General features: G+C 44.7%; 1 protein-coding gene across 1 annotated transcript; it reads right to left on the bottom strand.

The window, feature by feature from the left end:
* Window positions 1-53,838: 53,838 nt before the first annotated feature.
* Window positions 53,839-141,429, bottom strand: SLC17A5 (solute carrier family 17 member 5). The gene is made up of 11 exons (XM_033938163.1): window positions 141,216-141,429; window positions 133,725-133,921; window positions 121,250-121,483; window positions 107,086-107,173; window positions 103,232-103,318; window positions 86,093-86,211; window positions 75,555-75,713; window positions 63,999-64,131; window positions 61,561-61,708; window positions 59,256-59,346; window positions 53,839-54,503 (listed from the first exon to the last, which is right to left on the bottom strand). Exons 1-11 carry the CDS (start codon window positions 141,301-141,303, stop codon window positions 54,366-54,368), a joined length of 1,482 nt encoding a protein of 493 aa, XP_033794054.1. The 5' UTR covers window positions 141,304-141,429; the 3' UTR covers window positions 53,839-54,365.
* Window positions 141,430-144,179: the final 2,750 nt, after the last annotated feature.

Below are 144,179 nucleotides of genomic sequence, written 5' to 3'. Positions count from 1 at the left end.
ACCGGCACGTCCTGTGTGCTGCGTGCCGGTGCCAGACGGGGGGTGGGGGGGGTAAGTTCAAGTTGTTTGGGTGGGGGGTGCTGGTTCACGCGGGGGGGGGGGGGGGCAGGGTGCCGGTTCATGCGGGGATGGGGACCTTTGCAAGTGGGGGTGGGTGGGAACGTATCAAAGCGAGTTTCCATTATTTCCTATGGGGAAACTCGCTTTGATATACGAGTATTTTGGTTTACGAGCATGCTTCTGGAACGAATTATGCTCGTAAACCAAGGTTCCACTGTATATATATACTTATTTATAGGGAATGTATATTTCCTATTTATCCAACAAGTGGTAGAAGTTTAAAGAGGCAACTGGGCAGAAGATGTGGATGAGTTAATATAGTAACTACTTACTATATTACTGTTACTACCACTGCATCAAACTTTTGATACCCATCATTTGTATGGCTGCAAAATATGTTTTAATATACCATTTCAGAATTAAACAATGATGAAAGTTTCTCTCATTCTGTGTAGTATGGTTGCTGTGTGGTCCACTTGAATACACAGAAAAAAAGGAGCAGCAAAAAGCGACACTTCATTATGAGATTAAATAAATGCATTTGACTGGTTTTCAGATACTTCTTTCCCAAGGGCTAGATTCACTAAGCCCACCAATCAAGTCCTGACCATTTAGCGACCCCTTTGCGACACGATTTTTGAGGACCAGTCACTCAGGTCCTTTCCAACTGCCCTGCCTTCTGCCGCCCTGCTCTCTGCGCCAACTCTCCTGCCCTTCCCCACAGTACAAGCCCGTAATTTTAACCCACGGATTTAAAGCAGGTTAAAACCATGGGCTTGAAAGTGAAGTTAAAAAAAAAAAATGCTGCTTTTGTAAGCATGCGCAGACCATCTACAGGCAGAGAAGATGGTCTGCGCATGCTTTAGGATCACTCACTAGTGATCTGTCTTGTCGGAAGGGGGCGTTCCTCCGATCGCCCCCATTTAAATACTGACCCGTTGTGGATCAGTCGGCCTGCCACGGATCGGGCACGATCGGCAGCTTAGTGAATCTAGCTCTTGGTTTCCAACAGAATGGGATCATAGAAAAAGATAATAAAATTACAGGTAGGTAACATTAGAATACAACACCACATGGATTTAGCATAAGCATCAAATCAGGCCCTACTAGGGAGAGAGGAAAGGAATGAAAGCCACTGAATTTATCTTTAGAATATAAACCTTCTAAAAAAATAGTTTCAATAATAATAGCTCTTTTCATTTCTATACAACCTGTTGGGAACATCAAATAATGCAGATAGCAGATTCACACCATTTGGCCTTCCCATCCAGAAGTTCACACACCATTGTAGTCTCTTATGCAGCTGCCAGAATCCATCTGGTTTAATTTAATTAAGGCCACAGGGAGACAAAATTTAGCAACTGTTGGGATTTAAAAACAATTTTGAGGTTTCTTTTTCACAGGTTACCATAGAAACTGCATGAACAAAAACTTTCTACATTTATAGGCTTGAAGAAAATGAATGATATTGTGGACTTGTATGTTTGAGTCTAGAGCAGGGGTGTCAAAGTCCCTCCTCGAGGGCCGCAATCCAGTCGGGTTTTCAGGATTTCCCCAATGAATATGCATTGAAAGCAGTGCATGCAAATAGATCTCATGCATATTCATTGGGAAAATCCTGAAAACCCGACTGGATTCGGCCCTCAAGGAGGGACTTTGACACCCCTGGTCTAGAGGCCTGTCAGTAGAATATTAATGTGCTTTGACATGTTTGATCATCTCCATTTGCAGATCAAAAATATTTGTCTAAAGGGAAGTCAGATGTTTTGGAGGCAGTTCTCAGTTACTGAAAAAGACTTATCTCAGGGGTGTCCAATGTCGGTCCTCGAGGGCCGCAATCCAGTCGGGTTTTCAGGATTTCCCCAATGAATATGCATGAGATCTATTAGCATACAATGAAAGCAATGCATGCAAATAGACCTCATGTATATTCATTGGGGAAATCCTGAAAATCCGACTGGACTGCGGCCCTCGAGGACCGACATTGGACACCCCTGACTTATCTTATAGGTTAGGGCAGGTGTCCCCAAAGTCCCTCCTTGAGGGCCGAATCCAGTCGGGTTTTCAGGATTTCCCCAATGAATATGCATGAGATCTATGTGCATGCACTGCTTTTAATGCATATTCATTGGGGAAATTCTGAAAACCCGACTGGATTCGGCCCTCAAGGAGGGACTTTGGGGACCCCTGGGTTAGGTTTTACCATATGGCTCCAGAAAAAGGAGGAAGGAATGAGACTTCCGAGTTTTACTTCCAATGAAAGCAATGGAAGTAAGAGGATAGATAGAGACATATAGGTTTTATTTCCATTGAAAGCAATGGAAGTAAAATCCAGATGTCTCAGTTCATCCTCCATTTTCTGGAGCCATATGATAACCCTATTTTATGTGCCCTTTTTCCACACCACCATGGTTCCCCTCTTATACATCTCATGTAAGACAGGCACAATAATTAAAAACACAACCCTTACCTTTACTAAGGCCTACTAAATGCACTAAATGGTCCAATAGTGTACCGATTGTTGCTAGTGACTGACCAAATTTGCCAACCTAATGTTCAAAACGACTCACCACATGGTTTTCCGTGTGTTTGTACATTCTCTGACTCTGGCATGCAAACAAACTCATTACTATTAAAATGAGGTAATTAATATTAAAACAAGCCATCCAATCAATGGCCTAACATTGCAATGCCATAGTTCAAGGGTGTCAAAGTCCCTCCTCGAGGGCCGCAATCCAGTCGGGTTTTCAGGATTTCTCCAATGAATATGCATGAGATCTATTAGCATACAATGAAAGCAGTGCATGCAAATAGATCTCATGCATATTCATTGGGAAAATCCTGAAAACCCGACTGGATTGCGGCTCTCGAGCAGGGACTTTGTCACTCCTGCCATAGTTAGATCGCTAACACCGACCCAAAAAAACCTGACAGGTGTAGACCTATCAGTAATTGTGTTACTGACAGGTCTGACATGTTTTTCATTTTTTTTCTATGAGCACAGATGTGTATGTAACACACACAATATCTTCCCCATTAAAAAAAAAAAATCAAGCCACACCCCCGAACAAAAATGGAGGCATGAGGGATGTCCACTCCCTCCTGCCACTGCGAACCCCCCTCCCCGCACCAAACCAAACCAAACTCTCCCACCAGAACCCCTCTCCCTGTACTTAAATAAAAATTAGCTGGAGGGATAACCACTCCCTCCTGCTGCTGTAACTCCCCCCCCTTCGAACCGACCCCCTGCCAGGACCCTCCTCTCCCACTCCCTGCATTTTTCAAAAATCAGCAGGAGAGATGCGAACTTTCTCCTGCCACTGGAGGCTCTCCTGGACCCCCTGAACTACCCCCACATCTCCCTAACCACCCCATACCTCTATGTAAAGCAGACAGCAGGAAGGATGCCAAGCCTCTCCTGCTCGCAGGCCCACCACTCCAGAATAGCAGGCCTTCCTCTTCCCGGTGCATCAGGGGATGCATGGGGAGGAGCCTAAGGCCCTGATTGGCTTAGATGCCTAAGGACCCTCTTAGAGAAACAACCTTAAGCATGTGAGCCAATCTTGGCCTTAGGCCCCCTTCCTGATGCATCATGGGATACACTGGGAGGAGCCTAAGGCCCTGATTGGCTCAGATGCTCAAAGCTCCTTCTCTGGAAGAGGCCTTGGGCATCTGAGCCAATCAGGATGCATCAGGAAGGGGAAGGCCGGCCATTTTGAAGTGGTAGACCTGTGAGCAGGAGGGACTGGGCATCCCTCCTGCTGTCTGCTTTAAGTAGCGATATACAGGTGGTTTGGGGGGTTGGAGGGGCATCCACTGGCAGGAGGGAGTGGGCGTCCCTCCTGCCAATTTTTGTAAAGTGTAGGGAGTTGGGGGGGAGGGTTCCTGGCAGGGGGGGGTTGGTTCATCAGGTGAGGGAGGTTTTGCAATGGCAGGAAGGAGTGGGCATCCCTCCTGCCTCTATTTTTTGTTCCGAGGGTTGTTGGGGGATGGCTTGACTTTTTTTTAATGGGGCAGATATTTTGCATGTGTAACACACTCACAACATCTGTGCCATTAAAAGAAAAAAAGAAAGAAGCACCAAACAGCTGAGTGGCAGGAGGCTGCTTTGGGGCTTCCCCTGCCACTCAACTGTTTGGGCTTCCCCAAACTGTCTCTGTGCATGAGTGAGAACTGGTTTCTAAATAAGCGATCAGATAGGATTATGGCTGCCCTCTGAAAAACTCATTTGCATGGGAAGATGTTTGAACAGCAATCACCGTTTAGAAATCAGCCAAAAAAAATCAGCCCACAGCGACCCGCATGGTCTTAACAACCGTTTTTAGTGCATCTGGCTCTGAGGGATAATGCAATACGCTGTACAACCTGTTAGCATAGCAGTTTATGCTTGATTTTCTTCTGCTAATTTTATTCCCATGCAAGAAGATAGATTAGCATAGGAAAATTAGTGTTAAAACCACTGTTCTAAAAGGTGAGATTGGAAAATGCGTGCAAACCACTAAATATTAAATTGCTCCCAGATGTATATAAAAAAAAAAAATTAAATTAAAACTGCACTAAAAGCCCAAGATGTGGCCTGCAGGGGGTCAGGTGCTGGCCATTAAGATGGTGGTGTGGAGGCAGAACAGGTGGTAAAGGTGGGTAATGGAATTTGATATACCACCTTTCTGTGGTAGAAGCAAAGTGATCTACATCTGTTATATGCAAGTATTTTCTGTCCATAGTAGGCTCCCAATCTAAGTTTTTGTACACAGGGCAATGGCGAGTTAAGTGATTTGCCCAGAGTTACAAGGTACACAGGACGGGGAGTAGGGGACCCATTTGGTCATCGGTCTGCTCTAGAGTCAACTGGAGGTCTTACATAAGACTTCTAATACAGACCCACTTGCATACATTCTGTGCCTCTGCCCTGTTAGTACATTTTTTTTTTTGGGGGGGGGTCAGGTCAGTTTGCATCCTATTTGATTACTACATTAGGGAGCTAGAGTTTTGTGTTAGGATGGAAGCCATATATTAAGTGTTACACAGCTCTAATGCAAGATAAATGTATCAGCCCAGTCAATACTCTTCAGAAGTAGTGAAGGAGTAGCCTAATGGTTAATGCAATAGCCTAAGAACCAGGGGAACTGGATTTGATTCCCACTGCAGCTCCCTGTGGCCTCAGCTGCTGGTAAGTCACTATTGCTACAGGCACAAAAAACAACAACTTAGATTGCATATGTCTAGTACCACTATAGAAATAATTATTAGTAGTAATAAAATACATTATGAACAGAATTTCAGTAGGTATAGTTTCACTAAGAGTATGGAGTTGCATTCTTATAACTGCAGAGTTACCAACTGACCACTGTTAAACTCTGTAATATCAACTAGCACAATGGTTCTCAACTCGGGTTTTGGGGCATCCCCAAACAGTTGGGTTTTCAGGATATTCCTCCACATGAGATGGCATTCCATGCCAAGAAGGCAGGGTATGCAAATCAATCATATGCATATTCATTGAAGATATCCTGAAACCTGACTAGCTAGGTATGCCCCAAGGACTGAGTTGAGAACCTATGAACTAGCACACCACACTCTTATACCATACCAAAGCACAAGTCCTACCTCCTGTTTTGCCCTCTGTAGAAGGTCAGACAAACTGAGACGATCCACTTGTGTCCTCATCCATTATGGCCTTACTGTTTAAACTCAAAGTCTCTTAATTGTTCTATATTGTATCTATATGCTTTGTGATATTCCATATAGAACTTGGAATTGATATTCTGCCAGTGTAACTAAGGAAACTCTCAGTTTGGCAGATACAGTAACACAGAGCTACTACTGTGTTTCCCCGAAAATAAGACATTGTCTGATATTCATTTGGGGCCCAAAAAAGACATTAGGTCTTATTTTCAGGTAGGGCTTATTTTTTTCATGTACATGATCATCTCTCCTTTCCTCTCCTTCACCCCAATTAGAACATAAGAACATAAGCGTTGCCTCTGCCGGGTCAGACCAGGGGTCTATCGTGCCCGGCAGTCCGCTCCCGCGGCGGCCCCCCAGGTCCATGACCTGAAAGTGTTCCCTACCTAACCTAAAATATCCATACCCTATTCGCTCAATGTCCTGTAAGGTAAACCTCTATCTGTACCCTGTTATCCCCTTCGCTTCCAGGAAGTCATCCAGTCCCTTTTTGAACCCCAGAATTGTACTCTGTCCTATCACCTCTCCGGGAAGCGCGTTCCAGGTGTCCACCACCCTCTGAGTGAAGAAGAACCTCCTTGCATTCGTTATGAATCTGTCTCCTCTCAGTTTTTCTGAATGACCTCTTGTTTTAGTTGTCCCTGCTAGTCTAAAGAATCTGTCCCTCTCCACCTTCTCTATGCCTTTCATGATTTTATAAGTTTCTATCATGTCCCCTCTCAGTCTCCGCTTCTCCAGGGTAAAGAGCCCCAGCCTGTCCAACCGTTCGGCATATGAAAGGTTCTCCATACCCTTTATCATCCTCGTTGCCCTCCTCTGGACCCTCTCGAATATTGCCATGTCCTTCTTGAGGTATGGCGACCAGTATTGGACGCAGTATTCCAGATGTGGGCACACCATTGCTCTATACAGTGGCAGGATAACTTCTTTTGTTCTGGTAGTGATACCTTTTTTGATAATGCCCAACATTCTGTTCGCTTTTTTTGAGGCCGCTGCACATTGTGCCGCCTGCTTCATTGTGTTATCCACCAATACCCCCAGATCTTTTTCTTGGCTGCTTTCCCCGAGTACCCTCCCTCCCATCGTATAGCTGTACATGGAGTTCCCCTTCCCTATGTGCAAGACCTTACATTTCTCCACATTGAAGCTCATCTGCCATTTTTTTGCCCACTCACTCAGTTTGTTCAGGTCGCTCTGCAGTTCTTTGCATTCCTCAACAGTTCTGGCCCTGCTGGAGAGTTTTGTGTCATCCGCGAACTTGATAACTTCGCACTTTGTCCCCGTTTCTAGATCATTAATAAATATATTGAACAGCAATGGTCCCAGCACTGACCCTTGCGGAACACCACTTGTGACCCCTATCCAGTCAGAGTAGTGCCCCTTTACTCCTACCCTCTGTTTCCTGTCCGCTAGCCAATTTTTGATCCATCTGTACACATTCCCTTCCACCCCGTGACTCCACAGTTTCTTCAGTAAGCGTTCATGGGGCACCTTGTCGAAGGCTTTTTGGAAATCTAGATATATAATGTCTACTGGGTCACCTTGGTCCAATTGCTTACTTATCCCCTCAAAGAAATGCAGTAGATTTGTCTGGCATGATCGGCCTTTACAGAAGCCATGCTGGCTCGATCTCATCAGATTATTTTTTTCTATATGCTCATTGATACCTTCCCTGATCATTGATTCGACCATCTTCCCCGGAACAGAGGTTAAGCTCACCGGTCTGTAGTTTCCCGGGTCGCCTCTCGATCCTTTTTTGAAGATCGGTGTAACATTCGCTATCTTCCAGTCCTCCGGGATTACCCCTGTTCTCAAGGACAGGTTGCAAATATGCTGCAGTAACTCTGCTGTTTCATCTCTGAGCTCTTTCAGTATTCTCGGGTGGATCCCGTCTGGGCCCGGAGCTTTGTCCGTTCTTAATCTATCTATCTGCCTGAGAACGTCTTCGAGGCTTACCTCCATGCATGATAATTTCCCCTCTTGGTCTCCCCTGAAGATTTTTTCCGGTTCTGGCACACTGGATGTGTCCTCTATTGTAAAGACCGACGAGAAGAACTTGTTTAGCCTACCAGCCACCTCTTTTTCCTCTTTCACCACTCCCTTCCGGTCACCCTCATCCAGGGGCCCCACCTCCTCCCTCGCTGGCTGTTTCCCTTTCACATATCGGAAAAATGGTTTGAAATTTCTTGCTTCCTTTGCTAGTCTCTCCTCATACTCTTTCTTGGCTTTCCTGACTACTCGGTGACATTCTTTTTGTTGCTTCCTGTGCTCTCTCCAGTTTCCTTCAGTTTTGTCCTTTTTCCACTTCTGAAATGATTTTTTCTTGTCTCCTATCACTTTCTTTACTTCACTGGTTATCCATGCAGGGTCCTTTGTCTGATTCTTCTTGGAACCTTTCCTAAATCTTGGTATATATAGGTTTTGTGCCTTGTTTACTGTGTCCTTGAATAGGGACCAGGCTTGCTCCACAGTCCGAGTTTCCTTGGAGCTGTTTTTGAGCTTCTTTCTCACCATTTGTCTCATGGCATCATAGTTCCCTTTCTTGAAGTTAAATGATGTTGCCTTGGTTCTCTTTCCCATAGGTAGTCCTACTTGCACTTTGAACTGAATCATGTTGTGGTCACTGGTTCCTAGTGGTCCTATGATCTCCACATCCTTCGCGGGGCCTTTCAGCCCATTGAGGATCAGATCCAGAGTCGCTGATCCTCTCGTTGGTGCCTCGACTAGTTGTTCCATGAAGCAGTCCTGGACTGCTTCCAGGAACTCCGTTTCCCTTGCACATTTTGAATTTCCAAGACACCAGTCTATCCCAGGATAGTTGAAATCTCCCATAACTATGGTGTTTGGGTTCTTGCATTCCCTTCTCAGCTCGGCTACCATTTCTGTATCTTCAGCTTCAGTTTGCCCAGGTGGACGGTAGAACAGTCCCATCTTTATCTCGGATCCGTTGCTTCCTGGTACTTTGATCCACAATTCTGACGTCAGAGGAGGGGCGGGACCATGGCACAGGAAGCAGCGCCTAAGCAGCGCAGGGATCGCTGACGCTGACTTCGCGATCCTGCTGCGGCTGCTTCATAGGTGGTGCTGGGAGGCCAGGGGGGCGAGCGGTCCTTCGGGGTGGGTCGGGGCATCAGGCCTTCAGGGTGGGGCGGGCGGGCAGGCAGGCAGGCTTTCAAGGGGGAGGGGGGGACAGGCAGGCAGGCCTTCAAGGGGGGACAGGCCTTCGGGGGGGGGTGCAGACCTTCAAGGGGTGCAGGCCTTAAAGGGGGGGCAGGCAGGCCTTCATGGGGGGTGCAGGCCTTCGGGGGGGTGTAGGCCTTTGGGGGGGGTGCAGACCTTCAAGGGGGTGCAGGCCTTCAAGAGGGGGGACAGGCCTTCAAGGGGGGAAAGGCAGGCAGGCCTTCAAGGGGGGGACAGGCCTTCGGGGGAGTGCACACCTTCAAGGGAGTGCAGGCCTTCAAGTGGGGGACAGGCCTTCGGGGGGGTGCAGGCCTTCGGGGGGTGCAGACCTTCAAGGAGGGGACAGGCAGGCAGGCCTTCAAGGGGGGACAGGCCTACAAGGGGATGGGACAGGCCTTCAAGGGGGGTGCAGGCCTTCAAGGGGGACAGGCAGACCTTTAAGGGGGGACAGGCCTTTGGGGGGACCATGATTTAGAAGTACACGGAGGGAAGGGGGTGTTCAAAGAGACGTGCATATGCCAAACTTTGGGGGGGGAAAGAAATAATGGGTCTGAAAATAGAGGAGAGGGAGAGAGATGATGGACCATGGGATTTAGGGAGGGAAGGAACAGAAAGGGAGAGAAATTGGACACAAGGGATGGTGTGGAGAAGGGATAGAGATACTGGATAGGAGGGTAATTAGGAAAAGAAAGGGAGAGATGGTGGACTCTGGGGTGGTGGGGAAGGAGGGAGAGATGCCGGATGAAAGGGTATTTAAGAAAAGGTGGATCTGTGGAGGGAGATGAAAAAAAGGAAAGATACCAGACTTCCTGGGAAGGGAAGGGAAATGGAAAGGGAGGACAGAGTTGGCAGATGGATGGTTAGCATGCAGAAAGAAGGAGACCCTGGCAAGCAAGTTATCAGAAGAAAACCAGAGCCTTGGACCAACAAGATTTGAAATATAACCAGACAACAAAAGGTAGAAAAATTAATTTTATTTTCTGTTTTGTGATTATAATATGTCAGATTTGAAATGTGTATCCTGCCAGAGCTGGTGTTGGACTGCAAACGTGAGCTAGGATTTAACAGAGAGAGGAAAAGTCCTTTTTGTTTCTTTATTTTATTTACACCACAGCACCAGTGTGGTTAGGAGAAGCCAAAGGGGGTGAAAAAGCTATAAAACCCACCAGGAGTTTTGAAAAAAATCACCCAACTGGGCAGGAAAATCGAATTGAAAAACCAATTCAATAGGCTGAATTGAATCAAAATTTTTTTTCCTGAATCTGGCAGCATTAGTTTGCGCTACTGTCTTAAACATTAGGACCTGGGATTGGGGAGAGATGGCATCCTCAGTACTTTATAATGCAAGTGAAACAAGGATTTGGTCAGACTTTTGAAGGGTCTGCAGAAAAAAAATATTGTATAGGCCGGGGACATGAGACAGCAGGAAATGGGAACTTTTCTTCCTTCTATTTTTGTGAATGGAAAGGCTGAGGATGTCAGAGAGTTCAGTTAAAATATGTGCTTTATAAGAAAATATAATAATGTGTTTTATAAAGTTTATAGCATAGCTGGCCTACCCAGTGAGGTGTTCCTAGTGGTGATGGTGGCAGCGTGTCAATGTGTTGAGAGGAAGAGGTGGTCTGGGAAATTCTGCTGAGCAAACTCCGGGCCCATTTCCACCCCCCAGTTAGTCCACTCCACTCAACTGGTTCACACACTGAGTGGGTCTTTGGGTGTTGTTTTGGGATCTCTTCCAGTGGTTTATCAGTATTTCCTTCTGGTCCAAGGAAGGAAACTTTGTTATCCTTAGCATTGACCTACAGAATATGTTTGTAACAGCGCTGCTTGTGTGGCATTAGGCTATGTAGTGATCGAAAGAAAAAAAACAGACCTTTGCACATTTTTGCACTATATGGTGGGTGTATGAGGAGATTCACAGCTAAGTCCATGTGAAGCTAAGTCCATGCACAGCTAAGTCCATGTGAAGTTACCTTGTGCTGTATTTGACATCTAGCAAGGTCTCTGTTTGAAAGGAAAGATCTAAACTTAAAAATGAAGTGGCCAGAAGTTATGGTAAAAGCAGATAGTGTAGCTGGTTTTAAGAAAGATTTGGACAAATTCCTGGAGGAAAAGTCCATAATCTGTTATTAAGACATGGGGGATGTGTCTGCTTGCCCTGGATCGGTAGCATGCAATGTTGCTACTCTTTGGGTTTTGACCAGGTATTAGTGTCCTGGATTGGCTACCATGAGAATGGGCTACTGGGCATGATGGACCATTGGTCTGACCCAGTTAGGCTATTCTTATGTTATGTTCTCATCTGTAGGGGCCTTTGTTTTCACTTCTTATTTTAATGTATTTTTTTTCTGGGAACTTATCAGTGTTTTTTATAATGGGAACAAAAATGGAAGAGAATTAATGTGTGTGGGATGAGGGGGTAACTAATTTCTTCAGCTAAATAATTCAATCCACTTCAAACAGACATAGGAGAACTCACGCACCATTCACACACCCTCCAACTAAAAACGTCAAAAGAAAAAAACTGTTCGACAACTTCCTAGCCATTCGAGCTGCAACACTCGACCCCCAACTCTACAACCAATTGACATCGACCACAGCCTGCAAAACCTTCAAAAATAAATAAAAACCCTTCTATTCAAAAAACACATAAAACTGAACTAACACAATCAGATCTGTCCCAAGCATCACTTGCAACTACTCCATATGTACTTCTGATGTCATGACAATTCAGACATAATTTATGTTATGTCATGTTTGGAATATAAGAAAATTTTCACTGCCTGTTTCTATTCTGACCATTTATTCTGTTTCATGGTCATTACAAAAAATATTTTTTTACATAGGGGGGTGTGTCAAAAAATGATGGGCCCCGGGTGCCACATACCTTAGGTACTACAACTCAGATGTATTGAAAACCAATGTATGTCAGAACAACACTTTCAAATGGGAGACTGATGTGGTCATAAGATGTTATAATAATATAAATTTCTGCAGGAACAAATGGGAAACCAGTATTAGCTTCTAATTGCTCAAAAAGAAGGAAAAAACCTCAGAAAAAGGCCTCCCCACCACCACAATGGTGGATATACAAGTGGTTAGGCGATAACCTCATAGGCAAAACCTTCATTCAAAAGTGAGCAATTTAAGGTAAAAAACTGTGCTTCACATATATAATAGATAGAGGAAAAATCCACTTATCTGAGGCTGATCGGCACACCAACGAAGGCCAGCGTTTCACCGACAGGCTACATCAGGGTGTGACCCGACCGATCAGTCTGCAGAACAAAGAAGAAAAACAAAGGAACTTAGCAGTTTCTCAAATGAGTTTACTTCTTTATTAAACAAAACTGTAACGTACCTTGTAAAGAGCGAATGTAAACGCTTCACAAAAAGTCCAAAAAATGGCTCCCAGGGAGCGGCTTCGGAATTTCAAATTTTAAATCTTCGCGGTGGGACACGTCACCACCGGAAGTGAGTAAACAATGACGTAATTGCTGAGAAAAAAATGTGAATAGAAAATAATGATACTACGTGATGATTAATAGAAAGCACTCCATTCCAATTTCTGATTTAACCCAAAAGGCTCTTCACTGTTGAGTAAGTGAATCCAGAATTGCTCAGCTCTCAATAGACGGATAGGGCGATTATTAGTTTCTTCTTTAATATGATCGATGACAAAACAACGCAAATCCTCAAAAGTATGATTGTACTCGAGACAATGTGCTACCAGAGGAGCTTGTAACTTGTTGTTATGTAGGCAACTCTTGTGCTCCGTAATACGCCTTCTGAAGGTCCGTGTAGTTTGTCCTACATAGATCTTCAGACACGGACAGAAAATAACATATACTACAAACTTGGTAAAGCATGAAGTAAAATGTTTAAGCTGATAAATTTGTCTTGTGCCTGGATGTGTGAAGGTATTGGTGAACTCGACAGTAATAGCACAAGTCTGACATTTGCCACACTTGAAATGTCCTGTAGATTCAGTACTTAGTCTCCTTGTTTGAGATGAGACTAGACTGATGTCAGCAGGACTCAATAGTTCCTTCAGGTTTCTTTGTCTGGTGAAAGCTACTCGGAGGTGAGTCTCAGAGTGCATAGGATGTGCTGCCATGAGTTCCCAATGCTTCCTCAAAATTTTGGTGATCCCATTCACACTCGGAGAGTATTGTAAAATACATGTAGCTATATTGTCTTCTGTTGTTTTGTCTCTGGGAAGAAACAAAAGATCCCTGTTCAGATATTTCGCTCGTTTATAAGCTTTTCTGAGAGTGTACTCCGGATAACCCCTGGTTTTTAACTTAGTATACAGATGTTTACTTTGCTGTTTATAGTCTGACAACTCTGAACATAAGCGACGATACCTAAAAAACTGGGATGTAGGAAGGCTGCGTTTCAATGGTAATGGATGGTTACTAGAGAAATCTAGAAACGTGTTTCTGTCGGTGGCTTTCCTAAACACAGTGGTATTAATTGTATCATTGTTCTTGATAACTAAGACATCCAAAAAAGAAATCTGTTGCGAGTGACAAGTCATACTGAATTCTATTCTAGAATGTCTGGAATTGAGCCACAAATGAAATTGATCAAGTTCGTTTCTGGTCCCCGTCCAGATGACAAAAATGTCATCAATGAAACGCAGCCACATCGTCGTTTTGTTGGAAAATGGACTGCAAGTTATCCAGAGATTTTCAAAATTCTGCATAAACAAATTAGCTACAGAGGGAGCCATTGTCGCTCCCATGGCTACCCCCGAAACCTGTTGAAAAAACTTGTCTTGAAATTTAAAGTAATTTTTCTCCATTGCAAAAGACATTAGTTTGATCACAAAATCAACAGGAATACGAGGTATTACAGTGCTGTTTAAAAATTCACTAATAATATCAACAGCTTCTGCATGGGGAATAATGGTGTATAAAGACTTTATACACCATTTATATTTATATTATTATAACATCTTATGACCACATCAGTCTCCCATTTGAAAGTGTTGTTCTGACATACCCTAGGTACGCCACTGCCTACCCCGAAAATCATGCTAGGGCTTTTTTTTTCGGGATAGGTCTTATTTTCGGGGAAACACGGTAAATTGCCCACTTTCAGGAACACTTTTGGCTAGTCCCGATTCAGAATGTACATCTGAAAGCAATGTGGTCTTGTGGTCTCTGATTTTAGCCACTAAAGCAAGTGCTGCATGACTGACTTCAAACGTCTCTCCTAAACTGGAATTACAATTTCTACTACAAGCTATTCTAGAAAAAGCTGATAGGTTAAAGTTACTTGCCCAAGTCTCCTTAAAGGAAAAGGGATGGGACTTGATATACAACCAAGGCAATCTACATATTATTATATAGGCATTTATTTTGTGCATTTATTTTTGTGCTCCAGCTTCATCTTCGCCTACCCCTCCCTGCAAGGAAGACCTAAGAAAACTTATCCTACCAAGCAGCTCACTACAGCCGGGAATTCCTCCCCATTATTGGATCTTCCACCTCATACATGCATTTCAGGTTAAGACTAAGGGCTCCTTTTACGAAGCCGCGTTAGCGGCTTTAGCACGCGTGGCTTTTAATCATGCGCTACCGAAAAACTACCACCTGCTCAAGAGGTGGCAGTAACGGCTAGCGCATCCGGTGGTTTAGTGGCACTCTATTACGCACGTTAAATTGCTAATGCGGCTTCGTAAAAGGAGCCCTAAAAATTCTTAGCGGGTCACTAAATCGTGCACCCTCCCCACTTCTCCAGACGAATGAAAATGCTCTAGTTATGGACTCTCTCTTCTCTTCTACCTGCCCCCTCTCCTCACCCTCCCTCTCGGATCTCCGTATCGACACCCGTACTGAGACTCTACCTCTGCCCATCCCTTGAGTTCTCCTTGTATTCCCTACTTCCTTTGTTCCTGACTCCAACCTCACCATGGTTCTTTGTTATTTGTATTCTTATGTTATCCCGGGACAAGCAGGCAGCATATTCTTGACTGATGGGTGACGGCACCGATGGAGCCCCGGTACGGACAATTTTAGAGTGATTGCACTCTAAGAACTTGGAAAGTTCTAGTAGGCGCACCGCGCACGCGCGAGTGCCTTCCTGCCTGACGAAGGCGCGCGGTCCCCAGTTTCTTAGTTTCCGTGGAGCTAAGAAGACGCGTCTCTTTCAACGGCTGTTGAAAGGTTTTTCTGGTATCGCCTTCCCGCTTGCGTAAACCTCTGAGGGAATAATATTTCCTTCATTTTCTTTTCTTTTTTAAAAAAAACAAAAAAACATTGTTTTTTTGTTTCTTTCAGTTTCGCCCCGACGGGGCCTGTTGCCACCATCGAGGCCTCGGCCTTCGATTTGGCAGAAGCCGTCTTCATGTTCATGCCCCCCCCCAACCCGGGTTTAAGAAGTGCCAGCGGTGTGCACGGCCCATTTCTCTCACCGACCCGCACAACTGGTGCTTACAGTGTCTGGGTCCAGACAATCGGGCGTTCTCCTGCACCCGCTGTGCCACTTTAAAAAAGAGAACTTTGAAAAACCGTCAAATCCAACAACGGTTATTATTTGGTGCCGATATGTCTGATTCTATGGCACCAGCACCGACATTGGCCCCGTCTCAGTCGGCACCCACCTCGTCGACACCGCACTGGCGTCGCACCCTTCAGGTAAGCCGGCTAAGAAGCCTTCCCCGCTGGAGCGTCCTCCGGTCTCAGTAGCAGCGAGCCCAGTCCTGCCGACCTTGAGGCGCCCGCGGAAGCACTCCGCCCCGATTGAGGGGAGCCCCTCGACCTCGGGTTCCTCATCCTCGGGGTGTAGAGCGGCACCGCAGGTACCACAGAAGAAAAAAGCGGTACCAGTGCCTTCGCTGGACGAGCGGATTGCTGCCGTCCTGCAGGTACAACTTAAGGAGCAGTTACAACAGCTCCTTCCTGCCTTATTGACACCGAACCTTCCAGTCCCGGTCCAGTCTGAGCCACCGGTACCGACAGTGGAGCAGCCTCTATTGTCCGCGTCCACTTTGTCGGTACCGGTACATTCTGCTTCCTCGGTCTCCATGCCGATCCTGGCACCGGTACCGAGATCTCTCCACCAGGCTGTGCAAACTTCGGCACCGATACAGCCCTTAACATCTCCCGGTACCGTTTCTCAGAGGTCGGGTAAGTCGACACACAAAACCTGACACCTGGAACCCTCCACACCGGAGTCCCGGGACCGCAGCTTCCAAGTTAGGGATCCTGATCTGTGGGGTGACTCCGAAGAGCCTCTTCTCTCTGAGGGGGAGTGTTCATCTGGTGACGAGGATCCTTCTGCTTTAGATCCATCCTCTAAGTCAGATGCAACCTCTTTCACCTCATTTCTGAAAGAGATGTGTGAATCTCTCTCTATTCCCTTGGAGGCTGAGTCCAAAAAATCCAAAGCGTTCCTTGATGCACTGGATTTTGACCAGCCTCCAAGGGAATTTCTGAAATTGCCCCTCCACGATATCTTGAGAGAGACTTTTTACAAGAATCTGGAGATGCCTTTGACCATCCCAGGAGCCCCTCGTAAACTGGACTCTTTATATAAAGTCATCCCCATTCCTGGTTTTGACAAACCACAACTTCCACATGATTCTCTCTTGGTAGAATCCACATTAAAAAAATCCACGGGAGCTAGTGTGTACGCCTCAGTCCCTCCTGGCAGAGAAGGTAAGGCCATGGATAAATTAGGCAAGAGGTTGTATCAGAATGCGATGTTGGCTAACAGGTCAGGGAATTATGCTTTTCATTTTTCATTTTATCTAAAGCATCTCATTCAAAATCTGACTGCTTTTGAAAAGTACCTCCCTGACCGCAAGAGATCTGCGTTTCGCCAAACTTCTTCATCTCTCCTACAGCTTCGCAAATTCATGGTCCGGTCGATCTACGACACATTTGAACTGACCTCTCGAGCCACGGCCATGTCGGTTGCCATGCGTCATCTGGCATGGCTCAGAGTCTCAGAACTTGATGTCAACCATCAAGATCGACTTGCTAATGCGCCTTGCTTAGGCGATGAGCTCTTTGGAGAATCCATGGACTCCACTACACAAAAACTCTCTGCTCATGAGACTCGGTGGGATACTCTCCTTAAAACTAAAAAGAAGACCCCACCTACCAGGCCTTTTAGGCATCAATCGGCCTACCAACGCCGCTATGTGGCTCGTCCTTTACCACCGGCTCCTCAACAGCCTAGACGTCAGCGTCAACAACAACGGCAAACTCCTAGGCCAGCAACAACAGGTCAAGCCTCCTCCACCTCAAAAGTCTACCCAACCCTTTTGACTTGGTTCTCCAGGGCATAGCCAGTGTTCTACCATCTGCCCATCTTTCACGACCCATAGGAGGACGTCTTGCTTTTTACATCAGCCGTTGGGAAATCATCACCTCGGATCAGTGGGTCCTCAACATCATCCGCCACGGCTACTCTCTCAACTTTCAGACTCTTCCTACCCAAAGTCTGCCAAGAGAGTTTGCTTCGAACACTCCTCAGTCTTCCCTCCTTCTTCAAGAGGTTCAATCCCTCCTCCTTCTAAACGCCATAGAGGAGGTTCCTCTAGATCAAAAGGGGCAGGGATTCTACTCCCGTTATTTTCTGGTCCCCCAAAAAACAGGAGATCTCAGACCCATCCTAGATCTTCGCGATCTCAACAAATGCTTGGTCAAAGAGAAATTCAGGATGCTTTCTCTGGCCACTCTTTACCCTCTTCTCAATCAAGGCGACTGGCTATGCTCCCTCGATCTCAAAGAGGCATATACTCACATACCGGTCAATCTGGCCTCCAGACAGTACCTCCGCTTCATGATCAATCATTGTCATTACCAATACAAGGTGCTGCCCTTCGGTCTTGCCTCCTCTCCAAGAGTGTTCACCAAATGTCTGATTGTGGTGGCTGCTTTTCTACGCTCTCACCACCTTCAGGTCTTTCCTTACCTGGACGACTGGTTAATCAAGGCCAATTCATCTCAGACAGTACTCCTGGCCACCAACCAAATCATCCTGTTTCTACAACTTCTGGGGTTCGAGATCAATCTACCCAAATCTCATCTCATCCCCACTCAGAGACTTCAATTCATTGGAGCGGTGCTGGACACAGTCCTCATGAGATCGTTCCTGCCGTCCAACCGTCTTCAAACTCTTCAATCTCTATGTCAGCAGGTGCTTCCACAACGTTCCATCTCTGCCAAGCAAATGATGATACTCTTGGGTCACATGGCCTCCACAGTTCATGTCACACCATTCTCACGTCTCCACCTGCGCACTCCTCAATGGACCCTAGCTACCCAGTGGTCCCAAGCGACGGATCCTTGCTCACGACACATATTTGTGACATCATCTCTTCGTCAGTCTCTACAATGGTGGTTGATGTCCTCAAATCTCTCCAGAGGTCTTCTGTTCCATCTACCTCCTCATCAACTTGTCATCACCACTGACGCCTCCCCTTATGCCTGGGGAGCTCATTTGAACGAGTTCCAAGCTCAAGGACTTTGGACAGCCCAGGAAATGAAGCATCACATCAATTTCCTGGAACTCAGAGCAATGTTTTATGCCCTCAAGGCCTTCCAACATCTTCTCTTTCCTCAAGTCCTCCTGCTGTGCACAGACAACCAAGTTGCGATGTACTACATCAACAAGCAGGGTGGGACAGGCTCTCGCCTCTTGTGCCAGGAAGCCCAGAAGATTTGGGCTTGGGCCACAGATCACCAATTATTCCTGAAAGCTATCTACATTCAGGGAGAACAGAATTCCTTAGCGGACAAACTCAGCAGAATTCTCCAGCCTCACGAGTGGACTCTCGATCCTTTAACTCTACAGTCCATCTTCGCTCAGTGGGGCACTCCTCAGATACTCCTCAGATACTCTTTGCAGCTCCTTACAATCACCAGCTGCCCCTCTTCTGCTCCAGACTCTACTCTCCTCACCGTCTGGCAGCGGATGCATTTCTCCTGGATTGGTCCAATCTGTTCCTGTATGCTTTCCCTCCGCTACCTCTCATGTTACGAACCTTGTTCAAGCTCAAGAGGGAACAGGCCACCATGATTCTCATCGCTCCACGATGGCCCAGGCAACATTGGTTCTCCCTTCTACTTCAACTCAGTTCCAGGGAGCCTATGCTTCTTCCACTGTTTCCTTCTCTGCTTACACAACATCCCAACCTCCAGTCTCTGCACCTGACAGCTTGGTATCTCTCGGGCTGACTTCGAATGATACTCTTTTGTCTCAGCCCGTTCGTTTTATTCTAGATGCCTCCAGGAAACCGGCCACTCTACAATGTTACCATCAGAAGTGGACACGATTTTCTTCCTGGTGTCTTCTTCATCATCATGATCCCACATCCCTTGCAGTGGAGACCTTGTTGGATTACCTTCTTTCTTTGTCTGACTCTGGTCTCAAGTCTACTTCCATCCAAGTCCACCTCAGTGCTAATGCTGCTTTTCATGAGCCAGTTCATGGAAAACTCCTTTCAGCTCATCCTTTGGTTTCCAGGTTCATGCGGGGTCTTTTCAATGTGAAACCACCTCTTAAAGCACCCCCTGTAGTCTGGGATCTCAATGTGGTTCTCTCCGCCTTAATGAAGCCTCCGTTTGAACCTTTGGCTACGACTCCTTTCAAGTTTCTCACTTGGAGATTAGTCTTCCTTATTGCTCTAACCTCTGCCAGGAGGGTCAGTGAGCTACATGCGCTAGTTGCGGATCCACCTTTTACCATCTTTCATCAAGACAAGGTGGTTCTGCGTACACATCCAAAGTTTCTCCCTAAGGTTGTCTCTGAATTCCATCTCAACCAATCCATTGTTCTGCCTGTCTTCTTTCCGAAACCTCACTCTCATTCTGGAGAACAGGCTCTGCATACTTTGGACTGTAAGCGGGCTTTAGCTTACTATTTAGAGCGTACTAAGCCCTACAGATCATCTCCCCAACTCTTTCTGTCCTTTGATCCGAATAACTTGGGACGTCCTGTTTCTAAACGTACGTTGTCAAATTGGCTTGCAGCGTGCATTTCATTCTGTTATGCTCAGTCCGGACTGACACTGGAAGGTTCTGTCACGGCCCATAGAGTTAGAGCTATGGCAGCATCTGTGGCTTTCCTCCGTTCTACTCCTATTGAGGAAATCTGCAAAGCTGCTACTTGGTCCTCAGTTCATACTTTTACATCTCACTATTGTCTGGATGCATTCTCCAGACGGGATGGACACTTCGGCCAATCTGTTTTGCAAAATTTGTTTTCCTAATGGCCATCCTTCCCTCCATCCCTCTTTTTGTTAGCTTGGAGGTCACCCATCAGTCAAGAATATGCTGCCTGCTTGTCCTGGGATAAAGCACAGTTACTTACTGTAACAGGTGTTATCCAGGGACAGCAGGCAGATATTCTTGTGTCCCACCCACCTCCCCGGGTTGGCTTCTTAGCTGGCTTATCCTAACTGGGGACCGCGCGCCTTCGTCGGGCGGGAAGGCACTCGCGCATGCGTGGTGCGGCCTACTAGAACTTTCCAAGTTCTTAGAGTGCAATCACTCTAAAATTGTCCGTACCGGGGCTCCGTCGGTGCCGTCACCCATCAGTCAAGAATATCTGCCTGCTGTCCCTGGATAACCCCTGTTACGGTAAGTAACTGTGCTTTACTTGCAATTGCATACTTACTTCATAAGTACGATCTCTTCAGTTAACTCCCGTTAACTGCATCAAACTTCACAGTGTACGTATAGCGGTATATAAATAAAAGTTTATGTTATGTAACATAGGGCAATGGAGGATAAGTGACTTGCCCAGTCACAAGGAGCTGTATTGGGAATCGAACCCAGTTCCTCTGGTTCTTAGGCTACTCCTCCATTCTATAAACATTTCCAGAAATGTGATTTGCAGTTAAATATTGCCTTTCCTTAGTTTAATCCACTAATCTTAAAATCTCAGTCACAACCTTGCTGTCTGACAAAAGCCTCTTTTTTTCACAAGGCTCCAAAGCATAGAGACCATCCGTGTTTGTCTGTATCTCTGCTCACATCTGGTATCTGTTTTATAAATAGGGATGTGCATCCCCTCCCCTTATAGAAAACCGTGCAAGAGGGTTTTAGCATCGGCCAGCGCGCTGAATGCTCTGCACTGCTCAGATGCTCATAGGAACTCTAAGAGCATTGGAGCAGCGCTTTCAATGCGCCGGGTGACGCTAAAAACCTTGCGCGGTTTTGTAAAAGGGGGGGGGGGGTTGGTTTGCTAATATGCCTCAAATTTGGGTCACCTAACAGGACTTGCAAATAAATTGGTCATTAAATAAAAACCCACCTGAAAAAAATATAAAGAAAAGCATCTGAAAATCCCCCCAACCAACCAAAATATGTTTGGCGTTGCACTTCGCTACTCTTTTCCATTCAACATTTTTACTATATTTGGTACAGGACTGTCTTAAAATATGAGAACAGGATGCCCATGTCCAGTGATGTGCATGTCCGGGGCTCATGCACAACCAATGAATCGGAGTCTGCAGATTGCCCTCAGTAGAAAATTGGGGAGATGAATTCCTTTTGGTAATTCTCAGTGGGCTGAAGATGGACCTCTTTCAGAAAACTAATGCCTCCCTTCTCCTTTACCAATTTCAGACTGTTTCGGTAGAACGTTTAAATCATTTATTATTCCTTATTACAGAATGTAGCAAAGAGCTTGATCAGCACATTGTGGGTCAAACTCCTTCCTGACAATGGTATAGAAAATGGGATAAATAAATGATTGGATCTTCTACCTCATACATGCATTTCAGGTTAAGACTAGAAACGTTCCATGTTAATTCTCATCCAAACATCCTTGTCTGGAAGCAAACTGGCCAATTCAGTGGCTTTATCCTGAAGCTATTCTGCTCTTAGAAAAGGGTGAAGGGGCTGTATTTCTTATTTGTTCTTGATTTTTAGTTTTAGAAGCACAAAATTGCTTTACTAACAAGTATTAGCATTAGCAGATACCAGTGCCCTCCCTTTCCCACTTCAAGCTTAGCAGATGATTGAGAAAGCAGAAAGGGCAGACCTGAGAAAAGTACAATCAGAAGGAAAGAGGTGTTATGTGCTGCTGATAAAGGAAAGCATTCATGACAATGGCAGGCACAAGCAGCTGCTTGGGTGGGGGAGATGAGAAAGAGCAGCTAAGTGAAAGCGAAACAGGTTTTGACAGCCCCACAAACTCCAGAAACTGCAGACCACACTTTTACACAACTACCGGTAGATCAATCTTTGATTTTTAAGCTTTCTCAACTTTGGAATGATCTCCCACTCCTTTTAAGGAGCTCTGGTTCACTTCAACTTTTTCGTAAATCTTTAAAAAAAACATTTTAAATTGTTTGCTCGGGTCTCTGAGGCAACAATTGGTCCTCTTGAGATATCAGATCATCATATGATTTGGTTGGATGTTGCGCTGGGAGGCCCTATGGGTCCTGGGTCGGGATGGAGATTTCCTTCATATTTGTATAACGATTCTCACTTTCGGGACTTTTTGTCCGGAAGGTGGGATGAATATTGTTCCTTTAATGCACAACATATCGATCAACCTATACTTTTTTGGGACGCAGCAAAGGCGGTGTTACGTGGGGATGTGATCGCTTATGTGGCCTCTAGGACCCGACGAATTGCACATCGTATAGTACAGCTCGAACGACAGTCGGTGCAATTAAAACGTGAGCTGTTGCATACCCCCTCAGTGGCAAATAAGGAAGCGTATACCACTGCTCTGGCTGAATTAAATTCCCTTATACATGAACGTACGAAGAAATTGTTGTTCTTTCGTAAATTTCAATTTTATAAATATGGCAATAAAACCGGGAAGCTGTTAGCGTCGGTAGCTAAAAGCTGGAAGGGATCTAGATATATTTCTATGATAAAAGATAAATCGGGGAAGACGTTGACATCAGCAACAGATATTTCGGCTAGCTTTAAAAATTATTTTGAGGCTTTCTACGCCTCCCCAGGACCCTACACAGGACCAGAGGTGTGTGATTATTTGGAGGATGCAGGGTTGCCTAAATTATCAGCGGCACAGATTTCACGGTTAGATAGACCTTTACAACTCCAAGAGGTGCTGCAGGCGATTAAGAACCTGAAACCCTGTACGGACCCCGGGCCGGATGGATACTCCCCGGAGTTTTTTAAGATCTTATCTTTATCTATAGGGGGGTCTCTCGTGAATTATTACACAGCGGTCCAAACCCGGGGGGAATTCCCGAGTTACGCAAATGATGCCCTGATTACTTTAATTCCAAAACCGTCCAAGCCGCCCACTGAGATAGAATCGTATCGACCGATCTTGCTATTGAATGTTGACATAAAGATCTTAGCCCGGGTATTGGCGGATAGGCTGGCGCCCTTGTTACCTACTATTATTGTGCCCGAACAGGTGGGCTTTGTTCGCACACGCCAATCCGTAATTAATGTTCGTCGTATGTTACTGGCTTTTTCTAGAGCCCAGCAGACACGGTCTCCTGGGCTACTGGTTGGGTTGGACGCGGCGAAAGCCTTTGATAAGGTCCATTGGCATTATTTATTTCAGGTCCTGCAACACCTAGGGCTTCCGGATAGTTACCTGGCGCTGATTCGTACACTCTATTCAGGACCTACGGCTTCCATATTGGTTAATGGGGTGCGCTCACCTTCTTTCTTGGTGGGCAAGGGGACCCGACAGGGATGTCCATTGTCACCACTCCTTTTTTTGCTATATTTAGACCCCTTGTTACGTACGCTTTAGAGGGATGATGAAATTGTAGGGTTGCCAGAGGGTTCTTCTCAGTTGCGGGTGTTGGCATTTGCGGATGACCTTCTGCTTACGCTGGGCTCCCCTCAACGTTCTTTGCGGCAAGCATTGGAACTTTTAGATGAATTTCATCTATACTCAGGTCTAGTTCTTAATAAACAGAAGTCTTTGGCACTGCCAACTTCGCCTGAAGTGCGTTTAAATTGGCAGGGAGACTTTCCATTAAAATGGGCTTCTTCCCACCTAACATACTTGGGGGTGGTAATACCTCAGGACCTGGACAGGCTTTATGCCATTAATGTTTCGCCCTTACTCCGTCGTACAGCGACTACCCTTTCTAATTGGAGGAAACTTCCCTTATCGCTCTCAGGCCGAATTGCCCTATACAACATGATGATATTGTCGCAAAGGCTATATACATTACAAATGCTGCCTATTATGTTAACCTCAAAACATTTATCGCAGCATAACTCTCACCTCTCCGCATACTTGTGGCAGGGAAAACGAGCTAGGATAGCGTTGTCTAAGTTGATTTTGCCCAGAAATCAGGGGGGGTTGGGCTTACTGAGTATTTCAAGATTTAACCTTGCATGTCAACTAAGACATATTCATGACTGGTTTTGTAATTCCACATGTTTTTCATTGCCTGAGAATGAATGTTTCACTTTTAGACCCTATCACTTCAGTTATCTTTTACATACTAAACATTTACCTGCTTTGCCATTGCTGCACTCCCACCCTTTTTTGCCTGCAATGCGTAAGGCTTGGAAAGGGTTATGTAGGTTGTTGAAAATTTCTCCTAGCATAACACCTTGCCTCCCAATTGCTGGTAATGGCGACTTTTTACCGGGCTTGGACTCTGCAGTTTTCCGGCGCTGGACCTCTGTGGGTCTTCACTACATATCCCAGGTGGTCCAGGACACGGGTCTCCCTACCTCCTTTGCCGAACTACAGACACAATTTCATCTTTCTCCTATGGACTGGTTTGCCTACCGACAACTTCAACATTATTTGCGGACTTTGACCTGCGAATCTTTGAGAGAGGATGTTCAAAACAGTTTGCAGGAAGTTCTTCATCTTACTGAACAGGACCATATACCGTTGAAATTGTATCACAGGCTTTTACAGGAACTTTCTGGAGAACTGGACTTCCCTACACTAGCTCAAAAATGGTCGGTCGATCTTCAGGTACCTATCTCTGATGATATGATCCGTAGAGGCCTTCGCTTGGGGACTGACCCTACACTTTCCTTGGTGGAGAGGGAGTGAAACTACAAGTTCATGCTACGAGCTTTTTATCCACCCAAGAGAGCTCAGGTAATGGGGATTAGTACGAGACATTGCTGTGGAAAATGTGCACATCCTATGGCATCTTTCGGACACATGTTTTGGACTTGCCCTGTGATATCTGCCTTCTGGTTACGGTTGGTGTCTACCGTGGCCTGGCTCTGGGGTTGTTCCTGGAGGATGCATCCCAGTTTTCTTTTTACTCTACAGATTCGTTTTCACCCACCTCGACCGGGATGTGCGCTTTTCATTAGGAAAACTGTGCTAATGGGCAGAAAGTGTATTCTTACACAGTGGCTTGCATCTCAACCACCTTCTCTTCAACAGTGGAGAGCTTTAATGTTACAACAGATGTTTCTGGAACGTAAAGACATTGTGGACATGGCTGCTAAAAAGGGTCGGTTATTCCGACAATGCTGGTACCCTTTTAGTTTGACCTTTACTTCTTCTGTACAACGATACCTCTGGGAGGTATGATTTGCTTATCGATCTTATGTTGACAATGCTCTCTTTGGGACTGTTTGTTTTCGCTGCTGCCGCCCAGGTGGGGTGGGGGGTGGGGGGGTGTTCTGGGGGGGTTAGGGCTTTAGAGTTGTATTGTGGCTTACAAAAATGACCTTGAATTCTGTAACTTGTGTGCTTATACTTTGGTTTAATAAAAATTACTTTACAATAAAAAAACCATTTTATTTGCTAAACACTTTGAAAATTAATCTCCCGAAACTTAGTCTCATTCCTCATGGTTTTTATTTGTTAAGTTAACTATTGTAAACCGAGTCGAGCTTTCGTGGACTGATGTCTCGGTATATAAAGCCAAATCTTAGATTAGATTAGATTAGATTATGTTATTGTGATCCGCATTGACCCTCATAGCTAAATGTGGAATATACATGGAGCTGTAATGTAATGCAAATGTACCGTAGCAACTTTCAAAAACAGCCCTTTTACATGGGTAAATGTGTTTTGGAAATTGTGCTGATTAAATATGAAACTGTAATATACTTTAATTATAATGCCTGATATACCTTTTATACAAGAACTTTCTGGAAGAGGAAGTGTTTGGGCGATCATGATTGTAGAGTTCAATTATCAAAAATATGGAGGGGGTGAGGTCTGAAATGAACTGAGGGGGGGCACAAGATGCCAGTATTTTGCTCCAGCCCTGATGATAAGCAACCAGGAATGACACATGCCTGACTAAAATTAGAATCCTATTAGGCACTCAGTTATTATCAATACTCTCAAGAATTTTTCAAAATATTGTTTAAATTTATATCATGCCTTATAAAACTGTTTTTTATATTTTTAAATGACACAAAGGGAATCTCAGAATGCCACTTGTCCACTATCAATTCTTGCAGTATAGTGTGGCAGCACTCGTCACTAGCTCACCCAAATGTGTCCTCTATTCTATCTTATTCTCTTTTTTTTCTTTTTTCATATTTGTGAGATTTCTATCATGAATAAATATATCTATTCTTCATATTGTTTCTATGCATTTGATAAATAATAAATATTCTGCTGCCTGCGTCACATCGGCTTTCCCTCTGATGTCGCTTCCTAGGTGCGGAGCCTGGAAGTGACATCAGAGAGAGGCAACTCTGACATGGGCGGCAAGTTCATAATGCTGCTTGTGCAAGGAAAACCAGCCGACATTGGAAACACTGTGGGAGGCCAATGATATGCATCACTTGTTATTAAACAATGGGAAACAAAATAGTGGAGATTTGAAAATTATCTCAGAAGTGGTTTTTCTCCAGGCATAAGTTTCAGATCAATGTTCTTCTGATTTGGTGAATCTAAAAGAAAAGGTCCAGGCGTTTGAATCGGTTGAGGTGATTGCAATCAAGGATAGGAACTACACATCTAGATTCCTGGAATACCTTGAAAATCAAATTAGGAGATATAACTTGAGAGTTTTTTAATTTTTTGAGCTCTCCTATGGTGTCCGTTGTGGATATGTTAAAAAAAAAAAAATCTCTCATTGAAGCTTTACAAATGCCTGCCGATTCATTACCCCCGATAACCAAAGCAGTTTATTTGCAAGATTTTAAAAGTCCGCCTAAAGTTTCTGAGAGTTCTGAGGTTAACAGGGGCAATATAGGCCTGACAACTTTTTAAAAAATCTTCTTTGGAAGTGATAACACAAAGAACAACATTAGTGGTTTATTTTGCCATTGAGTTGGACCGAAATTCGGTTTTGAAACTTTCCTTAAGGTATTTGGAAGCAAACTTTTTGGGATAAAAGATAAGGATTTTTCCTGATCTTGCAAGAGACACTCAGATTAGGCATAAGGCCTTTTTGGCATTACCAACAAATTTTATACGAAGGGAAACAATTTCATTTCTATGATCCTATGTAGCTTGAACATTTTCTTGATGCATGAATAGATGTCAATGTCATAGTGTAATCTCACACGCGCACTAATAACCTTCTTGGAGGTGGAATTCTGGGGCAGAAGGCTCTCTTATATTAGATTGTATTTCCTTTACTTAATAATTTTTACATAACATCATGTGACCTGTTTGCTATTAAGTTTATGGGCAGAATGTTTTAAGTTTCAAGTTTCAAGTTTCAAGTTTCAAGTTTATTGTTTTTTGATAAACCGATCATAAAACAAATATCTGACCGGTTAACAATTTAAAAACAATTTGTTTAAAATAAGAGAATAAGAATTAGTTATTGATGTGTTGGGAAAGTTAGTGAAAACATATTAGACGTATACAGACGGACGTGACTGTGAGGGAAAAAAAGGGAAGGTAGGGAAAAGTTACATAATATAAGAGGAAATGAGATAGAGGGGGAGGATAGGACATAAGGGGTAAAGGGTGCTTGGTAAAAGAGTTATGCGCTGGAATATAAGAGAAATTTAGACTAGAGTGAATATATAAGCGGTTAGAAAAGATTAGTATTTTTTAGGTAGTTTGTTGTACTGATGATTATTTTTTTTAATTTTCTATTGTTTCTATCAACATGTAAAAATTTTGAAAACTGACCCCCCCAAAAAAAAAACCAAAAACAGGTTACAAATTGCAATAGTTACACTACCAAATACATTTATACCTGCTCTAAAGTTGCTATAAGGGTTACATGACAAGCAATGCCTCCACAGCCATAGATTTTGTTTAAATAAAAAAAACTGTAATAAACGAAAACAAAAATGATGTTTGAAACTTAGGGCCCCTTTTACAAAGCCGAGGTGGCGTGCACCTCTTTGGAAGAGAATGCTTACTTCCTGTAAAGGACACCAACTGGAATAGGGCCTGCCTGGGCCCAAGTCCCAAATCTTTTATAATATTTAGCAGCACTGTTGCCAAGTAGTAGTTATGTAGGGTATCAGGAAACTTTATCTCCTCAACATGCCCTCAAGGGACATCTGCCCAATAAATAGTAGGATAATTGAAATCCCTCATTAAAATGTTTTCAATTTTAATAGCTTGTCTGGTCTGTGTTAACATTTCAATCTGTCTCACTGTTATAATCAGAGAATAATATATTCCCACCGCTATTCCCCGTTATGCATGAAATTTCTATCCATAGAGATTCTAAAATGCAGTTTATTTCCTGAAAAAAATTGCTTCCTACTTTACTGTATGCCGTCTTTAACCCTTTAATTGGCAGATGGTGAAAACGGCTGCTTTACGTAACTTGATGCTGAACGAGAGCAACTGGGCCAAGTAAACAGGCATTTGGAGATGCAGATCTCCTGTAAGAGCCATGGAAAACACATGTTGCTTCTGAGCAACAATGCCAAATAAAGGGTTAACACAAGACCCCCATCAGTAGTTCCATCTTTAATTAGTGCCATATATTAATTCTCCAATCTTAATATTTATATTTCTGGCTTTTGCATACGGACAGAAATCAATAAAAACAGAGATCAGCAAACTGGTATAAATACAGCATGGTAGCATGTGAATACATAAGCACTGGAACAGGGTGGGCCATATGGGCCATGGCCCAGAAAACTTCTCCGTGTCAACACCTGCCAGTCTCAGATCCTTTCTCCTAACTGCACAGCCAATGTTGAAATGAGATACAGGAAGTAGCTGCTTTCCAATTTCAACAACCATGCAGTGGCAATGGTCAGAGCTGGTTGGAGACAGTGGGAAGGAAGGAATCAGCTCCTGCCACACTGCAGGGAACTGTGGTACCGAAGGAAAGTGGAAGGGGCATGATGTTAATTTTGGGAGATGGATCTGAGGCTGGGGACTGATGTGAGACAGAGGATGCCAGAAAGGGGCTAACACTGGCAGATGGTGAGGGTGGGAGAACGGACTGATGCTGGGAAAGGGTGCCAACAGGGGGGACAGGGATGGGAGAAGAGCAGATGCTTCGTCTCTGTCAGTATTAAAATCCAAGTTAAAAGCCCACTTCATTGAGATTGCTTTCAACTCCTAACTCCTCTCACCTTGGGTTCTGTATCCCCAACTCAATATGTCATGTCTGTCGGTCTAAGTTAGATTGTAAGCTCTTCCGAGCAGGGACCGTCTACTATATGTCAAAATGTATAGTGCTGCGTACGCCATCCAGTGCTATAGAAGTGATAAATAGTAGTAGCAGTAGAGCTAGAGGGGCTAACAGAAAGTTGAGGATGACAGATGGGAGCTAACATGGTGAGGATGGAAGAACAGAGCTCGATGGCTTGTATTTTCTAATCTGGGTTCCTGAAGAAGGGATGTTTCCCGAAACCACGCTGGTTGGACCTAGTGCGCTGTGGTTCTCCCTGTCTTGGGAGGCCGTTCTACTTTCTTACATCAGTTTCAGCTAAGTCGGCTTTTTGACTTTATTGGGAGTTTTCTGGGGGAGGTTCTCAGAGTGACTGTTTGCTTGTCCTTACTTGCGTTATTTTTGTGTTATATTTTGCACTTTTTCACGTTTTGATTTATTTATTTATTACACACATCACGGTAGTACCCTATGATGGTGTGGGGGCAGGGTCTGGTTGACCCTTGTCTCAGATGTGAAGCGTAGGAGCATTGCTCCCTTCGCTGCATTTACATTATCACACTGAGGGTACACCATTATCAAATTATATTAATTTCAAACGTGATTCTTCACTATTGGTGTTCAGAGGTTGGTCAGCAAACAGTCTCTCTCAGAACCAATTGATCTTTACAGCCTCCTCGTTGGTGTCTTGTTAAGTTTCATTGGCAGGTGTTTTGGAGTTATTATTTTTTGGCTAAAATAGATAAAGACAGGGAAAATTAGATAAGGACAAAGGGAGTCAAAAAAGATGTAATTTATGTAGAAAAGCAAAATCAGAGATAATATATATTTTTCATTTGTATATATGTTACCTACCCCCATTAAAGTATCCAGGGTGGCTTATAATATTACATCATAAAAAACATGCATTGGAAACAGCAAATACAACAGAATACATATAAAAATGCAATAAAACATCAAATATCATAAGATAAATAACTGATCAAAAATAGAGACAGAGAGATAAGGAAAAAGAAGACAGAATGAGGCAGAGGAAGAGAGAGATAAGGGCCAAAAAGAGATATATAGATTAGTAAAATTTTGTGAAAGTAGATAGAGAGCTAAAACTGCACGTTTAAACCCAAGGAAGGGTTACAAGGAGAAAGGAGACACTTACGGCTGCCCACCACCAGGCAAGATGGCCACGAGGTCAACAGTGTTGAGTGTACTGCAGGCAAAGCGGCTCAGGTCCGGTGTGGAGAGCAGGCGTAGAATGTACTCAAGGGTGAAAAAGGCAAGGCATGATGTCTCTACATGTTCAAGGTAGGGGCGGTGGTCACCATGCCGTTCCTGCATCTCGATCCCAGTGCAGCTCGCTCCCCAATATGAGGGACTCGTTGGGCGAGTGACATCACATCCTGCTCCTTGCTCTGTGTATGTGAGCACGTAAAGCCCATCTGTCGCGTGCGCACTGTCCCTCGGTGGCTGGCGGCAAGATCAGGAGGGTTTTTCCTGCCGATCTTCACTTCTGGAGTCGCAGAGCCCCGCCGAAGCCCACCGATTGGCCTGGACTGCTGCCCACGCTCACCTCTCTTCCTGATTGGCTGCAGCCCTGCTGTCTCCGCTTCCTGCCGTGGATTAGCTGCAGCCCTGCTGTCTCCGCTGCCCCAAAGCTTTCCTTCTGCTGCGACCCCCTTGAAGCGAGCGCCCGGGGCGGATCTCCCCCCCACCCCCCCTTGGTACGCCACTGCACACAGCATCTGTGCCCATTAAAAAAAAAAATCAGTGACGGTGATTACGATAAATTTTCGAGCAAATCGTTTGCATGCAAAATTGTTAGTGCATAAATAGTTCTTTTAGAATCAGCCCAAAACTGGATCAGAGCAGACCCACACGGTCTTACCAATCCTGTTTAGTGCATCTAGCTCTAAGAATGAGTTGAGGCCATGAAGGAGTAAACAATAAACAAAGAGTCAGGGGATAAAGGTAGAGAGAAGGGGCAAGCAAAAGTCAATTACAGAAGATACCATTTGTAGAGATTGATAATGAAGGCTGCAAAGATAAGGGTGAAAGAAAATAGAAAGTTGAGGAAAACATGCAAAGGAAAAAGAGATAAAGGGAAAAGAACAAAGATGAAATAATAATAAAGAAACAAGTATGAGGGGGCTTTACTATAAAGAAGTTCCTGTTCTCGTGAGCTCAAAACAACCAAATATTAAACTTATATTACTGGAATTTTCTGTTCCTAGTTGGAATACAATCAGGACCAGAGATATTATTGCTTGCTTTGGGACTTGCGCACAGCCTGCAGGCAGCTATTGACAAATCTTAGATTTCTTTGAGCCCAGGTCAATGAAACCCACAAGAAGTTGCCGGGTTCACTCAGTCCCTTGCTGCAAAGACATAATAACTGATCTTTTTCTACTTACATCAAAAATCCCATGAATTAAAAAAACCCCTCCAAAACCATCCCCTGGAAGCTGAGAGCTGAGAGGGAACCAAGGAAGAGAATGTAGCTGGGAGTTGAAGGGCAGCAGAGATAAACAGGATCTAGCCCCATTTCCCAGAGGCTCCAGCAGAATTGAACTACTACAGAATTTTGGCTAAGTCCATTTAGAAGCTGCTCAGCACAATTCTATAAATGGCACATAACTGAAGACTGACAAGCGCTATGCGCCATATTCCTCGGCACCTTTGTGTGTATTTGGCGAGGGAGAAGGAGAAGGGCAGCGCCGGTGAAGGTAGGATTTAAAAACAAAACCAAACAAAAAGGCAGGAGGAAGCAAGGCTTGGGGAAGCGGCGAGAGTTCGCTCCGCCCCCACCCCACCGCGTCACAGGCTGCGCCGGTCTCCCCCTTAAGAGGGAGGAGCCAACGGCGCCCAGACGTTTGGCACGCGGTGAAGGCGAGCGCGCCTTTGCGAAGGGCCTCAAGAAGGGCAAGTCACTACATCCAGGAGCACCGGGGAAAGACTAAGGTAAGGAAGAAGCAGGTGTAGAAGCAGGTGCAGAAGGAACAAACACACACAAGCAATAGTAAAGGTAAGGTAGAGTGAAGGCAGCGCACTCAAGAATAAGGCAACAAGGCAAGATACAGGTGCTGAAAGAAGTAAGCACACAAGGAACACGTAATCTCAACTGTTATCTTGAAGTAGGAGCGACAATGGAAGCAGAGGGAAACCAGAAGATGAGCTTTCCAGTGTTCTGCACAGGCTGTCATATGTATGACTAACTCCCCTCGGGGAGACAGTCATATGTATGTGGTCGGTGTCAGGAGCTGGAAAGCTTGAAGAAGGAAGTCCAGCGACTAGAGGGCAAGATACAAGAGCTAGAAGGACTTTATATCACGGAAGACCCAATCAGGACAGCTGATGACTTCATGAATGAGAGACACATCGAGGAGGAAGTCAGGGAACTCGAGAAATTCATTGAGGAAGCATACAGGATGAGGGTGGAAGAAAACGAACCTCAGAGGAAAGATGAAGTTATACCAACTCCAGCATGGAAGGGCGAACAAGTAACAGATGACCTCAAGGAAGACACCCACAGAGGAACACCACACGAGGTGGAGGAATCGGCTACTCGATGCCCAGAAGAAGGAGCGGAGCACATGGAGGACATAGATCTGAGACCAAAGCGAAATTTGAAGAAGGGAAAGTCAGCGATACTAGTGGGAGACTTGATCCTGAGGCATGTGGACAGCCACATAGCAGGAGGGAGAGAGGATCGACTGGTGACCTGCCTGCCAGGAGCGAGAACCAAGGACATCGTGGACAAAATTGGAAAGATCTTGGAAGGTACGGAGACGGAAGAGACTGCAGTAATGATCCATATCAGGACGAACGATGTCAGCAGAAGGGACTATAGAAGAAGCATGCTGATAGAACAGTTCAAGATGCTGGGAAGGAAGCTGAAGATGAGGACCCAGAAGATAGCGTTTTCAGAGATCCTACCAGTACCGAGGGCGGATGTGAAAAGGTAGGAGGAACTACAATCAATAAATGTGTGGATGAGGAGATGGTGTGAGGAAGAAGGGTTCTACTTCGTGAGGAACTAGACAACGTTCTGGGGCAAGAGCAAGCTCTACAGGAGAGATGGACTGCATCTGAGCACGGCGGGAACAAAACTTCTAGCAAACAACGTCAGGAGGGGAATAGAACAGGCTTTAAACTAAGAAGAAGGGGAAAGCCGACAGTCGACCAAGCGTCGACGATTCGGAAGAAGGTATCCCATGAAGATATCAAGGGGAAAGAAGGCTGGAAAGAAGCAACAGACAAATTACAGGAGTCGACTAACCCAGAAGAGGAGATTAGAAGGAATATAATAAAAGAGAAGAAACTAAAGACCGAAGCACAGGGAAAGGAAATGAAGGCAACAAAATACCAGGACCTAAAGTGCACATATACTAATGCAAGAAGCCTAAGAAACAAAATGGGAGAATTAGAAGCCATGGCCAATGTGGAGGACATAGACATCATTGGAATCTCTGAAACATGGTGGAATGAGGAAAGCATTTGGGATACAGCACTACTGGGGTACAAGCTCTATCGCCAGGACAGGTCAGGACAGAAAGGCGGTGGAATAGCACTATACATTAAAGAAAGCATACAATCGACAAGAATGGACACAACAGAGACGACCAACAAGCTAGAATCACTATGGGTTAAAATATCAGGAAGGAAAGGGCCCGAAATAAAGATAGGCCTATATTATCGTCCACCCACATTACCAGTTCTTGGCGCTGCCCTTTATGCTGGCAATGGATCCCCATACCTTCTAAAGTGATGGTGGTCATGGCAGCTTACTTAGGGAAAATGGATCTGCAAGTACACTTTCACTTGAATGACTGGCTGATCAGGGCTCCCTCATTGGCCGAGTGTCGGCGCATGGTGGATCTGGTGATCCAGGTGATAGAGGACCTGGGCTGGTTTGTGAACTACAGAAAGAGCAATCTGACGCCCACGCAGTCTTTGGAATATCTGGGCATTCACTTCGACACGGTTTGAAGAGCAAATTGAACAATGAGCAGGAAATAGCAAATGTCTAGCACCAGGTTTTATCCTGTCCCCTCTCACAAATGTTCAGCAAAATGCTGAAAATTTAAGCCATTTTTTTCAGTCATTAGTTTCAATTCTGTCTCCACAAGGTTATTATTTTTCAGCTGGTGAGCGTATATTACTTTAATGTCATTTTCTTTGGCAGTCAAATCCCAGCATGCCTTCAGAGAGAAAAGCCAGGAAGGATATCGATGAGGAAATGAGGATATCAGAGATATCGATGAGGAAATGGAAGCCGAGATGAAGCGAGAATCCAAAAGTGGTAACATGGTCATTATGGGGGACTTCAACTATCCCGGGACAGACTGGAGTCTTGGAAGCTCGAGATGCGCTAGGGAGACTGAATTCCTGGAGGCTATACAAGATTGCTTCATGGAGCAACTTGTTAGGGAACCGACGAGAGGAAATGCCACTCTGAATCTAATCATAAATGGACTAAGGGGACCTACAAAGGAAGTGGAAGTAGTGGGACAGTTGGGAAACAGCGATCATAATATGATCAAGTTCAAGGTTGAGGTAGGAATGTCGAAAGGAAAGAGAACCATAGCAACAACTTTTAATTTCAGGAAAGGAAACTACGAAGCAATGAGGGGAATGGTAAAGAAGAAACTTAGGAACACTTCCAAAAAATGGCAATCGGTAGAACATGCCTGGTCTTTTTTCAAGGACACAGTGTGCGAGGCACAAAATCTGTATATCCCCAGTTTCAGAAAAGGGTGCAACAAGAGTCGAACAAAAGACCCAGCGTGGATAACTAAAATAGTGAAGGAAGCGATAGGCAATAAGAGAAATTCATTCAGAAAATGGAAAAAAGACAAAATCGAGGAAAATTGGAAAGTGCACAGGAGGTATCAAAAAGAATGTCACCGTGTGGTTCGAAAAGCCAAGAAAGAATATGAAGAGAGACTAGCCAGGGAAGCACGAAATTTCAAACCATTCTTTAGATATGTTAAAGGAAAGCAGCCGGCCAGGGAGGAGGTGGGATCGCTAGACGACGGAGACAGGAAGGGAGTGGTGAAGGAGGAAAAAGAGGTCGCAGAAAGACTTAACATGTTCTTTTCATCTGTATTTACAAACGAGGACACAACAAACATACCGGAACCAGAGTAAATCTTCAGTGGAAATCAAGCACAAAAGTTAACATCCATGGAAGTGTGCCTTGACGATGTGTGCAAGCAGATAGAAAAACTAAAAATTGACAAATCCCCGGGTCCGGATGGAATCCATCCAAGGGTTCTGAAGGAACTAAAGGAGGAAATAGCGGAACTACTGCAGCAAATTTGCAATCTATCCCTGAAAACAGGCGAGATCCCAGAGGATTGGAAGATAGCCAATGTTACACCCATCTTTAAAAAGGGATCAAGAGGTGATCCGGGAAACTACAGACCGGTGAGTCTGATCTCGGTTCCAGGCAAAATGGCAGAAGCACTGATAAAAGAACAAATCGATGAACATTTTGAAAAAAATAAACTTCTGATAACCAGCCAACATGGATTCTGCAAGGGGAGATCATGCCTTACTAACTTATTGCACTTCTTCGAGGGAATTAACAAACAAATGGACAGAGGAGACCCCATAGACATCATATACCTAGATTTCCAGAAAGCCTTCGATAAGGTGCCTCATGAACGTCTACTCCGGAAACTGAAGAACCATGGGGTGAATGGAGGCGTGTATAGATGGATCAGAAACTGGTTAGAGGGTAGGAAACAGAGGGTAGGGGTGAAGGGCCACTACTCGGACTGGAGGAAGGTCACGAGTGGTGTTCCGCAGGGCTCGGTGCTCAGGCCGATGCTATTTAATATATTTATAAATGATCTAGAAACAGGGACAAAGTGTGAGATAATAAAATTTGCAGATGACACTAAACTATTTAATGGAGCTCGGACAAAGGAGGACTGCGAAGAATTGCAAAGGGACTTGGATAAACTAGGGGAATGGGCGACGAGATGGCAGATGAAGTTCAACGTTGAGAAGTGTAAAGTATTGCATTTAGGAAGTAGAAACCCGAGGTTCAATTACACGATGGGAGGGATGTTATTGAATGAGAGTACCCAAGAAAGGGACTTGGGGGTAATGGTGGACATAACAATGAAGGCGACGGCACAGTGCGCAGCGGCTACTAAGAGGGCAAATAGAATGCTAGGTATAATCAAGAAGGGTATCACAACCAGGACGAAAGAAGTCATCCTGCTGTTGTATCGGGCGATGGTGCGTCCGCATTTGGAGTACTGCGTCCAATATTGGTTGCCGTACCTTAAGAAGGACATGGCGTTACTCGAGAGAGTTCAGAGGAGAGCGACACGTCTGATTAAAGGGATGGAAAACCTTTCATACCCTGAGAGATTGGAGAAACTGGGTCTCTTTTCCCTGGAGAAGAGGAGACTTAGAGGGGATATGATAGAGACTTACAAGATCATCAAGGGCGTGGAGAGAGTAGAGAGGGACAGATTCTTCAAACTTTCAAATAATAAAAGTACAAGAGGGCATTCGGAAAACTTGAAGGGTGACAGATTCAAAACAAATGCTAGGAAGTTCTTCTTTACCCAACGTGTGGTGGACATCTGGAATGCGCTTCCAGAAGATGTAATAGGACAGAGTACGGTCCCGGGGTTTAAGAAAGGATTAGACAATTTCCTGCTGAAAAAGGGGATAGAAGGGTATAGATAGAGGATTACTACACAGGTCCTGGACCTGTTGGGCCGCCGCGTGAGCGGGCTGCTGGGCACGATGGACCTCAGGTCTGACCCAGCGGAGGCATTGCTTATGTTCTTATGTCTATTTGTGTTCTGAGTAACCAAGGTCAGATAATCTGTTAGCATGGAGTCTCAGTCTAAAGGATCTGTAATAATCTGGCTTGTGTAGTTTTTCCAGTAGATGTACTTATGTTCTAAAAAGGCCTACTGCATATTTACCATGCTGCTTTTTCCTAGGTTAGGGTCTTTGTTTCACAAATTTTGAAATTTATGCTGGAATGATAGATTTGCTGTATTTTGAATTCTCTCTGTTCTCTGGTAAATTCTAGGCTGTTACGGGGTTTGGCACTGTAGCAGGCACAATTCTCTGCACCCAATTCTGGATAAAGAAGCAAAGTGAAAATGGACCAGAGTCACCCTAGTACTAAAGAAACTAAGTGGAGGAAAAGTCCATAGTCTGTTATTGAGAACGACATGGGGGAAGCCACTGCTTGCCCTGGATTGGTAGCATGGAATATTGCTACTGCTTGGGTTTTGGCCAGGTACTAGTGACCTGGATTGTTCACTGTGAGAACAGGCTACTGGGTTTGATGGACCATTGGTCTGACCCAGTAAGGCTATTCATATGTTCTTACGTGAGTCTAGGACAATTAAGCCATTGTAACATCACTGATGAGGTTGGTTCTGAGGTACTGTGGAATGAAGCATTATGACATCACAATCTCAGCTCTGGGATATTGCTCTCATTGGGGTTCCAAAATCTTGCTATTCTTTGAGATGCTGGAATGTTGCTACTCTTTGGGTTTTGGTCAGGTACTATTGACCTGGATTGGCCACTGTGAGAATGGGCTACTGGGCTTGACGGACCTTTGGTCTGACTCAGTAAGGCTATTCTTATAAACATACATTCATCATATCCTTCTTGTAGCTTACATGGAAAATGGACAAGAATGATAATACTACAGAAACCAAGTGGAACCATGCTGTGCATGTGTCCCACAGCACCAAAAGCCAGCCAGGGGCCCACCTCCTGCAGTGCTTAAGCAGCCACAAGGCAGATAGGATAGGCCTTGTGGATATGTGTGAACAAAATCTGATATAAAAGAAACTGAACAGAAATGTATTAAAATACCATACCATGCAAAGATTATAAAAAGGTTTATTCATCATTCTACATCATATTAGATTTACTAGACAATTTTCTTTAAAAAAAACAACAACAAAACAACCCACCCTGTTTTGGTGGAATAGTTCCCTTCTGCTCCTTTGGGCTTCCAGGTCAGTTGGAACCAGCCCTAACTGAAATCTAACATTTTCATCTACCCAGGGTTTCTATTCCCTTCACTTATCTCATCCATTATGGTAATTGTCCCTTGGCCAGGGATCCTGTATACTTTCAAAACCTCTTGTTGAGCCTAGAATCCCCTCCTGGCTGTGACACACTGTTAGGTGTCACCTGGAATAGTGTCAGGTCAAAAGCGCGCCCAGACAATTGAGCGCAGCGTGGAGGTGCGCGCCGCTCAAAATTACTGTTTTTAGGGCTCCGACGGGGGGGGGGGGAACCCCTCACTTTACTTAATAGACATTGCGCCGCGCTGCGCTCAATTGTCTGGGCGCACCTTTGACCTGACACCAGCCTCGGCAGAGGTTGAGAAACTTCAGCATGTGATTTGATTAAGGCACATAGCCACATGCTTATAACTAGAGTAAGTCTGGAGGGATTCCATTCATCACCACCAGTATACCATATATGTGATACCTGCTGTAGAAAAGTTGTGTTTTTATAATAGAAAATTCACCATCAGTAAAGAAATAGTAACATCTGTGGCCCATAGGAATCCCTGAGATTGCCAAAGGAGGGTTCCATCTACCTAAGGTTATCTTACATCTGCTGTAAATTCACTTTGTAAATAATAACACTAAAGGTTGGGGCCGAAAGTGGAGGATTGTATGCTGGAGTTGGCCAGACCTAGTGTCAGACGAGGGTGCATTGGATGTCGGGAAGTCTGCTGCGAGACCTGTCTATCTTCTAAGATACTGTTTGCCTGCCATACTTTCCCGGCATTGAGGGGTCTCTTTGTCTCCACTGGACTGGAGTATCTGACTGGACAGGACCTAAGATCTGACTGGAATTTATTTATTTAATTAATTATTATTTTTTAATTAATTAATTTCTTAATCTTTTAACTTATAATTAACTAGTATTTTTATTTTTAATGTTAATTTTTGTTTCCATCCTCATTGAATGCTTGTTAGGATATATGTAATTTAATTTCTTAGGGGTCCTTTTATCAAGCCGCGCTAGCAGGGTTAGCTTGTCGGACATTTCATCACATGCTAACCCCCGTGGCAAGCAAAAAAACTAATTCCTGGTCAATGGAGGCATTAGCAACTAGCATGGCAGGTGACTTAATGCGCGGTATTCTGCACGTTAAACCCCTACTGCGCCTTGATAAAAGGACCCCTTAATCTTTTTAATTTATAATTAACTAGTGTTTTTATTTTTAATGTAATTTTTGTTTTCATCCTCATTGAATGCTTGTTAGGATATACGTATCTTATCTCTATCTTTCCTATATTTAATGGAGCTCCTTTCTTTAATCAATTGTTGCATTGTAAACTGATTAGGTCAGTGACATGCTGGAGCGATATATCAAATCTTATTAAACATAATATATGTTTTTTTTTCATCCCTGTGTACACTATAATCATCCATTTAAACACAGAATCATAAATAATATTACAAAAAATATATTAACATGATATGATGTGCTCAGTATCCTTATATCTGCATGTGAACTGAAGGACGCTTAGGAATCATCACAGTCTCATCATTGTTCCCTTAAAACCACCACCACCATTTCCAAACTAAACAAAGTACTGAATGACTTATAAATATATATCGTATGGGCAATTTCTTTGGCTTGATGGATCCAACAGTTCCTAAATCACCCGTGCATTGTCAGGTGATACATAACTCCAGCCCCAACAAAGTAAATAAAAAAATTCATTTCACAAATCAAAACATAATAATCACATACTGTGCAATTATACATTCAGAACCATATCATCAAATCTATGGATAATGCATATCAACCTTAAATGTTCAAATTTATTAACCAGCAAATGGACCGAGGAAACCTCCGTCCTCTCTCACTTCCTTAACTGCAACAGACAGAACTATGGAATACCCCAAATCAATTTAGAAGTGCACACAATAACGTCAACACCGTGACCGTGTGTGTGGTATGTGACTGGTTACTGTCGCCCTCATAATAAGCATTCACCATCATCACAAATAACATTACTCCATTCAACCTCCTTGTTCAATCCATTGGGGATGAAAGCATTTCCTGCACAGAATGCCGTTGGGATGTAACAAGTGGTTGATAGTACAGCCACAAAAGTTCCAAGTTCATGTGTGCTCTCAGTATTTATATGACTGTGCATTTACTGTAAGATTATGACTCCCGTTGCAGGCTTCCATTTGTCAAAACATGGCCCCCGTGTCGAATCGTGGATACTGAGAGCTCTACTAGCCTGTTATTTAATAAAATTGTTGTCTGGGCTCTTCTCCCCCTTTTTTTTTTTAAGACCATTTATCTGGCTCTACTTTACCGTAGTGGGGCCTATTGTTTTCCTTTTTTGGGGTTTGTGCTAGAATCTAGCCGGACATCTTTCTGTGTGTAAAACTTTATGCACAATTTAATAAGGTTTCTAACTCAAAGAAAGTGCACTAAAACATGATTAAAAACATATCCTAGAATTAGCACATTATCGTGCACATACTATTTAAATGAAAATATTAGGTATTAGCCTTCAATGCAAAGCGGTACATGAAGGCTCTGAAGGCTTAGCTCATCTTTAAATACTGGTAAAATTAAGTCACATTTGTGGGACTAGTGTTTTTTTTTTTTTTGTGGCATTGTGCCAGTGCAGTCCAAGACCTGGAGTTTCTGGGTGTGGTGATCCTGAAATTGAGTGGGCCAGATCTGGAGTGGACCACTGCACCCAGAAATTCTCGGTTCAAAAATCAGAGTAACACTAGCCCTAGAAATGCGACTTCAGGCTTTGGAGGAGTAGCCTGGTCAGAGCACCAGGCTGACAACCACAGAAGCTCAGTTTGAATCTCACTGCTGCTCCTTGTGACCTTGGGCATTTCTCTCTCCTTTGCCAGTGGAATAGGCCAAAGGTTGGTGCAATGGTGTTCAACCAGGTTCAGGTCTCACTGTACTTCCTTATGACTCTGGGCAAATCACTTAACCCTCCATTGCCTCAGGTACAAAATAAGTACCCATATATAATATGTAAATTGCTTTGATTTTAACCACAGAAAGATATTATATCAAATCCCATCCCCTTTCCCCTAGGTACAAACTTAAAGGCTGATATGCAAATGTTTGCAGAAAAATAGCTAACCAATGCTAGGAGCCAATTATATTTACATTTTATGCATAATGAAATCATGCTAAGAGACTGAAAGTAGGGGCAGTTACGTGCCTGGAACACACGTACAAGAGTTTTGCACCAATCTGGGCTCTTGTGTGCATGTTCAGATGAAACTGGAAGCACAGGAACACATTAGTGTTGTTCTGTACTTTTAAATATGTACATTTGTATTTTAAAAGCTCGTATTTAAACAAGGATAAACAGGCACCAATGTGAGCCTTCACTTTTGGTTCGTCTCAGGTTTGTGCACGTTTGTTTCTTATTATCAGTGCTTAAAACTAGTAAGGGCTTCCTATCCCTTACAAAAAGGGTAAAACCTGATAAAACCTGAACTTTAATGTGCCAAACTGACAAGAAATTTTCTCCCAAAAACCTTCAATGCCATCTCCCGGCAGCGAGAGGCCTCTCGAGGGAGACAAGCACCCTTTCTCCCGGCTTCGGGTGAAGTCGCTCTTGGAGGAGTTCAGGGAGTGGGAGAAACAAGGCACAAGCACCGCCAATTTTAAATTCTTTGATGCTGGGAAGCCCTAGTCTTTTCTCGGGATCCCAGTGGTGCAATCGCTCTTCAACATCTTCACTCTCAGTTTCTGGCGGGTCTCCTCCTCGTGGCAGCCTCGGAGGTGGCGCTGATGGTGTACTGAATTTCCTCCATATCTTAAAAGTTCCAGGCCATGCAGGAGTCTGCCTTCCTGAATCACTGGGGAGCCTGCTGGAGCACCACGCGGCCTGCTGCTGGACTGCCGAGAGAGGCAAACATACCGGGTGAGGACATCTGCACTATGTAGTAGACTGATCCTCTGCAAGCTACTTTTCCCACATGCTGGGACAGCTAGACGCAGATTCCTTTTCCTGACAAGAGAGTGGTACAGCTGCTGCCTCTATACCCAGAGGTTGTTGGATCAAATCCCAGGCCTGCTCCTGTGATTGTGAGCGAGTCATTTCATCCAAAAACATGCCAAGAAAAAGCGACCAACAAAACAGTGCCAGACGAAACACCATGCTGCGGCCCCACAGCTTCTCATCTCCATCCCACCCCAGCGCTCTTCAGCAAGACAGAAGCGACTCTGTTGACCTCCTCTTACCACGGTCTGTCTTATGGGCACATGTAGACCCATCCCTTGTTCTTCCTACCATAATGGAAGAGCATAGAACAATGAGAGAGCAGTCCGGCACGGTGATATCTCCGTGGGACCCTGCTGCGGGCATATCCCCAGCAGAAGGATATGGACATTTATCTAGCTAATTGCCTCTGCAGCCAACATGAAGACCAGACTCGTAGCTCCTACATTGTCTGGATACTCCTCTGCGGGGTGCGAGAGCATGACCAAAAATCCTTGGATGTCGCCTATCAGCAGGGAGCCACCTTTCAATTCCAGCATTGAGTGCCTAAGAGCCAGAACCTCCACCAGCCTCCATGAATCAAGGTCTTCAGGAAGACGGATTGAATCAGATCTGTGTTCTATGTATAGCAGGTCCAGGTCAGGATGCAGGTGGTGCAAATCCAGGGACCCCCACGATGAATGCACTTTCAGGGCGATAAACAGATCCCGCTCAAGGCTGTGAAGCATTTCCCCACCCTACAGGCAACAACAGAACCATTCGCCCTTTGAGAAGGTGCATTCCAGACACTGCAAAGAGGAGAGAACAGAATCACACTCACCCAGCTACAGAGCACACTCCGGATAACGGAGATCTGTGTTTCACTCTAAACATAGCTATTCCAGTGTGTACAACGAAAGACACAGATGTCGTTCTCCTGCGGATCCCTATCCAGAGTATGGGGCAGTGTGCCCACGCATGACGACAGGGCAGGGCACACAGCTAGATCCATCCGGAGGGAACCACAGTGGACTACAGCAAATGCCCCCTTACAACGCCACCATAACAGAAGAGCCAAGTGGTCCTACCAGGCAGGGACGTGGTCCACACAGTGACGAGAACAGTGACCCCAGTGCACCAGTGGTTGTTGAGCCCCTTGTCGCCCAGAACAGTGACTCCACAGCCCTGCGCAAGAAAAAGGGTAAGAAACGTAAGTGGTCTTCCTCCTCTTCTTCATCCCCCTCTCTTGTTCAAAAGTGACAGGCCCTGCCTGCCACCCCGGCTATGACGTGTACTTACGGAGTTCCGCCTGAGCACCTGTAATCAAATAGGAATACTTTGATATCTTCAAGCTTGCTGAAGGCAGATGCAGAAAACACACCAAGAAGCGCACAAAGGGGACCTTACATCGGAACATAACAAGCCCATTCCACACAATCTGGCCTGCTTGGTGCTGTATTTCACACGGATGATGAGTATTACATGCAGAAAAAGGCCTGAACTGATGGACTCCATGCACAGGCACCGCCTGGTTAGCCTACAACAGACACTTCAGGGATAAGATGGAATCCAACTCAAACTTGGTGTGGGACATGGTTGACGGTGGGCTTTGGCTAAAGAACATTTTTAGTCGAAGCGCCAATCCCCTTGGCCATTCCGCCTTCCAAAAGGTTGTGTCTGGAGTCAAGTCAGGGAGGTCTGCCCTCTGGCCGCACAAAGTTTGCTGGAAGTATAATAAATCACCATGTAACACCCAAAGACGAGTTTAATAAACATCTGTGTGCCATCTGCGGATCTCCTCACCGTTCATCCCTCTGCTTTAAGAAGCCTCAAACCAAGGAACAAGCTCAAAGGCCTGATGCATTTCACAAGGCTCCCTCTCCAATTCTTATTCATAACATGTTGCTGTGGCTGAAGCAATACCTGAAGCGGGCTGCTGCCAACCTCTTGTTACACGGATTCACCAAGGGCTTCTCCATTCCATTTGATGGGACCATTCCAATGGCACCTGCCACGAGTGGCAACACTCCTCAATGTCACCTGACCTCCATGATAGCCAACAAACTAGCAACTGAAATCAAGGAATGATGAATGGCAGGACCTTTTGTTAATCTCCCGTTCCCCAGGATGTTTGTGTCACCACTCTCAGCAGTCCCAAAGGAAAAAAGGAAGTTTTGCCTAATTTACAACTTGTCCTATCCCCCAGGTTCATCAGTCGATTACATCCCTGGAAGTGCTACTGCTGTTCAGTACATGTCATTCAACTCTGCGGTAGAAATGGTCAGATCAATGGGCCATAGAGCTTGGCTGGTGAAAGTGGATATCGAATCTGTGTTCTGATTGCTTCCTATCCACCCTGTTTCCCACTTCTCGGCTTCAGCCACGCAGGCTTATTCTTCTACGACACGTACATGCCAAAGGGTTGTGTGATCTCATGCAACCTCTTCAAAACATCCTGCACCTGCCTACATTGGGTAGTCTGGTTATCCGGATTGGGTTTGTCGGCCCACAAGACTGATGTATGCAAGGAGATCCTCACTACTTTCATGACAGTAGCTAAGGAATTTGGAGTTCCTGTTGCATGCAGCAAAACGATGAGACCGTGTCATGTAATTACCTTTCTGGGAATTGAAATTAGAAACATAGAAAGATGACGGCAGATAAGGGCTACAGCCCATCAAGTCTGCCCACCCTATTGACCCTCCCTATTAAGTCTAATGACCCCCTTAAGTATGATTGTAATTATACTTCCACTCTACTGACCCGCTCTTTCAAGTCTATACCCTAGTGACCCTATCCCTTGGTATGACCCTCGTAGGGATCCCACATAGGTATCCCATTTATTCTTGAAGTCTGAGATGCTGCGTGCCTCGATCACCTGCAATGGAAGCTTGTTCCAATGCTCAATCACTCTCTCCGTGAAGAAGTATTTCCTGGCGTCTCCACGAAACTTCCCTCCCCTGAGTTTGAGCGGATGACCTCTTGTGGTCGAGGGTCCCTTCAGAAGAAAGATATCATCTTCCACCTCGACCTGTCCCGTGATGTACTCCTCCCAGATGACCAACAGACTGCTCACACAGTGGTTAACTTGAGACTGAAAATTTAGAAGGCTATAGGGGCCCACAAGTTCACACTATATCAAATGCAGTCCCTTATAGGCTCGCTGAACTCTGCTTGCTGGGTTATTCCCTTGGGCAGAATATTTGTTTGCAGACTGGCAGCGGCAACGGCAGGCATCAGTCACAAGCATCACCACCTGAGGATTTTGCAACCTTTGAAGTGAGACCTGCAGATTTGGCTCAAGTTCCTAAGTGAATTTAACAGATTGGCCTTCAATCAGGCACAGACAGGGTTGAGTATGGACATTAACCTTTTCACAGATGCAGCCAGTGCAGTGGGCTGTGGTGCTTTCTGTGACCGAGCCTGATTTGCTACCTCTTGGCCCCAAGCATGGATAGACTCGGGCCTCAGCAGGAACATTACCTTTCTCGAACACTTTCCTATAGTTGTTGCACTGTATATATGGACCCACAAGATTGCCAATAAGAGGGTGGTCTTTTGGTCTGATAATGCTGCGTAGTTGAGACCATAAACAGACATTCCGCTGCCCCTGGGTTGTGGAGCTGGTCCGTGCTTTTGTCCTGCGCTGTCTGAATATTAACCTCACTGCTTGGGTGAGGCATGTTCCTGGAGTAGATAACCGAATAGCGGATACTCTTTCATGCCAACAATTTCCTCTCTTTTGGCAGCTCACCCCATCGGCCGAACAGGAGCTGACGACAAACCCCAAGGAGCTGTGGAATCTGGGAGATGTGCCACCAAACAACTAATTTCTGACTCTCTAGCTCCGGCCACTTGGCTGGCCTACCAAACAGCATACCAGCATGTCTATGAATATCTCCGCTGATTTGGCTGGGAGTCTGGGCTCCTGAGTGATTGGCTCATCGTGCGCTACATCACCGATGTATTCAGCAGCGGGTTCTCCAGAGCAAAAGTTACCTCTCAATTAACAGAGTTCTCATTCTTTTTCAAGCTCGCAGGCTGGGGCAACCCACAGGCCAGCTTCCTAGTTAAAACTCTACTGAAGGTCTGTGCCAGGCAAATCCCAACTTCTCCAGATGCCCGACGGCCAGTTACCCATGAGATGCTGCTTTGGGAGGCCTTAGGGGCAATATGTGCCTCTGACTATGAGACAGTGCTTTTCAGAAGGACTTTCTCCCTAGCCTTCTTTGCTGCCCTGCAAGCAGACAGTACAATCTTGCCAGCACCCAACCGGTGGGCTTCACATGGACGATATCACTTTCCAACGAGGAGCGATATGCATCCGCATTTCCAGATCTAAGACGGATCAGAGCAGCAGAGGTCACACCATCACCTTGCAACGAGTCCCAGGTTTACTAACCTGTCCTGTGACTATGCTACAGCGATATATTGCGTCCCTCCCGAAGGAGAGCCAGGTACTGCTGATCCACCAGAACTTGAGTCCGCTCACTAAGTTTCAATTCACTGCTGTATTTCGATGGGCTTTGACAAAGGTGAGTCAGCATCCTGAGCTCTTTGGCACGCATTCCTTCTGCATTGGCATTGCAACTTTCGCATTCCAGCTTGGATTCCCAGTGGCAGCAATATGATGTCTAGGGCACTGTAAGTTATCAGCGTACCGCAGGCTGGGAGCTCCTTCCTCTCTCCTCGTTAACCACTCATCTCTTTTAGCAACACCCAGCAAGAAATACGCCATATGGATAATTGGACAAGCTCATGACAGACTACTTGAATGTCCCACCGGTGCGAATCAAGGATTCGATGCGAGCACCATGAACATCCTGTGGATAGCTCGCAAGATGACATGGCATCAGCTGCTCCCCTGCATCTCAGAAACGCTCGAATGCATGCCACGACCAAACATGCTAATTATACACCTTGGCATGTCATCATAGTTGCAGCCACAAAGAAGGACCTATTTGACCTAGCTGTCCTCAAGAACATGCTTCCAGGTCATGAGGGCTTCGTAAGGTTAACTGCCAGATTGGCTTGTGGGTGGAGTGCCTGAGTGGATGAAAGATCTGCCATGAGTGGGACACTACTATCATTTCCGGTCATTACCTCACGGACAGGACCCTCCTCTCCGATGTGGCCATGGACCAGCTTATCAACAACTTTTGGGAAGCTTTGGAGAACCACTTCAAGGGTAGGGAGTGGAGGAAAAGGAAGGTATTATAGCCTCGGGCTGTGGTGAAGGCACCCAAGCCTGAAATTTTCTGACAAATAATTGAGAATGGACTCTAGGGGTGAAAGCTTATCAGCCCTACAGGCAAGAGATTGTCTGCCTCGCTGGCTTCCATGGCAGGTGGACAGATGAACTGGGGACAGCTTTCGAATAGACTGATGCAATGGCCTGACTGGTAAGAGCATGGTAGGCCAAAGGTGCCGAGAGCCACATTCCCTAGCTGGTGTTTCAAGGAGGGGAGCAAGACAAAAGGAATGTGACAGGCACGGGTGCTTCCTAGGATGTTTTTTTCACAATTGTTTTAATAAAGTTGTGGCCTTTTGTTCCCCTAATGTAGTGGTTGCAATAATTTCTGAATGATTGCATCTGGAGATCCAAATGTGTGCAGCATACCTAGGTTATTACATTAAGGCCAGAATTTGCTTTTGTGCTGCCATCTAAGCATCGAGAGGGAATACCAATTGACCTCATTAACAGTCATTTGAATGCATTTAAATACAACTTGCGTCCATCTTTGGTGCACATGTTAATAGCTGTGCTGCAGTCCCCTGAACATTTTGGGGCTGATTCTATAAAGGGAGTCTAAAGTTAGGTGCCTTATTTGATTGGCCAAATACCCTTAGCAGCCTTAATAATTGGTTAAAAAAATTTAATTGGGCAATAGGTACCTATCGCAATGTAATTAGTGGTGTCTAACACCTAAGTGGGCACTTCCATGAGTGAAGTGTGAGTTAGGCGCTGCTAAGAACAATTCTGCAAAAAAATTTAGGTGCCTGAAATATAGGCTTTTACAACCCTCGTTTACATTTCAGGCGCCTAAGTTTTTACATGGGCACCGCTAGCCGCGAATCTGTAAACGATGTGTAAGTGTGACTGACACGCAACCAGCACCTTTTTCTGGCACCGGCCGATTTAATCTCCGTTTACAGGATCAGCCCCTTTGTGCACATTAATGTGTGGGCTAGTCTGGAACTAACTGCCTCTAACACTGGTATTAGCTTTTGAATATCAGGCCCATTAGATTCTAAGCCCTACTGGGGACATGCAAATAGCTAACACACCTGAATGTAACCCATCTTGAGCTACTACTGACCCAGGAATTACACTTACAGCATTAAAAAAACAAGCTAAGCATTTAGAGTACACGAGTCAGGGACCCCTCTGAGTTAGAACTCTAACTGGATTAGTGAATGGGTGGAGGAGTAGGAAAGTGAATGGGAAACAGTAGTAGAGAAGAGGGGTGGTTTGAAAAGGGTTTTGTGAACAGGTAGGAATTATTAGGTGGGTAGAGTATATTACTGGATAGGTATGGTCTGGTTCTGGCATCCTGGACTTCGACCTGGGGTACCTCCATTTTTTTTTTTTTAATGCAATGTGTAGTGAAGGAGTTGGGCTTAACATCTATCTCTACCAACTGAAGTTAAAAGCAGTAGTAAACATTTTTGAATTTAGTTTCTCAAAAGTAGATGAACTCACATTCAAGTTACACTAGGTATTTCTGTGATCCCTGAAGATTTACAATTTGTTTGTAAATGGAGGGTTAAGTGACTCACACAGTGTCACAAGGAGCAGCAGCAAGATTTGAACTGGACTTCCTGGCTGTCAATCCGGTGCTTTAACAATCCAGCATTAGCCCACCCTCCAAAGTACAAATGTGCACTGAAAATTTAGCATATGGGCCATTTCATGTCAAGTTGTCCAGAGCTCCTCACTCAACCATCTCAGAAACTGATGACATTTTTCCAGGGGATATCTACAGTTCTGAGGCGTAAGAACATAAGAATAGTCTTACTGGGTCAGACCAATGGTCATAAGAACATAAGCAATGCCTCCGCTGGGTCAGACCCGAGGTCCATCGTGCCCAGCAATCCGCTCACGCGGCGGCCCAACAGGTCCAGGACCTGTGCAGTAATCCTCTATTTATACCCTTCTATCCGCTTTTCCAGGAGAAAACTGTCCAATCCTTTCTTAAACCCCAGTACCGTACTCTGCCCTATTACGTCCTCTGGAAGCGCATTCCAGATGTCCACCACACGTTGGGTAAAGAAGAACTTCCTAGCATTTGTTTTGAATCTGTCTCCTTTCAACTTTTCTGAATGCCCTCTTGTTCTTTTATTATTTGAAAGTTTGAAGAATCTTTCTTTTTCTACTCTCTCTATGCCCTTCATGATCTTATAAGTCTCTATCATATCCCCTCAAAGTCTCCTCTTCTCCAGAGAAAAGAGACCCAGTTTCTCCAATCTCTCAGCATATGAAAGGTTTTCCATCCCTTTTATCAGATGCGTCGCTCTCCTCTGAACACTCTTGAGTAACGCCATATCCTTCTTAAGGTACGACAATCAATATTGGACGCAGTATTCCAGATGCGGGCGCACTATCACCCGATACAACGGCAGGATAACTTCTTTTGTCCTGGTTGTAATACCCTTCTTGATTATACCTAGCATTCTATTCGCTTTCTTAGTGGCCGCTGCGCACTGTGCCGTCGGCTTCATTGTCATGTCCACCATTACCCCCAAGTCCCTTTCTTGGGTACTCTCAGTCAATAACATCCCTCCCATCGTATAGTTGTACCTCGGGTTTCTGCTTCCCACATGCAATACTTTACATTTCTCAAAGTTGAACTTCATCTGCCCTCTCATCGCCCATTCCCCTAGTTTGTTCAGGTCCCTTTGCAATTCTTCGCAGTCATCTTTAGTCCGAGCTCCACTAAATAGTTTGGTGTCATCCGCAAATTTTATTATCTCACACATCGCCCCTGTTTCTAGATCATTTATGAATATATTAAATAGTAGCGGCCCGAGCACCAAGCCCTACGGAACACCACTCGTGACCCTCCTCCAATCCGAGTAGTGGCCCTTCACCCCTACCCTCTGTTTTCTACCCGCCAACCAGTTTCTGATCCATCTATGTACGTCTCCGTCCACCCCATGGTTCTTCAGTTTCCGGAGAAGATGCTCGTGAGGCACCTTGTCAAAGGCTTTTTGGAAATCAAGGTATATGATGTCCATCAAGTCCAGTAGCCTGTTCTCACGGTGGTCAATCCAGGGCACTAGTACCTGTCCAGTTAGGGGCCCCTTTATTTGGACCAATATTTTGTGTCCATGAAAGATGTTGACTAGGGACCCCTCTTGAAACTGGACCAGTTGACATGAAATTACCCATATACTCTTCCTTGTGTTTTAGGCACATTTTTATTTGAGTGCCCTTTGGGTGAAACAACTGAAAGGAAATAAATTACTGACTGATACTGAGGTATGTGGCTGTAGTGATCGATAATCCCCCTTTCTGCCTATGAGTTCATGCGGCTGAAGAATGTTAGAAGTGCTCACCTACACATTTTGTCCACTCAACTTGTTTTTCATTTCAAGCCTGCAATGAATTCAGGGGAAGATTCTCAAATGTTTGCGGTAAAATCCAACGGGCCGCTGTTGCAACCACTACTGTAATGTTTTCAAAAAGGTGAGTCATTCTTTAAAAAACACAAATGCAAATGAGGTTCACAGAGTCATGGAGGGTCGCTAAATTTACATTTGCTGTTCACTGGTGATAGCGATTGGCACACGTGCAGAATAAACCCACAAACTAAAAAAAAAAAAAAAAAAAAAATCCCAAATCAAATATCAGCAGGAGGGATGTCCACTCCCTCCCGCCGCTGCTGTTAAGCAACCCACCTCGACACCTCCCGGCAGCGGGAGGGATACCCAGTCTCTCCCACCATCATGCCCCAAACGCCACCCCCGTGCCTCTGATGACCCCCTGACCCCCCCTTACCTTGTTTATGAAGGCCGGCTGGAAGGATGCCTACTCCCTCCGGCCAGCAGGCCTGCCTCTTCAAAATGATGGGCCTTCCCCTCCCCAGAGCATCCTGGGATGTACGAAGGAAGTGCTTAAGGCTCTGATTGGTCCATATACCCTTCCATAGAAGGGGCCTTAAGCAACCTGAGCCAATCAGAGCCTTAGGACCATCCCCAGCACATCCCAGGATGCATTGGGGAGGGGAAGGCCCACCATTTTGAAGAGATGGGCCTGCTGGCTAGAGAGAGTAGGCATCCCTCTGGCTGGCCTTTGTAAACAAGGCAAGATGGGGGGAACAGGGTTTGTTGGGGGCATTATGACAGTGGTGGGAGGGAGTGGGCATCCCTCCTTCTGCCACTGGGGGGAGGTGTGTTGGGGAAGTTGCTTGACGGCAGCAAAATTTTCTGGCAGGTCTGAGCTGTCAAGCCTTATTTTTCTGTCAATGCCTGAGCCAATCAGCGCTCAGGCACTGACCAGAAAGTAAGGCTAGGACATCTCAGATATGCCAGAAAATTTTGCTCACAAATGTAGGACAGCAAGGTTAGGGAATCACTTGGCGATAATTGAGAATCACCTGGAGTGCTCGTTTAAATATTAATGACTTCGTTATAATACATTTGCATGGCAGAGTTAGAGACGTTCGGACGTTAGAGACGTTCGGACGTTAGAGACGTTTGGACGTTAAAGACGTTCAGAAAAGACCACGGCAAACCCTTTTGATAATCCGCTGCTAAAATATATGAACGCTGAACCGGCTGGAACCGGTTTAGCGATCATGTTAAAGTTTTTAGAATCTTCTCAGTTTTTAACAATACCAAAAACAGCTACTAGATTGCATCCTATTATCTTCAGTGCATCTTTGGAGAGTACGCAAGCTGAGTCTCCTCAAGTTGGGCTCTAACCTAACTGCAGCACTCAAACTGAAACCCTGATGCTCTGCTCCAGTGCCTCAAGTCAGAATTCTACACAGTGCTGAACGCTGCTCTGTGTGATTCTGCGGCGTAAGTGCAACAATGCAAAAATGTTTAGAGCAGTGGGCAGAGAAGCAAGCAAACCAGGGTTCAAATCTTACTTTTTACGACCTTCAGTGTTTCATTTAACATTAACTCGTACAAATCAGAGTGGAATTGTCCAGAAAAGAATGATGTGCACTAAAGAAGTATCCTTCAATATATCTGATGATTTGAAGATCTTTATTGTTCAGACATCAATAAAATACATTCATTGACTCGACATGTACATGTTTCGGCCATCAAGGCCTGCCTCAGGAGTCTTGAAAGTACGGATGATGATTTAAGAAGTATGCTCGTATTCGTGAAAATATACGATCAAAATCAATCAAAAAGAGATATCATCCCGCGCATAACACGGGAGATGTCGACTTCCAAAGCTAGATCACCTACCCACATCCATCCCACTACCCTCTGGCTCCTCTCTGCAGCTTGAGTTCTCGAGCAAGGTCTTGGGCATCATCATTGATTCCACATTGTCCTTCAACGACCACCTCCAATCCTTGGTAAAAAAATGCTTTTTCAGCCTTCACATGCTGAGGAAAGTTAGATCCTGCTTCCATCAAAAACATTTTACCCTCCTTGTCCAATCCATCATCCTCTCCAGATTGGACTATTGCAACTCTATCTACTTAAGCCTAACTAAGAAAAACCTCCACAGACTCCAACGGATTCAGAATGCCGCGGCCAAGCTCATCTTCGCTAAAAGTAAATTTGACCATGTCTCCCCGCTCCTGGCCAAGCTCCACTGGCTTCCGATAATCGCCAGGGTCCACTATAAATGCACCTGTTTAACTTTCAAAATCCTAAATGGTATCCTCCCTCCCTTTATCCCTCTTTCTTGGAATTCCTCAAACCCTAATACCACCAGATCCTCCCACAAATTAAAACTATCCTTCCCCTCGCTAAAAGGCATTTCTCACACAGGAAAGCTAGGGACCTCCCTCCACTTCAAAATCACTGAGCTCTGGAACAACCTTACCTCCCCTCTTCGGAACTTGAGCTCTCTCCAAGTTTTCCGCAAACATCTGAAAACCTGGCTTTTCTCAAAAAATGTAAGTCTCCCTCCAATTTAGGAATCAAGGAAACTCTTATATCTTGGCATCTCAAGTCCTCTAAATTTTCTTCACACTTCTACCTCTAACCCTGTTGTAGTTCCTTCCTATTTCTCCTACTGTAAACCGCGTCGAGCTCTACGAACGTGGAGATGATGCGGTATACAAACCTAAGGATTAGATTAGATTAGATATCTCTCTTTGATTGATTTTGGTCGTATATTTTCACGAATACAAGCATACTTCTTAAATCGTCATCCATACTTTTAAGACTCCTGAGGCAGGCCTTGATGGCCGAAACATGTACATGTCGAGTCGATGAATGTATTTTATTGATGTCTGAACAATAAAGATCTTCAAATCATCAGATATATTGAAGGATAGATACTTCTTTAGTGCACATCATTCTTTTCTGGACAATTCCACTCTGATTTTTGCAATTTTGTGGTTGTGGTGTTGTTTACCCCTGTTCTTTTTGTGACTTAACATTAACTCAACAGCCTCAGGTACAAACTTTAGCGTGTAAGCCCTCTCAGGCAAGAAAACACTTTCCTTGAGCTCAAAAGTGACCACATTCAAATCTAATCAGTCACAATGTGTACGATTCCCCTAAACCCTTCCATGCAGATGGCTTTGAACCACCAGTTGGTATTCTGAAGTAGGTGATGAGATATCTTGGGGGGGCAGGGGTGCACTCCTTTATCCTGGAATTAGTGAATCAAAAATAGCCTCTTGCTGTGCCAAATAGGAACAGTGGGGAAGGAATTATCCAAGACCAGAGAGGTTTTGAGTAAATCACTAGCAGATTCCCAAGTACAAATATAAAAGTCACTTTTAGAACGTGTGGTACAGGTCCAGTGTGGGAGAGCACAGATTTCACTGTCCAGGGTTTCTTCATAGTCTATGCGAGTTAAAACCTTTCATGGCCCATACTTGTACCACTCCACTGCCAAACACCACAAAGAAAAAGGCTCCAAACAAATCAATAGCAGCAGCAATATAGAAAACCAGTTGCCATTCTTCCACTGTGTTCTGCAGCAAGAAAAAAGAAAAGAAAACATTGTTACTTATCCAAAGTCCTTGCCAGGATAGTACGGCTGCAGTTCTGGGTCAGCTGAGGTTCTACGATACAACTAAATTTTCATTTCTTTAAAACTCTGAAAATTTCATTAAAAAAAGAAAAATGAAGGCAGATAAAGATCATATGGCCTATAGTTAAGCTCTGGAATGTGTTGCCAGAGGGTGTGGTAAGAGCGGTTAATGTAGCTAGTTTTCACATAGGTTTGGACAAGTTCCTGGAGGAAAAGTCCATAAACTGCTGAGAGATATGGGAGAAGCCACTGCTTGCCCTGGATCAGTGGAATGGAATGCTGATACTATTTGGGTTTTTGCCAGGTACTTGTGACTTGGATTGGCCTCCGTGAAGACGGGATACTGGGCTAGATGGTCTGATCCAGTAAGATTATTTTTATGTTCTTATCTAGTCTGCTTAACCATGCCATTTACTATCTCTCTCCTCTCCAATTAGAGAATGACATGGGGGACAAATTTTTCCCTGTCCCCGGCGGAACTCATTTTCCCGTCTCATCCTGGCGAGCTCTTTCCCTGCCCCATTCCTGCCTCATCTGCACAAGCCTCAAACACTTTAAAATCATAAGTGTTCGAGACTTGCACAGTTAAGGCAGAGCTTACAGGAAACTTGTGGGAATGGGATGGGGAAATTGAGTTCCTGCGGGGAATGGAAAAAAATTTGTCTCCGTGTCATTCTCTAGATCCAGTGTTCTTGTGCCAAGCTTTCTTGAATTCAGATACATTTTTTGTCTCCACCACCTCCAAACACTCACTACCCTTTCAATGAAGGTTACTTCTGAATAAATATCCCCTTTCACCTTCACCTAAGAAAACCCACAAAACAAATTTTATTCATTTTGAAAAAAATATTTATAGTCCACTCTATCCCACAGTTTTAGGCGGAGTACAAGATACAAAAACATACATAATATTAGTGGACATAACAAACAAGAACCAACCTGTATCATGGCAAATAAAACCACAAACTGTGTCGTGCTTTACCAATACACTTGTTAATCAAAAGCTTGTTCAAATACATGAGCTTTAAATAATAATAATTTCAATTTGTATACCGCCATACCCAGGAAGTTCTAGGCGGTTCACAACAATTAATAGAAATACAAACAATGCAAATCATTGAAATCAGCACGTTATATGCATATAATAAGAAAAATACATGCATGCCATAAAACATAGAAATAGACGGCAGATAAGGGCCCACGGCCCATCTAGTCTGCCCACCTTAATGTCCCTCCCCTACCTTTGCCCTGTGAAGAGATCCCATGTGCCGATCCCATTTGGCCTTAAAATCAGGCACGCTGCTGGCCTCAATCACCTGTAGTGGAAGACTATTCCAGCGATCAACCACTCTTTCAGTGAAAAAGAATTTCAGGAGGGTACAACAATCTTAAACTGTAAAAGTGACTGAAACTCCCATAAATTTGATAGCACCACATTCCATAGTTGGGCATCCTCAATATACATTATTGCAGGGTGATTAAACATCAAGTCTAATCTGCCTAAAAGATGGCATGTCCAAAATCATTTTATCAGATGATCTTAAACAACACACAAGGCGATAAATCCTAAATGAAGGAAGAACCAAAAGGTAATCAATTATTCAAAGCCTTACAAATCAACACCATTACTTTAAACTGAATGTACAAGCTCTATTCAGACAAAAATATTTGTAGCTACTGTATATTGAAAAATGGTAGCAGGTGAAGGGAATTTGCTTGCTACCTGCAGGACAATGAAGAGGGTGGAAGGCTGGCAGAGGACAGAAAGGAAACTGAGGGACATGGTACTACTCGAGAGGGTCCAGAGAAGAGCAACCAAGATGGTTAAGGGGTTGGAGGAGCTGCTGTACAGTGAAAGATTACAGAAACTGGGCCTCTTCTCTCTCGAACAGAGGAGATTGAGAGGGGACATGATCGAAACATTCAAGGTACTGAAGGGAATAGACTTAGTAGATAAGGACAGGTTGTTCACCCTCTCCAAGGTAGGGAGAACGAGAGGGCACTCTCTAAAATTGAAAGGGGACAGATTCCGTACAAACATAAGGAAGTTCTTCTTCACCCAGAGAGTGGTGAAAAACTGGAACGCTCTTCCAGGGTCTGTTGTAGGGAGAGCACCCTCCAGGGATTCAAGACAGGGTTGGACAGGTTCCTGCTGAACAAGAAGTGCGCTGGTAGGGCTAGTCTCAGTTAGGGTACTGGTCTTTGACCTGGGGGCTGCCGCAAGAGCAGACTGCTGGGCATGATAGACCACTGATCTGACCCAGCAGCGGCAATTCTTATGTTCTTATGAGGGGAGACAGGAAAAGAGTCTGGGCATGCTACTAGAAGGGAAGAATGGGGCAGACTGGGAACCTTAAAGGTGTGCAACCCACTGAGGGGGCTAAGATAAGCACAGCAATGCCATGCTATGTTCAGTACAACAGCTGAAAATGCCAAAGTGGGGATGGAACTATACATAACATTACCGGTAAGTTTGATGTGGTTAACAAATATTAAAAAGACAATATAAATGGGGAAGATTTGATTAATTGGTAAACAGATGTGTTTTCAATTGCTTTCAAAAATGATAAGACTCAGAGCTCAACAACAAAGGTTTTAGTTCCTTATCCCAGCAAGCCGTCTGATAAGAAAGTGAACATTGAAGATGTTTTTTTATAACGACAACCTTTGACTGATGGAAAATTAAAGAGAATATATGAGCGCCGTGGGAATTTAGATTGAACAAAGGAAAATAATTTGGATAGATAAAATGGTGCCATGCCAAAGAGCATTTTATAACAAAGACAACCAAATTTAAATTTGACTCGGGCCTCTATTGGAAGCCAGTGCAATTCTCGATAATAAGAACTCACATGATTATATTTTTTCAAACCATAAATCAAGCGGACTGCAGCATTCTGGACTATACGCAGCCTCAATAGATTCTTTTGTGGGCCAGCTAAGTAAATTATGTTACAATAGTCCAGTTGACTCAACACCAAAGACTGCACCAGTAATTTAAATGAACCGGTGTCAAAATACGTAAGATTTTATACTACGTAGTTTCCAAAACATGTAAAAACAACTTTTCGCACTAACCAGAGATAAAACAAATGAATAAATATTTATTAAGAATAATGAAACGGTCTCCGTCACATATTTGATTGAACTGTGTTGTAGACCCGACATGGTTCATGTTTTGGCATAGATGCCTGCCTCAGGAGTGCACAAACATCTAGTTGATGGCGTCTTATAACATCTGTGATTGCTTGTCACAGAAAAATCAGGTATAATGCTAGAGAGATATATCCAGAGTATAAATCCCTGACAAGCAATCACGGATGTTATAAGACTGCCACTGACTGCCCGAGAAATTTGGATTCCTAGTTCTGTGCCGTTGCAGAGCAGCTCCCGCATGGACAGAGCTGGAAGTCGGCTGCCACCTCCACGATCATGTCCAAGGGAGATAGAGCCAAGCACTGCATCTGGGAGTGAATGTTACTACCCTCATGCGCTCCGATCTCTCGATTGCCTGAGGCAGGCATCTATGCCGAAACACAGACCGTGTTGGGTTTACAACACAGTTCAATCCAATATATGACAGAAACTGTTTCATTGGTTCTTAATATTTATTCATTTATTTTATCTCTGGTTGATGTGTACAGTTCCATCCCCACTTTGGCATTTTCTGTTTGTATTTCCTTGATCTTTGTTCAGTAAAACAGCTGTACCTAGTCTACACCAGGGGTGCTCATTGATCAACCAGTAGTTTGCGAAGGCAACGCAAGTCGACTGCGGAGCTCCACCAGCCTTCCCCCACCCCTGACAATTCTGACATCGGAGAAGAAGTTCCAGGCCAGCCAATCACGTCGAGAAGCAGGGAGAGCTCAGAACTCGGAGGTGGTGGCTTGTAGGCCTGTTCCCCAATTGTGGCGGCTGTGGATTGGGGAGGGCAGGGAGAAAGAAAGACAAAGAAAGAAAGGGGGCAGGCAGGGAGACAGAAAGAAGGGAAACAGAAAGAAAGGGGGGACAGGGAGACAAACAAAAAGAAAGGGGGCATGGAGAGTGAAAGACAGACAGAAAGAAAGGGGGCATGGAGACAAAAAGAAAGAAAGAAGGGGAGCAGGGAGAGAGGAAGAAAAATTTTGGGGAGGGAATGAGGTCTGGAGGAGAGGAAGCATACAGGAGGATGAAAGAAGGGAAGAAATATTGGATGCACAGTCAGAATAAAGTGCAACCAGAGACTCATGAAATCACAAGATATCAAAAGTAGGAAAAATGATTTTATTTTCTATTTAGTGATCAAAATGTGTCTGTTTTGAGAATTTATATCTGCTGTCTATATTTTGCACTATGGCCCCCTTTTACTAAACCACAATAGCAGTTTTTAGCACAGGGAGCCTATGAGCGTCGAGAGAAGCGTGGGGTAATCAGTGCAGCTCCCAGCTCTTGGTGACACACTGATTGAGAACCACCGAATTATGGTGACCAACTATAAAGGTCATAGCTGCTCTATAAAAATAAAATGTGTTCTACATTCTATATACTTCTTATAGTCCATGTGTGTTACTGTAACTCATGCTGCTCCTTTTTTTAAACTTCCTTGTGCTTATACAGGGCATAAAAACTGCTATTAACCTGTACAAGGACAGAGATCTGTGATAAGAAGCCAATACTTTTTTTTGCCATGGAGGTATACAAGTGGCCCACTTACATCATGAGTCAGGCTTTTTGCAATCACTGGTCCTACCATTCCTGGAATTGTGGCAAAAGTATTTGTGATTCCAAGGAGAATTCCTGCATACCTGGAAAACATATTCATAGCAAGTTAAATTATATCGTCAGTCCATATACGGCCTCTTTTACAAAGCCGCGCTAGCGGCTGCCACGCGGCAACAGCCCCGAAGCCCTTTAAATCTCTATGGGCTTCGGTCACAACTGTGGGGAAAAAGCATGACTCCCAAATCCTGCATCGCAGCTAGTAATAAAAAGTAGTGTATTTAAATTTTAATAGATAGTTACTGGGAACTTATGCCTATTTTTAAGTCAGTGTAGATTAAAAGACTGTCACCTTTTTCTTTCAAGACTACAAGAAAGCATTATAGAGGCTTTCACTTAATGATAGTGAAGTTTTTCAGCTTCTTCAAGTCAAGTACCTCCTAAGTTGAACAAATTTCAACTGAACACCTTGAGCTCCGATTATTATAGGTTTTGAAATGAATATTCCAAAAAACTGACATATTTTAATCATGAAATAGCAATCAAAATTACTTTTTCTACTTTTTTAGTCAGGTCACTTTTCTAACTGTGTTGGTCTGGTTTCTGCCAGGTTTGGCCTCCATAGCAAGTTCCCTCTGCCGCGGTCCTGCCCCTCCCTCCTCTGATGTCACGTCCTATTTAGGTCTGGGATGTGACGTCAGAGGAGAGGTGGGACCGCGGCAGTGGGAACATGCTGCGGAGGCCAACGGCAGCTTGCTAAGATCACTACAGCACTGGCGATCCTCTGCAGGCTGTAATTAGTTTTGAAGGCGAGACCGGGAGGCCGGGGGGGAAGTCGGACGATGCTAGATAGAAGGGGGAAGGTACCCAGCGCTGGTGCTTATGCAGCACTTCCCAATTGACTCCCCCTTCACCCCCTAAAGCTTGAGCAGCAACGACAGTGGACTGGCCAAGATGACTGGGAGGGCTGGGCCTGGCTAGGGGTGGGACCAATAGACTACTAGGCTTTTTTTGGGTAAAATTAGAGGGGGAAGAGGCGGAAGGGAGCCACAAAATGCTTTTTTTTTCTTAATTGTTTCCCTAAGGTGATATTGTGAATCACCCTTAATACTTTGTAACTAAGGTGTATCAATCAACTTTTCATGGCCCTCAGAGATGTCACCCAGGGATCAACACGATCATATCCCTCGGCTTTACACACCCAATCGTCATCGGGTCAAAACTAATGTGCAAATAGTGTATAAATTTTAACGTTGCTTTTTCTTTTTCTTTTTTCCTATGTATTAAACTCTTATTACTAATCTTAAAACAATAAATATGACTGTGAGTTTTAAAGTAGATACTTAGCTTCACCGGGATGGTAAATAGCAGTTGGTAAGGGATACATATGCCAACATGTTTCACCCCTAAAAAGGGGGTTTCTTCAGGGCTATTTTTTTTCTTAATGTCAACTTTCTGTCAGTGCCTGAACCAATCACTACAATGGCCTTTTAGAATATAAGCCCTACCGTTAGACATCAGAATAGAACCCTCTCTAGACAAATTCAAATCAAAATGAAAAACATTTCTCTTCAAAGATGCACTTGAGATGAAACTTTGCACGCAGATAATTCAAAACATGCCAGGCAGAAAATGATAAACACTTCCTTAGAAGCAAATCCCATCCTCAACAATGAATTTCCTGTCTAATTACTTCTCTTTCTTCTTCCCCTCTTGAAGTCAGTCAATTTGTACCTTTGCTTAATCTTTTGTAAACCGCAGAGAACTTCATGGTATTGTTGTATATAAGCTGTTATTATTATTATTATCCTATTTTACTCTCCCACCCTTTCCCTTTTTTTTTTTTTGCTATTTTCAATCTCGATGTATTTTTTACCTCCCCGTCTCCTCTTCCCTTCTGTTTCAGTCAGTATTATTTGACACGTAATCCCCTTTACAATTTTACTTAGAATTTTTTTTTTTCAGTTTTGATTTTATTTAACTTTTTAAGCATTTTTCACTATTGTAAACTGTTTAGTTACTCCTTGATAAAAGGTATATCAAGTGATGAATAAATTTGGAAATTTGGAAGCCCTAAAGCGACAGAAATATTTAGTGTATCTGAATGTAACTCACCTTGAGCTATTACTTAAAAAGGTATAAGCTAAAACCAAATCAATAAACAACTAAAGCAATGTGCAATGTTTACCATCTTTGCAGAATACAATCATAAAAGTGAAACCCATGTTAAAGAGTTAGTCAGCACTGTAACAGTCTATGGAGACGTGACTCATTCTACATCCTCCCAGGCGAACACTTACGATGGTGCAATATCCAGGTGGTTTATATTGTATCCAGACATGCAGAACCCTCCAAGTGTTGTTGATATGGTTAGGAAAGTAACTGCCAGCACATAATTACATCCTGTGTATCCAGCTGCTACTAAAAATACAGCAGGCCCAATCATTCCTAAAGGAGAAAAAAAAATATTTTAATCAAATGAGCAAGTTTGCCTAAATCTTGTAATCAGGAGTTTCTTAGAAGCTGTTTTCATGAAGTATTGTATCAATAAAAGTCCCAGTGAAACTTTGCACTGCTCATTACTGCCACCTGTTGAACACCATCAAAAATGCATCTCAGATGGCAATTAAAAGATCAATCAAAGTGATGTACATTTTAGTCTCTCACATTGGAACTGCTACAGCTTCTGTCTCCTGGACTCCATGTAAATCACAACTTATGACAGGCTCAGATAATGCACATCATATATTTTATATAACCCTGTATAAGGTTATATGTTACATGAAAATAAAGACTATAGATATAAGAGGAGGTCCAGGGAAGGGATACAAAAATGGTTGAAAGTCCGCAACGAAACTCGAACCAGAAAAGACTGGTATCATTGCTCTTAAAAGAATTATGGAGAATGAAGAGATTATGATCACCTGGACCATCTGCATTCTGACAGATAAAAAGCTAGATGTGAGAAATTCATACATAATTGTGAAAGAGAAAAAATACTAGAATAGAATGCATCATACAGGTATCACTCTCAGGCGATTACATGTAGAGAGAGAAAAGATCTTTTGAGTACCAAGAAATGCAGTCTAAGACCAACAAAGTGTGACACAAGAATATAGGCATATTTCCCATTATTCTGGGTTCCATAGGCTTGGTTAAAAGGGAATTTCAGGTATACCTCGATAAGTTGCCTATACATATAACATCTTATGAACTCCAGAAGGAAGCATTCTTTGGAACAATGCGAGTACTACAGTAAGTGCTCAGTAAATTTGAGACACTGGCTTCTTAGTATCATGATATGCACTAGAGAATGACATGGGGAAAAATTTGTTCCCGCATCCACCCCATCCCCGTGAGCTTTTCCTCGCCCCTGTGAACTCGATCCCCATCCCCGTAAACCATCTGATCCCATCCACACAAGCCTCAAATAGTTTTATACTGAACTTATTTTATTTTAAAGTATAAAAAGAAACAATATTCTGTATAATTGTCATTTTATAAATCAAAGTTCTGGCTGCCGAACTAGAGAAAGAGATCTTCAGCTGGCAGGGCTTTGTTTATAAATGTTTATCAACACAATATACTACTTTATCCTAAAGCAAAAAAAGAAAAGAAATATAATTTTTTTCTACCTTTGTTGTCTGGTTTCTGCTTTCCTCATCTTCTCATTCAATTCCTTCCATCCACTGTCTGCCTTCTCTCTGCCTTTTCCATATGCTCTGTTACTGTGCCTCTCCCTTCCATCTTCTTCCCTCCACTCCCCCCAAAGTCTGACATCTCTATCTTCTTCTCTTCCCTCCTCAGGTGGTTTTTAGCATCTCTCTCCTCCTTTCCTCCCCAATTCAGCATATGCCTTTTTTTTAACTTTATTCCCTCCTTCCATCCAGTTCCCTCAGTGTCTGTTCCACTCTATCCTACCCACTTTCCTTCAGTGTCTTCTCCCCACTCTCTCTTCCCTATTTCCTTTCAGCGTCTTCTCCCTACTCTCTCTTCCCCATTTCCTTTCAGCGTCTTCTCCCCACTCTCTCTTCCCCATTTCCTTTCAGCGTCTTCTGCCAACTTTCTCTTCCCCATTTCCTTTCAGCGTCTTCTCCCCACTCTCTCTTCCATTTCCCTTCAGCGCCTGTTCCTCTCACCCCTCCTCCACTTCCCTTCAGCACCCTTTGTGCGATTCAGCAGCCCCCTCCCTCCCTCCCGCCCGCTATGGTCCGAGCATCTCTCTCCCTCCCTTCCTTCCCCTTGCTTTTGCTGGTGATTTTTATTTTTCTCAATAAGCAGCTGGAGCCTTGAAGTCGTATGTGGCTACTGGAAACTTCTCCTCTGACGCAACTTCATCTTTCTGGTTGCGTCAGAGGAGAACTTTCCGGCAGCCACATGTGATTTCAAGACTCCGGCTGCTTGTTGAGAGAAAAATAAAAAAAATCACCAGCAAAGGTAAGAGGAAGGGAAGGAGGGAGGTAGATGCCCAGACCGTGATTGGGAAGAAGGGGGCTGCTGGATCATGCGATCGGAGATTTTGTGCGCGTTCTGTCAATTAACTGTGGGGACAAGGCCATTCACCGCTCCACAGGGCGACCAGGTTTTTTCGTTTCTATTTTGGCGGGTTTTCCTGTCATTCTCTATATTGTACCTTTAGTTGGGATTGTGTGCATCACTTTGAACTTGCCCACATAAAATTTCATGCGTCAAGTAGATGAACTACAGTATCAAAATGCGTAGAAATAGCTTCACATACCTATGGAGTTAAATGTTTTGCGAACAACCACTGTTGAGATGTTGAATCGTTCTCTCATGTAGTCGGCAAGCTGACCAGTTAGAATCATACACAACCAACAGCCAAAATATGGCAGCGCCGATAAAAATCCATTCTGTCATAAAACCAAACCAAACACTATTTAATGACAATTGCAAAGTGAATATGGGGAAATAAAGTAAAATCCCAGGAAGATGGAGATTCTATGGGTGGGAGGCACAAAATTCCAGATGCTGTCATCATAATTATTAATAAGATCTGAGATTTAGGGGGTGATAGTCAATTCTGCTCTTACAATAACATATCAAATTCAGAAATAGTCTTGCCTTTGCCAGATTAAAACTGATTACATAGTTAAAAGATCACCTGATTGTGAGGGAGTTGGGGATTCTCCCTCACTAGTGATGTTGTTATATCGGTGGGCAGTAGAGGGTGCTGGCCAATTAGTGGGTAAGCTACAGGGTCCAGAATGCATTGAGCTTTGTAGTTCAGAGCTCAACCCTCATCCAGCAGGTGGCACTGAACTGCATGAACAGGCTACCCTACTGGGTCATGGGGTGGAACCCAGGCAGTAAGAGCTTCATATGCCCAGTCTGGGGTTCATTCTGAGAGGTCCCTGTGAGATGTCCCTAGGAGAGGGTACCTGTGGGAAGGTGAAAGCCTCCATAAAGAGACTTCCCTAAGCAGAGAAGGCTCAGAAGCTGTGGGCTAAGGAGAACCCTGGGGGAAGCTAAGAAGACTGGGAAAGATTACTTGGAAGAGCTGATATGGTGAGTGGTGTTGTTCTTGGCTGGATGAGAAGCCTGCTGAATGTATTGGAAGCTTGAACAGTAAAGGTGCTGGCTAAGGTAAGCCAATTATTATTTGGTTGAGGCTGTGTTATGAAGAGCCTAACACTGCTTTGAAAGGAACAGCTAATTTCTGGTGTGGCTGAGGTAAGCCATGCAGGTTTTGAAATTGCTAAGAGCTGATTAACTGATTAAGCACTGAATGGGAATTGATACTGTCTATAGAACAAAACTGGTACACTGGACTAAGAGATTGATCTTATAGAGTTTTGGTTTCTCTGAGCTTGTGAAGGAACAGACTTAAGTCCTGTACACCAATAAACGTGTTCATTATACCTTCAAGGGTGTCTAGAAGTATCTGTATGCAGGGCAAGATTAATTTGTCGAGGGACCCTAGACACACAACTATACTAGCCCTAGCCCTGGTCTTCCTTCTCTATTTTATGCCTCCGTCTAAATTAAATTCTTTATTACTATTCAGTCCTCAGTTTCCTTCTTTTCACTGTGTCTACTCACAGCTTGTCACTCCTTTTCTTCACCCCTCCACTATCTCACTAACTCTATCTTCTTCCCCCCATGCAGCATATGCCCCCCATCCAGCATGTGGGAAAGCAGCAGCAGTGGTGAGGAGGTGAGGGCCTCTCACCTCTTCACCGCTGCTTCCTCATATGCGACTGAAGCTGATGGCACAAATTCTCCCCACTTCCATCATCTGCCTCCTTCTCTCTCTCTCTCTTCTCCCTACTTCCATTATCTGCCCCTTCTCTTTTTCTCTATCCCAGGCAATTCCATCATGTTATCCTGCCCCCTCAGTGAATTGCCAGGGGTGGAGGGAGAGAGAGAAGGGGGGGCAGATGATGGAAGTGGGGAGAACTTGTGCCGTCAGCATCAGGCACATGTTGGAAAGCAGCAGCAGCAGTGGTGAGGGGCTAGAGGCTATCTTCCTCTCATTCATCTCCTTGCCACCCCTGTCCCTTGGTCTTTCCCACGATTTCCACAATTTCCAGCATATCCCTTCTCTCCATTCTTGTAGCCCAGAATCTCCTCTCCGTCTCTGCTGGTCTGACATCTCCCTGTCCTTTTTCCTTCACTATCTTCCTATCCCATCTCTCTTCCCTCCCCCCATAATCAATTATTTCACCACCTCTCTTTTCCCTCCCCTTCAGGGTCCACGATTGCTTCAACTCTCTTTCCTGCTGTTCTCTCCCCCTGTCACCCTATGATCCAGTCCCCCTCCCGCCCTTGTCCAACATTTCCCCTTCTCTCCCTCCCTATCATTCCCTGCTGCAACATACCATATTTCTTGTTCTCCCCGACTGCTCTTCCATCTAGCATCTTCCCATCCCAAGGCCTGCCGGCTTCGACTTATTTACTGCTTTCTCTCCTGCCACTGCCGAAAGACTCATTTACTGCTCTCTCTCTCTCCTGTTGGGCCCCCCCTCGATCGGCAACACTCTCGCTCTCGCTGCCAAAGCCTGTAAACAAATTTAACACATGCCACAGGGCTCAAACAGTGTGCGTGCCGCTGATGGCTTCCCTCCTCCACCTCATGACGTATCTTCCCATTTTGTTTATGGAGGAGGAGGAGGAAATCCAGCAGCTTCATGCGCACTGTTAGAGCCTCACTGCGTGTGTTAAATTTGTTTGCAGGCTTCAGCAGCGGTGGGCAAGAGAGAGAGCAGTCGCAGGCCCAATGTTGCCGATCGAGGGGGGGCCCTGTGTTGCCGATCGGGGGGGGGGGGGGTCCTGTGTTGATGATTGGGGGGGGGGCCGTGTTGACAATCAAGGGGGGGAGCCAGTGTTGATGATCAATGCTGGGAGGGGGCCCGTCGCTGTTTAAAAATTTTTTTTTTTCAGTGTTCTCCTTCAAAAGGCCCTCCTGACCATTTTGTGCCCTAGTCAAGTGCCTACTGGTTAATCCGGCCCTGTCTGTATGACTACAGACAGGGTTGTTAGAAAACCTGGCATGGAGCGCTGCAGGTCCTGGCAATGTGATGGAAAAATGACCGCTCGGCTTTTCACACTGATCTATTACAATCTGAGGTTGGTAGTGCAAAGTAAAATAATTCTGTGCTTGGACTATTGTAACAGCCTACTGATAGACACACAAAAATGCTACATAAATGCACTGCAGAAATACAAACAGATCTGTGATGCACTTATCTTAAACCTAACATATGCCAGTTAATAAATTCAATATAAAACACTTTTTTCTATCTTTGTTATCTGGACATTTTGTTTTTCTAACATGTTTGTCCTAGTTTTTCTTTTCTGCTTGTCTGTCTCCTGCCAATTATTTCCAGTGGCTGCTGTACATTTGTCTTTTCTTTTCACTCCTGTCCTTTCATTCCCCCACTACTTCTGTCTTTGGTATATTGATCTTTCCCTTTTAGCTCTTTACTCCCTTTTTAATTTTTCTACCTCTGTCCACTGAGATTTCACCCTTTTGGGGATGGTATGGATGAAACTCATGATTACCAGGATTTGAAGACTGGGGGCTCTAGGAGGCTCTAGGCTCAAGGGATGAAGTGAATCAAACACCTTACACTGGTCATTCTACTCAATCCTGCCTCCTCCTTCTCCTTATTCTTCCTCTTCCATTAATGCTGTTTTGGTGTAAGATATAAGAAAATGTTTGAGGTTGTGTCCTTGTCCTCAGCAGCTTGTTTAAGACCATTCTTTCTGCCAAAATAGGTTTGAATCTTGTGCATTATTCATGCTTTGGTGGCATTAAAATGTTTTATCATATTCTTCCTGTCATTTCTTCCTTTAAAGTATAGATATTTAAGTCATGGCTTTCAAAGTTGATATAAAGAGATTAGGTTCTTAGTTGAATTTTTATTTAGTTACTCATAAGGATAAAAACAATCAATATAAATGAATCTAACTTATGCTGTTCCTCAAATGTAGTATATACTGTATTATTCAACGCAGAAAATGAGAAGGTGGTAAATAGGATAAGCAGGAAACATTCTAAAGACAAAAATCAACTCACATGAACCACATTAGAAATCACAAAAGAAATAAAAGGTTACACCTCCGAGACAGCATTTTGCAGCGCCAGAGCACTAAGAGTAAAGTTTAAAGCAATCTTGAAACACATGAACTTTGATATTAGGTCGATGAAACATTTTGACACAAACAAGATGGGTTGTAGCAGAGATCTGGGTTTTCTATCACATTACAACCTACAATTTCTTCATGTTTCCCATCCCATCTCCTTTCCCTTTATGTTCAAATCTATTTTATTAAGCAGAAGGAAATACAACAGCAAGAATAACTATGGTTTACATTTTCATCAAACAACCGCGGAGGGCTGGACTCTTATGCCCTCCCCGGACCCACCTCACCCCCACCCCACAGCAAAGAAGCCCCAACTCCCCGCCCTCCCGTCCCATCCCCCCACAGATACAGAAACTCAGAGGCAGGGATCAGCAAAGACACTGAGAAGCACAGAATCAAAGGTCAAGTCTATTCAAAACACGGCTACGACTCTCAGGAGTCAAAATGTTCAAATACGGAGTCCAAGTGTGAACAAAGTCTCTGCTCCGGTGTCAAGAAGAACAGGCCAAACGGGCCTCCCAACCCAGCAGTTCATGAAGGCGATTCCTCCAATACCAAAAAGAAGGTGGTTCAGAAGAAAGCCAGCAACACAAGATACATTTCTTCCCCAAGATAAAACATTTACTAAGAAATAATTTTTCATAAGAAGTGTACATATTCAAGAAAGAGAAATGGGCAAACAGCATAGACTGCACGGAGACTGGCACAACAAGCCCTGTAAAAAGGAGGCCATGTCCGTCCAGAAGGTCTGAATCCCCTCACAACTCCAAATACCATGAAAGTAAGAATTTACCTCCACCGAACAGCGGATGCATAATTGAGTATCAATACAACCCATATGGTACGCCTGACTCTGGGAAGCACAGGCCCTCAGGACAGTGCGAAAGTGACATTCACGTAATTCAGCACTATGTACCAAGCCCGCAGTTCGATTCAGGGTTTTTAACATAAAATTGTCCCCCAAGTCCTTACCCAAGTCCCGTCGCCATGCCTCCAAAATACCAGGGAAAACCCTAGGCAGGCAAAGAGCCAGTATCAGGATCTGCAGCCAAAAAAGTACAGAGCTGGGTCCCAAAATCCCCTTGCAAGGAAGTCCCCTGGAGGGAAGCCACATAGTGACTGAGTTGACAATAAGCAAATGGAAGGCCAATCTCAGGGACCCCCCTCCCCGCCAACTTAGCATATGATAAGAGAGACCCATCATCCCGCAGAACATGCCGCAACTGTTCCACCCCCCGCGCCCTCCAACGACCGAACACAGAAGGTCCAACCCCCGGAAGGAAAGCTAAATTCCCCGCCAACGGTAGAAATATACTAGTATGAGAGTCCTGATTCCACAACCGAAGGATTTGATGCCACACTGTCCACAAGGACCGAAACAAAATACTACGCTTACAGGGTCGCGGCAGTGTAGACAACGGGGCATGGAGGAGATACAAGAGATGAAGAGGGTAGAAATGATCCCGCTCCAGGGAAAGATCCGTATAAAAAGAGGTACCCAACACCCAATCACTAATATGACGAAGCAAACAGGCCTGGTTATAAACCCTGATGTCAGGCACCCCCAAACCACCCCCATAGGCAGGCCCCACCAACAAGGACCATTTCAGTTTAGGTCTACGTCCACCCCAACAAAACCGGATCAATAGGGAGGTGAGGGAACGAATATCCTTCTGCAAAAAAGAAAGGGGTAGAGTCTGAAGAACGTAAAGCCACCTCGGGAAAACAACCATACGAAATAAATGAATTCTTCCCAACAGAGACAGCGGCAACGCCTGCCATTTGGCTAGCAACAGTTTAGTCTCTGCCAGGAGTTTATCTATGTTAAGACGATACAGTTGGGCCACATCCATAGTCAGCCTGATCCCCAGATATCTAAAAAAAGAGTCAGCCCAGCGCAGCGGGAAACTATCCCCCCAAAACCGCTGAAGATGAACCGAGGAAGCCAGCGCCTCAGATTTCGCAAAATTCAAGGCGAAGCCAGAGAAATCTCCATATTCCCGAAGACTTTCCAACAATACTGGCAAGGATCGCTGCGGGTCCGTTAAAAAGACCAAGAGATCATCCGCGAACGCCGCCAGTTTAAAATGGGAATCTCCCAGGACCAATCCCCGAATATCCGCATATCCGCATTTGCCTGAAGTTCCCGAAGTAGAGGATCTAAAGAAAGCACAAAGAGGAGCGGCGACAAGGGGCAGCCCTGGCGAGTCCCTCGGCCGATAGGAAAAAAACTTGAGCAAGACCCATTAACTAAAATCCGCGCCTCAGGATCACTATACAGTGCCTGGATTGCACCAAAAAAGAAGGGGCCCAAACCGTACGTCCTCAGCACCGCAAAAAGGAAACCCCACCGCACCTTATCAAACGCCTTCTCGGCATCAAAACTAATGAGCAAGGCGGGGCTACCGTCCTGTCCCACCCGTTCCAACGCCAACAAGATGTGCCGGATATTCTTAGCTACCGGCCTATCCCGCACAAACCCCACCTGAGAGTCTGAGATCACCGATGGCAAAACACGCGCCAGGCGGTTAGCCAAAAGTTTAGCCAAAAGCTTCGCCTCATAATTCAACAACGAGATAGGACGGTACGATTCAGGCAAGAGAGGGTCCTTACCAGGCTTCGGGAGAACTATAATAGACGCTAGATTTACGTAGCGAGGAAGAAAGCCCTTAGCAACACTCAAATTATAAACCTCAGCCAGCACTGGCGCTACGTCCGTCACCAACAACTTATATAACTCACTCCGAAACCCATCCGGGCCCGGCGCCTTGCCCAACGGACTGACCCCTATCGCCCCTTCCACCTCCTCCGTGGTGATAGGAAGATCCAAAACGGCAGCATCCCGCTGAAATAAACAAGGCAAATCGAGACTGTCTAGATAAAGGTGCCCATCCATAAGCTCGGGGCCTTGATCTGTATACACCTCAGCAAAAAACTCCTGAAATAATTCACATATCTCCTCCGGCCGATGATGCAGCACCCCAGAGGAGCCCCGAAGAGTCGTTATGCTCTCAGGTCCACCCCTCGGATGTGCCAGGCGGGCCAACAATCGACTACTCTTATTCGCAAACCGAAATAAAGAAAACTTAAAGTACTCCCTCGTCCGCAAAGCCCGAAGATGCAACAATTCATTCAGTTCCTATTGGACCTCTAAAAGCTGCGCCCGAAGCTGGAAGGAGGGCGCCCTGCCATACTGGCGTCTCAACACAGTCGCCTTCCGCTCCAAGGCCAGAATCTGCCTATACTTCAGCTTCGATTCCCTGGCCACATAAGAAATGACATCCCCCCGTAAGACAGCCTTAGCCGTCTCCCAGTAAAGAATGGGATCATCACGATGCTGCCGATTATTAACTTGAAAATCACGCCAGCGCTGTATCAAAAACTCGTGAAAACGGGTATCCCTATACAGGTAGCAGGGAAATCGCCAGGACCCTCTATTTATCCGAGAGTCTCCCCAGGTCCACCGCAATCCCACCCAAGCGTGATCAGATATTTCAATGGGGCCCTTATCAACCCCTACTACCCGGGGAAGCAGCGCGCGAGAAATGAGGATAAAATCAATTCAGGAGAGCGTCCTGTGCGCCCTGGATAAGTGGGAGTAATCCCTCTCCAACGGGTGTAACACCCGCCACACATCCAGCAACCCCAGGGTGGATTCCAAAAGTTGACCACCCGTATAAAGTTTGGAGGACTCTCTACCCAACGAAGCAGAGTGATCCAATTTTGGATCCGATACCTCATTAAAGTCCCCGCCCACCAGCATCGGAACATCTCCAAACTGCAAGAGTTGATTGCGAAGCCCCCTAAAGAACCTGGCCGAAGGATTGTTAGGAGCGTAAACATTGCAGAGCAAAAGTGGCCGATTATCCAGTAGCACTAAAGCAACTATGTAACGCCCACTAGGGTCGCGGAGCACTTTCTGAGTGTGCATGCGAAGACCCTTTCGGATCAAAATAATAACACCTCCCTTTCCCCCCACGGCGGGCGCCTCCAAATAGGAGCCCACCCACCAGGTACAGAGCTTGGCATGTTCCACTGAGGATAGACGGGTCTCCTGTAAAAAGGCAATAGAGGATTTAGAACGATTCAAACGCTGCAATATTTTGGAGCGCTTAATGGGGGAGTGAATCCCCCCAACATTCCAAGAAGTTAAAGTGTATTCCAGAGCAATACACTCAATAGCCTAATCTCACAAAAAGAAAGAACCAGTACAGTACCAGAGAAGCGTCCCAGCCACCACTCCCCCGGCTTCTCATCACCTCTGGCCCCGAGAATCAAGCCATACCCCTGCCACCAATTCAATCCCCTAGCACAGAACCCCTTAACCCCCCCCCAAATTCCCCAAAAAGCCCCACCACAGAAACCCTGAAACCCTTCGAACCCCCCAACCCCTCCCTCCCCACCCCTCGAGCCCCTCCCCACAACCGCCCCTCACCCAATCTACACCCAAGACACCCCAATAAGGGCATCACTTCCAGGAAACCAGTTACACCTCCCACGGGAATAATGACCATTACCCCCCGACCCACAAACCCCAAAGTTCAGAGAATAATAAAAGCAGCCTCCATCAACCAAACCCCCCAGGACACTCAACCCCCCCTCCCCCTCCACGAACACCACAGCCACACCACCCACCTGCAAACACCCTCTCCAAGCCAAATCCCCAATGCTCACAGAACCAGAAGGGCCAAGCACAGACCCTAACTAACAAAGAACAGGCAGGTCAACCCCCCCCTTCCTCACACCCACCAACCAGGCAGTCCTGCAAGAAAACATAGAAACCCAACTCTAAAGGAGAGGAAAGAGACCCCCAGTCCCAACTCAAACCACAGATCCGGCCCCAGATATGGGTCTCCTCAGTCCACAGCCGCTCCCTGCGGTGGTTCTTCAGGCAACATCTCCGCCACAAAACGCTGCGCGGCCTCCAAGGTGTCGAAATGATGAGCTCTACCCAGATGTGTCAACCTCAAGCGAGCCGGATACTGCAGAGAAAAAGCAATGTGGCGCTGGATGAGACGGGTGCATAACGGTGAAAACCTGCGTCGTGCCTGAGAGACCTCCGCTGAGTAGTCCTGGAAGCAAAGTATGGGCTTGTTGTCATACAAGAGCTTCTTGCCCTGCCGCAACGCACGCAGGACCTCCATCTTATGATGATAATTCAGGATACGGCAAATGACCACTCGAGGTCTGTCAGCATTCTCTCTCCGCTGCCCCAAGCGATGCGCCCTCTCCACCCGCAAAGGGCCCGAGGAAGATGATAGAGACAAAGACTCCGGCAACCAGCGTTCCAACAGCGCCCCCAACTCCACGTCCCGCACTGATTCAGGCAGGCCAACAAACCGAAGGTTATTCCGGCGGGACCTATTTTCCAAATCATCCACCTTGGCGCGCAGCGCAGCCAACTCTGAAGTGTGGGCGGACTGCTCCTGAGCAAGCTGCCTGACGTGATCCTCCGCAGCATTCACCCTCTGCTGAGTCTCCTTGACCTCCGACGTGAGGGAAGCAAAACGCTGGTCCAGCGTGTCCAGTTTATCAAGGATGCGCTGCAGTTTGTCCCCCAGAGAGCTCTCGAGGGCCGCTTGAACCTCCGCCGTAACTGTGGACACCCAGGATGAATGCGGAGCCTCCGGCGATGGGGGCGCCACGGGGTCCGCCAACTTGGCCTCTGGCAGCTTACTCCGCTCCTGATCCTTCCGGACCGTCTTGGTCGCCATGGCGATCCTACTCTGGCTCCCCGATTTTACCGTGCCACTAGGAAGCTCCCCAACACAGGGAGAGGACCGCTCCCGGAATCCGGCCTGCAGGGGAAGAGCCACACCTCGCTCCGGGGTCAGAGTCTCCGCCACCTGCCCTCCACTGCACCACGTGGCCCCCGGGAGACCCGAGATCCAAACAGCAGGGCTGCAAGGAGAACGGCTGAAGAGTCGTGCAGCGCCCCAAGTCAACTCCCCAGCACGGGGAGACGACCGCACCCGAAGGCGGACCTGCAGGGGAAGAGCCGCGCCGTCCCAGCAGAGTAGACTCGCGGCTGCACGCTACCCGCGGCGCCACGTGGCCGCAGGCCGTCTCGACAAAGGAAGGCAGAGGCGCGGAGGAAGTTTTTCTTAGCGGCTCTGCTTCTTCAGCAACCTCCCCAGTGCCGGCGACGACCCGAATCAGGGGGAAAATTGCAGTTTAAATGCCGCGCCGAGGTTAGGTGAAGCGGAGCTGTAGCAACTCACTGTCTACAGCTCCATGTTTCCGCCGGAAGTCCCTTTCCCTTTAATGCGTTAAAAGTTTCACTTACATATATATATATATTTTAATCTTTATTAAATTTTCAAACTACAATTATGCATGCAAATAATTCATGTACATCTTAATATTACAAGAAAAGCACAATAAACTTACAGATATTATTAATAAGCAATTATTTTCCCCCACCCTCCCAACTACTAATCAAAAAAATAAATACCCACAAGAACTTACCTGAAAAAATCCCCGAATCAATTCCAATGCAAACCCCTCCCACCCTGGATGTGTATGTTTAAAGGTCAGTAAAATAAAGTTAGTTATCATTCCTTACAAAATTTAGCCAATGGCTCCCAAACATCCAGAAATTTCCTGCAACTTCCCTGCTTTATAGCCATCAGACGTTCCATTTTAAGAGTATAACAAAGAGATTCACTTACATATTCTGATATTGCCCTCTTTTGCTTATGCCTGACCTGGGGATAAAAGTTCTGGCATAGCCAAAAATGTATTAAGGCAGTCTCTACTTATTTCCTTAGAAGGAAAATAAAATCCATTTTAGGGACGGTGTCAATGTAAAATACACTAGATGGGAATAGCTTTGTTAGGAAGACAACAAAGCATGCAAGCTGGTGATGGAATTAGAAAAAGTACCCAAAAGAGACTGTCTGTAGTTATACAAGTATCCACAATTTTCAGCATTCCTCAGTGATCTATATTGTGAGTTTTCTCATCTCTTTGCTACTTTTTTTAAAAAAATCACAATTTATTCTCTCCTCTCCTGAAAAATGAACCAAAAAAACCTTGTTTTCCTCTGCTAGCTGACAACTAACAGGAAGCCTCTTCTGCGATTGACCCCCTCAGTGTGGCTCATGAGCAAAGAGACTATTACTGTTACTTTTTTGCAGTTCAAGTGCTCTAGCACTAGCATAGAAACAAAGAAAAATGACCATATGGCCTATCTAGTCTGCCTAACCATACCATCTACTCTCCCCTCCTCTCCCTTACCGAGCTTTCTAGAATTCAGATATACTTTTTGTCTCCACCACCTCCATCGTTAGGCCGTTCTAAGCATTCGCCACCCTTTCTGAGGTTACTTCTGAAACCATCCCCTTTCACCTTCATCCTAAACCCCCTCATTCCAGAGTTTATTTTCCATTGAAAGAGACTCGTATCATGTGCATTTATGCCAGGGAGGCATTTCAATGTCTCTATTATATCTCCCCTCTCCTGCCTTTCCTCCAAACTATAGCCTCTTGTAGTATCTGGTTACTTTTCATTTTAGATTGCAGCAATCTTATACTTGTGCTGTGAAATGCAATTCAATTAAAAAGCAATTCTTTTACTTCTTACCTTAATATTCAAATGATTCTAGCATTGTTGCAGAACCACTTCTTAATGCTATCGATATAAACAAATGAATTTAAAAGAAGTAATTTGATTTTCTTGCACTTACCTCTTGTGCATCAAATTGCAGGATATCTTTCATATAAGTGGGTAACAGTGTAAGCAGCGTGTAGAAAGTCCAGTTGTAAGAAAAATGTGCTACAATAATAGCCCAAAGGGGCATGGACTTGATCAAGGCTCCACAAGGCACAGATTTCTCCGACGTCAGCTTAAAAACAAATGCCAGAAAATACCGTCTTAATGAATGGATAAACATCATGAATATCCATTACAGGGCTGGGAAAACCTGTATGTGGTTAAAATACCATCAAAATGTACCAGTTCAGCTCATCAGAAACATCTCACTACTCTTAAGAGCTGCTCTTGTGGATTAACAGAATTACTATAAAGCACTGTGAGTATGGGGGGCCTTTCACACAAGCTGCCTTTTTACGTGATACAAGACAATTGCTTAAAGGGACACAGGTTGAAGGCAGAAGAAACTCACAAAATCCAAATATTTCTATTGTAAATTTATAATTTTTAATACGGGGTCCTCAGTGTGAAGAAGCAAGTTCCAAAGAGCAGATGACAAAGCACCTGCTCAACTGCTTAAAGCCGAAAGCAGAAACTCTCTAGGTCCTGCCGCACACCATCAAAGGTACCCCGAGAGTGTGCTAATCTGTGTATTTAACAATGCAATAAGTGATAAAGTAAGCTAAACACTACAAAAACAATGAAACGGAGTTTCTCTGCCTTCAACCTGTGAACCAATGGAAAAAAGTAACAATCGGCGGGAAAAATTTGTTCAACAGGCAGTAAACTGTTACTTAACTGGAAACGCTGATATCGCTGCCCCGTTAGTCAAAACAATGTATTCCACCTCAGGCAGTGAGTTGGTGAATCAATGTTCAAGCAGATATCCATGCAAAACTCCAACCAAGCCCGGTTTCAAGGCCTTTTTAAATGAGGCTTTAGGGAGCCAGTCTGAAAAATGATGTGATTGTGAGAAGCTTGATTGATGCGGCAGGCCTGTATGGTGGTGAATCTCCCGAAGCAGGTCTGGAGACCGAAATGCTAAGAGGGTCAGCGTGGGTGCTGTACCCTCAGCGTCCGGAGTGAAAACTAAATGGCGCTGGAGTCCTAATGGACAAATAAGTAGCGCCTCACACGTTGTGGAAGTTTACCGAGAAGTTTTTCAAAGCCATTATGGAGGTTGTTAATGTGACAATATTCTAGTACATAATTTTTTCAGAAGGACATTACAAGAAAAGTACACTTTAGGAAGGGACGGGGTGGGGTGGGGGGGGGGGGGGGGAAACAAATGGTTATAAGACCTGGATTGTTGAAGTGGGCACTGGAATAGCTGTGTGCTATAAGAGGCTCCATGATCCTTTTCCAGTTATGAGTCTGTTTCTCCTCCTTTTGGGTAATGTGCAGTATGTTAATTTATGATATAGCTTTTTGGACTGGTGAAGAAGTATCTTTTACAAAATCTTTTTTTGAAAACAAACAAAAAAAATCTATTTTTATATTATATATATTCTTATATTGCAATTGAAGTGGCCTGAGGGCCTTGGTTGAAGATTTAAAGCGATTGGCACTACCTTGTTTTCTACTATACATGCCTTTTTAAGTGAACACATGGCACTTCAAAAGTATCCAACCACCAGTGTGGAGGGAAGGTTGTACAATGTTATGCAGATCTAATTGAAGTGCTTAATTATTGTTGAAAACCATTAAGGCCCGGATTCTGTATAGGACGCCGGTCTGGGAGTCCTATACAGAATCGGGCCTACACCTGTCCAAAGTTAACCCGATTCTGTAACCGACATCCATGTTGCAGACGCCGGTTACAGAATCGGGTTTAACATGCTCAACCCCCTGCCCGCCCTCCCCAACGAACCCCCCCACACCGGAACCCCCATTAGACTTACTTTCTCCCGCTATAGGAGGGGCCTTAGGCACTTGGGCCAATCAGGCCCTAGGATCCTGTGGGTTGGGCAGGGGAGGGGCGGGCCCGCCTCATTTGGACGGAGGCGGGCCTGCTGGCCGAACGTGCAAGGAGTCGTCCAGTCCAACTTGAGAAAATAAGTCTAAGGGGGGGTTCCGGTGTGGGGGGGTTTGTTGGAGGGGGGTCCGGCAGGAGGGGTTGGGCACCCTCCTGCTGGTGATCTTTGGGGGAGCGGTTGGGGGGGCCGGCAGGAGGGGTTGGTCACCCTCCTGCCGCGATTGTCGGGAGGGCCGTTGGGGGGGGTCAGCAGGAGGGGTTGGGCACCCTCCTGCTGCAATCGCTGGGAGGAGGGGAGATTTGTGGCCGCAGCCGCGACCACTATACTAATCACGGCAGGGAGATCCTTGCCACGATTAGGTATAGCGGCCGCGTCTACTTACCATGTAGGCCAGCATTTTGCTAGCCTACATTGTAAGCGTCTCCCACTCTGCTAGGGAGACACATAGGGCCACCTAGGTTCACTTAAGGCTACCGCCTAGCCTTATGCGAGTTTAGGCGGGCTTGCGGGCCTCTCTAGGCTCCCTGTTGCGCCTTCAATATAGGCGACCTGCCTGGGAAGCATTTTTTTTTTTTTTTAAAGTGCCTCCCGATTGGCTGATTAGACAGCTGTAGGACGCCTACAGCTGCCTACAATCGGGAGCACTTTGCAAAATCAGGGCCTAAATGCTTAAACAGGAGGAAAAAAGACCTCAGACACCCCACTCTGCAACGATTAGAGGACTATGCCTCTTTACAACTCAAGGGGATGGCTTCAATCATAGGTCAAAAAAACCTCCTTTCTCAGGATCCTACTGCTGGTAAACCCATTTGGGCACAATACAAAAAAATAAGAGTCAAATGACTTATCTGCAAATACATTTTTCTTTCTTTTTCTTTTCTATTTAAATGAAGTTCTTTTCATAATTTGAATTGAGTTATATTGTAAACCGCTTTGATCCTTTTTGGTCGTAAATGCAGTATATAAAGATTTTAATAAACATAAACAGATTCCTATGGGACCTGTTTCACAGGTAGCTACATCAAGGGATCCTCACATGATAAAGACTGCTGCATTGTGACTTAATATCTGAATGTGCCAGGAGGTCAACATACAAAAAAAACAAAGCAGAGCCTAAATCTGACTCGTGTTGTTATAATTACATAAAGTAAACAGCAAAATGTGGCTTTCACAGATCTTTCTTCCCTGACCCTGCTTTCATAAATGACACGTACACAACATATTGGGAGCTTCTCGGTATATGAGGCAAGCAAGTCACAGTGCCATGGGATCATTATAGCCAAATTATCAAGGTGTACTTGGAAAGTGGCCTTTACAGCTGGATCTGTGACACCCAGCATGATAGAAAATATTCCTCTAACCTTCTACCACATTTTCTTGGTCTTCTCTCACTCTCTACTCGATGTACAGGACAATTACTTAACAATGACATTTAAGAACATAAAAACATACTTGGGACTTGGGGTTGGCCACTGTTGGAAACAGAATACTGGGCTTGACTGACCTTCAGTCTGTCCCAGTTGGCAATTCTTAAGAGCTAGAGAAAAGAAAACAGTGGGACGGGAGTGGGATTGTATCCTGTTGGAACTCTTAAGAGCTTCCATACTGGGACAGACCAAAGGTCCATCGATCCCAGTATCCTTTCTAACAGTGGCCAGTCCAGGACACAAGTATCCAGCAGGATTCCAAAAGGTAGCTAGATTCTACTAACTTTCCCCTAGTTACATTCCCCAGGTCCACTATAAATAGTCTACTGACTCTTTCTCCAGGAACTTGGCCAAACTCTTTTCAAACTCACCTACGCTAGCTGCTTTTACCAAATCCTCTGTCAACAAGTTCCAAAGCTTAACTATGTGCTGAGTGAAAAAATATTTCCTATTTAATGTACTATTTTGTATCCTCATGGCACATCCCTTAGCCTTTATATTGTGGAAAGAGTAAAGTTCAAGTTTATTAGGTTTTTATATACTGCTTATCAAGGTTAGCTAAGCAGTTTTACAATCAGGTACTCAAGCATTTTCCCTATCTGTCCCGGTGGGCTCACCATCTAGTACCTGGGGCTATGGAAGGACTGAGTGACTTTGCCCAGGGTCACAAGGAGAAGCGCGGGGTTTGAACCCATAACCCCAGGGTGTTGAGGCTGTAGCTCCATCCACTGCGCCACATATGCCTCCTCAATCGGCATTTATCCAGTCTATTCAGGATTTTATCATAGAATCCCTCAGCAATCTTCTTCAAGCTGATGAGCCTTATACCTCTTTAGCCTTCCTCATAACCAGAACTGCATGAATGATCAAACGACAGTGGAGATGCACAATGATGATGGTATGCTAATTCTATTCCAAATCAACAAGTTTTTTTGTGTGATGGCTATGCAGCCTGCCTCATGAGTCTTATTTATTTAAATTTATTTAAAAAATTATATACCACATAAAACTATGCGGTTCACATATTCGTTACAAAATGCTTGAGAACCTGAATAAATTAAGGTAAACTGTTCTGAGCTCCCTTAGGAGAACGGTATAGAAAATTGAATAAATAAATATACCGATCGCCCTTTAATTGCATAAATATGAACAAACAATAGACAAAAATCTTATCAATAAAACTGTAAAAAGTTAAAACCCAGATATTCATTGCCACTATATCTTACATGAAGAATAAAAGTAGGTGTACTTTATAAAAAAGCATTATCAAAGAGCTGCGTTTTCAAAAATTTTCTTAAAATTGATCTTTCCAACACAAAAATGCAGTATGCCTGGCAAAGCATTCCAAAGTTTGACACCCGCTACCGACATCATTGATGCTCCAATTTTAACATCCTCCCCTCTAAAGTCAATTTCATACTGTTGTCAGACTCATGAGTGTAGACGTTTCATTGGTCATTTTCATCAGCATTCTATTGAGGCTTTTTCATATTTGATAAGCTACACCACGCACGAGATAGTACAATATTAATAAGGCTGCTGAGGCAGGCCGCATAGGCCGAAATATATGTGTGCCGAGCCATCGCACAAAAACTTGTTGATGTGGAATAAAATTAGCACACCAACACTATTGTGGATCTCCACTGTCGTTTGTTCATTCCTGGTTGAACTGTGGAGATTTTTTTTCCTGGTTTTCCTTTCAACCAGAACTGCACACCATACTCAAGGTGTGGTCACATCATGGAGCAATACAGAGGACCCTAGATTTGGAATAAATTGGAAGCAGAGTAAAAGGAAATAATTTGTGGTCCTTTGGGAAGCATTAAAATTGAGCAGAGTTCCTAAAATATTTTTTATTTATTTATTCATTCATTTTTCTACACCGTTCTCCCAGGAGAGTTCAGAACGGTTTACGTGAATTTATTCAGGTACTCAAGCATTTTCCCCTGTCTGTCCTGGTGGGCTCACAATCTATCTAATGTACCTGGGGTAATGGGGGGGGATTAAGTAACTTGCCCAGTGTCACAAGGAGTAGCATGGAGTTTGAACCCACAGCCTTAGGGTATTAGCTTTAACCACTGCACCACTCTAGAAATCAAAATGTAGTAAAAGTGAGCCAAGTATAGGACAATTAAGCCATTGTGACATCACTGATGAGGTTGGCTCTTAGGCATTGGTGGAATGAGGCATTACGATGTCACAATACCAGCTCTGGTTATTAGAGGCTGAAGCTTTCCACACTATTTATTTCTTCAATTTTCTATACTGTTCTCCCAGGGGCGCTCAGAATGGTTTACATGAATTTATTCTGGTACTCAAGCATTTTTCCCAGTCTGTCCCGGTGGGCTCACCATCTAATGTACCTGGGGCAATGGGGGGATTAAGTAACTTGCCCAGTGTCACAAGGAGCAGTGTGGGTTTGAACCCACAATCCCAGGGTGCTGAGGCTCTAGCTTTAACCACTGTGCCACACTCTCCCAGTGTCATTTTAGATACAAAACTTTCATTCAGTTCTCAGGTTTCCTCTGTTGCCAGATCCTGCTTTATTTTTTCATTATCCACCCATCCATTCATTGCATCCATACCATGATAATACATCTTGTGCCATGCTTTTTTACTCCCTTGTGTCATGCAAACTGGATTACTGCAACATTTATTCCGGTCTTTCTTCCCTTTTGAAACAAACTGCAATCTGCTCAATATACCTCTATTCATCTTCTGACCCATACACACCGCTTTGACCATGTTACTCCTCTCCTGAAAAGAGCACCACTGGCTTCCAAGTCCATTTAGGATCAAGCATAATATATTGACCTTGGCACATAAAAATCTTACATTCTGGAATCCCAGCATACCTCTCCTCTCTCACTGGCCCATATTGTCTTGCTCACAGTCTTTGTTCCGCTACGAGTAACCTTATCTATCCCTTCTGTCCACTGTTCACATCTAGAATCTACCAGCCATTTGGCTTTCTTTTTTACCACACCCTCATTTTGGAATTCTCTTCCTGTAAACTCAGAGTACAGTTTACTGATCTCCAATTTCAGTCTTCTTTGAAGGCATACTTATTCTTTATAGCTTTTCCTGGAAACAGTAATTCAGTCGAGGTAGCCAGGCAGTGGCCCTGCTACTACTATTATGTGCAATAATAACTCATATACCCTTTTGTCCTCTTTCTTTTCTTTCTTCTTCTGTCCTATCATTACACTGTAGTTCTTTTCTTCCTTTATAAATGTTCATTTTATTAAGATTGTTAACTGCTTTGATTTTATCCTGAAAGGCAGTATGGAATAAAAATAAACAGATGTAGAAGTTTTGGGAAGGGACGCTTGAAGATTAAACTAAACTAAACTAAACTAAACTAAACCTTGGGTTTGTATACCGCATCATCTCTACATTCGCAAAGCTCGACACGGTTAACAAGGGTTAGGGTAGAAAGGAACTCCAGTGAAAGGAAAAGACAAAATGAAGAGAAAATTTAGGACAGAGTAACCAGAGAGAGGAAGAGTTACATTTTTGAAAATAACCAGGGATGACCTGTGTGTGCTAGGAAGATTTTCTGTGGTCTTTGTTGTTGTGTGATATTATTTGGTTTTCTATATCTTTTATGTTTAAATGATTTTTTATTATTCCAGCAGTAAGAAGCAAATATAAACAGTAGTACCAGTCAGGAAATAACATTTTCAACAATATAATCAGTTCCCCTCCCATCCCCCCTCCCCTCCCCTCCCCAAGAATCCATGGCCAGTCCAACAGCTGAGAGTGGGAATAAAATCTTAAAGATTCAAAAGTCTACTGCGAGCACGCGGTGTGAGGTCCTGCCAGAAGTGCTCCCACACCTGACAAAAATTTGCAACCCGGGCCAAGAGTCAAGTCTCCCACCATGCGTCTCTCCAGTGTTGCGTGCTTTCTATATCTTTTATTATTGGTTTTATGTCTTCTGTGAACCATCTTGAATGTCTGTTTTCAAGAAGATGGCATATAAACCTTTTATAGGTAGATTAGCAGTGAGACTTTTGGGGAAGGTTTCCTATTCTGAGACAAATGACCAGGAAAAGTTCTTTTCTGAACCTGTGACCACTGCTACCTTGAAACACCATAATATAAAATCCCTCCACTTTTCTTTTTACTTTCTTCAACTCCACAGGCAATTCCACCACCCTTGTCTCTATTAGAGCACCCTTTATCCCCAAAAGAGAACTTTCCTCCCTCGCTGGAACTACACACTGCTCTTTCCAGCTACTTTTACCCCAGAAACAATACTCTCCCTTCTATTACAGGAGCACATTAGATGCATGCACATGTGAATTAAGATAGCCAGAGCTGTGAGCAGGTCTGAGTAGAAAATTACTATTAGCACACATCTGCCTATGTGCTGGAACGCTATTTTTTGCATAAAAGTTTTACAATACTTCTTTATATGCAGAACGGCATTCGAGCACATGAGCAGACGTGTGCTGAAACAATTTTCTTTGGCTCAGATCTATACGAAGCTCTAACTACCCTTAGAAACATAGAAACATGATGGCAGATAAAGGCCAATTGGCCCACCTAGTCTGCCCATCCGCAGTAACCATGATCTCTTTCTCTCTCCGAGAGATCCCACGTGCCCATCCCAGGCCCTTCTGAATTCAGACACAGTCTCTGTTTCCACCACCTCTTCCGGGAGACTGTTCCACGCATCTACCACCCTTTCTGTCAAAAAGCATTTCCTTAGATGACTCCGGAGCCTATCCCCTCTTAACTTCATCCTATGCCCTCTCATTCCAGAGCTTCTTTTCAAATGAAAGAGACTTGAATCAAGCGCATTTATATTACGTAGGTATTTAAACGTCTTTATCATATCTCCCCTCTCCCGCCTTTCCTCCAAAGTATACAGATTGAGATCTTTAAGTCTGTCCCCTTAGTGCAGAACTGGGTGCTCTCAACAGTCCTGCTCTTCTAGTTTACCCCCCTTAGTTTTTTTGCGTTGTTTTAAACCTTTGATCTTCATGGAGGCCAGAAAGAAAAAAAAGATGCAGGTCCTTTATGCTTGCAGCAAAAAGGACAGACATTAAATCCTCACAAAAACTACCGCTGAAGAATAAGTTAACCCTTCTATACTTCCTCAAATTTGGTGTTAAAGCCCCATCATTATGCTCAGCTTTTATGTTTTCTGTGCACTTCTCTACATCTGTACAAAATAGCTAAAAGCTATATCCAGTGGTGTAGCCAGAACTGAGTGTTCGGGAGGGCGAACAGTTAGAATGGATCAGAACTAGGCAGGCCATTTCCTCGATCTTCCTTCCTCCCACCCTCAACAAAATAAAATTAATAATACCTTAAGCTAGAAGGGGGTCATCATACCCTGCCAGCTAAAGAACTTTGGAGCTGAGCTTGGTCAGTAAACCAGAGCATTCAGAGGCTGAGGCAAGCTTCCAAAGCATGCTCTGTTCTTACACATGAACTGAATATGCATTGAGGGATCAAGTATACCTCATTTTGATAAACAGAAGTGGTAAAGCAGGAGTGACCTGGGATCATTTTTGTCCCATTTAAACCTACTCGTGGCATAAAAGCGTAACATAAGAATTGCCATATTGGGAAAGACCGAAGGTCCAGCAAGCCCAGAATCCAACAGTGGCCAACCCAGGTCCCAAGTACCCGGCAGAAACTCAAAGAGTAGCAACATTCTAGAGCTGAGATTGTGATGTCATAATGCCTCATTCCACCAATGCCCAAGAGCCAGCCTCATCAGTGATGTCACAATGGCTTGATTATCCTATACTTAGCTCACTTAAGAACATAAGTGCTGCCATAATGGGGCAGACCAAAGGTCCATCAAGCCCAGTATCCTATTTCCAACAGTGGCCAACCCAGGTCCCAAGTACCTAGCTAGATCCCAAGTAGTAAAACAGATTTTATGCTGCTTATCCTAGGAATAAGCAGTGGATTTCCCCAAGCCATCTCAATAATGACCTATGGACTTCTTTTTTAGGAAATGATCCAAACCTTTTTTAAACCTTTCTAAGCTAACTGATTTCACCACAATCTCCAGCAATGAATTCCAGAGTTTAATTACACGTTATGTGAAGAAATATTTTCTCTGGTTTGTTTTAAATCTACTACAGTACTTCAAGTTTCAAGTTTCTTAGGATTTTATATATCGCCTATCAAGGTTATCTAAGCGGATTTTACAATCAGTTACTCAAGCATTTTTCTCTATCTGTCCCGGTGGGCTCACAATCTATCTAATGTACCTGGGGCTACGGAGGACTGAGTGACTTGCCCAGGGTCACAAGGAGCAGCGCAGGGTTTGAACCCACAACCCCGGGGTGCTGAGGCTGTAGATCCAACCATATCCCCTAGACCTAGTATTTTTGGAAAAAGTAAACAAGCGATTCACATCTACCCTTTCCACTCCACTCAGTATTTTATAGGCCTCTATCCCCCTGAGCCATCTCTTCTCCAGTGGTTCAACGTGTTACTGCTGAGTGCCGTAGTTTAGTAAGCGAGTACAGCTCCAAATTTCTTCAGCTGGTGAAGTTTGGAGATCCCTGCCAGTTGTATGATTGATGGGCCTTTGGGCAACATGGATGGGTCAGGCCTACAGTGGCTATCCCCCTGTGATGGAACCATTACCAGTGTTAAATAAGCTGTACGCAGGTATATAAGGAAAGGTTTTGCATAGGGTTAGCTCCTGTGCAAAACTCTTTTTACCTCTGCATGTCCACATAATTGTGCACTAAAGCCAAGCTAATCCTATACAAAGCCTTGCACTCTCTCTCTCACACACACACACACACTCTCTCTCTAGGTACTAAGCTGAAAGAAAGCGGAGAAAATCAATTGCATTTAGGCGACACTGAGGGCTCCTTTTACTAAGCTGCGATAGCGTTTTTAGCGCGTGCAGAATTGCCGCATGCGCAAAACCCACGCTATACAGCTAGAACTGACGCCAGCTCAATGCTGGTGCTAGCGTCTAGCATGCGTGATAATTTAGCGCGTGCTAAAACCGCTATCGCAGCTTAGTAGAAGGAGCCCTGCATGTTAATCACTAGGAAGAGCTGTATTTTTTTTTTCCTATAAAATTTGATCATCATTAATTTGAGAACTGGAAATGGCGCACTCAAATTGTTGTTCTGACTAGGCTGTCCATGACAGTACCTAACGCTGAGAATTCTACATACTTGATTTCGAAGAGATGAAAGAATATAATCTTGTTCTGAAGGTGAGATTGTTCTGTGAGTTTCAGGGGTATCGCTAACAAGCCAGCACCAGAAGACGAACCACACTATTCCAAGTGCACCTTGAAAAAAACCACAAATATTTATTTAACACATTTCTCAACCAGCTATTACTAGGCAGCTTACAAATAGCAACATTCATAAAATAAGTAAGAACATACAAAAAAACAGAATTTATCCAGTCAATACACATTTCAAATCCGTCAAAAAGAACAATTTATCCACGGTATTCTGCTATATAGTCAAGAGACAATTGCTGTATGTTCACCAAATGACTAAGTACATTTCAGCTATAAAAACATTTCACAAACGCATATATAGCTTTGATAAATTATCAAAAAATGTTCTTGCCCTGGGAAAGGTGTCCCCTAATGAAGCCTGTGATACATCTCTCCCACTAGATATGGCTGGTTGCTAGTAATACTTCTGTCGCATTTAATTTTCCCTATTCTGACACAGCACCCAAGTGACGGTTAGGGACGCCACAAACAAATCTAGACAGAACTTTTTTGGTTCCCAATAAATAATCTTACATTAAAAAAAAAACCCTCACTGGTGATGGTAGTTGGAGGGAGGGGAGGAGGGATCATCAAGGGCCTTGAACAATGGATTTTCAACTTAACTCAAGATCACTTGCCCATGTTGCCTTATTCAAGGTGCTTGACGCCAATCTAATTCCCATGTCAAAACAGCTAATGCACCCTTCATTAAAAGTACAGAATACAATAGAATAACAAAGCATGTCAGATGGCAACAAAAGAACAGCAGCAATGAACCTGGTGGATACACGTGGTTTCTTCTATGCATCCACGCACCAAATCAAAAGCCCATCCCTCCCTAAAACACCCCCACACTCCCAATAAGTAAAGTCAGCTACAAACCCCCAGTCTCTTAAACCCTGCTCAACGTCCACCTCTCCGCCAACTCCGGAACTTTCTCCACCACCTATCAAAAGATCCCAGGTGATGTTGTTGTAGGACAGTTGGTTGATATATATCATACCAATTACACAGTAACATAGTAAATGACAGCAGATAAAGACCTGAACAGTCTATCCAATCTGCTCATTAGTTACACGCTTTATAAATTCATGATTAAATTGTCTTTTTGCTTTGATATTTCTGAGCCATAGACAGTAAGGTCCACTAAAACCTTCCATGAAACGATTCTGCACCACATAAAAACGAAATTACAAATCTACTTCCCAAAGCGACCACTGAGGTCCCAAGGAGAAAAATGACTGACCATAACTCTTGGCCGCTCCCTCAAAACTGAAACAGCCCGCAAACGCTCCTACTCACATTTCATACCCAGGCTATGGCACTAGATGTACTTTGGAGCTTCAGGAAGGCCGTGAAAACCTTCCTCTTCACAAATCCAGTGCCTTAAGGACATGCTCCCAGAAATGCCATCAGCGTCAACGCACCTATGCCACCTACTCTCACCAGATGCTGCTTAGTGTATGTTTTACTGTCATGTCTATATTGTAAATTATGTCATCTCTGTCCTGTCTCGATTATATTGTGGACATACTATGTAACCTGTTCTGGGCTCCTTTGGGAGGACGGGCTAAATAATTGAATGAATCTAATATAATAAAATGGTAGGACGCGCATGCGCACTAAAAAAACGTGTTCCCTGATCCCGTCGCGTTTTTTTTAGTGCGCATGCGCGGGTTTACGTCACCAAACTCGGCAACTTGGACAACAATCGCGCTTATGCTCAAGCCGCCGCCATGAATCCTCTCTCGAACCGCACCAGGATCGAGAGAGGAGCTGCGGTGGGGGCTTGAGCATAAGCGCCATTGTTGTCCCCTACCTAGCTGCGAGGCTGCGGCGGCCTTCCTCACGGTTTCACGGTGCTTGGTTCGCCAAACAATTCCTGCCGTTGACCAAATTTGCCCCACCGTTCCTTCCCTTCCTCCATCAGGTACAGTTCAGCTCCGCCTATGTTAAAAGCAGCTGCTTTGAAATTGGAGCCCTGCCGCCACCGTAACACGTTCCCTCTGCCGCGGTCCCATATGTCAGATAAGGGGCGGGACCAAGGCAGAGGGGAAAGTGCTACGGCAGTGGCAGGGCTCCGATTTCGACGCGGCTGCTTTTAACATTGGTGGAGCTGCACTGCACCTGATGGAGGGAGGGAAGGAAAGGTGGTTGTGCGCTGTTGAGCCCCTCTGCACGGGCCAAAACCAAAAAAGGAGCCAGGACTCTTCCCAACCCGGCGCCGCCAGACCCGACAAAACGGCCCTACACTCACAGACCCGCAAGCAGGGTCGCCATGGAAACCTAACCGGAATTACATGCAGTCGCGCAAGGGTCAGTGAGAGGGGATCAGGAGCTAAAGAGAGATTGAAAAAAACAAACAAACAACAGTGCACAAGTAGAGAGAGACACACAGACAGTCACAGAAGGACAGGGGGCTAAAGACACAGATTGAAAAAATAACAAAACACAGAGGACAAGGAGAGAGAGACACAGGAAAAAAAATGACAAACAGACATACAGCAGCCAAGGAGACAGACATACTTACATACAGCGTCCAAGTAGACAGACAGAGAGACAGCAAAAAAATACAAACAGCCAAGGAGACAAACAGAAAAAAATAAAAAATACAATGCCCAAGGATAAATTCAGGAAAAAAAAACCTTCCAGACATACAGTGGCCAAGGAGTTAGACTGAAAAAAAGGCATACAGACATACAGCAGCCAATGAGACAGACAGACTGACAGCGACCAAGTAGACAATCAGCAAAAAAAACACAAACAAACACACAAAGCAAAAAAATAGAAACATACAGCGGCCAAGGAGACAGGCATGCAACAAATAGGAAAAATAAAAAAACTTTTAATAAATCAACCATACATGAAGAAGGAATAAAAAAAAAAAAAGGGAAAAGACACCTATAGGGAAACACAGGATCAAGAGCATACAGAGAAAACAGAAGTTTGCAGGAATCAGGAACATATAGAGAAAGGAGAGCAGAGACCCCTGCAAGAAGAGAAAAATAGCAAAGAGACTGGGGATGAGAAAGAGAGCAGAGATGCTTGCAGGGAGAAAAAGCTAAGCAGTAATGTTACAGCTTGAGAGTGCAGACTGAGGAAGAAAGCAGAGACAGCGCTACACAGGAAAATGGAGGGAGGAAAGAGACAGAAAGAAAAATACAGACAGACATAAATTCTAGCACCCGTTAATGTAACGGGCTTAACAACTAGTAAATAAATAAATACTGTCCTTAGGTTCCAGCTACTGGAGCTGATGTTGAAGCTCACTCCAGCCTATCCAACCATCTTGTCATTTGTGGGATATAGATTGTAAAGTCTGCCCAGCACAGTCCTCATGTTCCAAGTTACTGGAGTTTCCATCAAAGCCCTTCCCAGCCCATCCTAAACCGAATCACCATAAACAGGACACAGACTGTAATATGGTATGGCTCAACCTCAAAAAAGGATTCCCAAAAACAAACACAGCAACAAGGGTTCTCAACTTTAGAGGCACAGACTTCAACCGAATGGGAGATTTCATCCATCAGGAACTACATAAACAAGCACAAACTGACAACGTGGAGGATATGTGGTCGTCTCTGAAGTCCATACTACATGAAGCAACAGACCGATACATAAAGACAGTAAGTAAACGTAGGAGAAACAAAAGACCCCAATGGTTCAGTAAAGAAATTTCAGAACTAGTTAAACAGAAAAAAAGACGCATTTATCGCCTACAAACATTTAGGAAGAGAGGGGGCAAAAGAGGACTATCTAGACAGATCCAAAGCTGTCAAAACAGCAGTCAGAGAGGCCAAACTCCGAATGGAGGAAGAGCTAGCACGGAAAATTAAGAAAGGGGATAAATCTTTCTTCAGCTATGTCAGTGACAGGAAAAGAAACAAAGATGGAATAGTACGCTTAAAGCAATTGGACGGTAAATTTGCAGAATCAGACTCCGAGAAGGCAGAATTACTAAACCAATACTTCTGTTCAGTATTCACTCGCGAAGCACCGGGAGCTGGTCCTCAGCTTCAGACGGGAGATAACCAGAAAGACCCATTTCAAGATTTCGAATTTACGCCCAGTAGTGTCTACAACGAACTATCCAGACTCAAAGTAAACAAAGCCATGGGACCGGATAACCTACATCCCAGAATGCTCAGGGAGTTAAGAGAAGTCCTGGCAGAACCATTATCTGTTCTTTTCAATCTTTCCCTAAGCACAGGAAGGGTCCCCTTGGACTGGAAAACCGCCAATGTAATCCCACTCCACAAAAAGGGCTGCAGGACAGAGACAGCAAACTACAGACCAGTGAGTCTCACGTCTATAGTGTGTAAACTCATAGAAACGCTGATCAAACAGCATATTGACACAATCCTAGACGAAGAAAAACTACGTGATCCACACCAACACGGGTTCACCCAAGGTAGATCATGCCAATCTAATCTGATTAGCTTTTTTGACTGGGTTACTAGACAACTGGACGCCGGAGAGTCACTGGACGTGGTATATTTGGACTTCAGCAAAGCATTTGATAGCGTCCCTCATCGAAGATTACTGAACAAGCTAAAATCGATAGGATTAGGAGACATTCTAACTACATGGATTGAGGATTGGCTGAGCGGCAGACTTCAGAAGGTGGTGGTGAACGGTACCCCATCCGAAGCGTTGGATGTGATCAGTGGAGTGCCACAGGGATCGGTCCTGGGCCCGATTCTATTCAACTTATTCATAAGAGATATGACGCAAGGACTTAGAGGAAGGGTATCACTGTTCGCCGACGACGCCAAACTTTGCAACATAGTAGGCAGATGTTTATTACCTGATAATATGACACACGACCTAATGCTGCTGGAACAATGGTCAAATACTTGGCAGCTAGCCTTCAATGCTAAAAAATGCAAGATAATGCACTTGGGCACCGTGTAGAACTTATGTACTAAATGGTGAGACCTTGGTTAGGACCACGGAGGAACGCGATCTAGGAGTGATCATTAGCGAGGACATGAAAGTTGCCAATCAAGTGGAGAAGGCTTCCTCCAGGGCAAGACAAATGTTGGGGTGTATCCGCAGAAGTTTCGTCAGCAGGAGGCCTGAAGTTATGATGCCGTTGTACAGAGCCATGGTGAGGCCACACTTGGAGTACTGTGTTCAGTTTTGGAGACCACACTACCGAAAGGACATGCTGAGGATCGAGTCGGTTCAGCGAACGGCCACCAGGATGGTCATGGGGCTCAAGGATCTCACGTATGAAGAAAGACTAAAGAAATTGCGACTGTACTCACTAGAGGAAAGAAGAGAACGGGGAGATATGATTGAAACGTATAAATACATCACGGGACGCATCGAGTCAGAAGATGATATCTTCTGGCTCATGGGACCCTCGACCACCAGAGGGCATCCGTTGAAAATCAGGGGAGGGAAGTTTCATGGCGACTCCAGGAAGTACTTCTTCACCGAAAGAGTGGTAGATCATTGGAACAGACTCCCACTCCAGGTGATAAAGGCCAGCAGCGTGACGGATTTTAAGAAAAAATGGGATACTCTTGTGGGATCTTTAAGGGAGTAAATTCAGGGGGGGATACTTGGAATGGGCAGACTTGGTGGGCTATAGCCCTTTTTTGCCGCTTGTTTCTATGTACCAGCCTTAGTTCTTCATCTATACCATTTTATTTCTCAGCTCAGCCCAACTTAACCACCACTTCTGCCCCTGACACCCAATCTGCTAATCTACTACTCTCCAAATGCTCTCATTTTAAAATCCCATCCCTTTCAGAGATTCAACGTACCATTACCACTATGAATATAAAGAATTCCAGCACCGAGGCCATTCCACCATTCATTCTGAAACAACACTTTTCTATTTTCAGTCCTCACATACTAGACTTTGTATCCACCAGCCTTACTTCAAGCACTGTTCCCAAATTCTGGAAAGAGGCTACTATCTACCCCGTTATTAAAGACTTCAAAATCAGTGCAGCTGAAGATCTCTAATATCTCTTTTCTGGCTAAAATCACTGAAAAGATTGTATTTTCCCAGCTTTAGAAAACATCATTCTATGGAACTTTCATTAATAGGATTTCTACCAACATCTTATGCAACCTTGACCATTACAACTCTATAGTACTAATTTCTCTGGATTTATCATCAGCATTTGATACTATAGATCATCAACTTCTTATTAACTGACTTAAGGAAATCAGCATATCAAATCAGGTCTTAGACTGGTTCATCTCTTATTTTAAAGACCGCACATCAAAAGTATCATTCAACAACCACACTACAGACACATTTCCTAATAACTTTGGTATACTTCAAGGCTACTTCTGTCCCCTCTTCTTTTCAATATTTTCCTGGCCCCTCTGATCAGTCTGTCGGCTTCTCCATCTTTGCATATGCCGATGACATATAATTTACACACCCGATTGATCTCACTAACATTGATGACATTCTTACTATCAATAAAAAATTGGAAAAAATAAGTGATTGGCTCTACACTAATATGCTCTCTCTTAATGTAAACAAGTCCAAATCCATGATCTTCCCACTCAGGCATGGTCAATCGCTACTCTCACCCACTGAATTTCAGTCAGTTAAAACCATGAAGCTTTTGGGGATTACTCTAGATGAGAAACTTACATTTCATGATCACATTAGTTCAGTCATAAGGAAATGTTTTCACTGTCTCCGCATGATTCGCTCTCTTGCAAAATATCTAGACCAAGCCTTGCTTAACATTCTCACTCATTCTTTAGTAATCTCTTGCCTAGATTATGGCAATGCCCTATTTAAGGGAATTGCAAAAAAGGAAATTCGACGTCTCCAGATTATCCATAAAACCGCTATCAAAATTATCTTTAACGCAAAAAAATTTGACCATGTTACGCCTCTGAGGGTCAAAGCACACTGGTTTGCGTATTCCCCATCGCATCACTTATAAAATAATGCTGCTAACCTTCAAAACTAGACAAATAGAACAGCCAGAATTCATCAACAGACTTCTAGTACCCCTAACTTCAAAACGTACTCTCCGGTCATCAAATAAAAATCTGTTAACAATTCCATCGCTAAAAATTATCAGTACTATGCGTAATAATATTTTCTCTGTTACTGCTCCCACGCTCTGGAATTCAGCACCGGCATACTTACGAGAGATCTGCACGTTAGATAATTTCAAAACCAGCTTAAAAACAATGCGTTTGCAGTATGACTGTCCTTTTAAGGACATTTAAATTGATTTTTAGCCCAGCTTCTGTGGCAATTATAGCAATACAGGTTAAACTTTTACCCCTTACCTTCTGTTTTTTTCCTTAACTGTTCTTTTCTTTCTGTTTATTGTAGTTCTACCTTTTTTCCTCTCGTGTGAGTTTGATTTGTGAGACTTTGTAGATGTCTTTATTGGATAAAAATTAATTACCAATTTTAATGTGTCTGTACTACCCTGCTTTCTGTTTTTTATTTATTGTAAAGCCGCTTTGTAATTTAAAAAGGCGGGATAACAAATTTTTAATAAACTCGAAACTTTAAACATTTTCTGATTAGAAGTCCTCTATCTTTATCCTACGCTTTTTTGAATTCCGTTACTGGTTTCCTCTCTACTAACTTCCTCGGGAGGGCATTCCAGGCATCAATCAACTTCTCTGTGAAAAAAAATTTCCTAACATTACTCCTAAGTCTTCAACTTCAATTTATGCCTTTTAGTTTTACCATTTTCCCTTCTCTGAAAAAGATTTGGTTCTAAACGTCATTATCACTTGTCCAGCTTAGCCACACTCTATCCCAGTCTGGTGTGACCTGTTGCTTCCAGGTTGATGGAAGCACCAAATGTGCTGCTATGAGTCCCAACAGTTTATAAACACACTCGTCTAATTCTTCCACTTTCACATTAAGCAAAACAATCTCCATAGAGGGCGTCACCTGTACCCCCCCCCCCCCAAGACCTGTGTTAACATCTGAAACACCCACTCTCAAAAGGAATGCACTCACCTACAGGCCCACCACATATGTATATATGTTTCCCACTCTCTATAACCCTGCCAACAATCCCCCCTCCTCCCCCTGTGACTTTACTCAAAATTACTGCTTTATAGCACTTTATATCCATTCTCTACAACAGTGGTGGCTAATCCCAAAGATCTCACCCTTGCCCAGATCAATTCCCATTCTCCAACATTAAGCCGCCTACCCAAGTCCATCTCCCATGCTTTCATATACCATAAGGGCCTTTCCCTGTGACTACTGAGACATCAATATATTTGGGACATAGCATCCTGCAATCTGGGTCCTAAAAGCTGTTCAAACATTGTCTTCCCCTGGGTCACCTCATCTACTATTCCCCCACTCTGAATATAATGTTTAATCTGCATGTAAGGAAACCGGTCTCTCAGAGTCAAGCTATATTTCAAATCAGAGCTCCACAAAAATCTGCACCCCCCGAGTAACCATATCACAGCACTGCCCGACACAAACTAGCCCCTCTATCCTCACACCTTTGAAAGGCATCCTGCCCCCCTCCCTGGGTCAAATTCCTGAGTGAAGTGAAGAGGAGTAAATCACGAGTGCCTATGCCCCTCCAACAGCCAAGCTCTGGTCTGGCACCACACCTTCATAGGTAATCCCCAAAAGGGCACTCACATCCCTTCCAAACTCCTTCCCCACTTTGGAAGCCAGGAAAGGTGTAACAAAGGAACATTCAAAGGCCAATTGTGCTCTAGATCTACCCAAAACTTACAGTCCTGAGCTAGCCACTCCAACACCATGCAATGTTGCACAACCTGATATTTCTTAAAATTAGGAACCGCCAACCCTCCCTCTGATTTTCCCATGCACCAAATAACCCTTCCAACTCTCAGTCAGTGATAGCTCCAAATAAACCTCAAGACCCAACTTTGCAATTGGTGTATAACCCTATCATCCACCCATATTGGCAGCATATGAAACAAAAAAGAGGAGTTGGAGCAAAATCATCATCTACATTATCTCCACCCTTCCTACCCAAGAGAAACTGAGCCTCTCCCGCCAGTCCAACTCCATGCAGACCTTATGTAATCCAGGCCCAAAATTAAAAATCATACACGTTTGTTCCTACGTCTCCCAAATAAATCCCCAGATATCGCAAAGCGGAACAAACCTACTTGAAAAGGATACTGAGCTTGCAACTCTGCCACACTCTCCCTGGGAAGAATGACATTCAAAATTTCAGACAGCCATGTTGACCTGAAACCCTGATATTCTACCATAGGCCTCAAGTTCTTCCATCACCACTCCCAAGGATTCTCCCAGTCTAGTCAGATAAACAAGTCATCCACAAAGAAACACAACTTATTGTTCATCTCCAGGCCATGAATCTTTGTTCATGAACTCTTTGAGCTAGTGGCTCAATCACAAGGGCAAAAAGTGCAGGGGAAAGAGGACGTTCCTGCTTCATTCCATGATACAACTGAAATGGATAGGCGTTCACCTTATCATACACCACTGGAAACCTATACATCACTCTTATCCAATCCTACAACCAAGGCCTCAACCCCATTAGCACCAGTACTCTAAACAAAGAGCCAAGTGACACGATCAGAGGCCCTCTTTGCGACTACAGGAAGTTGGAGAGATCCAAGATGGCTGTGAGCAACTGAGAGTGAGAAGATGCTCTCAGGAATTTGTTTTCTTTATGTTACCTATAACCGCGGAGATGCCGAAGAGGAGGGGAAAAAGCGCTGTTGGAGCCTTGCGGCACTTAGGAACCCCATCGCAGGCAACTATTGAAGATCTCCTGAGGCGTATACAGCAGGAGCCGATTTTAGTCCGGGAGTCGCCCGCTGGAACCGCGGGCTACAAGTGAAGCTGCTGTAAGTTTCCCTGGGCTGGAGTCTACCCTGAGCCAAGACGCCAGGACCCCGCCTCCACAGCCGCAGAGTGCCAGCTCTCCACAGGAGGACAGTCTATCTGAAGTGGTGGACTCTATCTCCCGGGAGGCTGTTTTGAGCTTGGCACTGAATGAGAGCTTGACTGCGGAGAAACCAGCATTGGGGCAAGAAGAACAAGGCATTCAGGAGGGACCCAGGGCAGCTGAGGATGAAGCACAGACAGCAAGTATCTTTACAATTTCTAAACCCACTAATATTACCCTGGATTCAATATGGGATTTAGTAATGTCTTTGGGACAGACTTTGTCACTACAAATTAAAAACTTAGAGCAGAAGATCCAGGAACAAAAGGAGGATATAACAAATTTGAAAAAAGATAATATTATAATAAATACAAAAGTGGAAAAAATTGAGAAAGACCTCTTGGAAGTTAATCAGATACAATCCACTATGATTAGAGATAATTTTAATTTGAGAAGGAAGGTAAAATTATGTCTTACCTGTTAATTTTCTTTCCCTTAGACGCAGCAGATGAATCCAGAGACCAATGGGTAGATGTGAGCTATCCCATTGGGCTCTGGATTCATCTGCTGCTGTTGCTAGGGAAGGTAAAATTATGTCTTACCTGTTAATTTTCTTTCCCTTAGACGCAGCAGATGAATCCAGAGCCCATTGGGATAGCTCACATCTACCCATTGGTCTCTGGATTCATCTGCTGCTGTTGCTAGGGAAGATGGAAATATTGGAAAATAATAGTGGTGAAACATTTTTAAAAGAAAGAAAAACTCATTTCTGTTCTCGAGCTATTAGGAATTGTTGCAATTGAATGGGATCCCAAAATACGTATTCAATGTCTATTATACCACCAGATATGAGGATGTCAGATATGAGGACGTCAGATATGAGGACGTAGTGGTCACAGCTTCTGGTGGTATAATAGTTAGGGGTTAAGCCTTGACAAAGCTGAGAAAGCGAAACATGTTGGCATGAAAATCCCTAGCCAGAGATCTAAGCTAAGTATATGCTTAAAATATTAAATTAAAAAGTTAATATAAACAAAAGTGAAAGAAAAATTAAATAGTCACATAAGATTTAGAAAAGAAAAAGGGACCCAATGACAAGTTGACACGTAAAACTTAGAGCAATGAGATTTGATTGATCTCTAAGTGGTGCCGCTGAGGATCCTATAAAGTAGCTATATATATAAGGGTTGAACAAAAAATAGTGGACAAGATTACTACTATTTGGATGACCAACCATATTATGTTAGAAGGCATGTCATGTAAAAAGCCATATTGATCTAGCTATATACATAGAAGTAACAGGAAGCTGAGGTAAATGTTGATTATTCCTGAGCGTGATTTACCAGATTGAATGTTAAATGTACCTTACAGCAATAAATCAGTTTGGAAATGCGCTTGAGGTGAGGGGGATGGTAGGTCAGGGAAGGGGGGATAAGATGTAGAGCCTGGCAGGGAAGGGAGGACAGGGTGTAGAGCCTGAGTGTGGGGTTGGGTGCAGAGCCTGGCAAGGAGTGAGGGAGGCTGTGTGCACAATTTGGTTCAGAATGATTTTTTTCTTGTTTTCCTCCTCTAAATCTGGGGTGCGTCTTATGGAGTGAAAAATACGATAACATCCAGTTGGTACAAAAAATATCCAAATATCTCTCTGCTTTCCCCCCAATCCTTCCCCCTAACCCCCCTCCCCTCTCCCACCCTCCATCCCTCCACAACCGGAACAAAACAATACATCTCATGGTAAAGGACATGAATGATGTGATCTTCTCGACCTCCAGGTGACATAACCATCCCAGACTTTATGATAAATGAATTAACTGTAGGTAACGCATCGAAGTTAACTTGCACATCAAGTGTATATAATCTAAACAACTTATTAGATATCGCTGATCCAGCAGCCCCTCTGAATGCCAGTCTCTTGCCTGCACCATACAGGCCATGGTGAAAACAAACAAGGCCAACTGATGCTCTGTTACAGAATACCCGGGAATTGGGACACTGGGCAAACAGCACAATGTTTACCAGTTATGCTAACTATTAATTGACCCACCATGTTCCAATATCCTTTTACAAAGGGGCAAGTCTGCCATATATGCTGAAAATATCCCAGATGTCCAGATGAAACTCCCTTGATGGTCATAAATCTTGGATGAGTGTTGTGGGGGTCATAGCCAGAGACTTCGGAGCTCTGGGAAAGAGGCTGAAGCAGACAGGAGCACAGGTAGTATTCTCTTCAATTCTTCCTGTTAGGGGCAAAGGAAGGGACAGGGAAGAACGTATCCAGAAGACGAATGAGTGGCTACGACGTTGGTGCCAGGAAATGAACTTCGGATTCCTGAATCACGGAGACACACTACAGGGATTACAGGGACCAGACGGACTCCACCTGACCAACAGAGTAAGAACGTATTCGGACACCGACTAGCCAGCCTACTTCGAAGAGCTTTAAACTAGGTAAGTCGGGGGAGGGTACCCACTTTTACACTGGAGCAGAAAGTAACAATCCTGATGTGGCGACCAAAAACTTTGATTCTAAGTCCAAGGTAAGTACCCCTATTGCAAAAGATTTGCTAGGAGACACTTTAGCTCAAATGGGTGGCTCTCTACAGGAGCTTAGTAAACACAAAGTGTGGAGAGCTATGTATGTTAACGCACGCAGCCTAGGGAACAAACTTCTAGAACTGGAAACAGAAATAGTTAATGCAGACCTAGACGTAGTGGCTATATCCGAAACGTGGTTTACAGACTCTCACGGGTGGGATACTACTATACCAGGATACAACCTGCTTCGCAAAGACAGAGAGGGTAAGTTAGGAGGAGGGGTAGCACTATACATCAAAGAGAACATCAAGACAACCAGGATCACGGATGTCAAGTATACTGGGGAATCCATCTGGGTAAACCTGGCCAGAGGCGGAGAAAAATGCCTGTACCTTGGTGTGGTATACAGACCTCCAAGGCAATCGGAGGACATGGACACAGAATTAATTGAAGACATTGAGAACATCACGTTACGGGGGGACGTTGTTCTGTTAGGAGACTTCAACATGCCTGATGTAGACTGGAACACACTCTCAGCGACAACTTGTGATAGAAGGAGGATATTAACATCCATGAAGGGAGTACGGCTCAAGCAAATGGTACTAGAGCCCACTAGGGCCCAGGCCATCCTGGACCTGGTACTTACGAACGGAGAAAGCGTCTCGGAGGTCTCGGTGGGAGCAACGCTAGCCACCAGTGACCATAACATGGTATGGTTTAACCTTAGGAAAGGCTTCCCTAGATCACACACTAAAACAAGGGTACTCAATTTCAGGGGCACTGACTTCGCATGCATGGGAGATTTCGTCCATCAGACTCTGCAGGTTCAAGAAAAAACTGATAATGTGGAAGCCATGTGGTCAACCTTGAAATCGACTCTTCATGAGGCAACTATCCGCTACATAAAATCAGTAAATAAACAACAAAGAAAAAAGAAACCCCAATGGTTCACTGATGAGGTCTCGTACCCCGTCAAGGAGAAGAAAAGAGCATTTCTCTCATACAAACGCACCGGGGAAAAAGAAGCAAACATTGAATACAGGACAAAGTCTGCAGCGGTCAAAACAGCAGTCAAGGAGGCCAAACTTCGAATGGAAGAAACTCTAGCAAAGAACATTAAGAAAGGGGACAAATCCTTTTTCAAGTACATTAGCGACAGGAAAATGAACGCAAACGGGATAGTACGCCTTAGAACGCCAAACGGAAATTATGTGGAAACAGATTCCGATAAAGCCAAACTACTGAATGATTACTTCTGCTCAGTCTTTACCTGCGAGGCACCAGGACACGGGCCACGGCTGGAAACAAAGCAAAGTATGGAAGACCCATTTCAGAAACTCGAGTTCACACCTGCTGATGTTTACAGTGAACTGTCAAGACTTAAGGTGAACAAAGCCATGGGACCGGACAATTTGCACCCAAGAGTGCTCAGAGAGCTAAGCGATGTTCTGGCGAAACCGTTAGCAGTACTCTTCAATCTCTCCCTAAGTATGGGGAGAGTCCACCTGGACTGGAAAACAGCCAACGTCATTCCTCTGCACAAAAAAGGTTGCAGAGCAGAGGCTGCAAATTACAGACCAGTAAGTCTCACATCAGTAGTATGTAAACTCATGGAAACTTTACTTAAAGGTAAACTAGACACAATTTTGGACGAGGGGAACCTAAGGGATCCCTGTCAACATGGATTCACTAGGGGTAGGTCATGCCAATCCAATCTGATCAGCTTCTTTGATTGGGTGATGGGAAAGTTAGACTCGGGAGAGTCTCTGAACATAGTGTACTTGGATTTCAGTAAAGCTTTTGACAGTGTCCCACACCGCAGACTATTGCACAAGATGAAGTCGATGGGGTTAGGTGAGAAACTAACTGCATGGGTCAACGATTGGCTGAGTGGAAGACTTCAGAGGGTGGTGGTCAACGGCACCCTCTCTGAGACATCGTAAGTGACTAGCGGAGTGCCGCAGGGCTCGGTCCTGGGACCATCCCTTTTCAACATATTCATAAGTGACTTGATCCAAGGGCTTCAGGGTAAAGTAGCACTGTTCGCCGACAACGCCAAACTGTGTAATATAGTAAGTGAAAGCATTCTCAAGGATAATATGACGCAGGATCTGATCATGTTGGAAAACTGGTCCTCGACGTGGCAGCTGGGCTTCAACGCTAAGAAATGTAAGGTCATGCATCTTGGTACCAGAAATCCATGCAGAACTTATACCTTGAATGGAGAAACACTGGCTAAGACTTCAGAAGAACGGGACTTAGGAGTAATCATCAGAGCAGACATGAAGGCTGCCAAACAAGTTGAGAAGGCCTCATCTAAGGCAAGGCAAATGATGGGATGCATCAAAAGAAGTTTCATTAGCCGCAAACCTGAAGTCATAATGCCACTTTACAGAACCATGGTGAGACCTCACCTGGAATACTGTATGCAATTCTAGAGGCCACATTACCGTAAAGATGTGCTTCGGGCTGAGTCGGTCCAGCGGATGGCCACTAGGATGGTCTCCGGACTCAAGGGTCTCTCATACGAAGAAAGACTGGGCAAATTGCAGCTCTACACTCTAGAGGAGCGTAGGGAAAGGGGTGACATGATTGAGACGTTTAAGTGGAAAACGACTTATTCTTTCCCAAGGGACCCTCGGTCACAAGGGGGCACCCGCTCAAACTCAGAGGAGGGAAATTTAATGGTGACACCGGGAAGTATTTTTTCACAGAAAGGGTGGTAGATCACTGGAACAGACTTCCAGTGCAGGTGGTCGAGGCCACCAACGTGCTCGACTTTAAGAATAAATGGGACATCCACGTGGGATCCCTACGAGAGTTAAGGAACTAGGTCATCAGCATTCAGACTTAATGGGGTGGGTAAGTGGGGTGGGCAGACTTGATGGGCTGTGGCCCTTTTCTGCCGTCATCTTTCTATGTTTCTATATACCAGCGGTAATATATTTTATATCCATTTTCAATTAAAGAAGAGGAGAGTGGGATGGAATAAAAATATATATATCTATATAAAGCCAGCGATTCAGACTCCCCAAGCATCCTCCCCAATTCCTGGACCCACTTATCTTTTTAAGAATCTGTTGGTGCTTCCCACAAAAGCAACCAAAATGAATGGCTTAGATTAAAGAAAAATAGTGAAAGCCCAGGTCATTCAAACAAATCAAAATATACCAATGTAGACTCGGGCTAGAACAACATTAACCTATGTTTTTATTGCTAAAGGAAAGCCTCAGCCCCACCACTCCACCGCTAGTTGTAAAATTCAAATGCGGGAAGAATTATGCAGGAACTCATCATTGGCTGCCAGTAGCGTGTTTTATCAAACTAATTTTTTTGTGTGTATGTATCTTAAATGCTTATATAGTAAACATTTTCAAGTGTCATGTTTTTAAAGCTTGTACTTAGCTTATTCGATTACAGCCAATATCCAGGAGTGGAACCCGACATGCATGTTTCGCACCATAGAATAGTGCTGTGTCAAGGGTCTCCCAGAAACGCTCATGTCATCCGACTCCACTAGTTAAAGGAGTAAAAGTTACTCCTTTAACTAGTGGAGTCGGATGACATGAGTGTTTCTGGGAGACCCTTGACACAGCACTATTCTATGGTGCGAAACATGCATGTCGGGTTCCACTCCTGGATATTGGCTGTAATCGAATAAGCTAAGTAAAAGCTTTAAAAACATGACACTTGAAAATGTTTACTATATAAGCATTTAAGATACATACACACAAAAAAATTAGTTTGATAAAACACGCTACTGGCAGCCAATGATGAGTTCCTGCATAATTCTTCCCGCATTTGAATTTTACAACTAGCGGTGGAGTGGTGGGGCTGAGGCTTTCCTTTAGCAATAAAAACATAGGTTAATGTTGTTCTAGCCCGAGTCTACATTGGTATATTCCCACAAAAGCAAAGCATCATATAGCGAGATGCCCCATCCCCTTCCTCAAAGCTAATTCTAACCCTGTTACCCCCAGTATAAGATCCCAAAAAGCATGCTTAGAAAGAAACAATTGCAATTGCACATAAGGAAACACATCAGAATGTAATAGACCATATTCCTCTTGTAGGTGGTCAAACGGCCGCATCCCCCTGTCTTTCTAGACTTGCCCAACTGTGCACAAGGCTGCCTGAACCCACTGAAAATGGTTAGGCTTATCTCCACCCCCAGGACAAAGCCTGGTAATAAGCTAATAGGTGTATGGGCAAAGAACCCGCATTCCGGAAACATTTCCCTATGCAGGGAGTACCAGGTATTAAGAATTGCCTTCAAAAAGGGATTGCTCGCCATGAGTCGAGTTCAGAGCACAGCTATCAGAGCCCACGATAGTCTCCAAAGAGAGATATCTGGTAAAAATGCTTGCTCTAATTGCTATCCAGAGGATTTTTTTTCCTGGGCAAAGGAGCCATCTGCATCCAATTTGAGAACTACTTGGTTAAAACCTAATATGAGACGTCTAGATATACTTGAAAACATTAGCATTAGTTTTTGCCTCTGTGGTAAGCTTTTTTCTCAAATATTTTCTTGGAGTGCTTTATTAATGGTTTTTACATCTAACTTGCCAGTGCTTATTTTCTTTTCTATTCTTCTCATTTGGATTTGATTTCCATTACAAAAAAAAAAAAAAGATACTTGAGCATATAAGAATAGAATAATAGATTTAGAACCAGCTTACCAAATATGTAGAATACATAAGCCCAGTCCATATAGTAGCAAATTAAACCAGACAGTGGGAGGGAGACAACTGTTCCTAGCTGAGCACCTGGGGAAATAAAAAAATTATATATATATATATGAGAGAACTCATTTTGTTATTTCATCTGGAAAAGATGTGGTCTTAGGCATAAACACAGAAGAAACATGAGATTCAGCTGGACTGCTTCTTAGCTTCTAAGAGTTTAAGAAGTGTCCAGCATTCTGTCTCCAGAAGTGACTCAAGGCAAAATACACAGCAAATCCTCAACAAGAAAGCCCATTCCATAGTGCTCATTCCCAGACGTAGGAGGTGGAAACACCCAGGGCAGGATTAATTCATCAAGGGCCCCTAGGCACACAAGTACACTGGGCCCCCTGCCCTGCCCCACCCCACCATGCGCCCAGGCGGAAACAGAAGGTACCGCTGAGGCCTATAAGATTCTACCTATGAATTTCTGCTTATAAGTTTGTATCTCTAAGATTCTGTTTTGCTTGAGTATTCTATAATGGCATTTATGCTCATAACTGCTGGGCACTTAGGAGGGAATTCAGTAAATGGTGCTCAAAATTCCACGATCAAAAAAAATCGGCACTGTGTGCGATTCTATAACAGGTGTGTGCACTTTACAGAATCTTGCTTAGGTGCGAATCCATACTTAACTGTTGATTGTTGGACATGCTGGCTCTTTGTAGCTTAATTTGACCTAATTCGATGCACAGTTTTTGGGATCGCCTCTAACATGCCCCTGGCCACTCCCCTTTTCAGATATATGCTATTAAAGTTGCGTGCAGATCTTTACAGAATTAATTATTGAGGAATGGAGGGAACTTAGACAAGAAACAGAGAGAAATCAATCCATTACATTTAAGTAACAAGGAGCCTGAGATACTGTAACTAGCGAAAGAAAAAGCCTCAGTTTATTGGAGAGGTGTACCCACACTCTTTCACCCAGACATCATCGGCCCAAAAACTTTCGTGGTAGTTAGTGGTGATACGCAGAAGCTAAGATCTTCACACAGATGGCCTGGAATCTGTTTAGGCCCTGAAGCAGTGGCGTCCTGCCATGAAACGATCGTTGGCCTGATTGTTTGCATTGTACCTTTTGGTACACAGTGATTCCTTTAGTACAGTTTTTCCTTTAGGCTATTCTCTTTAATTTAAATTCTCACTGGTTACTAACTAGCACCACTTGCAAAAGTTTTTTTTGCCAATGATGTCTGGGTGGAAGAGTGGGGAAACCAAAAAAACTCTGTGGAGTGACGGTGTTCCTAAATGGACTTTATTTGAAAGTGTCAAAGTTCCAAAGGTACACTAAAATCATCCACATAAAAATAAATTCATCCACATAAAAATAAGTTATCCACATAAAAGCCTTAAAGGACCTAGTCCGCTAGGGATACAGGACCCAACACGGTCCGCTTTTCGACAAAAAGTCTTCTTCAGGGGTCCCTGGGGGTCCTATAAAGGTGAATATGTGGGAAACAATTGTGTGGTGAGCCAGATGTGAAACACTGTTTGCATTTGCAATAGAAAGGGACCCCTGAAGAAGACTTTTTGTCGAAACGCGGACCGTGTTGGGTCCTGTATCCCTAGCGGACTAGGTCCTTTAAGGCTTTTATGTGGATAACTTATTTTTATGTAGATGAATTTATTTTATGCGGATGATTTTAGTGTACCTTTGGAACTTTTACACTTTCAAATAAAGTCCATTTAGGAACACTGTCATTCCACAGTTTTCTCTGGATTTTCTTCTCTGTGGATATTTTGGGGTCAATTCCTTTTGTTTTTGGAAGAGTGTGGGTACACCTTTCCAACAAACTGAGGCTTTTTCTTTTGCTAGTTACAGTATCTCATTAGGTTCCTTGTGGCTTAAATTTAATGGAGTGATTTCTCTCTGTTTCTGATCTTTACAGAATAGCACACAGCAAGACGAGTGCGTAATGGCCAATCAAAGTCAACTAACTGCAACAATTGGTTGCTGGAGCTCAATTATTGCTAGTTAAGGGCCTCTTAATCAATTCAGTTGCACATGCATCATGGACGTGCAGCCAAAATTCAGCATGCAACTTTCAGCATGATATATAGAATCCGAGGGTTAATGCGCATCTTCCCTTGTGCATATCCTCCAGTGACCTTTTGATAATTACCACTATATTTGCATTGCTTGGATAGCTTTCAGTCTTGCAGGAGGTAAATAAGAAACTAAATAAATAACAGCTAATTATTCATGGATCAATTCTGCAGAAACTCGCACAAGGCTTTTTTTTAAACTTGGTTACACTACTAGTCTTGAACACATTCTCTGGCAACAAACTTTACTGATTAGAAAAAGTCAGAACAAACAGAATCCCTTCTTAAAATTGACTAATAAAGAGAAGGGTATTTCTCCTTCTCCTTCCTCTCCCCCCGTAGTCAGGTATCTCTCTTTCTCATTCCTCCTCCCCTGTAGTCAGGTCTCTTCCTCTCTCCCCCCCATGGTCAAACATATCTCTCTCTCCTTCCTTCTTCCCCCTCAATGATTAGGTATATTTCTCTCTCCTTCCTCTCTCACCTCCACCCCCTCCCCCATGGTCAGGTATCTCTCTCTCTCCTTCATCTCCCCCCCATGGTCAGATCTCTCTCTCCTCCTCCCCCTCTCCTTCCTCTCTACCCCTGTAGTCAGGTATCTTTCTCCTTTTTCCTCCATCCCCCTTCCCCTGTGGTCGGGTATCTCTCTCCTTCCTCCCTCCACCTCATGGTCAAGCATCTCTCTCGTCTTCCCTCCTCCCCGTGATCAGATTGTATCTCTCCCTTCCTCTCCCTCCCTCTCCCTCCCCCATGTGGCCGGGTCTCTCTTTCCTCCTTCCCTCCCTCCCTCCAACTTTTCATAGCTCACCAACAGCGCTAGCGATTAAAGCAGAGCACTGCCGGCAGGCTAGCCAGCTCTAGTCTCTCACAGTCTCTTCACTAGAACAGCTGATGTAACTTCCTGTTCAGTGAAGCTGGGACTAGAGAGTTGCACGGGAACAGAAATCCTACCCATCCAATTTCCTAAGGTCCGCCTGCAATTTTTCACAATCCGCATGTGTTTTAACAACTTTGAACAGTATAGTCTTATCTGCAAATTTATTTCCAGGATCTCCCCTGGAGCCCTTTTTAAAAATTGACGTTACATTGGCCACCCTCCAATCTTCAGGTACTACAGACGATTTTAGCGACAGGTTACAGATCACCAACAGCAGGTCAGCAATTTCATGTTTGAGTTCTTTTAGTACCCTGGTATGTATACCATCCGGTCCTGGCGATTTATCACTTTTTAACTTGTCGATTTGGCTTAGTACATCTTGCAGATTTATCGAGATTTCTTTCAGTTTTTCCGCATCATTTCTGGTTCAGGTAGATCTTTTACATCTTCTTCCATAAAGACCGAAGCAAAGATTTCATTCAGTCTGCTCGTGTGGTCAATTCAAATATTGAAACATAGAAAGTGATGGCAGATTAAGGCCAAGTGATCCATCTAGTCTGCCCATCCACATCATCCGGTATCTCTTCCTCCCATTAAGAGACCCCCCACATGCCTATCTCACGCTTTCTTGGATTAAAATATAACTTAGAAAATGATGGGCAGATAAAGGCCACATGCTCCATCCAGTCTTCATATCCACATCAGGCAATTCATCCTTCTATTTATGGAGAACCCCCCTGCAAAAAAAATTCTTAGAACTGCTAATGTTCATTATACTGTAGGACACAAGAAATATTTTATTTCCCACTCAGGCAGGCCTAGGCGCTTAGCACCGTTAACAAAATGCTTCATTTGTTCTAGTACATTTAGAATGTACACGCAAGTTCACCTGCATAAGAAAGGCTGAGCAGCCTACTGCGTTCCATAGGCGGTGCCCAAGAGGACCACATGGCATGCATCGCAGGGAAGGTAACACCCTGGGGAAGAAGAAAAAAAAACCCAAAATTACATATTTCCACACAATTTTCACTATTACATGCAGCAAAAGTTGCATTTTAGAAATGCCATGTTTTAGTCCTGAATCACATATCATCATTGAAAGTTTGGCTTTGATTAATATAGGACGACACAATTTTTAAAACGTTAGGATATTTTAAAAAGGTGGATATTTTTTATTTTATTTATTTACTAGCTGATTACCCGGCGTTGCCCGGATATTTATTTATCCCAAAATGTCCAACCCCCTACATGTCCCACCCCCCACGTTACCCCCCCCCCCACATGTCCCATATGCCCCACCCCTATGTCCCAACCCCCTACCCTCCACATGTCCCAAAGGAATGTCCCTCTCTATGGGGGCTGAACTTAGACTTAAACGGCATCGGGAGTGTCGGTATTCATCTCTGCGAGCCCGAAAACTATGGGTTGGACATTAATATTTGTCGCTTTTGATAATTTTAACATATCACCCCCTTCCCACCCCCACATATTTTACCCCGTCACACCTGCACAATATTTTTCCCCAGATAGTAAGTCATATGTGTACCAAGTTTGGTTGAAATCTCTCCATGCGTTTCAGAGTTATGCTGAGTATTCATCTGTGAGCCCGAAAACACTATGGGGTAGATACTAAAATCTGTCATTTTCAATCATTTTTACATATCCCCCCTTCCCACCCCCACAGTGTTTGTCCTCAGATAGTAAGTAATGTGTATGTCAAGTTTGGTTGAAATCTGTCCATGCATTAAAGAGTTATGCTGGAACATACATACATACACACACACACATATATTCAAATTATAATGTGAAATATTTGACAAATTGAATACAATACAACTAACGCAAAACTTGATTATAAACAACATTTTTAGTTTCACCTCCAGGAGCAAGAACATATAAATTCTTGGGTGAACCCACCCTTGAGCAAGCAACATAGAGTTGTGGGCCGCGAGACCCCCAGAACATATCACCCCAGGTAGTGAGGGATCAGCATACCAAATTTCGTTCAAATCGGGCAAGCCGTTTTTGAATTACTGTGAGAATGGCAGCTTTTTACATTTTTTCCATTGACATGAATGGGTGAAATCTGATTTTCTGTTTGTAGCTCCGCCCACGTGTGCAGGTGGGCCGCGAGACCCCCAGAACATATCACCCCAGGTAGTGAGGGATCTGCATACCAAGTTTCGTTCAAATCGGTCAAGCCGTTTTTGAATTACTGTGAGAATGGCAGCTTTTTACATTTTTTCCATTGACATGAATGGGTGAAATCTGATTTTATGTTTGTAGCTCCGCCCACGTGTGCAGGTGGGCCGCGAGACCCCCAGAACATATCACCCCAGGTAGTGAGGGATCAGCATACCAAGGTTCGTTCAAATCGGTCAAGCCGTTTTTGAATTACTGTGAGAATGGCAGCTTTTTACATTTTTTCCATTGACATGAATGGGTGAAATCTGATGTTCTGTTTGTAGCTCCGCCCACGTGTGCAGGTGGGCCGCGATACCCCCAGAACATATCACCCCAGGTAGTGAGGGATCTGCATACCAAGTTTCGTTCAAATCGGTCAAGCCGTTTTTGAATTACTGTGAGAATGGCAGCTTTTTACATTTTTTCCATTGACATGAATGGGTGAAATCTGATTTTATGTTTGTAGCTCCGCCCACGTGTGCAGGTGGGCCGCGAGACCCCCAGAACATATCACCCCAGGTAGTGAGGGATCTGCATACCAAGTTTCGTTCAAATCGGTCAAGCCGTTTTTGAATTACTGTGAGAATGGCAGCTTTTTACATTTTTTCCATTGACATGAATGGGTGAAATCTGATTTTATGTTTGTAGCTCTGCCCACATGTGCAGGTGGGCCGCGAGACCCCCAGAACATATCACCCCAGGTAGTGAGGGATCAGCATACCAAGGTTCGTTCAAATCGGTCAAGCCGTTTTTGAATTACTGTGAGAATGGCAGCTTTTTACATTTTTTCCATTGACATGAATGGGTGAAATCTGATGTTCTGTTTGTAGCTCCGCCCACGTGTGCAGGTGGGCCGCGATACCCCCAGAACATATCACCCCAGGTAGTGAGGGATCTGCATACCAAGTTTCGTTCAAATCGGTCAAGCCGTTTTTGAATTACTGTGAGAATGGCAGCTTTTTACATTTTTTCCATTGACATGAATGGGTGAAATCTGATTTTATGTTTGTAGCTCCGCCCACGTGTGCAGGTGGGCCGTGAGACCCCCAGAACATATCATCCCAGGTAGTGAGGGATCTGCATACCAAGTTTCGTTCAAATTGGTCAAGCAGTTTTTGCGTGATCGCGGCACATACACACACACACACATACATACATACATCCGATTTTATATACAGTGGTGCCTCACACAACGAACTTAATTGGTTCCAGGAGCAAGTTTGTTATGCGAAAAGTTCGTTATGTGAAACGCGTTTTCCCATAACAATACATGTTAAAAAAAATAATTCGTTCTGTAGCATAAAATATGCTAAGATGACATAAAAAAAGATAAATTTATCTTGTTAGAGCTGGTGTTAGACACAACTGGGGACTGCAAAGTCCAGGCAGAGGCTTACGGCTCTCTTTGACCAGGGGGGACAGTTGCCCTAGTTGCACTACCCTAACCCTATTCCTGCTATGTGTGACTGTGGTATTCTGTTAGCATGATATTTCTGTGTAGCATTCTATAATAATTTGGCTTATTCAATTTTCTTGATAGTAGAGGGGATATATGTGAAGGGGAGGGGAGACAGGGGTTTTGTTGATCCTTGCTGTGTATTATAATCACCCCCCACATACTCCCCAGTACCTTTTTAATCATCCCCCCTCGGTACCTTTTTTAATTCCTCCCATCTTTCCCAGCCAGTGGCGTACAGGCCAGAAGCGCAGAGATCAGGAGCAATTCCTCTGCACGCCTGTGTGGGCCCATGCCGATCTCCGAATGGCTGCAGTTAGTTCTTGTGAGTCCCACGAGAGCTGACTGCAGCCATTCAGAGATCAGCGCAGGCCCAGGCAGTAGCACAGAAGGCTTGCTCTTGATCTCTGCGCTTCTGGCTGGGAAATTTGCTAGACCACCAGTTACGAGTGAGCGGGTGAGATTAAAGTTGCAGCAGTGGTGGCTTTTTTAAAAAAATATGTGGCGGCGGGGGGAGGTTTAAAAATATGCGGTGGCGGCAGAGGCTTAAAAATATGCAGCAGCGGCGGCAGGGGGGTTTAAAATATGTAGCGCCACTGCACAGGGAGCCAGGCGGAGAGAGGGCAGTTAAGGATGCAGCTCGGGCGACTTCGTTGTGTGAAACGAAGTTCGTTGTGGGAAGCAAGACCTGAAGTTCGTTGTGCGCAGCGTTCGCTGTGCGAGGCGTCCGTTATGCGAGGCACCACTGTATATAGATTTCAGTATTTATATACCACTTATAGCCTAAGTGGTTTTACATTCATGTATGTACTCAAGCATTTTTCCCTGTCCTGGTGGGCTCACAATCTATCTAATGTACCTGTAAAACATAGAAACATAGAAAGGTGACGGCAGAAAAGGGCCACAGCCCATCAAGTCTGCCCACTCTACTGACCCACCCCATTAAGTCTGAGTGCTGATGACTTAGTTCCTTAGCTCGACCCTCGTAGGGATCCCACGTGGATATCCCATCTATTTTTAAAGTCGAGCACGTTGGCGGCCTTGATCACCTGCATCGGAAGTTTGTTCCAATGATCCACCACCCTTTCCGTGAAGAAGTACTTCCTGGCGTCACCACTAAATTTCCCTCCTCTGAGTTTAAGCGGGTGCCCCCTTGTGACCGAGGGTCCCATGGGAAAGAATATGTCATTTTCCATCTCGACACGACCTGTGACGTATTTAAATGTCTCAATCATGTCACCCCTTTCCCTGCGCTCCTCTAGAGTATAGAGCTGCAATTTGCCCAGTCTTTCTTCGTTATGAGAGACCCTTGTGCCATTGTCCACATTTCACTTATTCTGTCAGAAAATTAGTTCTGAGAAAACTGAAGCAATTAGGTAGAGGATACATTTGTTAGATCAACAACTGTTTTAGATACAAAATTTTAAGGACCAGGGAAATACCTTCAAGCTGTTCAGTGTCTACTATTACTATTAATTATTTCTATAGCGCTATCAGACGTACGCAGTGCTGTACAGAGTCACAAAGAGTAAGAAAACAGTCCCTGCTCGAAAGAGCTTACAATCATAACAGGCAAGACAGCCAAACAAGATGTCATGGATACAGTTAAGGGGAATGGTTAATCAGCTGGCTGGGTTGGAGGGCAGAGGAGTAGGGTTGAGGATTGAAAACTATATCAAAAAGGTGAGTTTTCAGTTTGCTTTTAAAGAAGGGAAGGGGCCTGAAGGACAAACTCAGGTAATTTATTCCAGGCATAAGGGGCAGCTAGATGAAACGAACAAAGTCTGGAATTGGCAGTGGAGGAGAAGGGTAACGTTAAGCGTGGGAGGTGTATAAGGAGAGAGAAGCGAGGAGAGATATTGAGTGGCAGCAGAATGAACACACTTGTAGGTCAGCAATAAGATCTTGAACTGTATACGATGGCAGATAGAGAGCCAGTGACGTGACTTAAGGAGAGGGGCGACATGAGTGTAGCAAGGTTGGTGGAAGATGAGTCGCTCAGCAGAGTTTTGCACAGAAGCTTATATATTTGAATGTTAGCTTGTGATGCTGGGCAAGTCACTTAATCCCCCACTGCCCTAGATACATTAGGCAGAGTTTGAGCTCACCTGGACAGATAGGAAAAGAAATGTTTGAGTACCTGAATGTAAACCACATGGAGGGGCTTAATCAAAACATATGTCTAAGTCCGATTTGGATGTATGGCGCTAGACAACCAAAGTTGGCAGTGGGAAAATGCCCATTTTCGAAAGGCAAATCACCATATGTCTAGAATATTTTTTTGGGAAAATCGTCTTATCTGGACATCCAGGCCATTGCGTTGCCCAGACCACCAGGAGGTCTATCTTTATACCACATTTTCAACCAAAATTTTGTCCAAGTCCCAAATGCCCAGAACAAGACCATTTGGACTTGGGAGGGGCCAATTTTGCAATGGACTGGCCATCCAGACATGGCAACAGAGCAGTGGAGCACTTTACAGGGCACTGCTGTGAACTTCACATAAAGGGTACCAGATAAACATCTCAACAGAACTCCTCGTATGCTATGGTGAGCCCCCCAAAACCCACTACACCTATCTGTCTACAACCCCAATAGCCCTTATGGCTGCAGGTGGCCCCTATATGGCAATAGAGTAGGGTTTTGGGGGGCTCACATTTTCCACCATAAATGTAGTGGTTAGAGTGGCTTATGGGACTTACTACTCCTCTCTGTGGTTCACTAGCCCCCCTCCCCCCCCCGGATATTTAAGACACCTGTGTGCAGCTCCATTAGGCTTTCCTATATCAGATGCTAATGTTCTGGAGACAGATACAGTCATGTGAAAAAATTAGGACACCCCATGAAGTATTCAGTTCTTTCTTAAGAAATGTTCACATATCAATGTCAAATCTTTTTTTAATTATCTCTGGAGAAGAAAGTGATGTAATTGCAGGTAAACACCAAACACTTTCCTTGCCTTACTCATGAAACAAAAGATATCCACAAGAAAAATATGTATTATAACTGAGGAATAAATTAAGACACCCCCCACATATCCTCCCACTCAGGGGCAGCAGAATGCCGTCTTGTTTGGGGGGGCCTAAGGCGCTCCGCCCTAGCCCCGGCTAAATCGTGTGGCAGCTTCAAGTTTAAATGATCTGGCAGCCTCTGTGCAGTATCAAGGAGCAGGCCTGCCCCCGGAAGTCTTCATTCTACTTCCGGGGGCAGGCCTGCTCCTAGAAGCTGCGTGGCAGCAGCTGCCCGATCATTTTAAGTTAAACCCTAGGAGTCGGGAGGGAGGGGGGCACCAGTTTTTGGGGAGGCCATGGCCTCTGTGGCCTTCCCTGTTCCGATGCCTATGCTCTCACTTAAAGTGGCTCAAATCACACACAGGTGTATCACATCAGATGACATTTTAGGGTTTTTGGACTAGGCACTTACCTTAAAGTTGTAACTGCTTACCAATTAGGCGCCTACCATCCAATTAAGTGCAATTGATGTCAATGTTAAGGTGCTAATTGTTAATTGCTTTTTTAGCCTTTTGTTAGGTGCCTAGATCGGCTAGGCATGCTGATCTAGGCGCAGTGGCGTACTAAGGGGGGGGCGGGAGGGGCGGTCCGCCCCGGGTGCCAGCCATGAGGGGGTGTTCCCGGCCTTGCCGTTCATTCCCCCCCCACCCCCGAAGGACCGCTCGCCCCACTGACCTTCCTGCACCACCTGTGAAGCAGCCCGCAGCAGGATCGCGACTTCAGCGATACCTGAGCTGCTTGGGCGCTGCTTCCTGCGCCGCGGTCCCGCCCCTCCTCTGACGTCAGAGGAGGGGCGGGAACGCGGCGCAGGAAGCAGCGCAGAGATCGCTGACGTCGGGATCCTGATGCGGCTGCTTCATAGGTGGTGCAGGAAGGTCAGTGGGGCGAGCGGTCCTTGGGGGGGGGGGGGACTGAACGGCAAGGCCGGGAGCATAGGTAGTGCTGCTTCATAGTGGTGCGGGGAGGCCAGGGGCGAGCGGTCCTTCGGGGTGGGGCGGGCGGGCAGGCAGGCAGGCAGGCTTTCAAGGAGGAGGGGGGTGACAGACAGGCAGGAAGGCCTTCAAGGGGGGGGGACAGGCAGGCCTTCAAGGGGGGGGGACAGGCAGGCCTTCAAGGGGGGGACAGGCCTTTGGGGGGGTGTGCAGACCTTCAAGGGGGAGGGACAGGTCTTCAATGGGGGGACAGGTCTACAAGGGGGTGGGACAAGCCTACAAGGGGGTGAGACAGGCCTTCAAGGGGGGAACAGGCCTTGGGGGGGTGCAGGCCTTCAAGGGTGGGACAGGCCTTCAAGGGGGGGGACAGGCAGGCAGGCCTTCAAGGGGGGGACAGGCCTACAAGGGGGGGGACAGGCCTTCAAGGAGGTGGGACAGGCCTTCAAGGGGGGTGCAGGCCTTCAAGGGGAGACAGGCAGACCTTTAAGGGGGGACAGGCCTTTGGGGGGGACCCTGGTTTAGAAGTACACGGAGGGAAGGGAGTGTTCAAAGAGACGTGCATATGCCAAACTTGGGGGGGGAGGAAGAAATAATGGGTCTGAAAATAGAGGAGAGGGAGAGAGATGATGGACCATGGGATTTAGGGAGGGAAGGAACAGAAAGGGAGAGAAATTGGACACAAAGGATGGTGTGGAGGAGGGATAGAGATACTGGATAGGAGGGTAATTGGGAAAAGAAAGGGAGAGATGGTGGACTCGGGTGGTGGGGAAGGAGGGAGAGATGCCGGATGAAAGGGTAGTTAAGAAAAGGTGGATCTGTGGAGGGAGATGAAAAAAAGGAAAGATACCAGACTTCCTGGGGAGGGAAGGGAAATGGAAAGGGAGGACAGAGTTGGCAGATGGATGGTTAGCATGCAGAAAGAAGAAAGAAGGAGACCCCAAGTTATCAGAAGAAAACCAGAGCCTTGGACCAACAAGATTTGAAATATAACCAGACAACAAAAGGTAGAAAAATTAATTTTATTTTCTGTTTTGTGATTATAATATGTCAGATTTGAAATGTGTATCCTGACAGAGCTGGTGTTGGACTGCAAACGTGAGCTAGGATTTAACAGAGAGAGGAAAAGTCCTTTTTGTTTCTTTATTTTATTTACACCACAGCGCCAGTGTGATTAGGAGAAGCCAAAGGGGGTGAAAAAGCTATAAAACCCACCAGTAGTTTTGAAAAAAATCACCCAACTGGGCAGGAAAATCGAATTGAAAAATCAATTCAATAGGCTGAATCGAATCAAAATTTTTTTTCCTGAATCTGGCAGCATTAGTTTGTGCTACTGTCTTAGACTTTAGGACCTGGGATTGGGGAGAGATGGCATCCTCAGTACTTTATAATGCAAGTGAAACGAGGATTTGGTCAGACTTTTGAAGGGTCTGCAGAAAAAAAATATTGTATAGGCCGGGGACATGAGACAGCAGGAAATGGGAACTTTTCTTCCTTCTATTTTTGTGAATGGAAAGGCTGAGGATGTCAGAGAGTTCAGTTAAAATATGTGCTTTATAAGAAAATATAATAATGTGTTTTATAAAGTTTATAGCATAGCTGGCCTACCCAGTGAGGTGTTTCTAGTGGTGGTGGTGGCAGCGTGTCAATGTGTTGAGAGGAAGAGGTGGTCTGGGAAATTCTGCTGAGCAAACTCCGGGCCCATTTCCACCCCCCAGTTAGTCCACTCCACTCAACTGGTTCACACACTGAGTGGGTCTTTGGGTGTTGTGTTGGGATCTCTTCCAGTGGTTTATCAGTATTTCCTTCTGGTCCAAGGAAGGAAACTTTGTTATCCTTAGCATTGACCTACAGAATATGTTTGTAACAGCGCTGCTTGTGTGGCATTAGGCTATGTAGTGATCGAAAGAAAAAAACAGACCTTTGCACATTTTTGCACTATATGGTGGGTGTATGAGGAGATTCACATTTCCTGCACAGCTAAGTCCATGTGAAGTTACCTTGTGCTGTATTTGACATCTAGCAAGGTCTCTGTTTGAAAGGAAAGATCTAAACTTAAAAATGAAGTGGCCAGAAGTTATGGTAAAAGCAGATAGTGTAGCTGGTTTTAAGAAAGATTTGGACAAATTCCTGGAGGAAAAGTCCATAATCTTTTATTAAGACATGGGGGAAGTGTCTGCTTGCCCTGGATCGGTAGCATGGAATGTTGCTACTCTTTGGGTTTTGACCAGGTATTAGTGTCCTGGATTGGCTACCATGAGAATGGGCTACTGGGCATGATGGACCATTGGTCTGACCCAGTTAGGCTATTCTTATGTTATGTTCTCATCTGTAGGGGCCTTTGTTTTCACTTCTTATTTTAATGTATTTTTTTTCTGGGAACTTATCAGTGTTTTTTATAATGGGAACAAAAATGGAAGAGAATTAATGTGTGTGGGATGAGGGGGTAACTAATTTCTTCAGCTAAATAATTCAATCCACTTCAAACAGACATAGGAGAACTCACGCACCATTCACACACCCTCCAACCAAAAACGTCAAAAGAAAAAAACTGTTCGACAACCTCCTAGCCATTCGAGCTGCAACACTCGACCCCCAACCCTACAACCAATTGACATCGACCACAGACTGCAAAACCTTCAAAAAGAAATAAAAACCCTTCTATTCAAAAAACACATAAAACCGAACTAACACAATCAGAACTGTCCCAAGCATCACCTGCAACTACTCCATATGTACTTCTGATGTCATGACAATTCAGACATAATTTATGTTATGTTATGTTTGGAATATAAGAAAATTTTCACTGCCTGTTTCTATTCTGACCATTTATTCCGTTTCATGGTCATTACAAAAAAATATTTTTTTTACATTGGGGGGGGGGGGGTGTCAAAAAATGATGGGCCCCGGGTGCCACATACCCTAGGTACGCCACTGTCTAGGCGCCAGACTTTAGGCGCCATTTATAGAATCAGGGCCTAAGGCCCAAATTCACTAAGCAAACCGATCGTGTACCGATCGGTTTGCGAGCCCTTTGCGACCAAATTTCCCTCCAACTCCATTCACTAAAGCCTGTAGCGATCCTCCCATGCAAAATAGCCAAGTGATTGATTCACTAACAATTGCTTGGCTATTTTGACTGGGTTTTACTACTGACAAACCCGACTGCTCAGACCTGTCAGTAACTGAGTTACGGTCAAGTCTGCAGGTTTTTTGACAGGCCTGCCTGTCTTTTTTATTAATTTTTTTCCATGGCACAGATATTTTGCGTGTGTTACACACGCAAAATATCTGCCTCATAAAAAAAAAAAAATAATAAAAAAGACAGGCAGTCCTATCAAAAAAATATACCCCCACACACCCCAAGCACGGCCGCCCCCCACCCCCTCCTGGCACAGCTCTCACCCTCCCTTCCTCCCCGCAACCGGCACGGCTCTCGCCCCCCCTCCCAGCACAGCCCTCCCGGCACGGCCCTTGCCCCCCCTCCCAGCACGGCCCACCCACCCCAGGCACCATAAAGTTGGGAGCAGGAGGGGTGCTCAGTCCCTCCTGCTCCTAGGCCTCCCACCCTCGGCCCACCCCTGGTCGGCCCAGGCGGTTGGGCCCGGCCCATCCACCCCGGTACCTTTAAAATAGTTGGAAGTAGGAGGGGTGCCCGGTCCCTCCTGCTCCTTCCGGCAAGGCTTCCTCTACATCTTCAGGAGCAGGAGGGGTGCCTGCACCCTCCTTCTCCTATGTCGATCTTCGGGAGCAGGAGGAAAGTCCTCCTGCTCCTGCTCCCCGGGCCTCCGCTGCGCAATAGCGGCCTTAGGTCCCGCACCGGCGCATCATCTGATGCACGGGGCAGGGCCTAAGGCACTGATTGGTTGAGGCACCTCAGGCTCCTCCCTTCTATTCACAAATCTAAGTGGGGAACAGAAATCACATACAAAGTAACTATAAATAATACTTACAATTACAATATAGCAGAACAGAAACAGCATAAAAACAGGAAAGGGACCCCCCCCCCGTTGCTCAAGCTGTCACAGAACTCACACCAAAAAAATGCTCACACACAGTTTTCACCCCTTTCCTAAATTGCCAGAATGTGGAAGATTGTCGCAGAAACAGAGGTAGGGCATGCCACATCACCGGGTCCTGCACAGAAAACATGGATTTGCGGTTCCCAGAGAGCTTCACAACAGTTAATGACAGAAACTTCCAAACTTAAACTATCTGAAGACCGTAGTTTGCGCAAAGGGCAATACCACAGCAACAGTGAGTGAACACTCGATGGACAATTATGCTGGAGCACCTTAAACATCACACACAGGACTTAAATTCGACTCACATGTCTATCGGTAACCCATGTAGATCTCGAAGTATCGGGGTGATGTGATTGAATTTCAAAGCATGGATAATAAGGCATGCGGCAGCATTCTGTGCCAGCTGCAGTGCCCGCAAGGTGCATTTAGGCAATTATGTTGCATTATCATCATTCTTTAACCATTTTGTTCACCACCGATTATTTACTTTTGCCTCTCTCTTTCTTTCTGACTACAGAGATTATTCCAGAAATCTTGGGAAGTGTGTGGGGGTGGGGGCAATCAGATGCTCTTTAGCAAATCTGAAGTGGACAGCAATGTTCTTTGGAGAAAACAGTGCATTTCTTCCTAAATGTTTTCCCATAAATACTATTCCCATTCATTTTTTTCCTGATGGCTTAAGCAGAAACCTTTACATCAGCCACCGGCCCGACACACCAGTACTGTCCGACACCCACCCCCTCTCAGGCCCCAATCTCTCCTGCCTGCACTGCTCTGCCCCGATCTCCGTTTTTGGAGACAAAAAGTCCCTTCATCAGGAACCCGTTGCCACGGGTTACCACAGGTTCCTGATGAAGGGACTTTTTGTCTCCAAAACCGGGCTTGGTTGAACCTGATTCCCAGTATGTACAGTGAATATTTTCTCCTGTCTTGACTATAGACACTTGGATCAACTATCAAGCTAAGTCTGGGGAGGAGTTATTCTATTCTGAGGTGCCAGAAGTGGTGGACTGAATCGGCCCAGGATTGCAGCACTCGCCTGACAGCCTGAGTTGGAGCGTCGGGAGCAGATCTCTGCAGGCACTTGCGGGGGTAGCTGCCCTGACGTCACGCGGGTCCTTTCATTTTCAGTGAAAGGGACGCCGCGACTGCATTTCTCTGGAGGAGTTATTCTATTCTGAGGTGCCAGAAGTGGTGGACTGAATCGGCCCAGGATTGCAGCACTCGCCTGACAGCCTGAGTTGGAGCGTCGGGAGCAGATCTCTGCAGGCACTTGCGGGGGTAGCTGCCCTGACGTCACGCGGGTCCTTTCATTTTCAGTGAAAGGGATGCCGTGACTGCGGCGCGCGGCCGCAGGGCGTGGCCAAAGGGGCGTGCCCTAAGGGGCCAGCCCCTTGGGAGCCCCTTGGACACTCTGGGAGACACTGGGAGACAAGGGAAGCAGCGCTAACTGTATGTATTTGTGAATTACTATGGGGAAAAGAAAGGGGAAACCAAAAGTATCAACACCTAATTTGCCTGGTCCCATAGAGAGACACCTTGTTTCAACCAGTGCCTTGGGCCAAAGTCAGGGAGTTGACTCGCTATCAGGGGCGTCTCTTAGTCCCCCAGGAAGAACTCCACCGCCTCCACCAAATGTTCCAGTAGGTTTGGATCCTATCTTAGGTTCCAGTTCTCAAGCTGTAGGAGTACCTGTGCAACAGGGGTTGTCCTCATTAGTTTATGGGGCCATACCTAAAGCCTTATCATTCCAGGATGAGGCTTTACTTGCAAGAGACTCCCAGGTAGAGCCACAGGAAGTTTCGCTTAAAGATCTTTGGCAAATAAATACTAGAGTGGAGGGGTTATTAAAGTCAGTGGTGACTCAAGATGTAAGATTTTCGCAGGAGGTAATTGATAAGTTGGAAAATGTTGATTCTAATTTAAAAATAATGGAAAAATGTATTAGAACAACTGAGTCTCATGTGGTTACATTGCAAGCAGTGACCTCAACAACTGTTAAAGATTCTCATATTACTCATATGAAATTTGAGAAAATGGAAAATTTACAAAGAGCAAAAAATCTACGGTTAGTTAATTTCCCAAAAACTCAATTATTATCCCCAGAAATATTGATTCGGAAATACTTTAAGGAAATATTGGGATTAACTGACGCAGAGAATTTGCCCATAACTAATTTGTATTACATCCCTCAGAGAAAGAAAATTCCCGTAGAAATGGGTGTAGATCAGTTGGAACAAATTGATTTTGATTTAACTGGTTTTTTGGAGGACTCTCAAGATAGAATTCAAACTAGATCTACCCTATTGATAACATGTGCAAGAGAAATTGATAAATCTTAAATAATGAAAGCTTATTTTCGGAATAAGCAAGTGAAATTTTGTGGTGATAATGTATTGATTTTTCCAGATGTGGCCCAAGCCACGCAATTGAGGAGAAAAGCTTTTTTAGCTTTGAAATCAAGAGTGTTGGATTTGGGAGCCACCTTTTATTTAAAATTTCCTTGTAAATGCTTAATTACATTTAAAGATATTGAATATGTATATTGGGACTCGATTCAGTTGGAACAATTTTTACAACTTAATGAAGTTAGGTAGACATCACGTGAATTAATATTTGGAGTTTAAGATATTGATGCACCATTAATGTTGATCCTTGATTAAGGATTATATTTATATTGATTGATTTCTTTAGATTATTAGGATACTTTCTCCCATTAATGTGGACTTGAGGAATTAGTGAGATGTTTAATGTTAGTAATAGTTATGGTTTATTTGTGATTTTCCTTTCTTTAATATTATCTGTAAATGATAATGATGAAAACTTGATAAATAAAAAAAAAAAAAAAAAAAAAAAAGCTAAGTCTGGGTTTGTTACCTGTTGGCGTTGGCAGGGGGTGTTCTTTAAGCGGGACTCCTACTTTCTTATAGCACCTGTGTGATTTACAAAGTATTTTATATCACCTCTTATGTTATCGACACAATTAGTTGTTTTGAGCACACGTGAGGTGTCCAGTGATGGTTAATCTGCGCTTTCCATGTTAAGCGCTGGAGGTTCTCTCCTATCGCTGACCTTATACACTGAGGACATCCTGTTTCACACATTTAATTTATTGACTGATTGATTTATACTGGTGCTCAGGTGCTGTATTAAGCGGGTTTGTCCCCCCTTTGAGAACCTATTTGACTTTGTCTGCTTCGTGGAGGTTTCTTTCTAAGTATCAAAAGCAGTAATTTGGGGGGGGGGGATTTTTGGTTTGGACAGTTATGTACACATCACATCACCTGATGCACACACCTTTGTAAAGATCTTCTAAGTCTTGCTCTCCAATATCACTTTGTTTTCTTCCCTTAAGGTGTTTGTGCCTAAGAACAAAACATTCAGCTAAGCAAATATCTGAAGTGTACACTGGCTGCAGAACCATCTTTGCAAACCAGGAAGACCTTACCTCTCCCAAGCCTTCCAAAGCTCTGACTGCTAGCAGATATCCAACCCCTAGATCTGCAGCTAGAGGGGTGAGAAGAGTGAAGATGGCTGTTCCAAGGACTCCAAACCCCAGCAGCAGCTTCCCACCAATTCTGCTTGCAAGAAAACCCCCGGGAATTTGAGTGATGATGTAGCCGTAGAAGAAGGAACCCAGGATCCAGCCCTGAGTGTCTGCATCCCAAGAATATTGCTTGCCCTGTAAAATAAACATGAGAAAAATTTGGATTGCAAAACAGAGTGTGCTCAGTATGATCAAACTACAAATAGGAGGACAACAACAGAAAAGGCAAAGCCCCCCCCCCCCCCACTAGCCAAGGCAAAGTAAGACAATAAAAATAACAGTGATAGCGGCCTGAAATATTAATATTTTAATTTGTAAACAATTAGTTGATGTGATGGTATATGACTGTAAAAAGTTCTGTACTTATGTGTTTGTTACGAGTATGTTTTGGATTTTATGTATGCTTTATTGTGAGATGCTTAGTTGTAAACGGGTTATATACATTTTATAAATAAAAAATAAATAAATCAGATTGAACCAAAATTTAAAAGTTGTTTGAAAAATAGCAAACTAATAATTTTTAATGCTAATATGGTTACCAAAACAGGCAAATATAATTTAAGGCAGTTAATTATCTACCATCCTCAAAATCAATCAAGTGAAAACTGGGGGAAAATGTGGTCACTCTTTCAACATCAGCTTAGCGGGGTTTAAAAAAAATCATGGTTTGGATAATGTCCTAAAAGAGAAGTCCATAGGCCATTATTGAGATGGCTTAGGGAAATCCACTGCTTATTCCTAGGATAAGCAGCATAAAATCTGTTTTGCTACTTGGGATCTAGTTGGGTGCTTGAGACCTGGGTTGGCCACTGTTGGAAACAGGATACTGGGCTTGATGGACTTTCGGTCTGTCCCAGAATGGCAATTCTTGTGTTCTTATCAGTAATGCCATCAAGGGTTAAAGCTAACTGTGGAGTTGATGGCCTTTGTTAGCTTAATGGAATTGGCAAGCAATGCTCTCTTATTTGGCAGCACAGGCTGCTGCTATCTGTTGCACTCTTTACTAATATTTACTCTTCTTCATCATTGTTTGCTGTAGTCTATCGCCCACAGAAACCTACTGAAACAGCTGCCTGCTTTGCCAATAGTGCAGTAGTGAAGTGCCCTGCCATCCATACGCATTATTAAATGTAGTGTTTAAGTTACCTTCTCAGGTAATTTGCCCCCTCTTTTACTAAGCCCTGATGTGCTAAATGCTCTGAAGCCCATAGAGACTGAACGGGCGCTGGAGCATTTGCCATGCGGCACTCGCTCCTGCAGCTTAGTAAAAAGAGGCTTTAATATGACTCTTTTTACTTTTATTTTTTTCCAAGAGAGTATGAAGAGAGGCTAGCCAGGGAGGCACAAAATTTCAAACCCTTCTTCAGATATATTAAAGGGAAACAGCCGGCTAGGTGGGACCGCTGGATGACGGAGACAGGAAGGGAGTAGTGAAGGAGGAGAAAGAAGTCGCGGAAAGACTTAACATGTTCTTTTCGTCTGTATTTACGAACAAAGACACAACCAACATACCGGAACCTGAGCAATTCTTCAATGTAAATCAAGCACAGAAGTTAACATCCATGGAAGTGAGCCTTGATGATGTACGCAGGCAGATAGAAAAACTAAAAACTGACAAATCCCCGGGTCCGGACGGAATCCATCCCAGGGTTCTGAAAGAATTAAAGGAGGAGATAGCAGAACTACTGCAGCAAATTTGCAACCTATCCCTGAAAACAGGAGTGATTCCGGAGGATTGGAAGATAGCCAACGTCACGCCCATCTTTAAAAAGGGATCAAGAGGTGACCTGGGAAACTACAGACCGGTGAGTCTCACCTCGGTTCCGGGGAAAATGGCGGAAGCACTGATAAAAGAAAACATCGATGAACATTTGGAAAGAAACAAACTTCTGAAAACAAGCCAACATGGTTTCTGCAGGGGGAGATCGTGCCTAACTAACTTATTGCACTTCTTCGAAGGAATTAACAAACAGATGGACAGAGGAGACCCCATAGACATCATATACCTGGATTTCCAAAAAGCCTTTGACAAGGTGCCACACGAGCGTCTACTCCGGAAACTAAAGAACCATGGGGTGGACGGAGACGTACATAGATGGATCAGAAACTGGTTGTCGGGTAGGAAACAGAGGGTAGGGGTGAAGGGGCACTACTCGGAATGGAGGAGGGTCACGAGTGGTGTTTCGCAGGGCTTGGTGCTTGAGCCGCTGCTATTTAATATATTCATAAATGATCTAGAAACAGGGACGAAGTGTGAGATAATAAAATTTGCGGACGACACCAAACTATTTAGTGGAGCTCGGACTAAAGAGGACTGCGAAGAATTGCAAAGGGACTTGAGCAAACTAGGAGAATGGGCAATGAGATGGCAGATGAAGTTCAACGTTGAGAAATGTAAAGTATTGCATCTGGGAAGCAGAAACCCGAGGTACAACTATACAGTGGGAGGGATGTTAGTGAATGAAAGTACCCAAGAAAGGGACTTGGGGGTAATGGTGGACATGACAATGAAGCCGATGGCACAGTGCGCAGCGGCCGCTAAGAGAGCGAATAGAATGCTAGGTATAATCAAGAAGGGTATTACAACCAGGACGAAAGAAGTTATCCTGCCGCTGTATCGGGCGATGGTGCGCCCGCATCTGGAATACTGCGTCCAATATTGGTCGCCGTACTCGAGAGGGTTCAGAGGAGAGTGACACGTCTGATAAAAGGGATGGAAAACCTTTCATACGCTGAGAGATTGGAGAAACTGGGTCTCTTTTCCCTGGAGAAGAGAAGACTTAGAGGGGATATGATAGAGACTTATAAGATCATGAGGGACATAGAGAGAGTAGAGAGGGACAGATTCTTCAAACTTTCAAAAAATATAAGAACAAGAGGGCATTCGGAAAAACTGAAAGGGGAGAGATTCAAAACAAATGCTAGGAAGTTCTTCTTTACCCAGCGTGTGGTGGACACCTGGAATGCGCTTCCAGAGGACGTAATAGGGCAGAGTACGGTATTGGGGTTTAAGAAAGGATTGGACAATTTTCTGCTGAAAAGGGGGATAGAAGGGTATAAATATAGGATCACTGCACAGGTCCTGGAGGTGTTGGGGCCGCCGCGTGAGCGGGCTACTGGGCACGATGGACCTCAGGTCTGACCCAGCAGAGGCATTGCTTATGTGCTTATTTCTAAATGTTACCGCTCTTGAAAGGGCTTACAACAGGATGTGCTTAGTTTTCCTGCAATAAGATCCTAATCTGCGTACACAAATCACACACTAAAAATTATTTTTATTATTTTGCAGAGGGGGGCGTGTCTAGGGGGATGGTAAGTGGACTTTTCTGTGCTAATCAGTTAACTGCTTAGTGCAGAATTAGCATGCGAGCCCTTAGGCCTAGATAGGCACCCAAACTCGGTTACAAAAAAAAAAAGCTGTTTATTAAACATTTTTAACTGACTTTCAAGGAGCCTAACGGCGGCTAAAAAAATCAGCACCAGAATTGCGCCTCCTTAGGCATTTTAGACTGCCTAATTCCATTGTGGGTGTGGCTAATGTTGGAAGTGGTGTTAGGTGGCCTAAAGCGTCTATGGAGGTACGATCCATAACAAAGGTGGGCGCCGGAAAACCCTGGTCTCCATTTCTGGCACCTAACTTTGCCACAGACGAGATTCTGTACCCGGCGTCGTCACGTGATTGACACGCGATCAGTGGCCAGTTACAGAATTTGGGCCTTACTGCCTAGAAAATAGGTGTTGGTAAGCGCTCCCACTCTAGTGTTGTCATTACTGCATGTCCTTTAATTGAATAAAATAGAAAAATCATCCATTTTACTGCTGTGGTAAAAATGGCCTTAGCACATGGGCAAGACCCCCAAAAAGGGCCCGCTAAGGCCACGTTATACGATAGCTTAGTAAAAAAACATAGTAACATAGTTGATGACGGCAGATAAAGACCCGAATGGTCCATCCAGTCTGCCCAACCTGATTCAATTTAAATTTTTTTTAATTTTTTTTTTTTTAATTTTTCTTCTTAGCTATTTCTGGGCAAGAATCCAAAGCTTTACCCGGTACTGTGCTTGGGTTCCAACTGCCAAAATCTCTGTTAAGACTTACTCCAGCCTGCAATAAGCCTGCAATAAGATTAGGATCTTATTGCAGGAAAACTAAGCACATCCTGTTGTAAGCCCTTTCAAGAGCGGTAACATTTAGAAATAAGCACATAAGCGACTCCACATCTGAATCTGAAGAACAGATTCCTGGTTTTGCAGGAATAGACTACCGATGTAGAGCAGGAAGAGACTACCGACGTAGAGCAGGACCAGGATCAACACACATCCCCATCTCCGGGGACAACGGATCGACACCCCCAAAAGAAGTGTAGAGTGATAGCCATCGGGGACTCCATGTTGAGGGGCACCGAGGGACCAATATGCAGACCGGATATGCAGACGAGGGAGGTCTGCTATCTACCCGGAGCCAGAATACGAGATGTGACCGCCTGTCTTGATCGACTTCTCAGGCCCCAGGATCACTTCCCAATGCTACTCATCCACGTCGGAACAAATGACACTGCCAAGAACACCCTGGAGGATATAGCTAGAGACTTCGGAGCTCTGGGAAGGAGGCTGAAGCAGACAGAGGCACAGGTAGTATTCTCTTCAATTCTTCCTGTTAGGGGCAGAGGAAGGGACAGGGACGAACGTATCCTGAAGACGAATGAGTGGCTACAACGATGGTGCCGGGAAATGAACTTCAGATTCCTGAATCACGGTGAGGCACTACAGGGACCAGACGGACTCCACCTGACCAACAGAGGTAAGAACGTCTTTGGACACCGACTAGCCTGCCTACTTCGAAGGGCTTTAAACTAGGTAAGTCGGGGGTGGGTACCCACTTTTACACCGGAGCAGTAAGTAACAATCCTGAGGTGGCGAACCAAAACTCCGCTTCCTAAGTCCGAGGTAAGTACCCTTACTGCAAAAGATTCGCTAGGAGACACCTTAACTCATAAGGAGCTTAGTAAACACCAAGAGTGGAGAACTATGTATGTTAACGCACACAGCCTGGGGAATAAACTTCTAGAACTGGAAACAGAAATGGTTAATGCAGACTTACTCGTGGTGGCTGTGTCCGAAACATGGTTCACGGACACTCATGGGTGGGATATGACTATACTAAGATACAACTTGCTTCGCCAAGACAGAGAGGGTAAGTTAGGAGGAGGGGTAGCACTTTACATCAAAGAGCACGTTAAGACAACCAGGATCACGGATGTCAAGTATACTGGGGAATCCATCTGGGTAAACCTGGCCAGAGGCGGAGAAAAATGCCTGTACCTTGGTGTGGTATACAGACCTCCTAGACAACCGGAGGACAAAGACCAGAATTAATTGAAGACATTGAGAATATCACCTTGCGGGGGGATGTTGTTCTATTAGGAGACTTCAATATGCCTGATGTAGACTGGAACACACTCTTAGCGACAACTTGTGATAGCAGGAGGATATTAGCGTCCATGAAGGGAGTACAGCTCAAACAAATGGTGCTAGAGCCTACTAGGGCCCAGGCCATCCTGGACCTGGTACTTACGAACGGGGAAAGCGTCTCGGAGGTCTCGGTGGGAGAAACGCTAGCCACCAGTGACCATAACATGGTATGGTTTAACCTTAGGAAAGGCTTCCCTAGATTTCAAACAAGAACAAGGGTACTCAATTTCCGGGGCACTGACTTCGCACGCATGGGAGATTTCGTTCATCAGACACTACAGGTTCAAGAAGTAACTGATAATGTGGAAGCTATGTGGTCAACCTTGAAGTCGACCCTTCATGAGGCAACTATCCGCTACATTAAATCGGTAAATAAACAACAAAGAAACAAGAGACCCAAATGGTTCACTGATGAGGTCTCGTACTGCGTCAAGGAGAAGAAAAGAGCATTTCTCTTATACAAACGCACCGGGGAGAAGGAAGCAAACATTGAATACAAGACAAAGTCTGCAGCGGTCAAAACAACAGTCAGGGAGGCCAAACTTCGAATGGAAGAAACTCTAGCGAAGAACATTAAGAAAGGGGACAAATCCTTCTTCAGGTACATTAGTGACAGGAAGAAGAACACAAATGGGATAGTACGCCTTAGAACGCCAGACGGGAATTATGTGGAAACAGATTCCGATAAAGCCAAACTGCTGAATGATTACTTCTGCTCGGTCTTTACCTGCGAGGCACCAGGGCACGGGCCAAGGCTGAAAACAAAGCAAAGCATGGAAGATCCATTTCAGAATTTTGAGTTCACAACTGCTGATGTGTACAGAGAACTGTCAAGACTCAAGGTAAACAAAGCCATGGGACCGGACAATTTGCACCCATGAGTGCTCAGAGAGCTATGCGATGTTCTAGCGAAACCGTTGGCCATGCTCTTCAATCTCTCCCTAAGTACGGGGAGAGTCCCCCTGGACTGGAAAACAGCTAATGTCGTTCCTCTGCACAAAAAGGGATGCAGAGCAGAGACTGCAAATTACCGACCAGTGAGTCTCACATCAATAGTGTGTAAACTCATGGAAACTCTACTTAAAGGTAAATTAGACACGATAATGGATGAAGGGAATCTAAGGGATCCCTGTCAACATGGATTCACCAGAGGCAGGTCATGCCAATCCAATCTTAAAAGCTTCTTTGATTGGGTGACAGGAAAGCTGGACTCAGGAGAGTCTCTGGACATAGTATACTTGGATTTCAGCAAAGCGTTTGACAGTGTCCCACACCGTAGACTACTAAACAAGATGAAATCGATGGGTTTAGGCGAGAAGCTAACTGCATGGGTCAGTGATTGGCTGAGTGGAAGACTTCAGAGGGTGGTGGTCAACGGCACCCTCTCTGAGACATCAGAGGTGACTGGCGGAGTACCGCAGGGCTCAGTCCTGGGACCATCCCTTTTCAACATATTCATAAGGGACTTGACCCGAGGGCTTCAGGATAAAGTAACACTGTTCGCCGACGCCGCCAAACTGTGTAATATAGTAAGTGAAAGCAATCTCAAGGATAGTATGACGCAGGATCTGATCACGTTGGAAAACTGGTCCTCGACATGGCACCTGGGCTTCAACGCTAAGAAATGTAAGGTCATGCATCTCTGCTGCGGAAATCCATGCAAAACTTACACCTTAAACGGAGAAACACTAGCTAGGACTTCAGAAGAACGGGACTTGGGAGTAATCGTCAGTGCAGATATGAAGGCTGCCAAACAAGTGGAGCAGGCCTCATCCAAGGCAAGGCAAATGTTGGGATGTATCAATAGAGGCTTCATCAGCCGCAAACCTGAAGTCATAATGCCGCTTTACAGAACCATGGTGAGACCTCACCTGGAATACTGTGTGCAATTTTGGAGACCACACTACCAAAAAGATGTGCTTCGAGCTGAATCTGTCCAGTGAATGGCCACTAGAATGGTCTCCGGACTCAAGAGTCTCTCATACGAAGAAAGACTGGGCAAACTACAGCTATACACTCTTGATGAGCGTAGAGAAAGGGGTGACATGATTGAGACATTTAAGTACATCACAGGTCGTGTCGAGGCGGAAAGCGATATATTCTTCCCCAGGGGACCCTCGGTCACAAGGGGGCACCCGCTCAAACTCAGAGGAGGGAAATTTAATGGTGACACCAGGAAGTATTTCTTCACAGAAAGGGTTGTAGATCACTGGAACAAACTTCCGGTGCAGGTGGTCAAGGCCACCAGCATGCTCGACTTTAAGAATAAATGGGACATCCACGTGGGATCCCTATGGGGGTCGAGCTAAGGATCTGGGTCATTAGCACTCAGACTTGATGGGGTGGGTCAGAAAAGTGGGCAGACTTGATGGGCTGTAGCCCTTTTCTGCCGTCATCTTTCTATGTTCTATATGTTTCTATCTACACCCTCCCAGCCATTGAAACCCTCCCCTGCCCATCCTCCACCAAACGGCCATACACAGACACAGACCGTGCAAGTCTGCCCAGTAACTGGCCTAGTTCAATATTTAATATTATTTTCTGATTCTAAATCTTCTGTGTTCATCCCACGCTTCTTTGAACTCAGTCACAGTTTTACTCTCCACCACCTCTCTCGGGAGCGCATTCCAGGCATCCACTACCCTCTCCGTAAAGTAGAATTTCCTAACATTGCCCCTGAATCTACCACCCCTCAACCTCAAATGATGTCCTCTGGTTTTACCATTTTCCTTTCTCTGGAAAAGATTTTGTTCTACGTTAATACCCTTCAAGTATTTGAACGTCTGAATCATATCTCCCCTGTCTCTCCTTTCCTCTAGGGTATACATATTCAGGGCTTCCAGTCTCTCCTCATACGTCTTCTGGCGCAAGCCTCCTATCATTTTCGTCGCCCTCCTCTGGACCGCCTCAAGTCTTCTTACGTCTTTCGCCAGATACGGTCTCCAAAACTGAACACAATACTCCAAGTGGGGCCTCACCAATGACCTGTACAGGGGTATCAACACCTTCTTCCTTCTACTGACTACGCCTCTCTTTATACAGCTCAGCATCCTTCTGGCAGCAGCCACTGCCTTGTCACACTGTTTTTTCGCCTTTAGATCTTCTGACACTATCACCCCAAGGTCCCTCTCCCCGTCCGTGCATATCAGCTTCTCTCCTCCCAGCATATACAGTTCCTTCCTATTATTAATCCCCAAATGGGCCCCTTATTCTATTTTATCAATCAGAAGCACAGTTATTAATGTGTTACAAGTATTTTACTGTTACTTAAAGACTTTTAAGTCCTCTTTCTCTTACACAGTAGCAAGCATGTGGAATGATTTACACTTAGAGATCTTAGATATTTGGATGTCTAGTTATTTATATAATGTTTTTAAACTTGGCCACCTAATCAACCTCTTTATAAAGGTAATTGTATTTCTTTGTTATTTCTCTGAAAGTTGATGTCATATATGTAATTCTCTGGGCTAGTCCCAGATTTCTTTGTTGTATAATCCATGTTGAATTTAACAGGTATAGGTAGAATAAAAATAGTGTAAAGTTAACCCCAGTAATTAGTAACTAGGTCTCATGGTGACAGGACTAAAGCGCGCCAGACAATCGCACGCGGACAAATCAGCAGAGACAAATGCACGTAGGACGTCAGCACGCTGGATTAAAAGTTAAATTTAAAGCATTCTGAGGGGGGGGCCCCCCAGTTTACTTAGAAGTGTTGGCGCTGCCGTTGGGGGTGGGGAACTCCCTCCCCACTTACAGAGGAAACTGTAATTTTATCCTAAAACAGGGATAAATTACACTTTCCTCTGTACTCGAACCCCCCAACTGCAGCGCCAACACTTCCAAGTAAACTGGGGGGGGGGGTCCCCCCAAACCTCCGCTCGGAGCGCTTTAAATTTAACTTTTAATCCGGCGCGCTGACATCCTGCACGCATTTGTCTCAGCTCATTTGTTCGCACGTGATTATCCTTTGCGCTTTCATCTATGAACCAGGTCTCACTAAATAAAATCAAACATGTGGTAAAATGACATGAGTTATCCTTTATCATCTCTCGTCTATACTTCAACTTGCTTCTCAAAGGTCTCCCATGTAACCATATGTCTCTTCTCCAATCCGCTCAAAATTCTGCTGCATGACTTATATTCCGCCAGTCACTATACGCACATCACCCCTCTCCTCAAGTCACTTCATTGGCTCCCTATCCATTTCTGCATACAGTTCAAACTTCTCTTATTGACTTACAAGTAGAGATCTGCACGGGGATCGTGGGAATCCCCGGGTCCCACGGGGGTCCTGCGGGAATCCCCCTAACCCATGGGACTCCCATGGGGACCCCCCTCTGGTCCATGGGACTCCCACGGGGACCCCCCTCTAGCCAACGGGACTCCCAAAGGGATGGAAGGCTTTGGAAGCAAGGTTCATCCATATAATATAATGGACACTTCAGCCTTAGTAAAAGAGGGGGTTTATAAGTTAATTACCTGAACAGAAAACACAAAAAGGGTTCCACCAAATAGATTCCACAAGGAAAACAGCAGCGGAAACACAAAAGGAACTGTGGAATTGATGATCCTGTCAGAAGTAATTGCTGCTTTTTATGGGGACAGGCGGGGATGGAGGTAATTCCTTGCGGGGATGGGTGGGGACGGAGAGGATCCTGATGGGGACGGAGAGGATCCTGGCGGGGACGGAGAGGATCCTGATGGGGACGGGTGGGGATGGAGAGGATCCTGGTGGGGACGGGCGGGGATGGGTGGAATTTCTGTCCCCGCGCAACTCTCTACGTACAAGTGTATTCACTCTGCAGCTCTTCTTTCTAATCTCCCCCCCCCCACACACACTCCTCCAAGTGAGCCCCATCAGGCAAGCCCATCTTATCTGTATCTTTTTTCTCTACTGCCAACTCCAGACTACGTTTCTTCTTTCTTGCTTCACCACATGCCTGGAACAAACTGCCCGAGTGTCAAGCTCCATCCCTGGCAGTATTTAAATCCAGGCTAAAAGCCCACTTCTTTAAGGCTGCTTTTAACTCATGACCCCACTCGCTGGTAAAGCACACACCTGCCCTTGAAACTCCCCAACCCCCTATTTGTCCGTTGATTAGATTGTAAGCTCTACAGAGCAGGGATTGTCTCTTGCATGTTAGTTGTTATATATATTCATTTTTAAAGCTACACTTATGCATAATACATTATTTACATATAATATTAAAATTAAAACACAATACACTTACCAAGAGTAATAACAAAAATTATTTCCCCTCTCCCTTCCACTAATTAATCAATCAATAAATTCCAATAAAAACATAACAATATATCCATTAAACACTTCCACAAAACCCCCAACCCCCCTACCCCATCCCAGGATGTGAATGATTCCCCATTTATCCAGATCAATCTTTACAATATTAGTTAATGGCTCCCAAACATCCATGAATAGCCATAAATCTCTCCATCTTAAAAACATAGCACAGGGACTCCCACCAAAATGAATAATTTAATCTATCCCAATTTTTCCAGTTTCTTAAAATAAGCTGTATGGCAACCCCTGTCATTATAAAAAGAAGTTTATTACTTCTTATAGATATTGGACTCTTTTTCCTCATAAATGTACCAAATAAAATTTGAGGGAATACAAGCTCTTGTATGTGTTAATATACTGAGCTGGAGCTATAGAAATGATAAATTGTAGTAGCATACTAGCTTCGTGTTAAAAAACCTGAGCTACGTGGTTAGATCAGATTTTTTTTTTATCATGGTCTTTTATTTTTCTACAACTGCTGTTGAGATGCAATAAAGATTTTAAAAAAAGAGTGCAATACTTCATCTCAGATGACTAACTACCCTGACTGTAATAAAAACCTGGGAGATAACCAGTTACCGTGGGCTCCTTTTACTAAGCTGCGATAGCGTTTTTAGCGCACGCAGAATTTTAGCGCGCGCTAAACCCGCGCTACGTGGTTAGAAATGACCCCAGCTCAATGCTGCCGTTAGCGTCTAGCGTGTGCTAAAACCACTATCGCAGCTTAGTAAAAGGAGCCCTGTGTCTCTACTAACTGGTTATCTCACACTGAACATTCACATTTAACCCCCTCGTCTATTAAACTGCGCTAGCTGTTTTTAGCGCAGAGAGCCGCGCTGCTCCCGACGCTCACAGGAACTCTATGAGTGTCGGGAGCCTGGTGGCCTATTCGGCGCGGCTCCCTGCGCTAGAAACTGCTAGCGCAGTTTCGTCAAAGGAGGCCTTAGTTGGTTAAGCGCTATTTAACCGGTCAGTACTGTTTTAGGCTGTTAAACAGCACTGAATATCGGCTAGACAGTGCCTATGCTATGGGATCCTAAGGATGGTTTGGAAGGGAGAAAGTCGGGGAGAGTGTGGCGCAGTGGTTAAAGCTACAGCCTCAGCACCCTGAGGTTGTGGGTTCAAACCCACGCTGCTCCTTGTGACCCTGGGCAAGTCACTTAATCCTCCCATTGCTCCAGGTACATTAGATAGATTGTGAGCCCACCGGGACAGACAGGGAAACATGCTTGAGTACCTGAATAAATGAATGTAAACCGTTCTGAGCTCCCTTGGGAGAACGGTATAGAAAATTGAATAAAAAAAAAAAAAAAAAAAAAAGGGAAAGCACCAGAATGGTGAGGATAATAATCAACAGTTAAATAAAAACTGCAGAAAAATATGGGACCCTGAAAACTACAGAATGAGTCTCATGCTGTAGCTCTTCCACGCAGCCATGCCAAATCCCACAGAAAGGAAAAAAGTAAAAGATGCACCACTGAACCATCACAAAGGCAATTCTAGTGGAAATACTGAGAGAAGGGAGGAATTCATTCAGCTATATAAAAGAGAACCAGAATACTGCTTCTAACAGAGCTTCCGCAAACATAAAGCACTCCACAAGTACCGTTATATTATGAGGTTTCTGTGGGGATGTCGAGTGGGCTGGGCACACGCTGGCACTTGCATTTTCTGACATGCTGGAATTGGGCTTCACCATGTTTACCAACGCCACACTGAGATTCACTCGCAGCGCATACAGGATGAGGAACCCAAATAAGGCCAGCACGGCCAGGTTGTAGCGAGCTGAGCAGCATACCGGCACTGAAATAGAGGCAAAAGTAGACAGACTGAAAATAACTGCAGTTGAAATCCATTACAGAAGAATACACTTTTAAACTGCATCATCAAAGGGCAGTCAAAGAATACAAGGCTACAGCAGAGAGATTAAGGGCTAGATTCACTAAACCCATGGATCCGATCCGATCCGATCCGTGGCTGGGGAGCTGATTCACGAAGCGTCCTCATTGCAAATGAGGGCGATCGGAATCACGCCCCCTAACCGACCGCACGGATCGCTGAATAGCGATCCCGACGCATGCGCAGAAAGCAGACCATCTTCTTTGCCTATAGATGGTCTGCACATGTGCTTGATGCTCATTTGGGTCCAGGCATTTTACGCGGAGCGGGGACGTTGGGTTTGATTTGTCTTCGGTACCAGGCAATGACTCAGGCGCCAAGGCTGTTACAGCAAGCCGCGGTCAGTCCTTAGCAAGCCCTGCCAGGAGGAGAGCACTGGCAGGAACGAAAGTGAAGAGGACCCTGCCAAAGGAGACCGAAATGAAGTCCGTGCTGCCCCAACTCTCCTGCTCACTGCCGCCCTTCCCCTCAATGCAGCACCGCTTTAAACCTGCGGGTTAAAACCATGGGCTCGCACTGCGGGAAAGGGCGGCAGAGAGCAGGAGAGTCGAGGCGCCGATTCCTTTCGAGGCAGAGAGCTGAAGTGGCAAAGATGCAGACAGGGTGACAGATAGCAGGGTTTTTGCTGCAGGGCAGGGATTTTAGGGCGCAGAGAGCAGGAAAAGACGTGAGCGACTGGTCCTCAGCAGTCGTTTGTTTTTTTGATAAGCCAGCCCTGTCGGTGTTCCTTAAATTGTTTAGTGAATTGCTGCCTTCCTACATTTGCATGCCATTTCCCTCATTCGCATGCGCGGATCGGAGGCTGATCAGCACCAAGGTTAGTGAATCGGGTCAGGGAACAATCGGGTCGTAAAGTGGTCGGGACACGATCGGTGTCCTTAGTGAATCTAGCCCTAAGGCCCTCTTTTTACAAGCCCTATTTTTATTTGATATATGCATTAACTAGCACTTAAACATTTATCCTACATAAACATCTAAGGGCTAGATTCACTAAGCCCACCAATCGAGTCCCGACCACTTAGTGACCGGGACCCGATTCACTAACCTGCCTCCCGATCCGATTCCGATCTGCGCATGCATATGAGGGGAAGGACAACCAAAAGTAGGGAAGGCAGCGATTCACAAAAAAAAGTAAGGAACTGGGCTGGCCGATCACAAAAGAAGCAACTGGTGAAATCACTTCACATACCGCCCTGCTCGCTGCCTCTCTGCTCTACAGTCGTGAAAGCGACCGCCAAGCACAGTGGACACCGCTACCCGTGGGATGCCGCCTGCTCCCGTGTATAGGGAGTAACATCGCCAGGTGACGAGCGCGGCTGTAGACAGCAGCAGCAGAAATATAAGCCGGGAAAGGGAGGGGGGGACACATTTGGATCCCAGTTCCCAAGAATCCACACATCCAGGTGTTATCAGCACTCTCTGCACAACATCCCCAGCTCTGGCCAGCCTGGAAAGCATGAGATCTAGCCCAGAAAATGTTAGCGGCTGCTCAGTAGAGGGTTTTAACTCGCGAGTTTAAAACAGTGCAGCCCTGCTTTAAACCCATGGGTTAAAACCGAGTTCACACTGAAGTCGGGGCGGCAAGGAGAGTCCCAGTTTAAAAAGAAAAGTTGCTATGGAGGCAAGCGCATGCGTCAGGATCGTTCTTCTGCGATCCGCGTGGCCGGTTGGGGGCGTGTCTCCGATCGGCCTAATTAGCATGAGGACGCATTGTGAATGGGAAGCCCGGACACGGACCGGTAAGGTGGGCTTAGTGAATCTAGCCCTAAGTCCCCATTTTACAAAATCAGGACATGCATGTATCAAACACAAGGACATGTAAATGAAAGGGGGCCATTTCAGAAAAGGACTAAACATCTAGGCCAGTGGTTCTTAACCTAGTTGGAGGTACTGAACCCCACCAGTTTCATATGCGTGTTCACCGAACCCTTCTTTATTGGAAAAATAAAATATGATTTTTACAAATTCAAAACATAGGTATACAGTGAGGGAAAAAATATCAATTTTGAAAACAAAAAAGTTCTCCTATATTTCGAATAATAACATAATAATGAAATTTACTGCAAATCAGTGTGACTTCTGCTGTTGCCTCTCAGAGACCAGTTCAGAAATGCGCGGCTTTACCTTGGCAAGTGCCACTCTCATGTCATTTTCGCAACAAAGTCTGTTCCTTTTCTTCGTTTTTATGTCCAGCATCCTCGAAACGGATTGCTCGCAAAGATATGTTGTAACAAACGGTATGAAAATTTCCAGAGCTTTCTTAGCAATAACAGGGTACGTTACCAATTGTTGACACCAAAACGTTGAGAGCGTTGTTGTTCTGAAGAGTTGCTGTTGAACCTGGCTCTGCTGAATTTCAATGATTTCATCGAGGTATTCATCATTGACATCTGTTGTCTCAACACTAAACGTGAACGGCTGTCTCACCCATGCTGGATATGACTCTCTTGTAGGGAAGTATCCGTCGAGAGACTTTGCAAGCTCATCTAAGTGCGTGGCAATAGTTTGCTTCAGTTCCGCGGGTACAGAAATGTCTCCGATTCCAGATACTAAACTAAACTAAACTAAACTAAATCTTAGGTTTTTATACCGCACCATCTCCATGGTCGTGGAGCTCGGCACAGTTTACAGGGATTGTAATAAGAAAGGAACTCCAGGGAAGGGTTAGGTGAAGATCGGAGGGGAGAAGAATGTCAGAGAGCTGGGATGACAGAGAGGGGGAGAAGTTAGATTTTGGAGAAAAGCCAGGTTTTCAGATGTTTGCGGAAGGGTTGGAGAGCACCCAGGTTCCGAAGGGGGGAGGTGAGGTTATTCCAGAGCTCGGTGAATCTGAAGAGGAGGGAAGTCCCCAGTTTTCCTGGGTGGGAGATGCCTTTTAGTGAGGGGAAGGATAGTTTCGATTTTTGGGTATGTCTGGAGGTACTAAGATTCGGGGAATTCCAGGAGAGAGGAATTAATGGAGGAAGGATACATCTTTGATCTTACTTACACAGTTGTCTAGCAGGGGAAAGTTTGCGAAGTTATCGTTTTCTGTTCATCGTTTCCATAATGGTAGCTTTATTTGAAAAGCTTTCAGGTTTTCTTCCGCTTCGATGATGTTGACTCCACCAAACTGCATCTGCTTATTGAGAAGATTGAGAGCTGCAAAGATATCAGCCATGTACGCTAAAATGAGAATGAACTCAGAATTTTTGAAGCAATCTGCATGACAATGTTGCTGCTCTTGCAAAAACAGAGCTAATTCCACACGCATGGCAAAAACACGATTCAGCACCTGTCCCCGGGATAACCACCGAACGTTAGAATGGTACAGAAGTACCTCGAATTCAGATCCCATTTCTTTACACAGCTCCTTGAAGATGCGGTGCTTCAGAGCATTATTTCGCACATAGTTCACGCATTCCACAACAATTTTTAAAACTTCTGCCAGTTTTGGAGGCAAGGTTTTTGTTGCCAATGCATGCCTGTGCAGAATGCAATGCGTAACAATGATGTGTGGTGCATCGGCATTCACTAGCGCACCAAAACCGGACTTTCTTCCGAGCATGGCTGGAGCTCCGTCCGAACAAACTGCAGAAACCATATCCCACGAAAGATTGTTGTCTTTGAAGAAGTCATCCACAAGTTTCTTCACATCAGTTGCCTTAGTTATTGTTGTAAGAGGCTTACAAAATAAAAAATTTTCCTTTATCACGTCGTCTTTCACATAGCGCACGAATACTGCAAGCTGGCTTAGATTGGAAACGTCTGTGGTCTCGTCGAGTTGAAGGCTGAATTTTGCCGGGCTTGAAATCAGATCTGCAACTACTTGAGCCAAGATGTCTTTGCTCATGTCCTCTATTCTGTTGCTGATGATGTCATTTGAAAGAGGAATTTCAGATAACTGAACTTCAGCCGCTTTTCCCAGCATGATATTCGCCATCTTCAACACAGCTGGTTTTATGAGTGTTTCACCAATGTGTGTGGTTTGCCCTGCTTTGCGATCAGGTAAGCAACTTCGTACGATGCTGTGAGGATCGGATTGTTGATGGGTATAAAGCCGAGAACAGGCAGAGTAGCCTTTTCATCGAATCTTGCTCTCTTCACCTTGAATTCAGCGAGCGTTGTGTTCTTGTATTTTCCATCTCCATGCAGCTTAAGGAAGTGTTCCCTTAGTTTTGCCGGAGCTAGACTAGAATTACTCAACTTGGCATTGCAAATCATGCAATTAGGACGCTGACTCCCATCACGTTCCGTTATACATGTGAATCCATAATGTACATATTCGTCCGACCACTTTCGTATTTTGCTCGACATAGTTAGTAAGGGAATAAAATATTAAGATAGGTATCACACGACGTACCATCACAACAGTTACAATTTGACTACTGTGCGCATCAAATCCCCTGCAGCACAGATAGGCCAAGCGATGTTGCGTGATCACCTGCAGCCAATTATGGACAAGCGGGGCGTATCATCACGAATCATAAGCGCTTCGGTCACGTTCAATCATCTATCAGTTAAATCACAAATTTTGATCAGGAATTGATTGATGTATATAAGGCGTTAGTTACAGATTGATAGATCAAGAAACCGAGTACACGATCAGTCTTGATCAAAATCACTGAATAACTGATAGATGATTGAACGTGACCGAAGCGCTATATGAGTCGGAGGTGTGTTTTGATCTCCGCCGAACCCGCGAGACTGACTCACCGAATCCCTGGGGTTCGGTCGAACCCAGTTTAAGAACCACTGATCTAGGCACTAAGAAAAAAAAAAAAAAAGAGAATTTGGGAGTTATACCCGCTAACAGGCAAGTTTAAGGTTTGATAAACAGCTGCTACAGAGCAGCACTCCACTGGAGAGATTGTGTGTGGGGGCATAGAGGGATTGCCTCCTTAATCCCTCAGGCCCAAATTCTCAAAACTTTAACACCGTTGCTAAACTGTTTTCCCGACACTTTAGCCTGCAAGTATTTTAGGGGCGGATTATCAAAATGGCTTATCTCTGTTTTTAGCGAGGTTTCTAGCAGTCTCTGACACCGACATGCAACATTTAAATGGGCACTCTGGTAGATTCTTTAAAATCGCTGAGCCATTTTCTAAGAGAGGCATCGGCTTTTGGCGACAAAAACCAGTAACTGGTCCAGCAGTAGGAGAGATGCCCATAATCTCCCGCCGCAAACACCCTCGCCCCCCCCACCCGTAGCAGGAGAGATGCCCACTCTCTCCCTCTGTCATATGACACTCCTCCTGCACTGGGAGAGATGCCCATAGGAGGGGCCTTAGGCGTCTGGGCCAATCAGAGCACTAGGCCCCTCCCCTGGGTTTTATGCTAGCTGATATTGTTTATTTTTCTAAAATGAATGATTATGCTGCAGGCACCCAGTGCATAAATTTCCATGTCTTCTATATTTTTAAAAAAGAATCTATGTTGGCAGATTATGTTGTAAAATACTAGTGAAACTTGAGACATGCTGACCTGCACATATCAATTCTTACTTCTATGATGTTTCTATAATGGGGCCGCCTATGAATTTTTTGTTGATTGTTAAAACAGGGTAACGCAATACATTAAAAAGTAGCATATCGACTGAACTAGATGGCATATACCCCAAAGTACTTAAAAAGAAAACTCCAAAATGAAATTGGAAATTTACTATTACAAATTTGTAACCTATCATTAAAATCATCTACAGTACCTGGACATTGGAGGATAACTTAACACTCAAGTTCAATTTATTTAATATACCGCAAATATAAAACCAAAGTTAAAATCTAAGCGGTTTGCAATAAATATAAATTGGGGCGGTAAAACAATACAAAAACAAACTCCATTAGATTGTAAGCCCACCAGGACAGACAGCGAAAAATGCTTGAGTACTTGAATAATTCATGTAAACCGTTCTGAGCTCCCTTGGGAGAATGGAATAGAAAATTGAACAAACAAATAAAAGAGTTTGAAAGGGCGACAATTTTCAATTGATTCAGAGGTGAATGCAGCAACTGAGCAGTGACTAAACAGAGTATTTTTTGGAAGAGTACCAGCTAGATTCAACACAATGTGTCAAGTGTGTTGAATCTAGGAGTGAAAATGTGGAATAATTTTGTAAGTTCCATGGCTTCATACTATTTCCTTCTTGATAGGGCTGAGAAATTTTCAGCAGCCCCTGGTATTAACACAACAGAACACACTATTTCTAATCCATGAGAGATGATGATATTCAAATCACGAAGCTAGCATATCTATTGTCCCGCAATAGTACTGTTGATGTTTTTTTTTTAGGAAAGACTAAAACGGTTAGGGCTCTTCAGCTTGGAAAAGAGATGGCTGAGGGGAGATATGATTGAAGTCTACAAAATCGTGAGTGGAGTAGAACGGGTACAGGCGGATCGTTTTTTTCACTGTGTCAAAAATTACAAAGATTAGGGGACACTGGATGAAGTTACAGGGAAATACTTTTAAAATCAGTAGGAGGAATTTTTTTTCCACTCAGAGAATAGTTAAGCTCTGGAATGTGTTGCTAGATGTTGTGATAAGAGGGGATAGTGTAGCTGGTTTTAAGAAAGGTTTGGAGAATTTCCTGGAGGAAAAGTCCATAGTCTGTTATTGAAAAGAACATGGGGGAAACCACTGCTTTCCCTGTATTGGTAGCATGGAATGTTGCTACTCCTTGGATTTTGGCCAGGTACTAGTGACCTGGACTGGCCACCGTGAGAACAGGCTATTGGACTTGATGGACCATTGGTCTGACCCAGTAAAGCTATTCTCATGTTCTTGTCAGCTGCTCTTTGGTGCGTAACCAGCTGTATGCAGTGCGAAAAGAGAAGAACTGAAGCAACAGAGACACTCTTTCTGAATGCTTCATTCCCTAAGTTTTATTATCTTCTCTAAATGTATAAAAGTTATTTCACTTGCGAAAAATCCTACATGCATACATAAAAAGAGAGACTCTCGTCTCACCGGCGAATTAACAGATTAGATATTATGAATCGGAGATGTTGATCTGTGCAAAGCAAACACGATTCATAGGAAAGAAAAACTTTCCAGCACCCCCCTTGCAGGATCTCTTGACATTAAGCTCTCATGGTGCCCGATGCACCCTGCAGACAAAGGAGAGACCGCGGAGAGAAGATCAGAGCAAGGCAACCGTTCGCAGCAGATCCGCTGGGAGCCACCGACCGCTATTCTAACCGGGGCCATCGGAAAAGCTCACCTTTGGTAGGGCGCAGCAGTTCCCGCCGCTCCATGGCGCTCCCCAGCATCGGACTAGTGTCTGACTCCTCCTCCGTCTCCGCCTGCATCCGACCTGCAGCTGCGGCGCCCCAAAGCCGCGCTAAGAAAATAAGCCAGCGCCGGCAGCCAGACCGCACACGGCGCCGACTCCCGGATCAATCGGCAGACGCTCCGGGCTCGCGACTGTCACTTTCGCTCCGCCCCCCGGAAGTACGTCTGCTAGCGGAAAAAACAAACAGGCGGTGTCGACGCGGCTCGAGACTGCCGGAAGTTGTTCGGGAAAACTTATTACGCAGTGTTTTGCAGTTGTTTGTGCTCGCCGTCGGTTGAGGTCCGAAATAACCAGTAAGGCAAGCGCAATAACAGAGGGCGTCGACTCGGCACGACTGGAGCCGGCACACGGAACTTCTTATTCTGCAAGGAAGGGCCTGAGCGTTCCTTGCCCTGTTAGCCTTTTGTTAGTAGTGCTTGGAAAGTTTGGCTGTTTCACCTCTTAACAAGGCTAGCCCAATCCTGTAGACCAGAGGTCCCCAACCCCGTCCTGGAGGACCACTAGCCAGTTGGGTTTTCGGGATAACCCTAATGAATATGCATGGGGCAGATCTGCGCTCCTATCGTCTTCATTACATGCAAATCTATTTCATGCATATTCATTAGGCTTATCCTGAAAACCTGACTGGTTGGTGGTCCTCCAGGACATAGTTGGGAACCACTGCTGTAGACTACGTTTCATAACCCAGAGAAGTGGATCTCTGACTTTAAGCTCTCACGGGACAGGCAAGGGAGAGCGCCCCCTCACCCCCCCCCCCCCCATCTGGGTAAAATTCGGATCCGCCAGATCTGGATTCTGTTTCACTTTAGATTGGATCCGGCCTTTACTTTCTGTGCTGTGGTCTCAGTAAACGCCTGATTTTCCGGCTCCCACAAGGAAGAGAAGGGTGTTTACTTTGTGGTGGACAGGGGGTGGGGGTGGCGAATTTGTCAGGTCACATTTGTATAAGGCAGAAAAAAATCACTCTTCATGATATTTATAGGTGTCGATGGTATATGCAGTGTTAATAAACTTTATGCTCAGAATCAGGGAGGCGATAACTGGGGAGAACCCCGACACTACCGCCTCACCGCATATACAAAAAATAAGAGCCAACTTAAAATTTGTATACTTGTATAGTCATATGCCACTAGGTCTAGAAATTCTTAACTTGTGTACATCATATCGTTTAAGAAAACACAGCAAACTTATCTTATAGCTTGCAGGGTCACATTTGTGGCAGCTTTTTAAGTGGAAAACGTAGGATTTGGATAATACGGCTTCCTTCTCAGTATTCAGGCATCCTGTGCTTTCTGCTTTAAATGTCACCAGACAACAAAACAAGCTGTGGACGAAACACAATGTTCTTGACCTTCCTTTATTTCTTCAATCAATGTCAAGATAAATATCCACATCCAACCCGTATTAGAAACTAACGGATCCTAATACGGTTGGATGTGGATATTTATCTTGACGTCGATTGAAGAAATAAAGGAAGGTCAAGAACATTGTGTTTCGTCCACAGTTTGTTGGATTGCTCCTTTTTCTGTGGAACATTGAGTCTTCCCGTTTTTGCTTTTCACAGTTAAATGTAATCAAAACTGCGATACAGAAAACCCAGTGGATTTGGCTGAGTAGAGATGAAAATGGATCCCCCAATCCTATACTTTCACTTTAAAAACTGCCCACATTTTTGCTGGAGGCTTGGGTATTCTCTACGCAAGTCTGGGTGGAACTGGCTAAAACAAGGACCCCCACGGATCTCTACTGCACAACCTTAAAAAGAAAGTAGCCATGGCATTGGGTCTGTAGGAATTCTTGTTTTAATTCCCACGGACCCCATGGATCCTGCTCACCCCATGTATCTTCATCTTATCCCCTCCAGCGGGATCCGTGAGGTTCACAGCAGTTAAAATGAGGATCCGTACAGTGAACAAGATTCATGAGGTTTGCAGGAGTTAAAATCAAGGATCCCTGTGCTCCCCCCCCCCCCATGCCACAGTCGCTTTCTTTTTAAGGCCATATGCATTTAGTTCTGTGGGGTCCACACTGGTGTGAGGATGAGAGACATTCCTCCACAGCCGTCTTCGCCGCCCCTCCCTTGTACCGCTTTAACATCCCTGGCGCAAGCAGCATCACCAACTTGCTGCCTGCATTGGCTCTCACTCTGATGTCACTTCCTAGGTGCGGGACCTGGAAGTGACATCAGAAAGAGTGCCGATGCTGGTGCGAGCAGCAAGTTGGAGCAAAGAGCTACAGCTACCAGGGTGGGGGGGTAGTGAAGGTGCATGCACGGTGGAGGGAGGAGTGGGAAGGAGGAGGGGTGCCATCACCCCCACCAAGATGGTGCCTAGGGTGAACTGCTTCCACACACCTCCTTACTACACCACTGGGTCCACGAAATCCTCTTTTTAACTTCTACCTTTGTTGGCTTCTTTTCTGTTGGTGGTTGGGAGTGCTAGTACAGAATACTGGAGTCTCACCCCAGTTTCCCCTTTTGTTGTGCCCAGCTTTTCTGCACCCCAGTGTCCCAAACGCCTTCTACCTGGAGGCCCCAAGGATCCTGCAGAGCTAAAGCGCACAGCCTTAAAAAGGAAGTGGCTGTGATGTGGGGTCCAGAGAGATTCTTGTTTTATCTCCCGTGGACCTCACGGATCCCGCTGTCCCTGAGGCATTCTCTGGCTGGTTTTTCACTTTAAAAGCTGCCCGAATTGTTGCTGGAAATTTGGGTATTCTCTCAGCAAGTCTGAGTATCCTCTGACCGGCTTTTATGATGGAAAAAATAGAATCCTGCTTTTACTGTTTTAGATTTAAAGATGTTCAAGCTTCTTAGTTTTTCTGTGACCACACCCATGGGAAAGAACACCTGCAGTGGATTTGCTCATCTGCCCATTATATTTTATTTTTATTGTA

Source organism: Geotrypetes seraphini, chromosome 3 (genome assembly GCF_902459505.1).
Source record: "Geotrypetes seraphini chromosome 3, aGeoSer1.1, whole genome shotgun sequence".
NCBI lineage: Eukaryota > Metazoa > Chordata > Amphibia > Gymnophiona > Dermophiidae > Geotrypetes > Geotrypetes seraphini.
The sequence above is the reverse complement of the archived record's forward strand: the minus strand, read 5'-3'. Positions and strand labels throughout refer to the sequence as shown.

What these genes read in the sequence shown, in the direction of transcription:
- SLC17A5 (XM_033938163.1), bottom strand. Translation starts at nt 141,303, where the DNA reads ATGCAGGCGGAGACGGAGGAGGAGTCAGACACTAGTCCGATGCTGGGG. An exon ending in GCTCAGCCTTTCTTATGCAG is followed by an intron (nt 103,319 to 107,085) that starts GTGAACTTGCGT and finishes TTATTTCCCCAG; the next exon opens with GTGCTCAGCTAGGAACAGTT. An exon ending in TTTCATCTCTTCGAAATCAA is followed by an intron (nt 75,714 to 86,092) that starts GTATGTAGAATT and finishes TTTGTTTTTAAG; the next exon opens with CTGACGTCGGAGAAATCTGT.